The 104229-nt window shown below is 38.7% G+C and overlaps 1 protein-coding gene across 2 annotated transcripts; it reads right to left on the minus strand.

The window, feature by feature from the left end:
- Positions 1-372: 372 nt before the first annotated feature.
- PRMT3 (protein arginine methyltransferase 3) lies at positions 373-62864 on the minus strand. Of its 2 annotated transcripts, XM_074884830.1 has the most exons (17): positions 62791-62864; positions 62541-62670; positions 61729-61811; positions 60308-60357; positions 58891-58993; positions 57060-57213; positions 53664-53805; positions 50562-50627; positions 44415-44536; positions 39653-39752; positions 31175-31253; positions 25874-26061; positions 21872-21958; positions 11242-11292; positions 10954-11041; positions 936-1052; positions 373-562 (listed from the first exon to the last, which is right to left on the minus strand). In XM_074884830.1, exons 1-16 carry the CDS (start codon positions 62813-62815, stop codon positions 943-945), a joined length of 1578 nt encoding a protein of 525 aa, XP_074740931.1. In that variant the 5' UTR covers positions 62816-62864; the 3' UTR covers positions 373-562; positions 936-942. The 2 variants fall into 2 exon arrangements, with proteins under 2 accessions (XP_074740931.1, XP_074740930.1); XM_074884829.1 differs by having other exon boundaries at positions 373-1052.
- Between the last annotated feature and the right edge of the window lie 41365 nt (positions 62865-104229).

Genomic DNA, 104229 nt, shown 5'->3' on the forward strand with positions numbered 1-104229 from the left:
AATCTTTGCTTCTTGCAATGATTTTTGAAATTGCTTTTAACACAAATATACGTGTACAATACAAGCATGTAAACTGCATGGTGTTACACTCAGTTCCAACCCTACTGCAGTTTAAAGTGTTTAAACATCACGACACACAGGTCAATCCCTGATTTTTCAGTTTCTGTAAGCACCCGAATCAAATCCACCAATTCAGCAACTGCTGCTATTTGTTCACAGTATTTTTCCTAAAGCTGCTAAAATATACACTTCCATCCACCTACGCTCCAATAGGCTCGTACAGAAAAAACTGCAGCTACAAATAAATGAACCATTACTGGATAGATAGAAGAATTTCCAATTACATAGAAAACAGGGAAACTGGCAACCGCATTATATAACATACTCGGTTCATTTATTTAGATAAATGTAACTGAAAAGTTACAACTTTTTAATTCTAGAAGTGTAATAAAAATAAAGTCTTTGTTGCTGCAATCCTGCAGTCGGAATTCCAAACTTATTTCCACTGGGATTTTCCAGCTACTGTTGAGGTGCACTGGAACGTGATTTAGATGCTTCTTTCCTAAAAAAGAATTGTACAAGGATTTTTCCAGTTGGAAAATAAAACAATATTGAGAGATCATATTTACTGTTCCTCACAGCAAGACTTTAATCTGATTTTTCTCACCTAGTAGTCTCATGTAACCCAAAACCCATCTTTCTTGACTTCCCCACATCACGTGAAACACAGCAGGATCTAATTTTGTCATCAGTCTCCATATCCCAGTACAAAAGCATCCTAATAGTACCCTCTCAGTTCTAGGTAAACCTTTCATATTCTTGCGTGTGCATATACATACAAAAATCCAGGAGTTTACCATTTTTGGATATTTAGAAAGAGTTATCAACAGTTAAATCTAACATTTAAATAGAACATTTCTCAAAGTTATATGCACAGAATTTTCACTGAAGGCTGTAGGTCTGCTGCGCGTCCTTCACTGAAAGGGTTATAAAGAGGGACCGTGGATCCTTTCTGTTTTTGCGGACTGTTATCTTCCCTCTCAGGGCCTCTCCTGCAAAAGTAAGAAAGAAATTACTACGCTTACATTACTGAATCATGCACAGTAACAGCAAAGATGCATTACATACCCTTACATTGCATGAGAAGCTGTTCTCAGTCAGAATTCAACAACTCTACAAAGGTTTCCTTTATGTTCTCAAGGCTCTAAGCAATGGTCTTGACAACAAACCTAAGTCTAACTGCAGTTAAGCCTGGTGAGGTGCTGAGTTCTGTCTGATGCTTTATTTCTCAGATTATCCACCCAAAAAGCTGACAAGCCAATTTTACTTGTGGCTGTGGAAAAAACACTGTATTCCTTGGATACATTAACCTCTCTTTGTATCTGGTTGAGTTGGATCTGCACATCACTACCTAGTATTCCCAGGCCCACACAGGTCTCAGCTGGACAGGTACTAAGTGTCACTGTACTATGTGTAAGTGCCCCTACCCACCCCGAGCTTCAAATATCAACTTGTTTTTTCATGAAATGATATAAAACAACATCTTGAAATTCTTGACCATAGATTTCTGTCTATGAAGTAAGCAAATTATTAGCAGTAATAAAACAGTATAAAAAAGCAAAACTGCTAGTCCACAAAAATTAATATTCCATTATTCCTTTGCTGAGCTCCCTAATTTAAATGCATCACCACTATCAACTTTGAGTAAAACCAAGTAACCACAAAAACCTATTCCACTTCCTACTGCGTATGCCATGCGGTTTGGATTTGCACTGCATTTCATTTAAGCTCTAATTAGGTAACGTTTTTATATCAATTTATTTTCAGTCCTTAATAAGACCTGCAATTTAAGTTATAGCCGTAAATATTTAGGAAGTCCATTGCTAAGCCACTTCATACCATCATTTTAAAACCACATGAACTACATCTACGCAGATGATTCTACTAAACACATCATAGGAGGGTGTGATCTTGATCTACAGCACTACATTCTCTGCTACTCTTCCATTAGGCCTCCCTTGCCCCGTACATCCTCATCCCTCACACCAGACACATCTACTGTTACTACTTTTCTATTTCACTGGATTCAAAATATTTCCAAGCTGTTCAGTATTTACTGTGATTTAAAAAGTTATTGTTTATGTTCTGTTAAAAAGCTGAAGTTTTTAATATTCTTATTGCAAAAATGAAAACAAATAGTAATTTAGAAACTAAGCTGGTTTCAAATTCAGGAAGAATTTTAGAATTCTCCATTTAGCACAATTCTCAGTTACATCCACAAACAGTAAACTGGCACAAGATCCACATTATAAATCATAAATGCAGGACATTTTGTCAAAGGCTGAAGTATAAACATCAAAGAAAGAATGACTATGGTACCAATACTTGTATAAAGGATCAGAAAAATATACATTTTCTTTGGTAATTTTGTGTTCTCTGCATAATTTAACAGTTAGTTGGAGATTCCACTTCAGTTTCTGGGCAGCTTTATTATTAGGACACAAATGACTGACATAACACAAAGTGATTTGCAAAGAACTGAGAAAATGGTTTCACAGATTATTTAAACAGAGACAGATTTGCCAGGTAGAAGGACAGGGTAAAGAAAAAAGGGGATTATAGCTTCTCTTCAGCTAGGAAGTTTAACCTGGTTTGAACACACAGATTTTCAGAACTGCTGCAAAATGAATTATTTGATATATTTTAACATCCTAAAACAACAATTTTCAAAACATTAAGACTAAAGAGCCTCTGAGAACTAAAATTCCACAATTTAAATGAATCCATACTTCAACCTTACCACTTAAAACATTAATACAAAGCAATACAATAAATGAAGTTAAGAATCTAAATACAATTTCATAAATTATAGCTGACTTCCTAGAACAGAACCCTCAGATTCTGTTTGTAAAGGCAGTTAATAAAAACAAAGCATTCCATTTTTCTCAGCTATTTCTTATGCAGTAATCACATTAAATCTGCCTTTTTAAACAGTCTTTCTGAGGGCTGAAGCAAACAACAGCAGTGCAACCAAGTAACAGAAAGGCAGTTCTGAACAATTAATCAATGTCATGTAGATAGAAAATGACTGATGTTTTTTCACCATTCTGCTGTCCTGTGAGCTGCCTGGAGGAAGCTGTCTCTGGGACTCAGCTGCATCACCTTGCTCTTATCACGCTCAGCTGAATACAAGTAAACCACACAGTGCCACTGCAGTCTGATTAGGACAAAACTGAATTCATTAAACCCCTTCCTGCATTTTTATTATCCCTTGGGGAGCCCTGAAATTTGTCCCCAAAAATAAAAAAAAAAATAGAATTCAGCAGAAGTGCTGCACAAGCTTACTAGCAGGGGAAAAAAAATGCATCCCTAGATCCATACTGATAAACAATACACATCTGATTCCACACTCTACAGTACACCCTATACATGTGCTCTGAACATTCAAAACAGTTTATTTTAGTTCTGACTTTTACCATCAGTGAAACTGCAAGCAACTGCATCCTTCACTTGTGTAAGCCCTCAGAGTGTTTAGGCCCAACAAATCGTATTTTTTCAGCCTGTAACTTGATTCATCTAAAAGGACTTGACCAAGCCCAAAGATTCCATGCAGTCTCCTGCATATGTAACCATAACATCTACTTAAAAGCTCAAAATGATCCATGGCAATGAACTTGTAATGTGAAGACTACCCTGCCTTTCAATGCAACTTGGTGTCCCCTCCCCCTGTGATTATGCAAAAGATTGGAAGAGTTACTGAAGGTAGACAGCAATCACCACCTTCCAGGTTTCATTCTTTTCTTCCAGTGCAAGAGCTTTATGAAGCTAACAGTGAGACGAGTAACAACATGGTACTCAAAGCACTCCTTATTCTGCCCCACATTAAAATTTAAGAACCTTATGAAAGATCTCACTGGAATTGTTTCAAGGAATGCTGCTAGAAAACTGCAGTGGATTTGGACTAAAGACACTTTAACCACCGAACTGTTGGTGAGAAACATCTTTACAAAGTCCCTACACTGTAAGAACTACAAAGCTTCTAAGGGGCAGTCATACATGCCTTCACAGTTATACAACAGTAAGCTTTCCACTGCTCTTCACGATAAGGTTCTCCTCGTTTGAGGCTGACAATTTAAACATTATCTAGTTTAGACTAACTGGACCCACTATCTTAGGCAACACTGAGGTCTAGCACACAACTGAAGAAAAGCAAGTCTCAAGAGAGTTACTCTTTTGGCTAGAAAGTAGTTTTCATATACCATCTATCTTCTGAAAACAAACGAGAACTACAAAGATAAAATAAATTTGCAGTGGGACCAAGAGCATTTCCCTTAACCTCGATAACTTACCCTTAATCCTCCCATTCATCTCCCTAAACCACAGGCACCTGCAGCCAGCCATGCACAGACTGCCACCTTCCCATTTGTCCACTTCTCTTACTGAATCCCCACCCCAACGAGATCCAAAGAGCAGCTTCTGCACCGAGCAGTATCACTGATTCTTTTGGCATTATCCATCTGATCTGTGACACCCTTCCTCCATCAGCTGCCCACTTTTATAAACTAACCAGCTGTTCGCCAACTCCTTTCTGTTACATCACTGTTCCACCTCTTCCGAAACTGTGTTGAGGTTCTGTCTTTTCCTTTCATGCTCTAAGTATATTCTCCAAATATTTTTTTGTACCGAATTGGCATGTTTCAACTCCCTGAGACAAACTATGGACTAGACTGCTGCAAAGAAGTCTACCCAGCCAGTTGAGACAGGTGATACAGCCTTGTATGGCTGCCCAAGGGAACATGCACATACTGCAAGTGACTGAGATGCCCAAGATAGCTCCAGTACCAGGAACAGTAGCTACAGGGAACTGTGAATAGCTCAGGTACCAGAAATAGTAGCTACAGGGCACTGCAAAGGCCAGACACATGGTCCTCCAAAATGTATAGCTGCAGTGGCCAAACTCCTTCACCAAGAACTAGTCTTAATTCACTATATTTTGTAGTACAGATCCTAAACTGTATAGCCTTGTCCCAATCCTCCTTTCTCAGCAGGTGTGACAAAATTCTGAAAAAAGTAAATTGTTGTTGCTCTATGAGCCATATGCCCTTGCAGTCGCAGCACTTGCAAAGGGGGCACACAGAATAGCACAAGAATGCCATCCAAGTCTTCCTGTCTAGATACAGAACTTCTATTATCTTTCAATGAGATAAAACAGCCATGGGAAGAGATTCTCTCAATATAGTGCCTGAAATACACACTTAGAAACATTTCTGAAAAGTCAGCAGGATGATTTTAAACTGCAGATTTCAAAAGATACAGCATAAGACATGGAAGACTCAGTGTGACCTCAAAATTCAAGTTTTAACAGTTACTAGTTTTTAAAAGCAAGCATCGCATTTGGAGGTATCACTTGTAAGAAAACAAGTGACAGAATTCTATAGACACCATGTTGCAGCTGTAGACAGGCAAAACAGACACTAAAATCTCAATTAGGAACCAAATTATCCAACTGGGACGCACAATATTGAAGTATTTCAGTATAAGATCAAAACATTCAGACAGATTAATTGTGCCAGTGTTGTTTTCCTACTTTTAACAAAGCTCTCTAGGTAGACAAATTAACATTTTTCAGTTTGTACATTTACAAACAGCTATCCAATTATGGAGACTGGGGAGCTAAAGATAATCAAGGATTTTACAGGGGCTTAGTTATGTGAGTTCTACTTCAGTTTTGCTGTGCTAGCCCCTTATAGCACCATAGAAAAACAAATCAAGGTTTTATTTCCACTGCAAGGCAATATCAAGAACACAAGATGCTGACAATATGCTGTTTTATTGCTAATAGAATTTGCTTGCATACAGATCTGGGTTTTAACTTAATGCACTGTTACTGAAAAGATTCGGTGGGTCCTTTAAAATAATTTTTGTAAGCATTTTATTTATTTAGTAAATGCTTGAGACAACCAAATGAGAACCATATTCAGTGTATAATTTTTTGTTTATGAAACTTAGCAGGAATATTTCAACAAACAACAAAAGGAAGAGACTTATGGTTGGACCATTAATAAGAAAGAGATACTGCACTGGCATCTCAATTTCAATTTTCAAAATAAAGATATTTTCAAGCTATGAAACAGGCTACTAAAAGTGAAGTCTTGGACTCTGTAGGGAGTCTACAACACAGTACTCTTGTCCGAGAAAGCCCATTTTTTCTGGCAATAAAGTATCATCTCGCTTCTTTCTTCAGTTTCTTTCATTTTACTGCTTGCTAAGCAGTTAAAGCATATCCAACGCGCTGATGCTATTTTGCTTTACTTCATTGTACATCACCTTCAATCCTCTCGTCACAGTCTGTGAGGAGGAAAACTAGCTTTTCAGAATACATGAGTAGTAAGAGACTATCCCTCACTCACACACTATATCTAAACCAAATCAATAGAAATTATCCATTAAAACTATATACAAAGCTGGCTACCATAGTTAGATATCAAGCTGAAATTCAGTGGTAAATCAGAAGTATTAATTAGGTGTAACTTTTACGGCCTCACTCTCCAAATCTTTGGACCTAGATTAAACCTCTCCCATTTCACCCCACAGGCTGTGGCAGAAATGGCAAAGGAGGGAGGATTAGTTCTAAGCCCCATTCTTTGGCTTCTGATGGCTTGATTCTGTTATTGTTAGATTAGAGATCAAAACATTGTCTTTTTTATGGCTGAGAAAATAGATCTATTTTTACAACAAATAACCTGGCATCAAACAGCTGAGAAAATTAGCTAGTTCACACTGCAGAACAAAACAATTTTGCCACGGCATAAAAGAGCCTTTTTCTGTTAAATACCCAACAGGTTCAAGTATCTGTAAACTCAACCTCTTCTACAGAGCAAATCCAAATACAATCAAGTGCTTTATGACCACTTCAGGCATATCCCCAAAAGCCATAAAGCATCCAATAGAGATTTTAAGTTAGCCTTACTATTTCACTCAGGATTAGAAATCCAAGTGAACCATATTTCTTTACTGGGGAAAAAAACCCCACTGCCCTGTCCAAAAGATGCTTTCAAAAAATAAAACATTTTAAATGCATTTTATACCACCAAATTCTTCTTTCACAACCTATTAAAAAAACTAAAAGCAAATGCCACCATGAGCACAGTGGTCAGATCATTGCAAGACTCGAATAATATTAATTTCCTAGTAAATATTGGAAAATAAATAGAAAAGAACTTGTCCTGACTCAGTGTTGCAGATGACACCAAGTTGGATAGGAGTGTTGATCTGTGTGAGGGTAGGAAGGCTCTACAGAGAGATCTGGATCCATGGGCCCAGGCCAACTATACGAGGTTCAACAAGGCTCAGTGACATGTCTTGCACTTGGGTCACAACACCACCACACAACTCTACAGGCTTGAGGAAGAGTGGCTTGGAAGCTGCCCCAACAGAAGAGGACCTGGGGGTGCTCGTCAACAGCTGGCTGACTGTGAGCCAGCAGTGTGCCCAGGTGGCCAAGAAAGCCAATAGCATCCTGGATTGTATTGGAACTAGCGTGGCCAGCAGGACTAGGGAAGTGACTGTCCCTCTGTACTCAACACTGGTGTGTTCAATACTGTGTTCAGTTTTGGGCCCCTCACTACAAGGAAGACATTGAGGTGCTAGAGTCAGTCCAAAGAAGAGCAACAAAGCTGGTGAAGGGTCTAGAACACAAGTCTTATGAGGAGCGGCTGAGGGAACTGGGGTTGTTTAGCCTGGAGAAAAGGAGGCTCAGGGGAGACCTCATCGCCCTCTACAACTACCTGAAAGGAGGTTGTAGTGAGGTGGGTGTCGGTCTCTTCTCCCAGGTAAGAAGTGATAGGACAAGAGGAGACAGCTTCAAGTTGTGCCAGGGAAGGTTTAGACTGGATATTAGGAAAGATTTCTTCACCGAAAGGGTTATCAGGCATTGGAACAGGCTGCCCAGGGAAGTGGTTGGGTCACCATCCCTGGAGGTATTTCAAAGACATGTAGATGTGGCACTCAGGGATGTGGTTCAGTGGGCCCTGGCAGTGTTCAGTTATGGCTGGGCTCAATCTTAAAGGTCTTTTCCAACCTAAATGGTTCTGTGAACACATTTAGTCACAAGTGGGTCTTCTTTATCTTCCATTGCTATTTATTTCTTATTTTAAGAATTCATACAGAGGATTGATGAATATTGGTAAACACAGGGATAGATAAAAGGCTGAAGCCTTGAAATGATGCAAATGTATTGAATCTAATGGAGTCACTTTTTTCTTCAGTAAACTTGCATTGAGAAAAGTCCATTTGAAGACAAAAAGTTTCCCCAAAAGCAAAGTACACTTGCAGTGGAAGTCAGGTCAACATGTCAGGCACAAACAATGCATAGTAAACCGTTAATGAATTAGCACTGCTTCTTACCAAATGTCAGATGAGAAACAGCTGGAAGTGCAACTTTACATATACTGCAAAAGAAGTTTGAGCAGTTTGTTCAGCTGGTGAAATGGAAAATGAAAGACTGAAGAAATCAAAGAATATGGTTAACCACAAATTATCAAGATGAATTCCTAAGTCACTATTTTTACAAAGTAAAAAAATATGAAAAAAGGAAGATAGGGAAATCTGTACTTATAGTAACATGTGTTGAGGAAAAAGATTTTTGAAACAATGAAGGAGAAGGGTCAAAGTCAGAGCGAATGTTATTTTCAAAAACATCACCTAAATTAAGAAACTTTCCTATGTAAGTATCAGTAAACACCATCTGCCCTGTTGGGCTTATGTCATCCGTGAACAAATATCCCACAAAAAATAAACATAGGATTACAAAGGAAATGGAAATTACATCAAGAATATTTCTCAGAACCTTCTCTAACACTAGAAATAACTGGTAGAGAATCCTAGATTAAAGTGGTAAATTTATATAAGATACAGAAACAGAATGAGTAAAAGGATGGGAGAGGGAAACAATTAATTACAAAGAGAAGGAGACGGGTAAAAAGAAAAGAGAAACACAATTGTCACAAGATTTGGTATGGGAGTAATTTTAAGAAATATGAGCTAATACAGAGAAAGGAAGGAGTTATGGCAAAAGTGATCTTGAAGGTCGACTAGGTTGTGTTCACTGCTTCAAAGCACACTGTTTCTGCAGTTGTCTTCAGAAAGTCACCGCACCTAGCCTAGAATTCTAGAGCCAGGCACACCTCCTAGTCATTTCACACATTTGGTAAATGTCAAATGATCTATGTAATATTAAATAATGTGCATATTCTAACAAATGTCATTGCACTTAAAAAATTCCCTTCACACTCTATGACATTGAAATTTAATGAGTTGCTGCAAGGAGACCTTATCCAGCCTTGTCTAGAAAGAGAACCTGAACAGAACACAAGCCAAGTACAAATGCACCAGTGTGTATGTCAACCCCAAGAAGTGAAAGGACCTAAGAATATGCAAATAAAAATTGTTTAACAATATAAAGTCAAAAATGAAAGAGAGAAATGATTTGTCAGATAACATAGGCCACAGTGCCTTTAGGAAAGAAGCTCCTGGTAAAAAGTTGTCACGGCTGATAGCTGGAAGAGGCAACTGTAAAAGCAGTTTAATTGAGGTCAGATGCTACTTTCACAATTGTACATTCATAATTAGGTCTGTTAGAGACACAATATTCCACCCACATCAATACTTTTCTATAACAACTCTAAGCCTCTTGATCTCAGGTTTTTTTTCAGCATCCACATAAGTTTTTGTGTGCTTTCCCTCAATATGCCCAATCTATTTATAAACTGTTCAGGTTGGGGCCATGTACTACCATGAGTTTATTAACCAACCAGCAGAAATGAGCCCCATTCTGACGTTTTTCCCTTGGTCCCGCTAGGTCTGTAAAGAAAAATGGCCCTCAAAGATGACTAATTCACCACCGGGTAAGAGTTCAACAGTGGTGAGTAAATATCTAGTGGTTAAGTGGATGAAAATACAAGAGCATAAAAATTTCCGTTGATTATAAAAAGACTAGGAGCGTCTGAAAGAAAGTGCAGTTCTACAGGAATAAGAGGGCAAGACTTGTAATTCCTGACCTGTTGTGTGCCCATCCTCTTGCATGACTATCCTGTGACAGCCAATACACACATTTCTGTGTCTATAAAGCAAGGAATATTTGACTACTTGCACAGAAATATGTTTTCAAGACTTACCCAACTGAACTAATTAAAACCACTAACAAGCATCACTTCAGTCTTCAATATCTTACTTCATCAATCTATCACCTGAATTTGGGTTATCCCTGATAACAACAAAAACCTTTTTACTTGCATCAAATTCAAGGTCAAACATATTACAGTACTTATCCATTTTATAAAAATTTACAGTGTATCAAAGTAACATTTTCCATACTTCAATGGATCAAGTTCATGGCTGCAAATTATCTGAAACTGTTTTCAATTTACAGAGTAACCCCACAGTGCCAGGTACAACACACCCATGCATATATTCACAATTCATTTAACAAATACAGCATAGTTCAGGAGCACTATAAAAAATTCTATGCAATCACTTGACAAATATGATACTTAAGAACAATAGTAATCTTAAAATTAAGAGAAAGTTAATAGCAGTGTTCTGGTCTTACATTTTTCTGCCTCAGAAATGCTTTGATACAGTTTTCTCATTGTGAGGGACAAGAAGCGGGATGTGACACTCATCAAAATTACAGTATGGAGCTATGCAAGTCTAAGACAGACACTCACTTACAACATAGCTATGCAGACATTTATATGTATTTTTAACATGAATTTTGTCTAGACAGATACGTCCCAGTGCTTTGCTGAGACAAAAAAATTCTTTAACAGCAGCTGAAAGATTTATTTACTAGTTCTTTTAAACACATCTTTTTATAAGTATTTTAGATTTAAATTTCATGACAACTGCAGCGTAACACAATCAGTGCTGCACCACAACAGAATTTAAATATACCTGCTTCTACAGGAATTGGTTTCTCCAGGAGAAAAACTGTCTGTTTCCAGTGTGTTTTGGTACACTGGGGACCAGTTGAAAACAAGACCTGCAATGGAAGAGTTCAAGAGTTTGATTAAGAACAACATTTTTGATATCACACCACATCAATCAATTACTAAACACACATGCACATGAAGTGTTTGCTACAACAAAACGGACTGACTGCCAAACATCTTGAGGCAGAATAAAATACATAAACACCCTCATCTCTCAAAGACATTTTAAAAATGCATGTGAAATACTCACCTTGTTGTGACAGTTCTTCTCAAAAAATATATCAAAATAACCAGCAACTGCCTATTAAAAAAAGAGGAAAGTCTATCATTAGTTATATATAGACATTTATTGGGATTTCTACTCCTTTTGAAGCCTTTACTAAGAGGAACAAGCTTATATTTATGCTTTCAAGCATGCTAGAAATCCCAAGTCAAAAAATAAGCTGTCATCACACCTTTGTCCTACTTGAGAATATTCAGCCCACTGTAACTGCATTTTATTACATATCAAATTTTAATCTGAGTTTCCAAAATAACCCACACACCCTAACTACAACTAGAATTACATAGGAGAAAACAGTCTTTCAGATGTGCAAATCCACAAGCATAAAATTCAGTCCTTGTCTCCTCCCATGACTCTCACTAGATACACACACAGTACGAGGGGGGATCCTGAACGACGTGTTCACTCTTTGCATAGCTTAACACTATTTTCCACAAAAGCTCCTTGTGAACAGAGGTAGAGCATAACCAGGCAGGGAATATTTTTCTTCCTCTACTACACACACAGATAAGGAGAAAGATTCACAAATGCTTCATGCTGGCCTTTCCAGCAGTTAATAGTTTCTATTAACAACTCTCCATAGGATTCCTTGGAACCCTTCTCCTGTCCCTCCTGCCATCCCACTTCTAACTGCAAAAAAAGCCTCTTCAGTGCATAATTCATTAGTGAGACTTTTCTTGCAGCTTGAAAAGGAAAAGAAATACAAAAAGTCTGTGCGCAAAACAGTATACCGACACTATTAGTTACACAGTCCTTTAATACTGGCCTGCTTTTCTGACAAAAAAACCTTGTGAGAGTCCCAGAAATTCCAAGAATTCAGATGAAGAACTGGAAGATGCTAATAAAATGCCATCCACTCCACAGTTTCACCTCTGAAATCCTGTCCATGATCACCTTCATTTGCTTTCTGTCTCCTACAAAAAGGCTAAAGCAAATCGGAGTGTGGGCCCAAGGCAGTTATGCTTTTCTGTTACATGTCAGCCTGAAGAAATGACCCAGCACAGAGCTTTTGAGTAACTCCATCTACAACACCTGGGGACTCTCTATCCCTGTGACAGCAAGAAGGGATTCTCCCCATGTCAGCTATAGTACATTCAAGTAAGATATGTACCAATTCAATGATGGCAAGCCTACTAACATGAAAACTCACTACAAACAACTGATTATAACCTTCCTCTCACACCACCAGTGTTTTTCTCCTACTCTAAGTCTAGAAAACTGGTTGTTCTGAACAGATGCAAAGGACAAGTTCTGTAGCATTCCCTTCATATCGACTGAGATAGATTGCGAAGAAAAAAAAAGTCAAACATGCTTACAAAATTAAGGTAACGCACTGCATGGCACGAGGCTTTATTATTATGGAACATGTAATCTGAATGGTAGCTAAACCGTTCTGGTAATTTTCCTCTGTAGTCTAAATCCAGAACAGATCTCACCAACATGGTGGTGAACACAATGTCTTAAAGCAACTAAGTCTATGTTAATGCACCTCTATTAGCTTTTCAACCTAAGGTCACTCCAGATAAGCCTGGAAAGTTCCAAATTCCAATGTGGGCAAATATTCCTTAAAAAATGAACCAAGGAGACACTGAGGGACCTTTGTGACAAATGAGCACCAGATGTTGGAAACAGTTACTCTTCTATCCCTTAAGTGAAGTCCTATCACTCAATGCTGAGAATTTCATTCCCAGGTGAATTACAGCCTTCTCTCTAATATACGTTTTTTGAGTAAAGATTAAGAATGTTTTGACAAAGCTTTATTGACCCATCAGACTACTTTTATTGATGCACAATCTTTTCTGGACATTAATCAGAGATTTTCTAAGGCATAAAAATATTTTTCAATCATCAGGTTAATACTGGTGATATGCTTACAAATAAGACTTAGGATATGATTACTGGAGAAAGGAAAACAAGGTTGAGACAACAAAAATACATTAAGAATTAAGGGGCCCCTCACTACAAGGAAGACATTGAGGTGCTAGAGTCAGTCCAAAGAAGAGCAACAAAGCTGGTGAAGGGTCTAGAACACAAGTCTTATGAGGAGCGGCTGAGGGAACTGGGGTTGTTTAGCCTGGAGAAAAGGAGGCTCAGGGGAGACCTCATCGCCCTCTACAACTACCTGAAAGGAGGTTGTAGTGAGGTGGGTGTCGGTCTCTTCTCCCAGGTAAGAAGTGATAGGACAAGAGGAGACAGCTTCAAGTTGTGCCAGGGAAGGTTTAGACTGGATATTAGGAAAGATTTCTTCACCGAAAGGGTTATCAGGCATTGGAACAGGCTGCCCAGGGAAGTGGTTGGGTCACCATCCCTGGAGGTATTTCAAAGACATGTTGATGTAAGCACTTAGGGACGTGGTTTAGTGGTGGACTTGGCAGTGTTAGATTTACTGTTGGACTCAATGATCTTAAAGGTCTTTTCCCATCTAAATGATTCTATGTCACTGGCAAAGTATTGGAGGATTCAAAGCTGCTATACAGTTCTATTTATTTCTCCCCTCAATGTTTTCTGAGAAGTTTTACATAAAGCATTGGAATTTCTGCTTCTACATGAAGCAGTAGGAAGTCTTCCTTGAAAAAGTTACGAAAAACTAAAATCTCTGCATTACAGAAGCCTATTTCAATACTCCCAAATGCAAGTGCTAAAAAAGCCGTAAACCAAAACAACCCCCAGCCCCTTAAAATATGTTAGTTTAAGCCTTGCACCACTACAGAAATGATCTGGTACCCCACATTAATGCCTTTGGAAAAGAAAAAAAAAGTCAGAAGTACATGCAGATGATACTTTCTACAATTTTATCTGCAACCACTAGTCCTGTACGTTTAAAAATAATATCTCACAAATCTAAAAATCCACACAAATCAAAGTTGAAATACCAAATAATACAAAACTAGCTACAAAATTATGGTTTTGATTGTTATCTTTTTAGGAATTTATATCTTGCCTTACACCTTAAGATTTTTTTTCTATTCATTACTCGGTGGTGGTTTTATGCTGAAATGCACAATACGTATCTTTTATATATAAGTACATTTCAATGAAATAGTTCTGTAAACATGAAGTTCAAAACATTTTCTTTTCATTTCACTTTTGAACACTACCACAAATTGCAGTAGCAGTAACAGTCAATCAAACTTCTATTAAATACGCAGTGCTACAAAGAAAGATATTTCCAATGTTTACAGCTTGAAGGAAGATTAAGTCCTCCCCCTCCCTTCTTGTTGTAAAATTTAACACTTGCAGCTAAACAGCAAAATATAAGGGGGAAAAAACCAAACTCTTACAAGTGGCATACTAAAAGCAATCACAGACACAAGCATATTAAAACGGAATACAGGGCTGGCCCATTTTTATTAAAGGTGGCATTTTTACAAGAAGTCAAACTAAAGCAAAAAACCCCAAAGCAAATATTACCCCCATAAATTCTAGATGATGTTTTACAACTACTGCCTTGGTGGGTTTTTTTGGTTTTGTTTGGTGGGTTTTTTTGGGTTTTTTAAGCATAAGGGTAACAGTTATTTCTTCCATTGCAGTTTTCACAATCTTTTTGCCACCTTTGACAGCTCATTTACAACTTCACCAGCAACTGATCAGCAAGAGCTTAAGCCTCCTCTGGAAGAATCTTTCAAGTGCCAGTCTCTTGAGTAGCATGAAAGAGGAAAACAAAAATAATTACTTCTAAACTGGTAATAAATAACTGCAACTCTAGCCTGACACATGCTCTAGCCTCAAAGGATGTTACATATTAGGAAACACTGCAGAAATATTATTCTTCCTGTTCTCAAATAAAGTGCCAGGAGAAAAGCAGAGTTATGAGGACAAAAACTTCAACCCTAGAACAAAGTCTCCATGTTTACCAAGGGAACTAAGAAGGTTAAATAAAGAACTAAGAAAATATTCAGGAACAGATATACATTACTGAGACTGCAAAGCATCATCCTATAAAGTTCACTCAACTAAGAATAAAATATTCCTGAAATTACAATAGCAGCCACTAACTTCTACCTGATTGTCAAATCCATGTTTTGATGAAGAGTTCATGCAAAGTAGCTTAAGGTCTTCATCCATCACTGAGGATTTCTAAGATGTTCATGCAACCATATGAAAAAACTGTAAATGAAACACGTCCTCCCAGTAAGATATGCTTGTCTTCAGCATATTTTTCTTCCCTGCCAGATAAATCATTTTGAGCCTATTTTTCTCCCTTTTATTCATGTAACATGTACCAAATATATTAAGATCACAAAATGCTTCAACATACATAATAGATTAATATTAGTACATGTTATTTATACTCTTTCACTTTAGAGCCCTTAGCTGAAGTGGGAAGGGGAGTCCAAATTTTAATTCAAATACATATGAATACTAAGGCTTTTTTCTAAAGAAAATGGCTGGCTGTACATACAGCATTTTAACAGGGTAAAACAAATGAGACTGCTTGACTCCTTATGAGAACTCAAAGACAACCTTACCAATTCACTTAGGAACAAGGAAATTAAAAATTATCATCATCGCTATCACCTACAGTGAGTAATTTATCATTCTTGCTCTTCACTAGTATCATGTTCCAACAGTGAGTGGCTACAACAAATACAATTAGACAGCTGGCCACAGAAGTGGGAGATAATGTGCTTTTGATGGAGTTTATCCAAGCATGGAGATGGAATGTTTGTCATCCATGCAGCAGAGTTGCTGCGTTTTTATCACAGGGAAAAGAAATCCCTCGCTATTAAAACCCAACAATTTTGTGTTTTGAAAATACTAAGAACCTGGAGAACACCGTAGAGGAGGCTGCCAATAACTAAATAAGATCAGAAGAACAAATACCGCTTCGTAACGTAAGAGTAGTCTTTCCTTTAAACAGAAATCAGGCATTCAGGATGCGTTTGACTGTGGTACTCAAAGCCAGATTTCCAACTTCTAGCTTAAAAAATTTATTTTCTCAGCTAAGGTTGGAATTAAAGATTTATATGCCAATACTTACTGTGGGCTCCCAAGGGGAAGATTGGATGTTAAGAAATGAAGCTGTCTAGTATTTAAGGTTTTAACAAGCAAAGATTTTTCCTTAGTAAAAATAATTTTCTACAATCAACTCAACTTCCTTTTTCCTCCTAAAGGTTTTAATACATCAGTCACGTTGTCTGCTTCATTATCCTTCTTTCACCCCCCTTCTCCCTCCCACTTTTTATACACATCCTCTGCTTTTTGACAAGATCTCCTGGGAGCAATGAAGAGATACTGCCATTTTCCTCCCAGGGGATATTGTTATTCAGCTAGGAAAGATCAACCTTGATGGACTCACAGGGGAAAGGCTCGCAAACAAAAGAGAAAGTTTGTCAATTGATTTCTACACTGAGGGTAATCACCATTATATTTTATCTCAAAAGCTCACACAGTGATCAACTTAGAACACAATTAATGGAATATTTTCCTAGCAGCATCTACTAACTGATATTAGCCAGATGTCTTACTAAAATTGGCAATGACAAACCCTATCTCTTTACTAGGAAAATGCACTTTTGCAGCTAATTAAATTTATTTTTGGGCATTATCTTTGTAAGACTGAAATCAAGTCAACTTGCACTAAAAGTGCTTTGAAACAATTTCATATAATGATTCCATGCAACCGTTTCATGCTTTGAAAAATCTTCACTCTTTGAAAGCTACAGTAATGATATATAAATTTAATGCTAAAAGATACTACTTTGTGGTAAACCAGAGGACAAATAAAAGAAAAATCAACAGAAAGAATACGTGCTCTGAAAAAAGCCTTGACTTCCCCCCCAACTTCTGAAAGACTAAGCACCACATACAAGGTCACAGTTAAAATCTTTATTTTTGCTCAATATTTCCATATTTCTCAGGTTTATTAAGATTTTTTTTTTCTTCAAGACTTATTTAATTGCTTGAACACTTGGAAGAAAAACCTATTTAGAGCATTAAGCATTTTGTTAAGGATATGACTCAATAAATGCATTACAGGAGCATCTGCAATACACTTAGAATGCACCTACAGAGAGACATCAGGCTGACCTGTTATGAGCATGACTTAATACTCTGCTAGCATTCGGTTGCCTTTTTTTTTTCCATACAAAAGTATGAGAGTGATTTAAAATAATTTACAGGTGGAAGGACAGAGAAATCAGATATGTGGCAACTAATACTACGCTCTTAGGTTTTAGGAACTACACAGTTTTTCTATTTCATAGAAGCTCATCACTTCTAAGAACATTGTCCTTAGTCCATTTAGCTAAAAATAGAAAACAGTTAGCTTATTGCATACTGAATTGCATGGTTTTCAAACAACCTCTAGTACAATTAAGTGGCACTATCATACAATCAGATAATTAGCCAAGAGGTCAGCAGGAAGGCCCTCCAAGAGCAAGAACAGCAATAATATCTAGAAAGAAGAGAATTATCTATTTCAGCACTTGCATTTTCAGTTTTCAGGAAGTAAAAGGTTTGTACTAAAAAGTGACAAAGCAAAATGGAGGGGGGGAAAAAAAAAATCAAAGGATCAGAAAGAGGTGGGTGACAAATCCCAAAGGTTAGCATTATGCTTGAGAGGCTAATCTTCCTGTGCTCCCTCCAGTCAAAAACAGAAAGCAAGCTCCGTTCCTAACTCTCTCCTAGGTGAAGCTTCCCCACAGCCTTTATGAAATCCTCTCAAAAGCGTTTACCAAAACAATTTACAAGAATAAAAATAAAGTATGGGGAAATCAACAAGAGGTCAACTTCTCTCTGGAGTCTGAAAATAAACACAGGATTTCAAAGGCTGTCTACTGAAGTGGGGGGGGGGGGGGAAGCAACAGACTGAGGAAAAACTAAGGTCAGATTTTAGAGGTATTTGACATCTTGCCACAGAAATGAGAAGTACAGCCTCTCCTGCCTGAGGGGTCCTGGGGATGTTCCAAGTCCAATCAAAACAAATGTGGTAATGAGTTGCTAAAAAGACTGCATTATGGCTCTGATTCCTGACAGCATTTACAACTTTCTGTCCTGTTACCACAGGCATGTAGACAGGTTGATGGGAGGAAGCAACAGACCCCAACACCGCTAATGCCTCCAAAGTTGTCAGCTGAAAGTTTAGCTCTTCAACAATGAACATGGATGTTGGATACTCCAAGTCGAGGAGGCCACAACTCTTCTCCCTGTGTACTTACCTAAGTTACATGAGTGCTAACGTCTGCAAAAACAAGTTCAGCAACAGCAACCACACACTCCATGCTGCTGACCCATTTCCATGTAAGAATGTCTACCCTATGTACATTCCTCTGCACCCACACAGTGCCCTGGAAAGAAGCAGCATGGAAACCCACTCCCCACAACCTGATGGCACAGTGCAAACTAGTAGCCGATCTGCAATAGGATCCACAAAACCACTAACATAGCACCGTGCACCCAAGCTTTCCACTTGTTCAGTATTTGAAGACAGACCATTTAACAGAGGGAGTTCTAGTTCTGATGGTAACACTGGTCTGAAGTTCACTTTGCTGTTGATGGCAACACTAGGAATAAGACAACCAAATCTATCTTCACACTTCTATGGGACAGAAGGGGCTGGGAAAGAGCTGCTTTGAAATGAATTTTAGGTTGTGAGCTAAAAAAAGTGATATATGTATATATACAAGCATATAAGGATGGATTTCCAAATTGTTTAATTTTGTGATTTTTTTTTTTAAATAAAGCAAAACTATTTTAGAATGTTCATATTTAAAAAATGCAAAAATCAGAACAGACAAGTACAAAAAGCTAGAATTGTGTGAAATATAAGCAATATTTTGCGCAAAAAATGAAAAGCCAGTAGAACAACAAAGCATGGATGCAAACAAGAAAAACATCGAATGTTATTTTCGGAGGACAAATTGCAATCTTGAAGCATCTCCTCAAAAATTCTCAATATAAATAATGGACTTTTATTGTTCATTTACTGCAAGGTTAGGCAGCCTGATATGATGGATGAACTGTCAACCCCCAACTAAAATTCTACAATCCATCATAGAAATAGTGGAAATTTCACTCAAAGTGTCAATAAACCTAAATGATGAAGTGCAAAATACTTCACAGAGTTCTGATCATTTTTTAGAACCTGCATTCACTGCAAAATTTCAGAAGCACTGCTCCTCCCCCACTTCCCTCCCCTTCTCCCTGCAAGTCATAAAATGCAGGTGTACATCTTGATTTTTAAGTCAATGATACCACAGAATCATAGAACAGAAATCAAGTTTTTGTAAAGGTCTAGTGCTAAGGAAAATGATGTTTACAAAGGAAGTTATTTTACTCTACCCAAACATCAAAAAGATTGTCCAGATTTTATAAAGATTTCTATTTAACTAATCAGTTATTCAAAAGTGGCCACATAACAAAATTAACCCAGGGCTGCACTGGAGCTTGGTCTGAAATCAAAGCTGACCCCGCCCTGAGGCAACTAGAATTACTCTGTGATTCTATGACAATTAAAAACAGGAGGGTTTTTTTGTGAATGCACAATAAAAATATATAGATCTCCATTTCATGAAAAACAAGAGGTTACCGTGGCTTTACTTAATTTGGTGATAACTCAAAATACTTATGAAGTGTTTGTACACAGCTACTAAATCACACTAATAACAATGCTTTAAATTATATACACAGGAAAACTTAACTTTATAACTCCAACAAATTCTTATGCATCCTGTTACACAGCAGAAGTGGCAGCAAACACAGCAGCATGAACTAACACGCAGACCCATCCAAAACCAGGTATTACATTGCTTGACGTAGGTATCCAAGACTTGGTTATCAGCTCAAGCATCTACATTATACAGCAACATATTCTTTGTATCCATACTCGAGAAAGTCTGCATCTCCTCTTCATATACCCACACGAAAGCCAAATAAATTGTAGCAAACCTATCACAATATATTAAAAATTAACTACTAATTACCCCTTTGGACTTGACCCTGTGATGTGCTGTGACTTAAAGCTAAGCATGAAACTCCCAGCAGAAGTATCACAATACACTACTTCGTTTTTACTACAGATCTCAGAACCTAATACAAACTTTTCTCAAATCTGATGAGGATATTCTAATAAATTGTTAGAAAGCATTTATAATTCATGTTGGAATGTAAAAGCATATTGCTGCAATCATAAAATCTGTGAAAATTAGGTCATCCTGCCTTTGCTTATAATTTATTATTTAATAACTCAATGCATTACTTCAATCTAAGCCACCACCAGACTTTCTCATCTGTACCTCATCTTTATCCCAACTGCCCTGCCTAACAGTAACACTACAAAAATCCTTCTATGTAATTATTTTCTTCCCTATCCCAACAAAGAAAGCAAGCTGTGCAACCTAAGGAAGTCAAATCAAAAAGGCATCCTCACATAGGTAGCAATCTAAACACTTAGGAATATTGATGTTGGAATACCTAATTTGTTTTAGCTTTAAACACATCCATAAAATGTTTATTTCAGAAGTCACTCACACCCTTACATGAAGTATGTTAAATAAAAATATTTATGGATCTTCCTTGACTTACACTTGAAAAACGCAATACAAAACACATGACATAAATTGTATGGGCCCTTGGCAGAAAAAAATAGGGGACTTTTTTCATTAATCCAAAAATCTGTGTCTCTGTTTTCTCATAACTACCACATACTGAATGATCAAGAAAAAAAGCTGCAAAATGAATGTGTATTTACGTAAATTCATACTGAACAATGCAGGCACAATGTCAAATAAGTGTTTGAAAGATGCTCTAGTACTGAGTCTTCATTTAATTCCAAAGCTCACACTGAAAACTTATTTTTTCTTTTCTTTATTTTCATATTGACTAGTGTTTAATAGACAAATAATACTCAGCTGAGAACACAACCTCAAGATTTGCTGGAGATTCTTTACTCAACTTAATGCAGCAGTCCGAGATGAATAAGCTTGGGTTTGTTGTAATTGGCACCCTCCTCCAATCCAATTCCACAGCCTTTCTAGAATTAGTGGTCTTTAGAATACGTCATATTAACTTACATAAAGTAAAAATACTAACTTGAGTACAATAAATAAAAAAGGTGCAGTAAAAACCCTGGCTAACAGACTGAGATTCTAATGCTGTATTTGTTCCCCTCTCAGTCTTCAGATGTAAAGTTCATGAACTTCCCTGTTTGAGAAACTGTTTGCCATATGAGCTGCTATATGTTTATTACATGAGCTATAGTCTACCTTTCCTTTATCTATTTTGCTTTTCACTCTTTTTACTAAAAAGCTCAGAAGAGCTCTTCTGAGACTAGTGACTGCATCATTCTTGAGCACAGTGGTAACAGCGTGTCTGAACAGTAAACTATTATTTCAGGAACCAGACTAGAGAACAAAACAGAACAACCCCAGTGCTAAGGCTCCTTATTTTCCCCTTTCCTCATCTACCTGTATTATACTGTAAGACTATTACTGGAGTTTTACATCCATCTCTTTACAAAAAGGGCTCGTTTGACATCTCTGTACTGCAGAAATGAGTGTTTCAAGGCAAGGACAAATGGTAATGAACCTTAATTAACGCACTATCTATTAGACTAATGTGATACTGACCATATATGAAGAAACTAAAATTGTCTTACCGTACACTTTGTGCTTGTTGTAATGGTCAGGGTGAAATCTGAAGAGAATTCTAAGTCTGAAGTGGATGCAGTATTACAGTTGATATGCTGTCAAAAGGAATAATACAAATCTGTCAGTAACAGTGCTGAATTTAATTTAAGATCTTCCTTTGGATGAAGGTTGTTCAGTTGCTCCCATAAGACAACTTCTCTAGGGCAATTCTAATTCAGCACTTCAAAAATGGGAAGAGACTTAAAAACCACCTAGTCCTATCTGCACACTGACAGAACACCTAAAACCCCTCTTCCCCAAATGCCAAAATAAACAGATACCCTGACTAGTAGCAGTACAGAAGTAGATATAGTAGCTCACAAGTTACTCTATGAGAGCTCCCCATTGTTGAGATTAAGCAGCATTCACAGGCACCTTCACCCTACTCCTTGTTCATGAAGCCACACAGTAAACTACAGTATGAAACTGATACGGGTTAAAATTGGGCTTTTTTATTTGCCAGGTTAGTTTTGTATTAATCATAGAATAATTGAGATTGAAAGGGACCTCTAGAAATCACTTAGACCAACCCCCTGCTCAAAGCAGGGTCAACTAGAGCAGGTTGCTCAGCACCATGTCCAAACCGCTTTTGAGTATCTCCAAGGATAGACTCTACCACCTCCCTTGACCACCCCTGCCACTGTGCAATTGCCCTCACAGTAAAATTGTGTTTCCTTGGCTTCAAAGGCAACTGCCTGGAGCTCAACCTGTGCCCGTCGCTTCCCGGCCTGTCCCTGAGCTTCACTGAAAAAGAGTCTGGCCCCACCTCCTTTACTCCCACCACCACCAGGCATTTATACACACCAATAAGAATCTCCCCTGAGCCTTCTCTTCTCCAGATAACACAACCCCAGCTCTTTCAGCCTCTCCCTGCATCACAAATGCTCCAGTCCCTTCATCAGCTTTGTGGCCTTTCACTGGTCCATGACATCCATCTCACTCTTGCACTGGGGAACCCAGGACCGGGCACAGCGCTCCAGAAGTCATCTCCCTGGGGCACGGCTGTCTGCCTGGGGCTGAGCGCAAGACAAAGTTCACTTCTCTTGACCTGCTGGTGACAGTCACCTTCCTAATGCAGCCCAGGAGGCTGGTCGGCTGCCTTTGCCCCAAGGGTGCGTGTTGTTGGCTCACGGTCACCTTGGTGTTGACCAGGACCCCCAAATTCTTCTCTGCAAAGCTGCTTCCCAGCCAGCAGGCCCCCGCCTCTGCTGATGCCTGGGGCTATTCCTCCATCCCCAGCTGCAGGACTCTGCATTGCCCTTTGATTGTCCCGAGCCCTTTGCCCAGGACCACCGCTGGCCCATTTCTCCAGCCTATGGAGGCCCTTCTGAACAGCAGCACAACCATGTGCTGTATCAGTATGCGAAATATCAGTGACACAACAGAAGAAAAAGAGCACACGAGGCAAAGAACTGCTTCGCTATTTTAAAAGTAACAGAAAACAACAGCATCCAGGATAACCACAGTGTCAAACCAAACTGCAACCCGCATTTCAATATTCTATTTGTAATATATATATAAAAAAAACCCAGAGTTTATAAAGAGCACTAAACTTCAGGCTTTAGTTCTTCACAAAAATTCCACCACATTTTTTTTTTTTCACTGTATGAAGTTCTTCAGTTTACATACTCAGTTAAAATGCTTTATCCAAGAACATCATATACTGCTAAAGTTAAAAGTCATACACGTTATTAATCAGTATTTCTTGATGCTGCCCTGTCTTTCTTCAGGGACTGTTTTGTCTCCTGAAAAGTTACATTATAAACTATACAAAAGAAGCAGCAGATAATCTGGGCAAACACACTAAAATATCTTCTGTAGTAATAATATGATAAATTGGAACATTTTTAAACTTTCCCTCAGAAATATATTCCATTTGTTCTGTGGAATGCCTATCGATTAAAACAATTTACCTATAATGCCACTGTTGCTCAACTCATTAATTTTACTACTTTGTACTGTAACCCCAGCAAACGAGCTCATGCACTGACTTAGGTTATTTTAAATATGACGATTGCTACTGATAAATGCATATAAAACCATTAAGTATAACAATTATGCAAAATGCTGCACAACAACAAAATGTGCTAAGCACATACACCGGTGCTGGACAGTGACTGCTCATGGCAGTACATATTAGAAAGGGATAGGTACTATTATCAGGAAAGCATCTTGCTTCTAAAATGACAGCAGCTTATAGACTGCATTGGACACATTTAACTACAGTTATTGTAACTTTCCAGGTTAAGATGTGTTTTAATTTATTTGTTTGCCTAACAAACTGACAAAGTTCAACTTACCCACACAGCTGTTAATTTAGAGCATGTTATATGTTATTTTCTGTATATCAAACTTGACCTATTTGTAAGAAGTATTCAACTACACTTTCACTTGAATCAGAACATGCAAAATGTTATTAAAAAGTGGCAGGCGGGAAAAGTGCCCATGCCTCACTCATTGCACAATCAAACCTGTCAGAGCACTAACAATTACTGACTCAGATTCTTGATCTCGGTAACTCTGTTTTGTGTGCATTCGTTCACTAAGGGTGGAATTTATCTTCCCCACAATGACAGGTCAACAACGGAGTTGATGACTCTAGCCCCTCCTTACACTCAAGGAAAACAGACACTTGTAAGCCTCAAGTCACACAACTTATTATAGGTGTCCTTAGGAATGTTATTTCCCTGACTCTAGAGGGAGTCTAGTCAACAAGCTCAGAGAATAAAATGCAAGACATCTGTAATGACTTCATCATCTACGAATAAAGAATGCTGAAGAAAATAAAGAAAGCAGAGAGGCACAAGTCATCCAAATTAGTTATTTTAATAAATATCAGTCTCAGCACTTCTTACATTTGAATACCCGATTTAAAAAACTTAATACTTTTAAATCTTCTCTGTAATAAAATTATAGGCAAGAAAAGCTTAAACAATAACTTGCATCAGGACACACAAACCATACTTCAGATGTTACTGCTTTTGTGGGCAGGATGACAACTGAACACAGCAAGTATGAACAAGCAACTATGCTGGAAGAGACTAGAACTACCCTCAGTAATGGTGTCAAGTTCAGTGATGAATTATGTAAACCCATTTTCTTCTAAATAAAAATAGGATAGGAATGCATTTAAATAGAAATTACCTCTACTTAACAGGCAATTCCCACTGATGAGCAGTAATATTACTGCCTTAAGTATTTTACAATAGAAAAGTAACTATATGAACAATAATTAGAATACCATTGTAACAAAAAAAATCTTCGTTTATAATAGTCTTCTCAACTTGAACTGTTCAAATTATTACTAATCACAAAGTTCATCAGAATTTCAAACTAGTCAGTGTTCTGGAGTTATATCTCATCATGTAGGTGTTGTCTCATAGGAATCACTACCTATGGTGTAGCAGCAAGGAATCGCCACTATTCCCCATCACAAAGCTGCCATAAAAAAAGACAACACAGAAAAGCAAGCATAAAATTCAACAAATACTGCCGAAACTACCATTGCCTTTTCAGACATGGCCATCCTGTCAGATGAAGGTGATAGTCAGTGATCCTCCAACGAAATAAAGCCAGAAATAGGTATGAAGCTCCCCTGCAACTCCATACACTGACTGAGGTGAACAGGGAAGCAAAGTAGAAGATAACTCTATATTCCAGGGTTTTTTGGTATAGTGGTATAGTTTAAATTTCAGTTATGCAACTCATAACTTACTAAAATGCAAGTAAATTTGGGTTTGGATAGACAAAAATGTAGACAAGAACAATCTAAATATGGGAAAATTACTTTATTAGGAGCACAAACTTGGTAAAGCAATTAATACACGTCTCAGTCTTAACACCAAGAACCTTACAGCATTTGCATCATTCTGAAGATACTAAAGTTTGTGTGTGTGTATTTTTTTCCATCCCTCCTTCATAAAAAAAGAAAACTTCTAATCTCACTACTAAGAATTTAAGAAGTATGGTACCTTAATGACAGTGGCTGTAGATATCAGTGTGTTTGGATCCAGCACCTCCACAACAGCTTCTGGAATTACAGCCTTCTTCATGCAAGACATGTCAAAGCCATATACATCTTCCCAGAAAAGCAGCTTGTCAGCATGTTTATTCATATCCCCAACAGCTACTAGACTAATGGTGCAAATGTCAGGATAAACTGTAACAACAGAAACAGATTAATTTTTATTTTTGACATGCATAAAGAGGACTTTTTTTTTTTTTTTTTTTTTTTTTTTTTTTTACACTTTCTCTGTGATTAATGTCTTAAAAGAACAAATAGAACTTTTTTCAGCTCTTGGACAAGACACTTTTTCTGCTACTTTATTTTCTGGAGTCCCATTTGTCCACAGAAAAAAACTAGACATTAGAACTTAATTTTCCCACACTACTCTGGTAACAGTATTTCCTGTTCGTGACAAAATATCTTTGTAGTTGAATCCCACTGCCATGAAATGACTGGAAACTTGGTATCTGAGGAAAATCATTTGAAACATCCTATTCTGGCTTCTATAAAGAGACTGAGCTAAAATGTATTTTAAAATGTATTTAATAACTGTTGACAGGCACCCAAAGGAAGATTCAAGTGAGGGCTTTGCAATAACAAGAACCCCCTGTGAAACGACCGGATTTCCAGAAAAGAGCAAATATTCTTAACTCTGGAGTTTTATTCCTGTTTCTTATCAGGTCTGGCTGATACTTGCCTTACAACCTAAAAAACTATTTCTGGGTACTGGAAAAGAATAACCACTCCTCTATCTGCACCTGAAGAGTATGGAAGTGACCCAACAGACAGAAGAGAACTTCCTCATTCATTCCCCCAGGTTTTAGGATGACCAGCTATCATGCTTACACTATCCTCCCATCCGTGCTTTCCCTTCTCCCAGGAATATCTTCAGAACAAGTACCTATTTACAGCTTTTCCAAACAGTAGTGGAAGACTGACATTTGCCTTTTTAACAGCTGCTACAGCAAAGCCAGTCAATCTCTTGGCAATCTCTATCCACTACTGATTTTAGCACAGAGAACAGCTGCTATGAACATGGCTGACTATCAAAGAGTAAGAGAAGCTCAGTTTATATTTATTTAGCTAGGTTCCTTTCCACAAAGAAATTCCCATGTTTTGTTTTTAGGAGTTTTAAAGCTTTTAAAGCCGCATGCATTGAATTCTTGATCTGGCGTCAGAGCAAGATCCTACTAATAAACACCTAATTTTATTTTTTATTGATACATGAATGTGGCAGCGTTAATAAAACTGAAGCTAAGTTTCTCTTTTCCTCCCCAAAATCTAGTGAACTGTAAAATTAATTTTGTCTTCAGCTCTGACTGAAATTGTTAGCTTATCAAAATGAGTATGGAGAAATCATTGGTATAGCATGATAAGTCAGAAAAGCAGTATTTTTTGCCTTGTAAAATACTGAAGATAGAAACAGCAAATTGAAATTAGACCTTCTATATAGTGACAGTAGATTATATAATAAAGGAAATAAGCTTATACATATTAATGATAAAGAAGAGCCTTCTCTAAAGAAGCTTTTTCTTTTTTTCATATGATGACATTAAAGTAAGCAACCACCTCTACATTTCGAATGACTAGTTCATACAAAATATGAACACGGTGTCATTTTTCTCACTTTCTGTTTAAAACAGAATAAGTAAATAAATATCAGTAAGCTTAAATGGCAATCCCATTGGTAAGCTACCATCATTCCTGATTTGTAGATGAGGAACTCAAAGCAGAAGGTTTCTCCAGCAACACCCTACAATTAACCCAGCAGTAACAAGGCAGTTTGATGAAAATCGTAACAGGAAGGCTGTCTTGTCTGCAACAAATCCTTTGGTTCCAAGCACACCTGACAGCTGTCACACATGCACAAAAGAAAAAAAAGAAATCAACATCTGGTGATAGGAATACTTGCAAGTAGTTTCTGGAGCCATAGATTTCCATTTCTCCAAGCTTTCATATTGCTGTTTACTAGTGTGACAACTGCATTACATCCAGCTTTACCTCCCAGCATTTAAAACCTCTAGAGCCACCACTGATGCTCCAAAAATTAAGACAGTATGAAATAGACAACATGACTACCGCCTTTGAGGGAATATTTTTCAGGGGAATGCTCTTCATAGGACGCAAGGGGTATGGTGAAAACAGGGATGAAAAGAGACTGAAAGTACCTAGTTACAGAATGCACTTACAGCAGCGTGCTAGAGACACTGCAAACAAAAATGAAAACCACAGCAGGAAGTGATCAACTACTTTATAACCTTCCTTCCTCAGACTAGCCCATATTTCTGGGACATTCTGTTAACAGGAAAAAGTTTACCACGTCTATCAAGTGTGAAGTATTTGAGTGGGACCATAATCAGTTTTTATTAAATCTCTTTGTCCACACAGCAAATCCTTAAATCAGCAGTGGAACTCATGATCGATTTATACAAAGTGCTTAAGTAAAAATGTAAACACTAATGCTCTAATCTAATCAGCATTTTTAGTTTAGCTTGACAATAGCAACAAAAAAAAGAATGCCTGTTCAGACTTCACAAAAGGAATTCCGTGTTCCAGTAACAGGGCACAGATAAACATCAACTTCCAAGTTTACAAACCCACCCATGTCCAGAAGCATATACTATACTGAAGTTGGACTGGAAATATAAGCATGTTATCTAAATATCAGCCTCAATCATATAAATGCCGGAGACTTTGGTAAATGTTTAAAAGCAACTGCTGATTGTTGCATTTGTCATTTCAGCCATTATCCTGGATCCCCCTGGAAAGCCTCTGTTCTTTCTGCAATCCTGTAACACTTTCCTGTGCAATCCTGACAGACTTGCAATTTTTTTCTGATTAAGCCTATAATTTAATAATTATTCCTTCTCACAGGTGAAATGAACAAAATTCTGATTGGACAAAAGCATATAATCCTCAGTGCTCTCACAGATTCATCGTTTTGACCATCTGTGTCCTTCTCGACTCAGTGCCCAGAAGTCATCTGTCAGTAGTAACAGCTCACGTGGTGAACAGAATACGATGGGAAATCCTTTATCCCTTGGCAATGCCTCACAAACTTCAGGACACTGAAGGGTAAGGCAGCAATCCTCCAGATATACAGAAATAATTCCAAGTGAATACCATCATCATTTTGACGTGAACAAGCAAACCATATTACGTTTTGAACAATGCCATCCTTACCTGTGTCACCCCCACCAACGTGCACTGCACTTAAGTGTGTGCAAAAACCTATACTCCAGCAAGTAACAGCTTTAAAGAACAAACAGATGGGTCCTGTGCAGCAAGAATTTTATGTTCCCAAATAAAGCTATTATATACTGTACACATCACCCTAGACAGTTTGGCATAACCCACTTCAGCATGCCAGTAGGCTGAATTGAAGTAACGACGATATGACTGACTGAACACAAATCTAGAAATTTGGATTCTATTCCCAGCTCAATCACCAAAAGATCGGGCCAAATTGCAGCTGTTTCCATTGCTTTTTTCAGCTTTCAAACAGTCCCTGTAATAATGGTCTTGGGCTCAATAGTGCAAAGTGGCTTGAGACAAAATTAAGCTTTACGGCAGATTCAGGAGTTTCTCTGTTAAGACTTCACCTCAGAACGCGCTCTTCGTTTTGGCTCATCTGAATTTGGACGTGCCCACAGTTCTGCTGCTATTCATCTACACTGCAGAAGTGTCTGTCTTGCTAAGCTGTTCGCTGAGCAACTTCTCACACATCTCAGGCACAGCCATTTACCTGCTATACAAGCTAGCAGAAGAGCAGTAATTGTCAGCATCCTAAAGAAACAGCATCCCATTTAAAATCTGGCCACACCAATTGGCAACTGTACAATACCGTATGCTTTGTGAAGAGTCAAATAAGGGCCCAAGACCATTCTCAGACCACAAAGGATGTGTACTGCAGAACCTGCACACCCTATCTCTCAAAGGAAACTTTGGGAGGCACAAGCCACTAGCAAACTTACCAACAATACAACTAAAGAACAAAATATTGCAGTTTCCATAGAGGTCAAAAATTTCTGGCCCTTTTCAGAAGGCTTTAGAAGTAGTAGCTAAACATAAAACCATTTCTTACAATTTTAAGGGATGTCCCCAGATTTAATTATATTGCAATGTAAATCTATCAGCATATATTGATACAGAGCACACTGCAACCGTGTTCTGGACCTGGCTGGACTATTATACATTACTGAAAACAAAACAGCTCTTCTCTGTTACGTAGGTCAAGTGGCTTCTAAATATTTTAAAACACGTGAACAGTAATCTCTTGCTTGTATCTTCTGCTTTGTGACCAAATGTTGAACAATTGCACAAAACCCCTTTTTTCTGCTGCACTCTGTAGCATACAAAAGCTCACTGCAATCAAAGGGAAGCACTGCAGTGAGTACTGTTACACAGTCATTAATCCAATCATTAAGTCAGTGTAGTGAAACTAACTATGTGCATGGTTAGCACAAAAGGGGAAAAAAAACCCAGACTGATGACTACGATTGAAAAGGTCAATATGAAATACAACACTGACAAAGGAATTAAGTGCAGGGCATAAACCATATGCAGAACTTGTGCAGAAAACTGCATCACATGAGGAATAAATATTTACAGGCATTTAAACACTGCTTAAGACGACACCATCTAAGCTACTTAAAAGGATAAAAGAACTCTACTTCAAAATAAAACCTTTTTGTTCTATCACTTCCCTACCCTCAAACCATGAAGAAAATGGGTATATTCCCACCAGGACAGAATAAATCTGCTGAACTGAAACAATGTAATTCCACTACTTATTTCATGCCACTTCTTGTGTTTGAAACTATGACCTCCCCACACAGCTTCCCTCCTCCAGGAAAACATCATATCCACTTTTCCTTTAATTCATAGTAGCTCACTCAAACAGTATCACATCTTACAGAATACAAATTTCTAGCCTCTGTTAGTAGTTATGCAGAAACTGGGATTTTTAAAGGGGAAAACAAACATCCACACAGGTGGGAAGAAGTAGGGAGGAAAAATTTAGACTGTACTTAAGAATAAATAACCCCTCTATTCTTAAAAACACCATTAATTTGAGACCTTGATACTCCATCTAATGTTCTTCTATTACCCATACAGTAAATTAATGCCTTGAAGCTCATACTAATGGAAACATTTTTCATTTAGACTGGCAACTTTCTCATTCATGCATAGCTTATTCTAAGTCTCTGAGTTAATTTAGTTTCCCCCCAGAGCTAAATTTATTAAAAGAATTATGCGCACCAACCTGAGCCTCCCTCTGCCAGGTACTTGTCCTTTGCATAGATGACAGAATCCAGCATTGACTCAAAGAGAAGGAAATAACCCTGTTAATAGAAATGGGAAGAACTTAGAAATCATTATGCTTCTTACGTAGCCTATTTAATCAATCTACAGATAGACTTTATCAACACAGTTTAAGAACTTTATGTGCCCATACACCTCAATAAAAGCCAGCATGTAGTGAATTTATCAACAGCGCTGTCAGCTCAAAACTTTAGTTACATAAACTATCATCTTTAATTTCCCAAACTGCAACTATTTAGCACCTACTAAATTAATAAACTGTAGGCAATAAATATCCAATCTACAACCACAATTACCTGGTAGAGTCCTACAACATCAAAAGAAATCAAATTCAACTCAAACCAAGTGAGAAGTTGTATATATTGATAATAACTCTGAGGCACCATACAAAAAAACCCAACAAAAACCACCCAAGAAAATCCCTTCCCACTTAGAACTGCAAATAACATTAAAATTATTGCTAGAGAAACACCAAATGGAATGCATCTTTGCTACTTCGCATCTGCAACCTCGTGGTGCCCTGTACCAGCTTGGGCAATGCTCACTATGACAGCTGGAAATAAATCATATACCAGAGGCATGGGTTCTCTGGATGTTCTACATCATTTAGCAGGACTTGAACTTAAAAAATTCTCAGTATAAAAGAAGGTTAGAACTGGATTTGCATAGGTTTTTTTGTGTTTGGGTTAATTTTATAGCTGGTTAATCATACTACTATAGATGTTTAGAATAACTTAAGCAAGTCAGCTGTTTTCTGAAACAGAAAAAAATTTTCCTTATACATTTCTGAGATATAAAAAACAATATAGCAATATTACATAAAATTAGCATTTTATCTAAAACATCCGGTTTCTCAACTATTTTTAAGTAAACTGCAGATTTAAGAGATATATAGCCCTTAGTTTTCCAATTGATTTACTGATTTCACACCCTTCCTATCTTCCAAGTTAGAATACAATCCTTGTTCTTACTGAATACTGTAACACATTTAATCTACATATATATTCTTACAACATCAAATCAGTTAAGACAAATCATACTGGCATACATTTTGGATTTTCACTTAGCGTCCCAATTCTCATTTCTCTTAAAAACACAGCTTAGCTACATGGCTTGATTTATACAGTGCTTGCCAGTAAGAAAGAACAAAAAAAGACAACTGCAAGTCCCGACTTTGGACCTACAGTCCTACAAGCCCAGTCAGCAGAAACCAAACAAAGCAAAGCTAAGATTTTTTTCCTTCCTCTTTAGTACTCTTCCATAGTTGTACAATTATAGGGATTTTTTCTTTTCTTTTTTTAGTTTTGAAGTCATCATGCCACAGTACTGAAGATAGACAGCACTGCATGGGAACTGCACTGCCAAGACCACCAAGTTTACTTCAAGTACTTTCCTCTTTAGTACTCTTCCATAGTTGTACAATTATAGGGATTTTTTCTTTTCTTTTTTTAGTTTTGAAGTCATCATGCCACAGTACTGAAGATAGACAGCACTGCATGGGAACTGCACTGCTAAGACCACCAAGTTTACTTCAAGTTTATGTCATCTTGGATGTTTATTTTGACCAAGGCTCTTAGAACAAAAAATGCTGCAAGTTCAGAATTGCTTATAAACATCACCATCCACACTGCAGCCTTCACAAATAAAAACAGAACTAGGAAACCAGAAACCTGAAGCATGATGTATTTGTGTTCAACAACAACATAGTTTGAAAATAATGGAAACACCCTTTTCTCAACCTGTTTCTTCTGGTAACAGGACAGTGCTCTACTGTACACTTTTCTTCCAAATGTTCCCTGTTCTTCCTCTTTACTGCCTTTTATCATATCCTTAGAATAAGCCCCAGAATGAAGACTACTGCTTTGTGAGCAATATCATTTTTAGTAAGCTTTGCAAAATGGTTGAAAAGGCCAGGAGCTCCAATGGCATCAGACAGAGATAATTTTATGCCTACAGCAAGCCAAAAGCACAGAGTAGAGCCAGTTTTCTTTTTTATTGTTATTCTTTCAGTTTAAAAAAAGAATGTTTTGTTCATAAAAATTCCTTTCAGATACTTTTAACTGAAAATGAGTTGTTTTCACAGTATGTTAAATGCGACCTCTAGGACATATCTGAAGTCTAGTTACCAGCAAGAGTCAGGAAATTACAAAGTGGTACTTTTACTGATCACCACTTACTTCTTCCTGCCTAAAATGCCCATCACCTACAATGTCTGCCAAGCAAGTTCAAGAGGTACAGCTGGAATACGCACCTTCTCATGAAAAAAACAGGGAAATTCTCACCGTCCTTTCCCCAGCCTTTCCACTATGGCACTGCTGGTTCTCCCCCCATCCCAGTTCTACCTTCCCCCCCCATTCATTATAGCATTCCTGTAAGTTACATAAACCGTCAATGGTACTGAATCAAGTCATTTATTACTTTTACCAAAGCGTTTTGCTCAGTGTGCTGTGCTCATCTGTAGTGTAATTTAGAATGTAATTTCACAGGCTGCTGCCTCACCTGTAGGGATGCCATCTGGAAAGAGAATTATACCTGACGTTTTTCCCCGCGATGCTGTGGGGCACTTTTGCTTCCACCCCAAGAATGTTCAGGGGTTTGTTTTTTCTTAAGAGTGTATTAGCATCCTCAGAATTAATTACTGCAAAGAGATCTCCAGGATACAAATCTGTGAGTCGCATATTAATAACTCAATCTTGCTAGCGGCTAAACTAAGACACATAAAAAGTGACACGTTCTCTGTTAAAGATAAACAATACAAGGCACATCTTAAATGTTATGCTGTCATATTATGTGTTTTCTGCTAAAAAGCTTTCGCAAAATGAAGTTCTTTATTTTAATATTTTCAAAGCTGGAATGAAATGGTTGATCTCCAGCTAACAACAAAACCACATATAAACAGATTTGGACAGGAACAGAAATGCACAGCACTATGGAGTTACTCCACTCAAGCATATGTCTGTCCTACACCATGTCCCTCCAACAAGTCAGCTATCAAAAATGCACGAGCATACTGACAAATCTGAATCCAGAGGAATGTGATACACATTTCTTATATATCCTTTGTATCTGTATTTTGCGTTTGTAACAGAATTATAAAAGGCTCACAAAACTTTGATGGCTTAATATCCTCCATTATTAAATTTTCCTCTATTACTCAAATACACTACAGCACTCATTTTAATTCAAAGCTACATAAAAATATTTTATCAATCAATCAAAATGTAAGTATAGGAAGTTCTTTTAACATTAGTGCTTCTGTATTCATCACGATATTCTTCATGGAGAGAAAGCCAAAGCTCTTTAAAAGCATCATGCCACAAGAACAACACAGAATTCTAAAGTATACCTCTATGGAGAATACTACCGAAAAACGCTTTGTTTAAAACACAAATTACTTCAGACTAAAAATGCCTCTTCATGTACATCTCCCTTGTCCATTCCTATCAAATACCTTAGTGAAACTTGGTTTTCCTTCATTTATTTTCTACTTATTGGTGAAAGCCATATATATTTCAAGAAGTGGTATTAGCAGCTTTACAACAGCAGGAATTAGCAGAAGTTTTAGTACAGCAGAAAAAACACATAAGGATAGAATTGAGAAGAAATATCTAACTACTCGAATAAGCATTGTGTTCCTCTCCCTGCCTTCTATCAAAGATCCATTTTATTATTCTCTGTAACATATATTAACCTGGTCTGGTACTCCAGATTCAGTAAGGCCCAAAACTGAATATTTAATGAGTTGTAAGGCAGCTATCAAATAACTGGCCCAGAGAGTGGACTTCTTTCTTAAATCCCTCTCAGTATAAAAAAATATTATATTTTCTTAAACTGAAGTTTCTAACTACAAGGTTTCCACTGGACTAGAGAGTAAAACAAGTTACATGGGGTATGCAAAACAGACTGGACAACGGGTTCTGATTTAAAACAAGAAATGCAATCTTGCATTAACAGAAGACAGAAGTGACACAGCCCACTCAATTTTGTGAAAAATTACTTTTTACTTGACAAAGTCCCCCCAAAACCTGTGGTTCATTTAAATGAGAAGCAGCAGCTACATGTAAACTCATCTGCATGCCTTGCTGCAGCACCATTTCCCTCACGCTAAGTTAGCCTTCACGCTGATCTCTTATGTTCCTTAAAAAAGAAAATAATTCAATACTGACAGAGCAAGTCTACACGTCAAAACCACAGCTTGACTTTGAAATTGTTCACACCCTGTTGTGTCCTTAAATAGGAGTGAGAACACCAAATGGGAAGATGTGAAGAGCAGAAGACGGATACCCATTATTGGTGCTGGCAAAAAAAATTATTTTTTCATGCAAGGAAATAAATTCCTTTATAAAAATCATTTTGCAGTAAAGAAATTAAAGCATTCGGCTACTTAGTATGCTCTTTACACAGCATTATTAAAAACACAAAAAAGAGAAGCTCAATTCTTACATAAAGTTATAAATTATTACCGTTATAGAAATAGAACACTTGTATTAATGCACCTCCAAATACTAATAGAAACAATAAAGAATATTAAGACTACAGAAGAACTAGTAACTGTTAAAAAGTGCCATCACTGCATATCCATCATAGAAAGGGGAAAGAAGGAAGGAGAGAAAAGATGGTTTCCAGTGTTTCAGACATGCTCACTTCCTAAACCTTTTCCCTAGACGCTGAATACCTCCCATCCACAGCTCAACTTGATAGCACCTCAGAATTATCTAACACACACACAAAAAAAGACATTAGCTCCTCAAGCAATGATACAATTAAGGGACAAGAGTACTGGATTCTATCCTTGGTTTATTTTAAGAGTCCATCTCTTTCCCAGTTTTACCTTGTGTAAAACTCTATTACATATTCAGTATCATAAAGCACTGCATAAACCAGCAATTTATGAGAACGCACTGTACTCTAACACCGTATTTGAGACAACCATCTCAGACAATTGTCTCTCACAGTAAAACCCCTTATGAACAAGAACTGCACACATTTTTCAAATGAATAAAACTCTCAACCTCTAGCTTTATAGTCTTAGCTAGAGAAAGGAAGTAAAAGCATACCAAGAGAAAAACATCTACACACAGATGCAGCTGGGTAAGAACATTCCAGAAAAATATTATGTACATTTTGTTTCTTTCTGCTCCCATCCTCTCAGTAAGCAGCCTATGAAGTTTACAATTACACCACCCAAATCCATGTGTGCAATGACACAGTCACCTTTGGATGCTGATAGCAGATTTTTTTCTGCCAAGCATTCAATTTAACCAAAAGCTAGCTCCAGTACTTTGCATAGGAGCTCTCATTTCAAACTTATATACTGTGTGAAAAATTACTCTAATTACAGTAAAATACCATTGTTTCTTAAAATGCAGTATCTCTGGGGAGAATACATAAATGTGATCTTGACTGAGAGCAAGCCTACAGTGTATACAACTGCTAAGTACTTTCCCAGCACTCCTCAGTACACCTGCTCTCCCTTGCCCTCCTGGTTCACAGCACACAAGAAGTCCTTGTGTCAGGCTGCATACTTCACCCATGTTTTCCGAAAAGGAATGCATAGCTGTCTTCACCATGAAAAAGTCTAAACAGATAGCTTCATTTGGCTCTTCAGCAGTTGAAGAGGCCCACAATCTTCAGCAATCTGCCTTCTGGACACCAACAGAACAGCTCACAGCTCATCGCAGCTTCCACTCTCCCTCTCAATGGTTTATGTACTGGTTTCAGTGAAACACAGTCACACAGATGCCCTGCTTATGGTCTGATTTTAACAAACACACATACATCAGAGGTCACAAACGATGCAGTTAGTCTTTACGTAAAAAGCAAGATCCCTGCTAATTTCTTTCATAGGCTTAAATAAAGTCACTGAAAAGACAGTTGCTCATCATTCAACCTAGAACATAACAAAAACATATCCAGTTGAATTTAAATCTGAAAAGTATTATTTTGGAAGACGGCAAAATACACATTTGAAATATAATCTGGCTCTCTCTCTACAGAAATGTACACACACATATCCTTACCCACTGTGCAATATTTAAGATGCTTCTCCCATTTTTGCATATTTTAAGGCAACAAATTTAAAAATGAAAGAGAAGTAGAAATAGCAAGCAGTTTGTGGTAGTTATAGGTCACTTACACAATTAAGACAATGATCATCAGAAACCATTACGTTGGAGATGCTCATAACGCAATATTGCACCTTTTACAATACGCTGTTCTGGATACCACCTTTCTGAGAAAGCCTGTTCTAGAACTATTCCTGGGGGATGCAGTATTTTTCCTCTTTTGCCTCCATTCTGTCACTTCACACTTATTTTACTTTTCTGATGCTCCAGACAGTTCTAAAAAAGCTTACAGTGTACTGGTCTTAAGCACTGTTCCGTACCAAGCAAAACAAAGCTATGGCTCCACAAGAGGGGTTGGTGTTTACTAGTCTAAAAGCAGTTTGTTTTCTAAAGAGAACATCAACTTTTTATATTTTTGTTACAAAGAAAACACACTGTTCCCATTGGAATTCTCCTGCTAGTCCACAGAGATTCTCTAAAGAGCTGAAAACTGACATACTGAATTCCTTTTTGCTCTCACACTTCTCATTTCCAACGTTTTCAAGCACTACATTTACTTATTAACAGAAGATTTCACAGTGGTCAGTATCATATAAGGAAGGAAAACAAAAAGCAAATTCACACAAGGAAGCCAGACAAAGAGGAATCTTCATTTGCATCTAGGCAACATAATGTTCCTTTCTGGACAGTGCATACACTGGGCAGCTATCAATCTTATTTTCACGGCATTGTCCTCTTTATCTCTGTATTGCAGCAACCTATAAAAATGCTAACATTGCTAAATATTTAGAATACCTAATTAAGGGAAATGCACATGACTTTGTAATTATGACATTAAAAGGTAAATTAGCACACAAATGGGAAACATGGAACTTTCAATACTTCATTTCTTACAAGAGCTGCTTTTTGAAATCCTTTACTTCACCTTAGAGGCAGTGATTTACAACAAGACTTCAGCTCTTAAATGCCCAAGTTGCTTTTAAAACCAAATCTTGGGCTCCAGAATGAGAAATGTGATTTTGGGAACATTATTCTTGGTGCACACATTAGGCAACTGATCAGAAGTTTCCCTGAAAGAACTATAATTACATTTCTAGTGAAGTCACTATACTGTCAGAAATCGCCAACCGTAACACATTATTTTTAAACCCTCAGTTTAAGCCAATGGCTTAAACCTTCCTTGAAACTAGTGACCTCAACACTAAATTAAGCTCATGCTTCAAATAATGTTCATTATAGCAGTGGAGGAAAAACTTTTGCAGATTTCCAGCTCACTGAAATACGTACTACCAAAAAAACCCTCAGAAAAGCAAACCAAAAAATATATTTCCACCTTTACCTGGACACTAGTTAGATACATATGAATCAATACTGAACATGTGACCTCTCTCCTGAAGGCCCTTCCATACAGTACAACAGCCACAGTTTGAAAACAAAACACCAAAACAAGTAACTTATATTCAAAGTTTTCATTATTGATCTTAAGTCTGAAGGGCAAGAGAATTTTTCTTTAACCCAAACTGTGGGAACTAGCATGAAGAAAACCTGTGTTTTCAAGTGCTTTCTGAAGGTCTGCAATATGAGGAGACTGAAGAGTGGAAGTTCACAAAAAGTCACAAGGGCTGCTTCCTACCACATTGGTAAGGAACAGACTTATGCAGTCCCTATGAAGTTCAGCCTGGGACTGGGTCTTGTCACACAGATTTCTTTATTAGGATCAATGGCAGGTAGCAAGCACAACTGTGTAAGTCATCAGCCAGCAGGTGAAAGAAAGGTAACAGGCCAACGGGTGAAATCCAGTGGATTGCAGCAAATGGCTCATTTACACACGGTATACTGCATCTCCTGTTGTCCATCATCTTTAATGTAAGAATAAAATAACTGATTTTAAAAGTACATAATAAATAAGTGCCATGAATAGTAAAGCGGTTTTTAAGCTCTACATATATTTGCAGATTTCCCACTGCGTATTTTACACATCAGAATCATCTAGCTGAATAACCAATACAATATTTCTTCATTACTTTCACATGAAAAGAGGTACCCTATTGAGGAATAGAGTACTTATCTAGATTTGCACACTAACTACGTAACAGAAACTTACTGCTGTACCCAAAACAGCTCAGCTGCACTCAGAGAACCTTGACTTGAAAGAGCATGAACAAGAGGGATCAGGAACTGCATCTGAGTACCATCATCCCCTCTCTGACACCGTCAAAGACACTGTTGCAAGCATGATGGATCTTTGGTTAAAAAATAGCATTGCTTAGAAAATAATTTTTCAAGTTAAATAAGACAACAGATTTTTTTTTCCTGAAAATAACTGTCTTGAAAAGAATATTCATGCACCTTACCATCCATTCAGATATAATTACATCCACTTTTTCCAAAGGCAGATCAACTTCTTCGATTCTTCCTTTGACCAATGTAACGATATTTTCAAGTTTGTTTAATCTGCAAGTCACAACATGAATTATATTTCCAATTTATACTGTCAAGAGAGATATACTGATGTCTATATTTTGCATTTCTCCCTCCCCCCGCTAATTTTTTTTTAAACTCATCAAGAAAGCACTAAAATGTAATATTCCTCTTCTTGGTTACATTTCAGAGGGAATGCTTCTGAGTAACCAAAAATTGCAGCAGATAGAAGTGCCAGGCAAAGATAGCAGACAGTAGATCTGTATACCTCCCATGTGCTGTGCATGCAAATGTGTAAGCTTTCAGAAACCAGGAAAATAGAGAAGACAACAATTTAAAATGACACTCCTTTTTACTCAGAGTTGCTTGTTCCCTGTTCTCCTTCTCTGACCCCTGTAGCATAAGTCTATAGTGATTAGAGCCTCCTCATCACACCAGGATAGCAATGGAAATTAACTTCCTTACAAAGCTGTTTTGCACGACTTGGTTTTTTTATTTAACAAAACTAGCTGCAAAGTCACTGAGAACAAACATTCCCTCTAGATCAGTATTATAGTTATTCCACACTAAAGGCATCCTCCCCACTGTGATTTCTAGATCAGTATTACAGTTATTCCACAGTAAAGGCATCCTCCCCACTGTGATTTTGGCCAAATCATCTGCAATGTTTAGTAACTGCAGTAATCAGGTATTACCTCATAGGCAAGTAAGGGTACAACCATCCTGTGTAAGGAGGAAGGTACTGTGACGTGACTACCATTTTTGAAACAAAAACTGCACAACAGTGGAATTACTAAATACCTAAGTGCTTGAAATTTAGCATTTTTCTTCTTGGCAAAGCATATTAGTCTTTCTTGCACATACCATTATTACAATAGCTGTTCTTATAGAGGGCGGAAAAGTATTCCCACCACAGAAATTTATCTTTCCACTGCAGTTCGTATCTCTGCACCTTCCCTCCCTATCCTGATATCTTACTCTTACATTCTGTCTGGCTTTCAGTGCAGACCAGTAATCACATTAAAAATTCAATCTAAAAGACAATGGGAGAATCATCAGAATGAAGGGAGGGAAAGGAAGGGGTCAAAGGGCTACTTGAACATGTGGGCTGTTGCGAAGATCAATTAAACACTCTACACATGACAGTCTTCTGTTAGAAGAGTAGCAGTTCATCACTAGTATCATATTTAATGCTGTAAACAGAAGTAAAAGCAGAAGTTCAAAGTGACAAAATGCTAAACAGCTATCACCACAACAATATTTTAAGAAGGACAAGAAGAGATCTAAGGATCCTAAATGACCACATACAAGGACTTGATTTAAAAGAGAGGAAAAAAGACTAATTCATTAGATACTTGTTTGCAATTGTAAGGTATAGAAAACCCAAACAAAACAATGTAGTTTACACATCGTTCCTACAAAAAGGCTGAGATGCTATTTAGGAAGTATACTTCAACTTTCTATTCCAGCATAACCGTGATGAATGACAAAAATCAAGTCATTCACTGCACTAGAAATTTTATGGGCAGCTATTTTGAGTAAGAAAAAGAGAAGGCAAGCATTTAATTAAAAATAACTTTACTATGTAACCCTACGAATGAATCATGCTACTTATTCAAGTTTGTGGCCACTTATTCCAGTTTACTTACACACATGGGTTGCACTGTTTCTAGTACTTAGCATGCTAGGAACGAACCTCAATTTTGGGAGGGACTAAAGCTTGAACCTTTTATAGCAGAAGGTATCTATAAACGTGTAGCCTTACTGATGGTTCACTGTGTACTTCAGGTGGCAATTCTTCACTCTTAAAGAGTTTAAGTTTTGATTTGTTGCTTTTCTTAAAGGACTGCCCTTCTCCTCACAAAGGTAATACGTGTTGGCTGATACTTCTATCCTCCTCTAAGTATAAATAACACATAAAGTTATTTTTTTGTTATTTTGTGCAGTTGTTGAAAGATATGAACAATCCTAAGTTTGTCATCTAGTACATTGGAAAATAACACACTGGAAACAAAACACTATTTCACATTGTAACCATCCCGAAGATATCAAGGACTCCTGAGAAAAGTTCTCTTTAGAGAACCACTTCTTGTGCCATAAAAACATTTTAGTCAAAGTTGCACCTAATGCTTGGTACTTCCTTAAATAGGCATTTATTTAATAGAATAATTTTACAGCATCCAAGAGTGTAATGTTGCATCTCCAATGTGTGAAGCGCTATCTAACCTAAAAATTCTGTCTAGGCAACCTCATTTCTGTATGACTTAAGCTCATGTAAAAACTGTCACTCACAAATTCCTCAGTATCTACCTGGACTTTCTCTTCCACAGTTGCTCTTACAAAAACAATCAAAATGAAAAAAAAACTATACACCTCAGCTATCAAGAGTACACGTTTACAGCTAGGTTTCTCGTACCTCATGTTAGGAAATCCTTTTTATGTCTTCAGATACCATTGCTTTATTTTTACATATACTCATACTCCCTTAATATCCTCTATAAGTAAATTAGTGAAATGTGGAGTGGATAAATGAACCAGCTTTCCACCCATCTGATATCTAGACCATGAGGCTCAAGAGCTGAGAGAAGGAGTATGAAGTCTAACTGACAAACAGTTACCAGAGGTGTCCTTCAGGGTTCAATGATAGTTCTGATACTAATTAACACCTTTATTAGTGACCTAATGGGACAGAATGCACCCTCAACAAGTCAGTGGATAATGCTGAATTAGGGGGGCACAGTTGATATGCTAGAGGGCAAGGCTGCTATTTCAAGGGACCTCAGACTGTAGATACGGGCTGATGGGAACATCGGAGGTCCAGCAAAGGCAAGGTGAAGACCTTCACCTTGGCTGGAATAACCCTATGAAACCGTAAGGATTGGTTCCTGCTAGTCAGAAATAAGCTCTGCTTGCTGTTCCCCACCCTGCCCCGACAGGGGCCTGGTGAACAAGCTGAGCATACGTCAGCAGTGTGCCCTTGTAGCAAAAGTAGCCGACTGTCTACTGTGTCATAGAGGCAAGAGGGTAGCAGCAGGTCAAGAAAGCGATCTTTCCCCTCAATATGATGCTTGCAAAACTGATCTGGTGTACCGTGTCCAGTTGTGGGCTCCCCAGTACTAGACAGATGCTGACATACCAGAGTGAGTCCAGTGAAGGGGCCACCATGATGATGGGGGGCTAGAGCACATGACATACAGGGAGAAGCTGAGAAATGGGTTTGTTCAGCCTTAGAAGGGATGGTTAGGGCATGGGTTTCTGATGTCTGCCTCTGTCTAGCAGAGGGGTGAAGAGAAGACAGAGCCAAGCTCTTCTCTTGTATCACAGGGACTGGATGACAGGCAACAGACACAAACTGAAACAATGGAAGTTACAATTTGGTATTTCAAAACTAAGAGCGAAGCTAGTCAGACAAGACACATTTTCCAGAGAAGTTCAGACAGAAGTGGCAATGTTCAGAACTTGACTAGCCGAGGCCTGAGCCACCTGTCAGTGGTAAGCCTGCTCTGACAGAGGAGGACTGGACCAGACATACTTCCCCACACTGCCCCGGGGTTCCTTCCACCCTGTACTATTCTATGACATCTTTGTAGTTCTCCCAGAGACAACTTTTCTCAGCAACTCTGTAGACTATGCGCATGTGTCTGTGTGCATGCTCTCAAAATGAGTTTAGTTTTGAATTTTTCTTTTGCTTGGTTGGTTTGCCTTCCCCCCACCAAACTACAGAAAATATTACAGTGCAGTGGTAATCACTTTCCAACTAGCATGAAAACCAGAGGTCAGCAGGTTTTCTAAAGGAACAAAACACAGAGTAATAGACATTTGTTATTCTCACAGAGAGTCCCTTAAATACACCAATGCACAGGGAACCTTACTAGAGAAAGGTTTTCCACAAGTTAGAACTAAAATATCATATAATTATAAAACGTATTTGTCAAAGCAAGCCACATTAAATGTCTCCTTTTTATGTGCTACAATTGTTAAAATTAACTAATGCTTGACAAGCTTTTATTTAAAAACATCACAATTCCAATCTAAAACATATATATACATTTAGATGAATTGTTTAATTTCCAACACAAAAAAAGTCTATATTTCTATAGTTCTAATTTTTATACTTCTATAACATACTTTCTATAATTATTTTTCTGTAATATAGAAAATTATAGAAATTGTATCATTATTTAAAATTCCTATATAGAAACAGAAAATGAAACAACTATATACACACATACACTCTTAAACAACTTTTACTGGGTTTATCTAAATCAGAACTGTTTCTTTAACTCAAAGTAGGGCAGCCAGGAAAAGTTTCTCACATCCTCTTGGAACATGTCTCAACTCTTGTGTTTGCTGTCTAAAAATTTACAATTTTATCAGTAGCAACATTTAAAGCTTAAGAATGCAAATGAACTGGGAGCAGTCAGTCGGAACCTCTGCAGCAAAGCAGCACTAGCCCTGTGCTGACATTACAAGGAAGGTCTGGGAAACATCCTGCCTTACCTACAGCCCTGTTTCAAATACCCCTACTGGAACAGGAAACAGCTTTACTGCACATCAAAACCCGCGTTAATTCTTAGGACAAAGAAGGACTTCAATAAAACACGTACTGAGTGACGGGTGATCATTAACTAGTACCAGCGTTTTAGTAACCTTTTACCACAATATTTGCCATACTTCCCTTAGAACTTTTCCTACCTAATGATGTCCATGGCCTGATAGACTATTTCCGATTGGTCAACTCCGATCACTTTCTTCGCGCCTGCTTTGGCAGCAAACATGGAGAGTATTCCAGTTCCACAGCCAACATCCAAAACCACCTGAAATGAATAAATGGAGGTAAAAATAGACATCTTCCCTTGCTATGATTTTTCCACACGTCTTTCTAGCTCATCAGTGAGATACCATATTCTAACAGAAGGAACAAATGGCAGCATCAAGTTTTACTATTGCATGCAGAGATATCCATGTCAAATTGCAGTTCCACACCCTCTACTACCTGCTACCGATAGACAATCAAGCAGACTAGGTCCAGCTGCAGATTAACTCAGTCACATGGGAAACAATCACAAGCAACTAAATAGTTACATGAACAGGAGAAACAGGAAATTATAGTCTGAGCAATTTTAATCAGTGAATCACTAACAAATTAATTCAGCACTGGCACTGAAAAAACATATTCTAAGTACAGTTTCTCATTAAGAGTCTATTCAGAAACTTTATTTAGGAATCCTGTGGTAGAAATGGCCACAGTGCCTCACAACATCTATGTCTCAAGATGACTAAATTTCAAAATGTTAACTGGCACAGCTTTAACACCTGGAAATATTTTCTAACACTATTTATAATCAAAATAGGACCAAAAAAATCCAGGAAGATCGCATGCCCAAGTTTTCATGAAAGAAGAATGAACTTCATCACTACACTTGAAAAAAGTATACTCAACATAGCAACAAGACTCATGCAAATGTTTGGTTTTGACATCTCACATCTTAGCTACTGTAGGAAGATTGAAAAGTTTAAAAACGTGAAGCATCTGAGAAAACAGTATCAAATACATTAATAAGTAGAGTTGAGCTGCCACCAGTGTTGAACTTCATAAAGCAGAGATTTTACCAAGTAGCCTTGTTCAGGCCTCAATATCATAGTAGTGTTTCTTCTAACTGCTGGAAAATTGTCAACAGCTTAAAAACTAACGCTTTTAATCTTGGATGTGTTACAGTAGGTTTTTAAGCTGTGTTTCACATTAGATGTTTCACAGAAACATAGAATTGTTGAGATTTAAAGGGACTTCTGGAGATCACTTAGACCAACCCCCTGCTCAAAGCAGGGTCAACTAGAGCAGGTTGCTCAGCACCATGTCCAAACTGCTTTTGAGTATCTCCAAGGATAGACTCTACCACCTCCCTTGACCACCCCTGCCACTGTGCAATTGCCCTCACAGTAAAATTGTGTTTCCTTGGCTTCAAAGGCAACTGCCTGGTGTTCAACCTGTGCCCGTCGCTTCCCGGCCTGTCCCTGAGCTCCACTGAAAAAGCCTCTAGCCCCACCTCCTTTACTCCCACCACCACCAGGCATTTATACACACCAATAAGAATCTCCCCTGAGCCTTCTCTTCTCCAGATAACACAACCCCAGCTCTTTCAGCCTCTCCCTGCATCACAGATGTTCCTGTTCCTTCCTCAGCTTTGTGGCCTTTCACTGGTCCATGACATCCATCTCACTCTTGCACTGGGGAACCCAGGACCGGGCACAGCGCTCCAGAAGTCATCTCCCTGGGGCACGGCTGTCTGCCTGGGGCTGAGCGCAAGACAAAGTTCACTTCTCTTGACCTGCTGGTGACAGTCACCTTCCTAATGCAGCCCAGGAGGCTGGTCGGCTGCCTTTGCCCCAAGGGTGCGTGTTGTTGGCTCACGGTCAACTTGGTGTTGACCAGGACCCCCAAATTCTTCTCTGCAAAGCTGCTTCCCAGCCAGCAGGCCCCCGCCTCTGCTGATGCCTGGGGCTATTCCTCCATCCCCAGCTGCAGGACTCTGCATTGCCCTTTGATTGTCCCGAGCCCTTTGCCCAGGACCACCGCTGGCCCATTTCTCCAGCCTACGGAGGCCCTTCTGAACAGCAGCACAACCATGTGCTGTATCAAATTCTGCTCCCAGTTTTGCATCATCTGCAAATTTGCCAAGGGTGCATTCTGTTGCATTGCCCAGAGTATCAGTTGTCTTTACTGTTAGACTTCTACTTAATACAATCAAGCTTTACTAGTAGTGTTAAAAAATTCTAAGCACTAAACTCAAGAACGTTCTGAAATCTGAAAATCAAAAAAAGTTTCCTAAACACTACACTAGGTAGTCACTTGTACCATGCATAGCACTTAGGCCTTACCAGAATCAGAAACTCTAAAGAGAGACTTCCTTTCCCATACAAGAGACCTAAACAAGAGAGTAAGCACAACTTAAACACTTCTAAGATAACAAGAACATTGAGTCAGAATTACTAGTCATAAAAATAATGTATTAGAAGAGAAAATTAACTTATTTCACTGTCTCTCCTTAGCACAGCATCCAGTGTTGTAAAAGCTATTCTCACAGCTTTCATGACATTAAATCTTTTTCCAGAGAAGACATCAAATCACTCAGTAGTCAATCCCACACTAGAGAATTATAATCCCATTTAGAAAATATTTCAAGCCAATAATGCACCCTACTGACAAACTTTCTGGCTTATGAGCTATTGAGCATTCTTGCGTTGGCACAACAAAAACTTTTAAATTTCACCCGACAAATAGCTTCAAAGTAAACACCTGAATGCTCTGCACATTAGGTCTGCTCGCCTTCCCTTGCATACAGTTCTACATGTTCTGATGGTGGATACAAAATAATGATTCTGAAGCCAGCATGAATAAAAATAGCCATTTATCCTCAGCAGCACAGTGTAACTGAGCGCCTGCTGTGGTGTACTGGGAAGCAATGACTGAAGAGTTGACTGCCACCTGTCTTGCTAGAGCAACTTACAATCTGTAATCAGACTAAAAAACATTAGCACAATGAATTTTTTTACAGCATCTTGTGTAGAGGCTGGCCACGGAAGTTGCGGACAGTTACTTGTTCCACTTACAACTCTTTGCAGCTATGTTCCAATAGGAGTCAATTCCCTAACTCATTCACAAGCTACATGAGTATGTAATGGCTACAGAAATCCTTAGGCTGAAGTCTTCTGGAGCCAAGAATACAAAGTTAAAATCAATGGTCTTGCAGCTGCTGAAATCTCACGCCCCCTAACATCACCTATTCTAACACTTAACCCAGGGTAGTTAACAAAATTGCTGAGCCATGAAAGCTGGAAGTCAGAGCCAAAAATAAACCTCAGTGAAAGAACGATCTTAATGTACAGTTCCATGAAAGAGAGCAATCACCACAAACTGGGAAAAAATCAAAACAGACACCACTTTGGACAGCTGCCCTGGTCACTTAAAAACGCAGATGGAACTCATCTAGCCTTAGGCAGGGGATGGGGGTGGAGAAAAAGGAACTGAGAGAAAATATACAAGCTGGAACACATCTGAGGAATGGAAAGACAAGCAGAATGATCACCAATTAGCCTAAGGACAAGGGTCTACAGCTAACGCATTCTTGCGGTGATCACATATGGCCTCTCACCAGAGATCTGGAGCAGCTGGACCGGCGATCTGACTATACCATAATATACTGCAGCATCACATCCTTCTCTGTAGCCTAATCAAAACTGATATTCTACTTTCAGTAACAGGAAGAAAAACCTTCAAATTCAGAAAAACCGGAGGTCAGGTAATCTGGCCAATTAACTTAATGCCATCATTGAACTTTCAGTAGGAATGATGTTTAAAACCTCATTTTTTTCCCTCCATATGGCATTGATGCCTGCCTCAGACTTCTATTCTACAACAAAAACTAAGCATGGCAGTAGTGCTTTTCTAACCAATTATTTTTCCACCGAAAAATACTCTCACTGTAAAATGGATCACATTTCCTTTTACTGAGTAAGGCCACCTTAACTAGCCCTGTGAGGTAATCTAAGTGGTCCTATTCTCATCTCAAGTACATCTGACAGGCTGAAAATAAAGGCAGCAAGCAGGACTCATTCAAGTTTCAGTAATTTCTCTTAAAAGCTGAGAAAGAACACACAAATTGACAGGTTCTGAATAAAGTATGTTGAGTCAAGTATGCATAATAAACCTAGATATTCTGTTATCATCTGTTACTGTGCAACCACACCTCTTTGGGATACTGCAGATTTGCATCAAAAGCTAGTACAACCAATTAAGCTCCTTGAACAAGCTTCTCCCAACCCACCTTACAGGTGTCCTTTCAGAAGCAACAAAAAGCATCACTGTATTTTCTAGGGAGGAATACCATACAGGAGCTCTAGGAAATAACAGTATCAGACTTTTACTCACTTTATTTAAAAATTGTAATTAAACTTTAAGATAAAATAGCCTATTTCCCCAAGTTGGAGTTTTCACTCATGATTCTGAGAGCATCATACAATACATAAATTAAGCAAGATATCTTAACAGTTCCTTCAGCAGAAGTCTATACCAGATGTTACCTCAAAGCTAGATCTCTGAAAAGAATCCCACAGATTCTCCGTAACTGTACCAGTGTACATCAACATTTAGCCAGACATAGAAGTTAAGTGGGGCACTGTTACCTGGATGGACACTGTTGGGAACGCAAAGCAATTGAGAATCTTTCTTTCCATTCAACCGCTACATGATATGACAAGTTTGGATACACTATGAAGTTGGCGTAATCTTGATCAAAAAAATGCTGTAAAAACAGCAAGTTCAGAAACCAGTTTGTAGATGTTGCAATAGTAGACAAGCTTTTCTTTAGAACTTGAATGCTTTCATGTGAAGTAAAAACAGAGTAAGCACACATGTTTTGTAGCTGTTTCCTGAGCAAGTGCATCTACAGCTGGGGCTGAAACAACGTCATCTGTAACAGTTCATCTGTGTTTTGTTTCACATGTTGCCAATATGTCCATACAGCAGGAGAAATGCAACCAGTTCTGAAAAATTACTGTTCCACTAGGACACTCAATCCAGGTAATTTAAGGTCAGTCTTATCCTGTGAAAACCTGCAGTTATCAATGTTAGAGGCACCTGCGAAACTAAATTTCTCCCATGAAAGTTTTCTGTCCTTAATTGATTTTTCTGCTTTGTTGGATGAGCCGCCCAGCTACGCAGTCACCCACATCTTTTAAGTGGCTGGCAGCATGTTGCTTCTACACTTTTGCTTGTTTTCTCATTATAATTAAAGAGCTTAAAAAGGTTTAGTAGAAACAGGCTTGTGATATGGATTGAAGCAAAAAAAAGGAAGAAAATTTTGTTCCTCATTTTTCTGCTGTAGTTGCTAAAAGAAAACTGAGCTAAGACATACAAAGAGTATGCATCATCTACCTTGAAACACCTCACGCCTAGGACAAAACCATATCGAGCACAGTTTTCAACCGAGGAATTATCAGATTGGTGCACTTTTATTACTTCCACAACTATTCTGAAGCTTTGTATTATCACTTATTATCAAGGCCTTAATCAAAACCAAAATAAAAATCAACAGTGATTGCCCTCCATAAACCTAGACATCCTGGTTTCACATTAAGAAATATCCATACACATAGCTCAAGAACAGTAAGCACTAAACAGAGGAAAGATAATCCAGAACAGAAGGCTGCACAGCATCACTCAGAACACAACAAACTCAGAAATTGCCAATGGAAACAGAGAAGACAAGAAGGGGATTGTAAATTGGGCAGGGGTCATAACCACAGTAAGATTATAAACAAATGCCAGCACAATCTCTCCTCACTGCAAGTGAAATTCTAGTTCCTGGTTCTTAGACCCTTAAAAATAACCTAGTGTAGAGACTAAACAACACTAATTCAATAAATCAGTTGCACCTGAGTTCTTCCCCAGTTCTAATTCCACAGTGCTTCTAGGATGTGTTTACTATCAAGCACAAACTGAAATTCACTTAATTCTGTTCAAGAGGCCCTCTAAGATAGATTCCACTTTATATACTGGACAAGAAAGGCTCAACTTAACCCCACCAACATAATTAATGAACATCCCGACACGGCACACAGAACAGTGACAATAGCTATCAGCACTTCTGTTATCAGCACTTTGCACCCTCCAGCAGTTGAATAGCACTCTACCACCTAATAAAGCCAAAGTACATTAAATCAAATCTTGTCAGTGCAATATTCCATTCCCAAAGCTACAAAGTAGTCAACCTGAAGGATTTCTACCACTTGAGAAAAAATAAAGCACAAAAATTATTGTATTTTCTGAGCTGTTTTACCTACCTTGTCCTTGAAGATATGTGGGTTTTGATAGATGAAGTCACGATAGCCTTCCGTACGCACTTTATCCTATGATTCAAAGGATAAAGAAGCATTCACTTTTTCTACTTAGGTACATCGTATTGTTCAAAAACGTTGAAAAACTTGCTCTTTAACTTTGCCTAACGATGTTATGTGGCTACTGTACTTATAAGGGCTTTGGAATCACGACACTTCCCACACAATATCCTTTCAGAATTTATTGTCTTTGCAGATTAAGCCAGTTGAGCCTCTGGAGGACAAATAAGAAATTAGCTTACAGTTTTCTGACCTGCTGCATTTGATTTTGGATGTTTCAAAGTTCTTAGTATCTCTTCATCACTTTCCAGGAACACCAGTAATAAGAGTGGCAATACTGCACCAACTTTACATAACAACTTCCTGTACAACGGCAAAAATTTGAGCCACAAGCTCATAAAACATTTTGTATCATTTTATTCTGACGCTCCTGTGACGCACAGATTTCTTTAAAAAAAAAAGGTAGATCAGATCAACCCTCTATTACAGAACAAGTTGGAAATTTGCAAACCTGACAAGCTAGTAATTTAAGGTGTACAGCCCATTCTATAAAAGCCCAATGTAATAAACAAACTTAATTGTAATACGACATGACCTAAGAAGCTGGAACATTTTCAAGCATATAACTAAACATTTATAGTATCTTAGTATACGAAAGTAAACAGTATAGCTCAATCTACCAGCAAGATAATCTACTAAAATATTGATTCTCTTAATATGCATCAGCAGGTACACAAATTGACAGCCAAGTATAGGTTTTGGAACTGCTGATGCAGTTCAAGTATCAGAGCAAAGTAAAAGAAAAATTGTAAGCATTTTTTGTCTAGGAAAGACCAGTCTATAAATAATACTGAAGTATAAAATCCAACTGCTAATTTTTAAGTTAACATTTTTCTACTATGGAAGGTAACAGTTTTTAGAAACAATACAGAAACTAAAGAAATTTTCCCTAATGAGAAAGAACAAAATCTATTTTATTAGAAAACAAGATCAAAACCAGAGACTGAGAACAAAGGATATGTTCATAAAAATTCTGGAGACAAAATAAATTTTTTTGAGGCTTGAAAATCCTAAAACCCAGTTTTAAGTTCAGGAGGATTATTACATACACACAGAGCTCAAACAGTTAGGGATGATTTTAGAAAATTGTACATAATTAACATGAATAAAAGAAATTTTGATCCTTTAAAAGCATATTGGTTCACTATGATGTTGTATTCAGAGCAACTATTTTTAATACTTTACCTCTATTGCAGTATATAATAGGATTTGCTAAAATGACCAAAAAAGTTTAAAAAAAAAAAAAATCAGACTCCAGCATCAATCGAGAAAGCAGTCAGCTGGAAAGCTTTCAGCCTTACATCCTGCCCAGTCCCTTTGCCTCAGCACTGCCCCAACTTAATCAATATAATTCTAGCTGCTGTCTCTACTATATGCACTGCTGCTTGAGTGAGCCATGGTCATTCACTTCAGGTCTCTCTATTCATCAATTCCATTCTCTCACTTGCTCTTTCAGTGCAATGCTTTTTTTGTTTTTAAATAAAATGGCAAAGACATTTATTAAGATGATAGTCAAGAAATTATTGAGGAAAAAATAAAGGGAAACACTAGCCATTTGGTAAAGTCACAATACTCTTCCCCCATCTCTGAAGTATCTGCAGCAAAAAAACCCAAACTGAAACTTCATCCTACCACTACCAGGTGTAAGAAAAAAAAAAGGTTTCAAAACTGAACAGTGTCAGAAAAAGACTTAAAATTCAGACAGCAAGGCTCCTTTCTTAAAAATTTCCATGTAGCAAGTCACTATATTTATATAAGGTAGACATAAAAAATAAAAATCAAAGTGAATACCTAGCACCTAGGAAAAAATTCAATGCGCACATGATAAAAAGCAACTGGTTTCCTATATTTAGGAAAGTCTTCTTAAAAGTATTCTGACAAACATTCCCTGAAACCAATAAAATACCAATCTCCTTGTGCAGAGATGCCTAATTATTATAAACTTTATTAGCAAAGAGAAAGGATTCCTCATCCTATAGCCTCTGTCATCTCAAACGACACCTTTATACAACTGGAAAACCTAACTTCTTGCATTTTTATTTATCTTCAAGACTTACAGTTTCTCTAGACTATACATTCTGGAAAACATTCTTCTACTTCTGCAGACATCTCTGTGCTTCTGTAAAATCCAGCCCCCCCTTACAATTAACCTCATGCTTATACTATTCGTAACACAGATTCATGTGTATTTCTACATGGGGGCCGCTAAATGATTTACAAAGCAGAAAACTTTATAAGCTACCTGTATGGACAAAGTCACTTCACAACTCTGTATTCTATCTCCACATTAGGCAGGAATTGTATTTACTCTGCCTTAAAATGATAGAAGTGTTTGTAACTTTCAGAACTACGACACTTTCTCTGAAAGGAAGGATTAGGAGATTTTGATTTACCTGTCATTATAAGTTGTTTGGGGTTTTTTTGAAGTTAAAAGGAAATACACAAGTTTACCTTTGAAGAGTTTTAAGCATTCATTTTTTCATCATTATCATATAAAAGGAGCATATAGTTTTTCCAGCTGTCCAATGTCATGTTATCAATACACTGAACTGTGCCCAAATACCAACAATTTCTGTTTACCAAATGCAACAGGAAACCACAATATTTGAGACATGGTTTGGCCTAACAAATATCAATTGTTAGGAAAATATTCACTGTGTGTACCATGGTTTATCCTTTATCTTTTAAGCACCCAGGAAAAAGCTGCTTTTGGCAAGGTAAGGTTGTGGTACAGATATTGTTGTATATCTTCAAGCATATCTGTAGAGTAAATGATTTTATGTTCCCAGTGCTTCCCAAAAACAGAATTTATACAAAGGAAATAAAACTGAAAAAAGATGTCTCGAGCCAACTCCTAGGAAAAAACTGTCATGTATAGAAAGGGTTAAAAATGCAGCTGCTCTGCAGTATATTTATGGGCACACAGCCCACTTCATTCCATCTCGCCTGTTTAGTCTTACTAAGATGCAGGTGAGATGACTTTCTAACCTTTAGCATCTCTTCGTGTATTCCATAATGCCCATAGGAGCTGAAGTAAACACCATCCTCATCCTCGTGAAGGTCTGCGATGGCACTGGATGACGAGCTGCTCCCGACATCTGCGTTCATCATAAAATCCTGTGCAAATTGTCTGTAATCAATTTGAAATACACCCTTGAGACATGTTTATGGGACCATGAAAAGAAGGCAGGGGTGAGGAGGGAGAGGGGCTGAGAAGAGATAAGGACTCCAGACTGCACAGGGGCTTTGACAACAATGGGACCAGCTTTCAGCGTGCACAACCTTCCCTCTGCCGGCTCCGCCACGCTGCTGCACCGCCAGCCTCCCTCCATCACCCTCCTGCAGTGGCTACTCTCTGCCTTCCACCAGCAAAGATCAGCAGTGAAACATTCACACTTCATTTCTATTTTTAGGGAGGAATTCTCTATTTTGTGCTCACTAGTACAAAAGCTAGTACCACAGCGGTCAAAACAACGTGTTTTTTAGGTTGACACAGACTCATTACCACGAACAGCACAAGAACTACAAACCATACACCACTGCAGGACTAGTGGAAGGTAGAAGGAAGTACTTTAAAACTGAAGCATTTGGGTGGAAACAAACCAGAGCTTAAAATTCAATTTATTACTTTCATTTCATGCTGCTTATTTTTCCTCCTCCACGGCCTTGCATTCCTAGTTCACACGTTCTCATTTCTCAAAGCAGTTTTGATGTCAAGATACACAAATCAGGGGTTTTACATGAAAACACAATTAAAAGTTGACAAGCAAACAGCTTGTACTATACCCACAATGAAGTGAAAAAGCAAACATGCTTCAGCCAGACAATATTTCTCCAAGGTCTACAGACCAACATCAACAAAGCTTGAATCCTAGACCACTGCAAATCAGCCAAAGCTCACCTTTAACACTGCTCATACTTTCATAAATAGGAACTTTTTACAGAAATACAGAAGCTGTAGGTAACATCTCATTACCAATTACCATCCTTATAGAACAAAAAAAATACTATTTCAGGCTTAACGTTTCAAATATTTCTCTACTTAACTAGTTTGGATGGAGAAGAGAAAGAAATTTGTATTGAAAGTTTGTCAATACCAAAAAATTCCTATGACATATAGGTAAGGTTTGGATCTTACTTTTAATATTGTTCTTCATCACAGCATTTTACATGTTTCTTACTTTTAGATAAATATCAAAATGATAAAAATTGAAACTTAAAAATTCTATGACATACAATTAAGTATCATTAACATTTTGTAAGATATAAACCCAATTTAAAATTTAAAATTATTTAAAATGGATTCAGCCAATAGTTCCTCCAGCCTATGCATGCAACACAAGTACCCAACAAACACTAGAGACAGAGCTGCCCTCCTGCATTTTTAATCAAGAAGATAAGTAAAAACAAAAGCATCACCTCTAAACAGGGGACAGATTAAAAAAATTCAGTATATACAAGCCATGCTCTTAAATCTTGTATCAAATGCTAGAGGTGACCTGATTAATAGAACCATTACCATTTGTGGGGAGAAACAAGGCCTAGGCCTCCAAGCTACCTGTCTTTGTACCTCTTTCAAGTCTCATAATTCTACAAGTCTATATTCAGCCTAGCAAACCTGGAAAAACATTTCTGCAGAAATCATTTCATACTCAACTAGTGAGTTTTCTCATACTGTTATTCCCAGGCTCAGAATGCAACAACCTCTAGGGAGCTGCACGACTGATTCTGAACAGGCAGTCACTAAAACACCTAAAACATTTTTTCCACGTTAGAGAGCAAGACCTGCATAATGCAGCCATGTTGCAACTAAAAGAAGTTACGGTTATTAGTCTCCCAAGAAGTCTAGGTAGGTAGGTAGAGCACGAGACCTCTCCTGTATCTAGATTTTTTACTCCAGAAGTTGAAGTCAGACAACCAGCCTGCTAAATGTTGGTATATATCTACTTCCATGACAGAAAACAAAAGAAAAACAGGTTACCGTAGACTGATGTAGAGTAAGAAGAGTGTAGAGGACCTTAAACTTCTAAGCTATCTTTATTTCACAAAGGTTTACCTGAAAGGAAACATCTGTAGATAGTCTCTTTCAGAGTAACCTCCAGCATGAATCAGTATCACTATGAATTACAGCACGTGTACTACTACAGTGCAACTGGTTCATCTGTCTGTAATTTAAAACTATGCTATTTTTGCTGCCAGCTGATCCCTGCTGAATTGAAGAGCCTAAATTGAAGAAAAATTAACGTCTCCCTTTTACAACAGCAGATCATTTGATATACTAACCTCAGAAAGAAATCTACATAAGCCTGATTGAAGTTTAGAGAGCTGAAAAGAAATTGCAACTGATGACCTGAAAATGTTTTTCTTTCTTTAAATGAAAAACACGGGAACAAGACAAGACACACAGGAAAAAAAATCCAAGTTTTCGAAGTACAATGCCAAAGTTCTTTCATTCTCATTGTTTATGATGAATTAATGCATAATGTACACAGAGATATCAGAATTGCTGTATGCTATGAAGTATGATTTGCAGAAGTTAAACCCAGCTGAAGACAAAAGTGTTCATTTTTTCACAGCTGACTGGATTTGAATACATGAATTTATTCTGGTATACTTAGTTACTAATAACATGAAACGTGCACTCTCAAAACATAAAATGAATCCCCAAACATATTCTACAAAACAAGGCTTTTTTCTGCTTTTCCACAAAAGAACGTGAATTATTTTTCCAAGTCTCTTAAACACAATTTCAGTTCTTCAGTGCCCAATCAGCATGGTCATGACATGACATGGTTGTACAGGATTCAACCCTATGTGACCCAAAAAGAAGTTTACATTCCCATTTTATCCATGAGCATCATCAATCCATATTTTGAAGACCTCAAGATTTAGAAGCAGCATGTACAGCTATGGGGATGTCCTGATTCCTGATTGTGATGCTCTGAATATTCTTACTAACAGAACCCACACCTGAGACTGAAATTAAAAGTAGCTAAGTTGGTTTATTAATTTCTCTCAACTGTAACTGGATTCTATTACTAACAGTAACTGGAGCCATCTCTGAAAATGTTTAGAGTCCCATATTTAATTTATCAATACCTCCCTCTTCTCCATTGTGTACATCTTCAATGTTTAAATTCATATCTGGAGTACCAACAGAAAAGCATCTAAAAAACAGAGTTGTCTGAAGCAAAATACATGTTTCCGGGCCATGTGCTTATTTAGCTTTCCTAAATATACTTTGCTGTTTCAAACGTCATGAGTTCTATTCCATAGTTACATTCTACCACTTCTTTGAATTTCTTAGTCTTTAAACACAAACATCTGGTCTCACCTGAAACACATCAAATAAAAAAAGCCCAAAACTTCAGTTCAAGCACTTACTTCATTTTCTGAAGATCATCTTGTGCTCTAGCCAAGGCTGCTTCTGCAAGTCTTGCTCTGTGTTCTGCATGTTTTAATTGTTCAAGGAGTACCATGGTATCATTTAAACCATTAGAAGGCAAAACATTTGCAGATTCACAAAGATCTTCTATATCTGATAAACAGGGAGAAAAAACAACACCTAGCAGTCACATGGTGCTTCACAGCAGCTTATGAACATGATGTTTTCAGTGTTGCTGTTTCTGTCTTTGGATGATTTGTACAAGCAGCCTGTTTTACAAGAAGCACCACTGAATTTGATAGGACTAACTGCAGAACACAATATTGCTCAGTAAAAGCAAGTATGCTAGAAGCAAGCTCTATGTTAACAAAGGAAATAAATCCAGAATTGAGGCTTCTTTAAACACCAGTGTTTGCTTATTGATAAAACAGACATTACGTTTAGACTGTAACTAAGTTAATTACAGTCCTATGCTCTATTTTTCCAGTTATATTATTCTGAGGCTATAAGGGATGCTAATGGTAACGGTAAAAGGTAAGAAGGTATATAAATGCAAAATTTCTTAATAATTATAAACTAACTCGCAATTTTCAAACCAGTTCCTTGGGCTTTTATAAAGCTTATGAGCACCCAAAACTCAAAACAACATGTACAGAAAGAACCTACATGAACCACTACTTTTTAACTACCAAACCTCAGACTCAGCACTAGGTCCCATTCACCTCTTGCTAAATTCAGCTGCTGATTTCAGCAGATGTTACTGGATAAAAAAATAGTGCTACTGTGTTTTTGGATATAGGAAGAAGTTACTGCCAGCTTATCGGGCAAAAGACTTCATTAGAAAACACGTATCTATTCCTTTTAATCATAGAAGACTATTTGGCCCATGGGACTGAAACAGAGCACAGATACTTAAAGTAAGATTTCAGAGGTTGAGATTACCCCATAATCCTTCAGCAACTGCAATGGCTCCTCAACACATCTCAAAAGTCTACAGCTTGGGCAAAAAGCACACACATTAAGCAGGAGCTGATACAGTGAAATGTAAAATCCCTGAAGCAATGAATCAATGTTCTCTAACACACATTATTACTTAGAAAAGGGCCAAACTGCATTCCAGACTGTATGGACAAGAAAAAATCCACAAGCCCTAACTACCTTATCGTTTAGTGAAAGAAAGATGTACAATCAAGTGCAGATTAGGAAGAGAGCGGGAGGATCATGGGCAGCAAAACCAAGTTCAAAAGTCAAACTGAATTCTTTCAAGACCATCTGATGAACTGTCATGAGAGAGAAACTAAGGCTGCTTGTACTGGTCCCTAGAATCACTAAAGTGGCAGAACTCTTCTATGCCACTGTAGCATCTTACACTGGGTTGGTCCAAAATAGAACCTGTATAAAAGATGAAGATATTTTCAACAACACAAATTACTTGCTCCTTGTTTAGAGCATACATATTTGAATGAATGCATCTGATTTGAAATACCTACACTCAGAAGCTTTAAAAGCTTCATAAACCTTCCAATGAAGCTTGGGTGAAGTATCTCTTTGACCTGCTTAATTACTACATACAGCATCTCTGCTATGAACGTCATTATCTATGATAAGCGAATGCGGATAATAAAACAGGGCTATGGAAATTTCAGTCATTAAAAAACAACATATAATCTGTGGTAAAAATTTCAGCGCCCAGCTTCAGCTAGTATGTGGACTATCTCATGTACATAACTCAACTGAGTAATGGTGATGATACTTCGTATGACATGAAGTCTGTCAAGACCACATTTACCCTACAACGCAGTACAGTCATACTGAAATGTATTTATTTACCAAACTGAAGGAGGAGATCATCTTCTAGCTCTGGTTTCAAATATTCCTCTCCTTCCCAAGGCAGTGGGCTGCTGAGCGAACTCAAACATGCTGCTGTTGGTTTCTAGACAGAAGAGCACGTAAGCTAAGTTTCTTTGAAAACACCAGCCCTTCAATCTCATTCAAGAAAATAAGGCAAAGATCTGTTCTTCCACCCATTAAAATAAATAGGGTGTTATTAAAGTAGCGTTGTAGCAAAGGCTGAGAAAGATACTACTTTAAAGCATGACTAGTGAGAACAGTGAAGAAATGAACTTCTGGCTTCCATCCCGGCTCTGACAACTAGTACTCACCTTAGCAAACGGACACAACCACGGTGACCAGGGAATAGCATCAAACTGCACCTGTGAGCTACTCTGGGTCCCAAAACCCAGGAAGCTATGGGATCAAGGAATCCAGCACAAGCAGTAAAGCACAGCAGATTGATAAGACAATGAAGGACACTCGTAGGATTACACTGTTAGCAAGAACCAAGTCTACTCAGTGTTTGGCCGAGTCAGACCCACAGCTTACAACGGGGCTAATCAATAAAGCCAAGATACTAATCATGCCAAGTGTTTTTACACCAACAGTGCTGTAGGGACAAACGTCAGAAACGCTTTGTTCTCTCCTGTTTGCATCCGGCCAGTTAATGCTTTGTCAGGAAAGGAGAGGTCAGATTCTGGACTTCAGATTTTTCATTTCTGTGTTTACTCTCCATAGCTAGTTATGCCTTAAGTAACTATTTGCGAATTTAAGGTTTCAAGACTCAAGTAAAAAATGCTTAGTTACAGAAGACAGTATTAAGTCTAAACCTAAACTTTTAGGTAACAACAGAAGAACGTACTTCCAAGTCACAGAACAGACAAAAGATACCCAGGCCTAACTTAAAACTGTAGGTTCTCATCAGCTTTCCTGATTCTGGTATCATTTTAGCAGAGATGAATTTTAGGTTCTGTAACCTAAGGTTGTTGTCTTTACTAATGCTGCAGTAAGGGTCTGGCCAGCTCACATCCCCAGGAAAGACTCTTTTATGCCAAGACACATGCAAGGTCTGAGAAACTTCAGTTATCAAGAAATGATTCCATTACTGGAGAGAGACAGCAAGTCAAAGGCCGAGATGAATTAAGAAGACACGATACTACATAGTGCAGGCTTTTTGCAAGTCCGAACATCCTCTTCTGGAAACAACAAAACTCACGTTAATTAACTGTATTTAAACTGAAAACAATTTCATATCTAAATAAACCCATCAACAGCTATTTTAATTCCCATGATTTCTTATTTCTAGAAATATAAAATTCCATACAGTTATTAAAAAAGGGCAAATTGAAAGCACAGCATCTTGATTTCCCATTCTCCAGACATCAATTACAGAAGTAATACGTGGCACACCTACCTTTAATCTAACAAAGTTTATTAGTTTAATGTATCCATAAAAATCAAGTCCTGAAAAGGAAAAAAAAAAAAAAGAGAGCTTACATTATGGAAAGCCACATACATTTTACAATTATATAAACACTAATTACTTGTTCAATTGGCCAGCTTCCCCTGGGGTGTGCATCATTATCTAGCGCAGCCTTCCTATCTTATGTTTGCCATCTACATTTTTCTTCTCTTTAGGACTAAACCAGGAAATTCTCACCCTCAGAACAAATGCATTCGCCACAAATTAAGAATGAAACACATGCAAATGTGGATTATGAGCAGGGATTTCATTCATTTAGCAAGCAACTGCATCAGGACAGGCACATTTATGTCCTACTGGCTACCTTGCTAATATTTTAGGCTGTTGTGTTTCTTTGTTCTTATTTTTAGGTTTCTTAACAAAATATAAACTGATCCTATTCATCAAGAATACACACCAATATTGATTTAAAACTGACACCTTACTCAGAAATAAGTTGTTTAAATGTGATTATGTACTCTCCTCAAGACTAGTGAGGACACTGCATAAACTCAAAATACTTCCCATTAGATTTTAGACAAAAAACAGACCAGATCTTACTACTTCACCTGCAGATTTCTAAATGCTTCACATAGTTCCCATCATTTTATCTCTCACTCCTTTTTAGTGCATGCTCTTAAAACACCATTTCTCCAACACCGTTCTCCTTCTCTGTTTTCAAATTTTCCTCTATATGCAGCAAGACATGGATGTCAGAATCAGTAGTTCAGCACTTACCTAAATCTTTCAAAGCCCCCCTCCCTTCACATACATCCTCCTCTATCCTCCTTCAGTCACCACCTTGGCCTAAACACACAAATGCTTCAAGTGAAAGCCAACCTCAAACTTCACTCAGAAAGAGTGAAGCAGACACTGGAGGGTACATCCTCCTGTGCTCACCTGAGGCAACACAGACCAAGACCACAAACAGCCGCTTCAGAGACACCAGGAGTACAGCTCAGTTACTTGACCTCTAGGTGGATACATCCACCTTGGTCTCTGCTGAGCTCCTGAGCCCAACTACAGTGTCACTAGTCGGGCAAGGGATCCCAACAGATCAGGGCAATAGCTCTTACTCCAGCATGCAGTGGGCTGGCTCAGGTCCATCAAGTAGGCAGTGGGGACTCAGCACAAGCCAGCAGAGATCAGTCTTACTTCTGCTACTAGTCAAGAGCTTTACCAGTAGATAAAGCATACGGGAAACAGCCAGCATAAAGATAACATATAAGCATTCTACAAACGCCTATCTTGTTCAGTCTTGGAATCTTCAGCTACAACCAGGAAATCCACTAGAAACAAGCTAATCTTCACAATTTATTTTAAATGAGATGCTGATACACAGAAGGAAGTGACAAGTCGTGAAAAAAACTTACCATGTTTCTTGATCACATCAGACACATCAAACTGATGCTCTGTTTTGCAGTGGGAGAACACGTCTTCAGCAGAACTAAACAACCTGTAAATAACAAATTATTAAATATACAGTATTAGCATGTTTAGAAGTTGTAACACTCACAAGAGTTTTATCTGTTCTGACCTACTAGGCAATGTGTTCAGAACATCATTTTTTGCCTTTGAGAAAAAATGAACAGGCACCACGTACCTGCATACCTCAAGAAGAAGCTTTTACCTTGTTTGCAAAACGTTTTACAGCAAAAAGTAATAAATGCTAAAGTTCTGACAAAACCACAAACCCTATTAACCCTCAAAACCCCCTTGAGAGAAAAGGCAGCATTAAAGCTGAAATCTATGAGCCACATATATAAGAGACGAGTTGACAGGTTAGATCTGCTACTTCAAAACAAAAATTCTCATCTATTTACCGACGATGGGAAAAGATGACAGAATTCACGAGAGCAGCTTCCATACTGCTTCTGGGCCAGGAGAGAGGAATTACCTGCCTTCCACATTACTCCCTCCTTTAGCCTGGATTTAACATACCTTTAGCTCTAGAAAGGCCGTATGTAAGACCAATAAGCTATACAGCACAGTCACAAACCACGTACTACCGATGTTTCTGAGGTGGCTGCTCCCCGCAGGCTGAGTTTGGGCACTCGCCCCCCCGCCCCACCCCCCGGGGCCCCGCGGCTACAACTGCGCCTCAGGCTGTCCCTCGGCCGGGCAGGGGGAGCGCGGGGACAGCGAGAGCGGGCCGCGGCCCTCGGGGCTCCCCACACCGCCCCACCTGTCGCAGAAGAGGCAGCGGGTCCGCAGGCCCTCGGCGGCGCCTTCCTCCTCCTCCTCCTCCTCCTCCCAGGCCTCCTCACCGTCGGACAGCTCGGGCATCTCCTCCTCGGCGGGCAGCCCGCCGGCGCCTGTGGAGCCCACAGCAAGGCACCGTTATTGACCGGCGGGGCGGGGGGAGAGAGGGGAAAGAAGAAAAAGAAGAGAAGGAGGAAGAGGAGGAAGGGGGGGCGGAGGGCGCGGGTACCCACCTGCGAAAGCCGAGCGCGAGCCCATAGCCGCGCCGCCGCCCCACGTGCGCCGCTTCCGGGCGGCCGCCCCGCCCCTCCCTCTACGTCACGCGGAGGGGCGGGCCCAAGGGGGTCAGCGCGCCCCCTGGCGGGGCCCTCCGGCCACGGAGCGGTGCCGCCCACCGCTCGTTTCCACCCGGCCGGAGGCGGTGGCAGCGCTACCGGCCGCCAAGGGGCGGGGGGCGGCGCCATCTTGTGGGGGCCGGGCCGCAGGGAAGGGCGAGGCCACGGCCCCCCCGCTCCGCTTCCACCTGAAGCGTCCTCACGGCGGCAACCTCCGCTGGGGGTCTGGGAGCCTCGTGGGAGGGAGCAGCAGGCGGACGGGTCGCGGGTCGTCCCCGCAGCCGGCCCGCACTAGAGGCGGTGATTGCTGCTTGGGGGAGCAGCCGTGCTCTGGGCGCTTGGCAGCGGGCTGGTAGCCGGCGTCCTGCTCCTCACAAACACCGTGACTGCAATGGGAGAGGGAAAGGAAATAACAAGTGTACCTGCTTTTAAACAGAGGTTAGCAACAGATTTCTGTAACCGAGGGCCTTGTTCAAATGCAGAGATTAAGAAGTGATTTAAAAAAAATTACATACCGAGCTTGAGGGTCATCATCTGTAGAAGACAGTGCTTGACATTCAGTAACCTACCTAGAATCCCCTTCGTTTTCTCTCTTCATTTTGCACCCGACAAACACACATCCCTTCAGAACCAAACTACCTTCTAACTGGTTTCCATGGTGCTCCTAAGTAGGACACAGTGGAGGAAATGCAAAAGCTAGAATTTTTCCAATTTGTACCATCCAAGTGTATAAATTTGCATCTGTGCTACTACAAATAATTCAAAAAATAATGAAATTACTGTTTCACCTTGAACCTGACCACCTTATATAACTGCAAGAACAGAGATGTGCTGTGCATCCTGTTAGCAGTGGTCTGAAGCAGGTGGCTAAATACTGCAGTTGTGCTGTGTCTCGTAACCAAACAAGGATACTTCTGAAATCTCCCCTATCTCCTAACAACTGTTAGACAACTGCACCTCCTTAGGTATCACGTATGTCACATTTTTTTGTTGATTTATGTATGTCAAATTAATGAAACAGATGATCCAGACTTGCAAAGAGTTATAGTCATTTTAAAATAGCATCTTGTGCTTTTTGATCAAATCAGATATCTGTGAGTAGGTTGAAAATAATTCTTCTTTATCCATTCAGTTAGCAAAGTTATGGTGCCTGTGCTTTGGCACTTCAGCAGATCCAATACGACCTTTAAAAGCTGATTTGCCAAACTCCCCCTCTTCCCATGCTTTGGTCCATCACAGCATGGTCTCACAAAACATCGAATGGGTTCTTTTTTCAAAAGAAACTACCAGACTGCCCCAGAACTGCAGGCCACAAGGACAAAATTGCAGCTGCTAGCCCAAAGTTGAAATCTTGAAGCATCCAGGTACAGGATTTCCAACATCAAATGTTTTGCTACTCTTGCTGTACCATGCTACTTGCCAGGGCAGACATGGCAATAGTCTCCTCCCTTTTCATCTCCAATCTTGTTTTTCATAAGAAGCTCTTCTACATTATATTTATTTTACAAAGGCTTAAGCTCCAACAGCACCCAGTCTTGACATGTAGCATAAATGGAGGTACCAAGTGCTGGTTAGTGCATGATAGTTAATTGTTGCTCAACGGAGGGACTACCATCATCATCTTCATCACTGCAGTTTTTGGTCATTTCTAGAGGGGTGGAACCAAGGGTCAGATTCTAGTCTCATTTTTAGAGTGCAAATCGTGTCGTCTTTGCTGAATATAGATATATAGAGATTTGAATAGATCGGTAGGGAAAAAAAAAAAAAAGAGAGGTATGCAGAATTCAAGAAGGAAACCTGAAAGTCTGAATTTACTTGTCTGGATTGCAATCTCTGATTTCTAATCTGTACTTCTAAATCTGTCCCATGCAGTTTAATTTTCCCTTTTGCTTACCCTCCTATCTCTCAAAGCTAAAAAAGGAGGCTTTTAAGTATGGTACTAATTAAACAGATTAGGCTTGCCTAGTTATAGGCAAATCCAAAGGGACTTGAAAAATATAAATACAGAAATTGGTTTTAGATAAGACCAGAATGACAGGTTTGAGAAATGATCTAAGAGCTACTAAATCAGACTTCTTCACAAATTCTGTTTTGTTTTGTTTTTAAATTCCATATCCTTCAGAATTACTTCTATAGGTATGACAAGATAACACCAATTCTGCAAATGCTACTTAGTGGTGTAAAACAATGCTTCTCATGGAATTTTTTTTCCTTCCATAGTGACTCAGTACCACTGATTGAATTAGAATTAGTGCAAAATGCTGGCAAAATGCTGCATACCCTTAGTGTACAGAAGAATTCTAGGCATGTCGGATGCTTCTACCTTATTCTCCCAAAGTAGGGTCTGATCCCGTGAAAGAAACAAGAGTGACGCAGAATGACACTTTTCCTCTGTTCTTGCTCAAGCAGCTAATCGCAGAAATAGATTTGAAACAGCCACTGCTCTGTCGGTAGTGCCCAGGCTGATAGCAGCAAAAGCAGAAACAGCAGCTTCTTTGTGTTTTACTGAAATTCTCCCCCACCAAAGGGGCAAGGGGTCACTGATTGCATAGTCTTTGCTCCATTGCACACCCTCAGCTATTGTTGAGTCCACTCAGAGAGCAGCAGACTGGATGTGCTGCACAGCCTTGTAACCGAATCTTCTTTTTTATTATTGTGTGAATTAAGATTCTCAATACATGTAAAGCACCTGTTCATTTGGGTCAGTGTATATAACACGTTGGGTGAAGACTGTATGAAATCCTTTCAGCAGAAGCGTATAACTTACACTGGTACCTCTTGAAATATGATCATCTTTGTTACAATCTCCTAATCCTTGTAAAGGGATTTGCATGGTACAGGAAGATTTACAATGTAATGGATTACTATTTCATAATCCGGGCCAGGGGGAAGAAACTTCAAATATTTACAATTTTTTTACTGCATTTCAAACTTTTTTCCAGATCTGGAAACACAAGACTGGGGAGGCTGTTAGAGAGTGTTCGCACACAAAATATGTTATCAACGCAACGCTTGTGGGCTTTGCTTCATCTGAATTTCCAAGCATGTGTAACTTTATTCTCTACCTTCATCCCTCTTTTGTGACCACAGTGCTTGCTATTATTCAGAAGAAAAGAAAGTACGTTAACACAAATTGTGTAGGAAACAAATGAAACATTTTTGAGCAAACTATTATTAAATGGCTATGACGTTACCCTGTGTAAGATATATTAGAAAAAAGAGAGAGAAAATGTTTAAAAATTAATATTAAGAAACCAAATTACTTTTTAGTCAGTCATGTCATCAGAGTTATATATTTTTTCAATTTTAACTGTTCAGCATTGCCAACAGAACAGACAACTGCACAGAACCATGAAACTCAAGACTGAAGATGATTTTTCAAAAGCATTTTCCATCTAGAAAGTCCAAACCATCTGAAATTTTACACTGCACTCCTTGGATACTAAACCCAGCCTGCTCCATGTAAGTGCCAAGAATGACACTCCCAAAAGCAGAGTATGATCACAAATACTCTCTCACACTCAGTCTTCCCATCCCAGTTTGTTGCATTTTTTTGTTAAATTAATGATGCAAACTCTTTGTAGCAAGCAGCCTAAAAGCAGATTGTGGCTTTTTCATTAAGTCTTTAAGATGTGTGGTGATGAGGAGGTTCTCACAAAGCTGTCACTTTGCAACATCGCACAGCAATGAGAAGTGTAGCTGCAGCAGTGATAGGTCCAACAGAAAGGGGTACAGAAACCTCACATTTTGCAGAAGGGCATCACTGCAAGTAAAACATCATTAATGCTAGTGATCTTCCTTACACCTTTACTACCCTCTCAAAGGGTGAATTTAGACTCAATAAAGACCTTGGAAAGATTTAAATGAAACATAAATGAGAAAATTTGAGTGTCAGTTAGTATACAGAGGGAAGAAGCTCTAGTCAAAAAATACTTTTTATTCCTATCATCAGGAAAAATGAGTGATACTGAAAGCAGAATTGCTAATATGAATTTACATGCTCAGTCAGTTTAAAAGTTTTATAAAATTATGGCCTTATTCCCCTTAATATAATACTGAAGTAAGATATCTGACTGCGATATTTTTCATCTGGGCAAAGCCTAGGGGACCCTGTGTAGAGCTTGCCCTGAAGGTAGGGTTAGGTTTAAGCTTGAGAGAGAAAGCAAGCCTAGGTCTGCAGCTGAAGTGGAGCTGGAAGGGGCTGCCAAGGGAAAATGTGGGCTGCAAAACAGATTTTTTTCATCTGGGCAGGGGCAGATTTTGGTTTGTCGCGATTTTTTTGTTTGGGGGTTTTTGTTTTGTCTGATTTGGGGTTTTTTTGTCTTGTTTTTAACAAAAGCTCACCCTGGAACTAGGGTTAGTGTTACATTACGAAGTATGGGACTCAGTACATTACACAGTTAGTTTTTAGTCCCCTCCATTCTTTCTCTATTTTCTCTGCTTTAACATTAAAGCAGCATTTCTCAACCTGTCAGAAAAGCAAAGGAAATACAAATATCACCTTCTTCCCCACTTTCTTGCATCAGATCAGCAAACTGATTAGATGAGCTGTTTTCTTTCCTCTGATGTTTAGGCCCCATCAGACATGCTGGTTAGGCCAGTGCACTTCAGCACTTCTCAGTTAGCAGCTTTGAGGAACGACAAATAGCAGGAATGCACAGCCAGAAATGTAGCACTGTTGGTACAAATACTGCAAGTGACCCTTTTCAGTAAAGGATTAAGCAAAACCAGTCTCTGCAATTAGGGCAAATCTACAATGTAGAAAAAGGAGTGATAATACCTTGAGATAAAATACATTTGTGCACCTACAGAAGTGCCTCCATAAAACGTGCGTTGTGCAGCAGCTTGAGGAACACAGGATAATTTCAGGTGCTACAGACCACTGGGATCAAACTGAGATAATTCCCACCAGATAATGTTAAAAAAAAAAAAATACTCAGAGGCTTAGACAATCAGTGATCTTGAGAGTTACTTTCACTGTTGATGTACAAAAGGTAAATGCAGATAGAAGTACTTGTAAGCATCTTACGGGTAAACCAGTGTTCACAGAGAAAGCATTTGTAAGTAATGCAGACTTTTCTATCTGTTAATATCTGTGTTTCTACAGGGAAAAAATATCCAGACTTAAGAGTAAAAGATTGTAAACTACAAAAGAAATCCTATCCCCATTTGAAGTATAATGTTTACCTTGGACCACATCTTGCCATGAAAATATATGATCTCTATTCAGTCACAGTGAAAAAAAAAGTGAAAACAGGCATCATTCAGATCACTAACAGGTCAAACTAGTGGAACTATGAGGGCTGTACTTTAAAAACAAACCCTCAAAATCAGCTGTTTGGCACATAATTTTTTTATTTAATGTGGACAAGATACTTAGTGTCACAACAGTGGTTGTTAAGCATTTAGCAAACTTTGGATGTAAATACCTAGATGAGTTACTTTGAAACAAAAGCCGTTCTTGTGAGGGGCTGAGCATCTGAGAAGGCTAAGCTCACCAGAACTAACTAGCTCTGGTCTGTGTTCATGAGGAGCAACAGACCGAAGACAGTGAAAACTTGAAGGGTGCCATAAAAATAAAGGATCAAATTGTTTGAGCTTGAAATAACAATATCATAGCTGCAGAAAAATTTAGAAATCCTAAACGAAGAGTGTTAGTAGATGTTTTCATAGCTACATAAGGAATCTTAGGGCTTAGTGCCCAGATTTCCAAGGACTTGATAAGAATATCTTTAAGAGCAGAACTGAAATGCAAGTAGAGGAAGAGTGTGAAATTCTGTAGATTAAAGGATAATAGGGACCAACAAAAAACAGTCATACTTCTCATGTCTATCACATATGCAGTGTAAATGATTTACCTTAGTGACCATTAGATCACAGCCCAGCCCAGTCTCTCCATTTCAATGGATGTAACAAAAATACAAGTATTTCTTTGTTCAGCTCCACTTTCCCTCAGTTGTGACTGCCCCAGCAGAATGAGGAGCAATATTGATGATGATGATCAGATAAAAACAAGTTAGAAGTCAGAGAAAGATACAAATCAGAAAGTAGAATCAGGCATAGGACCACAGCCATTGACACTGCCTTTCTTGCAAAGTCATGTTTACTTTTCCAGCAAAGATGGGAGTATCCATCACGTTGCATTTTCCAAAAATAAATTTCATAGTTAACGGGGATGAATTCAGTTAGTTCCTTGCAGCACAGGATGTACTATTTTACTTTCATTTCTATAACTAGAAAACTGGAGAGATTTATACAATGATTTTGACAACACACAGATTGGGAATATTTCAGGAGTTTAAAGTTTTGAAAGATTTATTGCAACAGTTCAGTTAAATCTATGTAGAGTATCTATAAACACAGGATTTCATGTTACTAGTATTGAAAAGATAGTTACTATCCCTTGCTATGTTTCTAGTGAAAACACTTTGCAGGGGAAGATACCGGACAGCTTGGGAAAATTATTTTCTCAGAGACGATCTAGCTACCTCTAAGACTTCTCTCAGAGGTCTAAAGAATGTAGGAAGGAGGAAAAAGAATGACTAACCCTGCACAAGTAATGTAAGCAAACAACAGCAAAATGTAAATGTGCAATCAAATGATTTTTAAAGCAGGTAAATGAAACTATCTATTGTGAATCAAACAAGAAGTCACAAAGTAGCATGAGGCTAGTGTTTCCATTTTTGTGCCAGCTTGTTACAAATTCTCTGGGTTTAGCTTTTTGTTGACAGATTTTTGCCTCATTTTCGGTTCATTTCACTGAATAAGACTAAAGATAAAAATGGAAATATCCTTCAGTAAAACTGCAAATTCTCCTGATAAATATTAATTCCCGCTTCTTTAAAAGGTGCTTGTTTGAGGTATTATGAGTAGTAGCTATGTGTGTTAAATCTCCCATTCTTTGTACCAGCTTCTTTAAAAAAAAAATAAATAAATCAGCCAATGAAAAGTGCCTAGACCGACGCTGTCTCCCTCAGTTAATCCAAGGCCAGTAGAGGGATAATTTGATTAAACTGAGACCCTAATTTATTTAGCTTTAGTTCTGGATCAACCTCTTCTTAATAGAGTGCTGTCGTCTCCAATTGTTTGATGAAAATTAAAGTGACATAAATACCATGGGACTTTTTCAATCTGATTAGTCAGCTAACTTGCATCAATACTACCCCAGCCATCAGGCGCTGGCGTCCTTCCTTTCACCAGCCTTACTAACAACTGACAAGTTCTCCTTGAAGACCAGGCACCCACGCTGCCACTCAGACCCCCACACTTAACCCATCATCCGTCCTCAATGGGTCTTGTTTGACAAGGTGCCCACACCTTTTTCCATTGCTGTTCATCAGACAAAGCTAAATATTGTTTTATTAGCAATCAATAGCCTGTTAATCCCAAACGATTTCACAAATCCACTGAGCTCTCAAGCTGATTATAAACGTTTGGGTTTTTTTTTTTTTTAAGCTGCTAAATTTCAGATGCATTTTCCCCTCTCCTCCCAACCCTCCTGCTCTGATATGGGACATTGTAGCTGGTAAGCAAAGCCACAAAAGCAAAAGAGCTCTGTTGTCTTTAAAGTTGCCTTTAACTGGACATTTACAAATGTCAAAGTTTTGCAGTTTAAACATGGTTAAACCTATGCCACCCAACCTTCAGCAGATTTACTAGCTCTTCCACTTTCAATCCATCAGTTTGAAACTTAAGAGAGCTTCTGAGCCTTCCCTTTTCTTTTTACAGCTACATTGTAAATTCTTGCTTAGTCTGTGGGCTGGGGGACTAAGGAGTGAGAGAAAGAGAGAAGTAGGCTTCTTTGATTTACAATATATAAAATGCTAACAAAGTTAGCAGTTGCCCTATTGAATAACGTACCATTCATGTTCAAGTCACAGACACAGGCTTGGGCACGCCTGGTAGACTCTGATGATCCCTTTGTTTGTGTGTTGGGTCATGGATGTATCTTCCGTGAGGCACAAGGAGAACAGCATCACAAACACTGTTCCTCTTGGATTTACCCATCCTTGCTTCAGCCTACTGTCTGCCTGCCTTTGCCCTGGAGACATTGATGATGGTAGCTGATAATATAATGACAGTTCACTTACATGAGATAGTATAAATCACCAGGTCAAGGCAGACAGGCAGGACCGGTAGGCACATGCTGAGTGTATGAAGCTCCCAGAAACAAGATGCTGACTTTCAAGGCCTGGTGAGCTGGCTTTGTAGGTCTGGGTTATTCTCTGAATGTCTCTGCTGAGTTGTTGTTCCTATAGAACATAGTCCCTCTGCAACAACAGGGAAGGAAGGGTTGTTGGTAACCTGATGCTTCAACAACGTTGCACATACCCTGCCTCACACAAATCTTGGAGTGGGTTGCCTTGACTCTTTAGTGCAACACAGCTAACGCTAGTAGAAGTTCTTTTTGACACTGAAGGAATTAACTAAAACCCAAAATGGACTAAACACACATTTTATACTTTCTGTATGGGGGCTTAACATACCCAGATTGTGTGTGAAGTAGAAAGGGAAAAGTTACTTCAACTGATACAATCCTCTGGGATGTCTCTTGAAAGAAAACATGGATTTACTAAGTCAGCCTTGACAATAGAGTACCCGCTCTGAAACAGACTGTAAATGTAAAGTTTCAGAGGCAACATTTCAAGTCAGTAACTGTCAAAAGTTGGTACAAGTACTGTGAACATATCTGCTTGGAGTGTAATGTTAAAATAGCTCCAAATTTGACTTTTCAGTATCTGTTTCAAATAGTTCTTTCATATAAGCTAAGGTCTTTTATAGGCTTATATCAAACTCTTCTTTCAATACATTTTTCTGTTAGGAGAAATATCTATCCTATCAAAAATATTCATCAAAACAGTGGACAAAAAATACACCTCATAATTTTCAAAGGAAGTTGGCATTTTAAATCTCAGACATTTTAAATGGAACATGAAAGTTTCTGCCAAGCCAAATAAAGCATCAACTTTTTGTTACGCTTTCTTCGGCTACTGTGCATGACCCTGTTGCATTTACCAGTGGTAAAAATGGGCCTAAAATGTTGAAGAATGTTTTTCAGTTTTGTATGCTTAATAAGAATTAACAAGAAACAACATTAAAATTAATATCACTCGCTACAGTAAGCACTTACTATAGTTTAGAATTCCTTTCCAAAACCTATATTTCTAAGGCCAATGATTGTAACTTTAGAAAGTGATTGCTGATTCAAGATTTGAACAAGCAATATGTATTTTGTGTCAAACCTTTTACAAGGTTTCAGTATATTCTCAAGCTGGCTATTCTGCACAGCAACAATCTGCAGATGTTGTATCGTGCAACAGCACACACTGTTTGCAGCAAAAGAAGAGTTTGTTGTTTTTTCATAAAATTATTTTTGTGTAATAATGTGGAAAAGATTAATATCTTAATCTTAACCTAGTCATTCTGTAAGGAGTACTTGAACCTGAAAGATTTTCTTTGACAGCACAGTACAAAACGCACCACCATCGTATAGAGGTGCTAAAGACTGACAATCAGGAAGAGTTCTTGCTGCACTGTGAGGTCTGGGTATATCTGCAGCAGTGTCTACAAGCCAACTCAGATATTGAGAGGAGTCTATGCAGAGCAGCACAAAACTCTACACTCTTTAATTTACCCTAATACACCGTGGATAGAAAGCTTTTTAGTTCTTGTCTATCCTAACTTAATGCTGGGTTACAGACTCAACTGCATGTCAAGACTGCAGTGGCTGCATCTACCAAAGCATTTTGTTTTGTGTTGGAGCAGCAATATGGTGGTGAAGTGATTCCCATTTCTGATTTGTCATTTGGATGTGCAGACCGCTTTTGGTGAATGCACACCAAAGTCTTTTCAGAGGACGCTAAACCAGAGTCTCCACTCCAGGTGCACACCAAACACGCTCCCCAGCAGAACTCAGGGTCTGAACCAATAACCACTTGTTCAGACAGCTCCAAGCCACAAGTGTGGTGCAGATAGTGAATCTAGGGAACCAGACTAAATCTGATCTGATGTATAAGCCTCTTGAACTCAGAATCATAGTATGGTTTGGATGGGAAGGGACCTCCAAAGTTCATCTAGTCTGACCCCCCTGCAATGAGCAGGGACATCTTCACCTAGATCAGGTTGCTCAGAGCCCCGTCCAACCTGACCTTGAACGTTTCCAGGGATGGGGCATCTACCACCTCTCTGAGCAACCTGCTCCAGTGATTCACCACCTTCATTGTAAAAAATTTCTTCCTTATATCTAGTCTGAATCTACCCTCTTCTACTTTAAAACCATTACCCCTTGTGCTATCACTACAGGCCCTATTAATAAGTCTGTCCCCACCTTTCTTATATGCCCCCTTTAAGTACTGAAAGGCTGAACTTAATGTCGTGTAGATGTAAGAGCTTCTGCATCTCTTGCTTCTGTTTATTGATCTGCTCCTAAGAAACCACTGACTAATGTAAATATAAGATTTTTTGCTGTCAGGCTGAGTGTGCTATTTTTTCAGAGTTCTTCCCCAGAGAAATCATTACAAATTGTCACAATTTAGAGCAATTCCTCCAACGTTTCACTTGGTGCTAGGGGTCACCTGCCTCTGCAAACTGACCATTAGTGTTCATTGATGCTTGTGCACTGGTACAAAATTTAGGTAACCCAACTTGTTTAGTGGACCTCTTTGACTGGTAGCCAAATCATACAGCTGGCAGCCCAGGCAGACGCTCAGCAGCTGTTGTCCAAGTTACATGAGCAGGAAGGAGATTTACTGCTTTGCTCAAGTTCTCCAAACCACTGGTTCATTTCTTTGGCAACATTCAGAGCACACTGGAGACAGCAGTTATGCAGTTTTTGCTATTAACTGATCAGGCATTTTTGTTTCTTAACCATTGGTTTGGGTAGATATGACTTGGTTTCTTTAATGGCCATATGATTTGTATGACCAAGTTTTGTCTTCTGAACTTTAAAATCCCAGAACTGAATAATATGACCATCAGAGAAGGTCAAGAACAAATCTAGACCCAGATCCAGAGTAGAATTTAAACAGGGAATGTAATTCCCAAACATATTCCTCTGGATATACAGTAATTCATTAAAATTGAGTCTCAGTGGCTTTAAAGACAGTGGCTTATTTTGACTTTCAGCTTCCATACTTAGAAATATTTGACAATAAATAATTCTTCTATTAATATTATTTTCACTTTTGTCCCCTAGAAGAAATCTGTGATTGCAAAAAAATGAATGATTCCGTCTTCAAAAAAACTTCAAAAAATGAGAATCAGCACTTTTATGTTACCATTACAGTAAACCTGGTACAACCCTATTGAACTAATATTTTGCTATTTTATCCCAAATCTGGCCTCCCCAGCAGCTGTCCTGCTTATCCCTTTTCAGTAATACTGGACAAAGTTTGGTGTTTGGTGTCCTGTTTCCTGCTTTCATTGCCTGCATGCATTATTTCTGTTCTGTTAGGCACAGGTCTCTGCGCTTGCCTTCTAGGAACTAACTCATTTTGAAGAGACGTTACCAAATTATTACTGCCATAACACAGGGAGGAAAGCTCCACTCAATATGTGGCTTGAACTACTTAAACGAGAAAGCGCGTGACCCTCCAGTGAACCCCAGATCTGTAGACAGCACCAGAGGGCACTCCATAACAAGCAACAACTTTCGGTAGATTTTCCCATACTACCTACTTATTCTTGCAGGCCACTGTTTCCTTTTAAGTGCACTAACTCTCATTTTAAAATGAGTTGCTCTTCTTATTCGTAGCCTTTCATGGAAAGATTGTTCTAGACCTCGTTTTTCTAATGCTCAGGGACTATTTTATTTCTGAACTAGCAGATGGATGGAGCTGCGGTGCAGGTGCAGAGGCAGGGGGCAGGACAGTCCACAGCTCTTGCTGCTCCAGGAGCCTGCGAGCCCACTCTGCTATGAGCAGGACCAGGAGAAGGGGTTGCTGGCACATCACCAGCCGTCCAGCCCACCCAGCTGTGACCTGGGGACACACTCTGCCACCCAGCATTTCACATCCCTGGCCAGCTCTGCCAAGCCCTTCAAATTAACCTCCAGGCTGTTTAATGTAGCTGTACCTGACACAGCCAAGGCCACTGGAGTGTGTTGGCTAAAGCCAGCAGGCTCTTGTTGCCAGCTCTGGCAGTGATCATATGAAGGCTGCATGGACACCTTTGTGTTCTACATCCTGGTTTTCAGAGGTTTCAGCTTGAGCCCTTCCTTTCTGCTTTCCAGAAATTTCTGAATTTGCTGAACCCAGTATTTGGGGCGGTGAGAAGAAATAACTGGGCAACCTCACATCTGCATTAGGAGCTTTCTACCATGGGATGTACTGTCAGTGATGGCTTTGGAATCCAAAACAGCTATAAAACGCTCAGGTTCCCTAAAGCCTTTGCACAAGGCTTCACTGGAGCCTGAACTGGCTGCCTGTACAAGCAGAGCATCCTGCAAAACTTCCAGATGTTTAGGCGATGAATGCATAGTTGGAGAAAACACTGCAAACAGTTTGGACTATCCACTTTTTCTGTATGTTTTGGATGAAACTGAGAGCAGCACCTGCCCTGAGCAGGCAAAATTAATTTGCCTATATGCACTTCTAAGTAGCCGGGCACAGGAAATATTTTGGGTTTTTTATTTAAGTCCTCGTACAAAACTAGACGCTTCCTCTGTACCAGTGATTCTTCCCGAAACATTTTCCTTTTCACACGCGATTTTTCTGCTGTGGACGCAGGAGGGCAGTGCAGTTCTAGTTTGGATTCAAACATCTATGAAGCAGATGGTATTCGACATAAAGTTCAGCCCAAATCTAAGCAAAGCCTCTGTTCCAGTTAGTTTCTACTCTTTCCTTCATTATTACACTTGACAGCCCACCTGTAGTCACACTTTTTAAAATAAATATATCTTCCTCAACCTCTGCACGTGCAACAAGTAACTATACTGCCAAAGGAAAAAAAAAAATCAAAAAGGGGGAAAAAAAAGAAAAAAAGACAAAAAAGACAATAAAAAGAAAATGAAAAAAAGGAAAAGGCGTGGGGAAAGAGGGAGGGAAGGAGGGGGGGAGAAAGGGGGGAAGAGGGGGAAAAGGGGGGGAAAGGGGGGGGGGGAAAAGAAGGGAAAGGTGGCAAATGTTCCCTAAGTGTAAGAAAGTGGATCTGTCAGTGCCACTGGGGACCCAATCCTGGAAGGTGCTGGTCACCCATAATCCCTCTGGAGTAATTTGTAAGTGCTCAGGCCGCCCTAGGCCGAACTCGGCAGCAGACCAAGTGTGTCTGAAATGGATCTCTCCAAAGGCACTGAGTAACAGCTCTGTAAGATAAAGCTCTTCAAACTTCTTCCAAACTGCAGTTGGTATTAACGTGTAACAAATATGCTGAATACCAATTTCAGCAAGGCAGGGGTTAGTGCAGTAGCCTCTCACCTGTAGTCAAGGGACCCCATCCTGGGTCTGAGATTAAAATAAAATAAATCAAGTTGCTTTCTCACATGTGTCTCGGTCTTTTTCAACATCGTAAGAACGACTGTATAACACAGGACAGGCAGAGCCTATGGAGAGACTTTAAGTCTGTAATAAAAGGGTAGTGCTAGAAGATGCCCCAGAATTTTGCGGGGAGCAAAACCTCATTGCTAATGGAATGAATTGTTTACTGGAAATGAAGACTAAAAGTTCTGCCCACAATTTAATGCAATCTTCAACAGGGAATTAAAAAATCCTGGTATTGATCGAAAAGGCAAAACTGCAACATAGAAACTAAACTGAAAAAGAGGGCAAATTTCCACAGGTAGGCTCTGGTTTCACAGATTTTGTTTCTCCCACCAGTGAAGGCTTCTGGTTTCTCCCTGTAATGCTCTCCTCAAGCTTGGTCGATCTAGTTCACTCTGGAAGTGCTAATGTTTGGTGTATTGGACTTATCTGTACTGCACCTAAACGAACAGCTGGGCTCAAAGGCATCAAAAAAAGTCAGTCAGGATGCCAACTCATGTACACCTCTAAATACATCTTAGAAATCTTACTTGAGGTAGACACTGTAGCTGCATGGTTTTAAAATGTGTGAAATAGGTAAAGGAAATAACCACTTTAAAAAAAAAAACCAAAAAACCACAAACTTTAGCAATTATTTTTTTCCTGGTAAACCCTTTTGGCAGATTTGTTCTGATCCCTTCTGATAGGTCAGCCTCCTTGTTCAAATTTCCTCTGTAAAATGTATTTCCACTGTCACATTCTGTTTATTTTAGTGTATTCATTTCACAGTATGTCTTCCAAGCAGATACCCCACTGAAAAGGCATTTTGCAAAGTAAATGACTAATACCACACAAACAGAATAGTCACTGAAGTAAATGAGTAATTTGGGACAGTAAAGATTATCCTGTTTGGTCCAATAATTGGGATTTTTTTAAGCACATCTCTTATTTCCCCCAGCACACTGAGGCGAAGTCAACTATTTAGTGTGAACAGTCTGTTGTTATCAGGATATTGACTTTAACCAGGCTCTTACCTTCTGCAGAACCCGAGGAATGGGGTGTTTCTGAAACCTCCGCAGCACTGCTCAAGGTCTGGATCCCATCGCGTAGCACAGTGCTGAGAAACTTTTAGAGCACATGGCTACATGACATGGGAGATATTTTACCACATAGCATGCATAACATGCAGGGGCATTACACAAGATCTCACAGAATCTGTTGTAGCCACATCAGCAGATAAATTTTTGTGCTGAAATACTTCTTAATCAGGAATATGTTTTCATTAAATTCTGTAGGTCATCCATTTGTGGCACTTAGTTGTTTCTGTTTGAGCCTTTTCATGGATGGTTTTATGCCTTGGAATATATATACTCAATAGTGGAATATGTATATTCATAGAGAGATATACAGAAATTTTAGAAATCATTGATGATATCTGTGGCCGTTATTTTATACTGTTATTTTATGAGCATTTCTAGCTAATGTTTTAGTGAGCTGCATTATATCTTAATATATATTTTCTGTATTTACTTTTTCTGTATTTCAAATTACAGCTTACTAAGCATTAAGACTGAAGTGTTGTCAAGAAATCACACAGTCATGTAGTTAGTACATATCATTTTGGCTCCTTGGTTCATCTCCAGCATGAAGCAACATTATTATTCCCTCTGCCTTTCCTTCTGTAACAGGTTTGTCATTTGCAAAGCTAACAAAATAATCAAAGCAGTCACTGGAAAATTATAAACAAATTTTAAAAAGGAAGGACCTACAGAATATTAATCATTTGAAAGACTGACATTCTTCAGGGGGATGCTAGAATTTTTTTATCTGCATTCCTAACAATATACATGTTACCACTGCAATATATGCTGTTAATTAACGTAATAATGTAGCTACTTGCATAGCCAATACCATTGCAATTAATAAATGCTAACCTATAAAATCTATAATTCCTTTTGAATTTTGACTAAAACCATCTTGTCAAAGAGAGAAACAGTACAAGAATTTATACATAGCAAAAAGCATCCAGCAAAACATTTGTGGTTTGGTTACCTCAGTGTTGTATTTTTTCAACAAATTAAGTTTTTATATTTCCTCAGAGAGAAAAACAATGATGCCTCCAAGCTTTTATTTTTTCCCCCACAGATAACAAACATAAAAGTAAAGGAAATTTGATCAAGTTCACACAGAATCTTCATTAACATTGGTTTCAGCTGCAACAATCTACCAAAGGATTTTCTTTTCTTCCATACTAATGCAACTGACTGAAAAAATAATGTTTTCACTGTTATTGGATTGGTTCTGGAAAACTTTAAATAAGGCAGGGTGGCAGGACTAGATTTTGAGCTAGATTATTCTTAAGAAGTATCTACTTTCATTGTGACTATTTTTGTTTATAGAAAAGCCCACTTATTCATGGAATTAAACAGCAGAAATCTTCATGGGGATGCAATGAACCACCAGTTATTGCAAATAATTGTCCCCAAGAGGGTTCCTGAACTGTATAAAACATTTAAAAAATAAAGTAATACTAAACTACATAAAATTTTCTGAACTTTTATGGAGACTACATTAATTCATACTTTTTTTTTTTGTCATTCTATTACAATAATCATAATAACATTTATTAATTGTTAATCAAATTTGAAGAGGGGGGTGGGGGGGTTGTAAAAAGAAATGTGAAAATTAATCTTTCACTCCTTCCCTATTTCACTAGTCTAAATCTTCTTTCATTTGCCATCACTGTGAAACCTCTCCTGTCAGAAAAAGCCAAACTCATCGGGCCTTTTTTTAAAAGCACTTCTCTAATAGATAATTCAAAATGACAGGATTGTATTTTTCTGTTGGTATTTCAGGCAGAACATTCCCAAAACATCCATGCCCTCCCACCATCTTCAGGAAGCTGGCTGGACAACTGTGAAGGGTAACAAATAATAAATGTCAAGAATATTAGAGTAATGAGATCATTGCCTGGCAGACAAACTGTTTTGAAAACTAAGATCCAAGATACATCTCCTGCACAGCCAGAGGATGTGACTGAGATAAAGGGATGACCATACAGAAATATATCCCAAAATCCTATAATCCATTTCTCCATAACTATTTCCAGCCACCGGAATCAAGAACAAACAAACAAAGCAATCTGACCTCAGTAGAAAAGATAAAGTGAACTGCAAACAAATCTCAAATTCCATCTCCCTCATCAACATGCTTGAAATGCCCTCTGCAGCCCACGCCGCCGGAGAGGAGCGGGAGAGCCCAGCCAGCATGCTAGTGCTGCAAAAACACCCTTGGGATCAAAAAAAAACCCAACTCCCAACGGCGGGATGAAAGAAAGTGCCATATCAATTTCATTTCCATTCGTCATTGTTAAGCTTCAAGTTTAAGAAAGTTTCATTGCCCATAAATACTCAGATCATAAGCAGCTGCACATGATATCATTTAGACCCCAGTTGCATAACACGTATTTCCCCCGAGCTTTGTCCCTAAGCTGCAGCCTGACAGGCATCAGCGAGATCCAGCTTGCTTTTTTAAAAAAGCCTGCACAGCGTTTTTACATTTAGCAGCTGAACCAAACTTCACAAAAGCAGCCAAAAAGAATTGGTAAAAGGTTAGGATAGATTGACTGTTTCTAAATTGGAATACTAATGATGATCTTTAATGAACCCTGACAGTACAATCTGTTTCTTATTGTTCCCTAAGTGCTGGCTACTGATCATATTCACTGGCTTTAGGTGACGGGGACAGACAGGGACAAATGGGCCCCACTGGTGAGCAGGACTGTGCACAGCTGATCTTTCAACAAGGATTAAATTAATTAAAACGATTCTCCCATCAGAAGAACCAATCTTTTGATTTGTTATCATCATAGTGGTTATTAATTTTGAATGATGTCTAATTGGTGCCACTGCTGCTTGGGTCAGCTGGCTTAGTAATCTTCTTAGAAAGCAGTAAAGAATATATAATTTTAGGAGCTCTGTCAGGGAGCAGGGGAGTTGAAGGATGAAAAAAACCCCAACTTGATTCAATACCTCTCATAATGTGGAAGAACAATGGAGAAAGTAGGCAAAATACATCCAACCAGTGAAAACTGACTGCATTATTCATTTCACTGCTTTTAATATGAAACGAAGGCACTTTCTCATAAGGATAGCCTTAAAAAAAATGTTTTATTATAGTGTTGATAATAAGCACAGTTGAAAATACTTCATTTTCTGGGAAAAGATCATATGCTCAGGGTTGGGCAGGACTCAGGGGGAAGCCCAGGTTGATCAAGGAGGTCACCACTAGACTTCAGAGACAGAACTTGCACAGGTTGCAAGGTGTCTGGCCCAACCATTTCAGGATATGGCCCTAGCTCCACAGACAGTGTCTCCCATTTCTTCACACAACCAGTCTTTGAAACTGATATCAATGACCGCAAGATTAGGACCAGGAGAATATGGTCTCCTACTCGAATTTTAACACTTTAAAACATCAATGGGAGTTTAGAAGAAATCACAGAAGCACCTGCATGTCGAGCAAGGTTGCCCATCTCCCTGGTGTTGAAGTTTGGGCTGGATGTGTTATCTCTATAGCTATATGCTCCAATAATGTCTGAATCATCCCTGCAAGTGGGTGTGGGGCTTCTTGTCTGTTGTGTAGACTGAAGCGACAACGTAAGAGAAAGGCCGCATTCTGTGCCTTTTAACGACAGACACCTTAATGAGCTGAGGACACAACTGCTCCTGACAGAGCTGGTATACTACAGAATTTTTCCTCGTGTTCACTTTTTAAAGATAAATGCCATGGATGATCTGAAGGAGAGCTAAATCCTGAATCTTGGATGATATTCACACAAATTAAAGCCTCAGAGATTTCTGTTGAAGCAAGTGATATCTGAATCTCACTCAGATGAGAAGAGGGGCATAATTCTTACCTTTTGTTAGTTTGTCTTCTACACATAGGAAATTGTTTCTATCTTACCTGTCTATGATCATAACTATACAACGGCAACAGCATTACTCTATGAAAGCAGCAGCTCATCTGGGAAGGCATCCATTTCATCAGTGGAATAGATGTTTGGATGATACATAACCATATAATCTAACACATTTGGGGGCTGAATGTGTTGCCTCCCTCTTGTGACCTGCAGCTGGCAACAGGAGGCATTGCTCTCTCTACAAATCCACTGTTTCACTCTACCTTTCTCCAGCCACGCTCTCCAGCTCCACAACTAGCTGTCTCGTAGGGAAAGGAAATACATTGCAAGACAAATAAGAGTGGTGCAGTCCCAATTTCTCTTAGAGTGATCTCTTATCTAGGAGGATGGCACATTTGTTGTAATTCACGTGTTTTATCTAAAACCTCAGTTAGGCCGGAATAATAACACTTGAGTAAAAATTATTTCAGGCACATTAGCTCTTTAAAGTTAACATCAACCCAGGAGCACCCATCCAACTACATTAGATGAAAACCAGACCTTTTACAATCTTAGCTGCATTCTGTAAGAAATTCTGTTTGACCTGATCTTGTCAGGATTTACTATAGGCCACTATTCCCACAGAACCATCTTCATAACTCAGGTAGTAAAAAGAGATTAAAACCCCTGTTTCTAACTCTTCATCCTCCAGATGGTCATTCTTCAACTATAAGCAAGCAAGATAAACCTCAGCAAAATTACAGGTCATTATAACAGAATAAATAAAAACCTTTTATATGACAGACCCCAAACCTTCATCCAAGCTTGGGGAGGCTGGAATATCCAGACCTGGGTCCTATTTCATAGGTTAAAAGCATATACTTTTTAGATGAAGTTTTTTGTCTTTTCTCCACACACATTCCCCCTACTTGTTCTGCTGCATTCGGTTAGACTGAGCACACTGATCTTATTCAACGCTGCTAATAACTGTTTAGACAAGGAGTAAGTTACAGATCGTAAAATCCAACTACTGTTCCTAGCCCCAGCACTGATTTCACACATATATGACTTTGGGTAAATTACATCCCTACCATTTCCTTTGTTTCTTTGTTTGAATGTCCTGTTCTGCAAAATATTTTTAAGCAAATGAAGCTAAATATCATTACTAGCGCTCCCACAAATACATTTTTTTAAACAATCACTCTAGCTTTTTTTGTATTATTCTTTAAAAAATGGATAGCATGCATTTCAAAACTGGTCAGAACCAAAGGCTACTGATTCATGTCCAGTGGGACAATACCAGCTCCTAAATGTCATATCTAAGACTGGCATTCTATCAGTTTTTTCACATCTGTAGTCAAAAGAGATAAGCAGGTTAAAAGAGTCTCATTGAAATGCGTATTGAGAATTTTATTTCCACAATGAGAAGAGTCTGAGACAAAACAAAGATTAAAATAATTTGAAAGCTACACAAGGCTATCATTGTTTAGTTAGTCTTTGAATCATGCTTGAGCTCAAATCTTCTTCTTATATTGTGTTTAGAGACACAGCTGTTTTGATTGGGATTTGAAAATTCCTCAAAGTACAAAAGTATACGTTAAAGGAAGCACATTAAAGAATCTACTTAATTCTAAATTCAGTTCTCCAAAATGTATGTGTTGCATTGCTATCTTGTATTGCTTTCTGTCCAAATATATCTAAATATAATGCTTCCTATTCCTCCTTATAAATACAATGCCTTTCATTTAAGCCTCGTGATTGCTTTGTAGCTAAAAGCTATTTTACATGCCGGGAGGCTATGGCATAGATCTGTCACAGAAAAGCCAAAATGCAACCAGTAGGACACCAGCTTTTTATTTCCCTGAATCAAACGAGTGATTTAGAGAAGGTGGAATGAACATCTTCCCCCCCATGACAGCAGTGGAATCCAATATTTATATTTTTGTAAACATATTACTAGAATCCAATATGTTCACCTTTACATACACACAAGTTCTGAGAACGGTATTAGTCCTTTATGGATGTTTAAGTGCCTCTCTTGGCTTCTCTACATCCCGCTCAAAACCACTGTGGACATTTTCGTACCCAATGAAGAAGATAGCCGTGTTGTCCATAACAACCAACTGCTCCAAAACACAGAAGATCCAGGAACAGAAAAGAAAATTAGAAAAGAAACCCTGCAACCCAGGTCAGAAAGAAGATCCAACAACTGTACTCACTGCCTAAACAATATGAATATTTCTGGCCACCTACACTATAAACTCTTCTTCAAAAGAGGACAATACAACCTTGACAGTTTTTTATATTTCAGGTTTCCCCCAAGTAAACTCCAATCCCTGATGAGATACTGCTTCGAACAGTGCAAGGTCAGAAACCTCCAACAGCTTTTTCCTTTGATTCAGATCTGACTGTAAAATTACCACTTACTTTACAATCTCTGAAAAACAAGTCAGATCTTGAGGTGGATAACTACATCAAAGGAAAGCAACATGGGAAGAAAAACTCATGTGTACATTGAAAATAGAGCTTAAATAGAACCAGGCTAAAGTATTTGCAGAGAATGCTCTCATCTCTTTCTAGCGACCATGGTTTCCACACAACCTATTTGGATACTGTCAGATTTTTGTAAAGAAAACTCAGCTTCTAATGGTGGTTTTTAGTTTATATGGCGACAGGCTTTCTGGAATTCCCCATCTCCACACTCTTTTTGTTCCCCTAAATACTTTCCCTGCTGGAAAATGCACTGATTCCAAACAGCTATAATGGCTAAGTCCTCTAGCAAATGTCTTAAGTACCTGATTTTGAATAACACCTTGTCCAAGGAATTGGTCAGTTGTTAACCTTTAACCCTATGTACTGCCATGCAGGAGGAATCCGCTTAAAATTCTCATTGTAAAGATACACAAGGAGTAGCATTAAGGCTATTTGACCTCAGGATTTTCTGAAGGTAACTTTTGGATGTAATTTTCTCACATCTTTTTGCATTTGCAAATAACTCCTTAAACAACAATCCAAACAAACTTACTTTTCATGGTGCACTTTTTCCATTTTGTGATCCCATTTAGCAGCGAGGGAACTGAGAATTCATTCCAGAAAAAGTTGCAAACAATTTAGGATTCAGAAGTGCCTAAGAAAGAAGGCGTATTTACTTTCCCTGGGACAGGGGACATAAGCTGTCTTTGACAACTGATCCTTCTGATAATGGAGTTATCCCAAGGGACTAGAAATCGTTCACTGGGAAAGGTGGAGCGCTAGGTGTAGACCTGCCTTATGCCTGTAACTAAAAAGAAACCCATGTAATGCAGAGAGATGCCATAACATTTTTATGTAATAGAAAATGACCATCTAGAACATACAGAATATAACTGTTGCAGTCAGATAAAGAAATTTGCTTGAAAAAGAAGCAATTATAATTCTACCACACCACAGGAGGTTCTCTTTGAATAAGAAAAGCCAGGCTTAGCATTTAGCTTTCACCTAGGCTGCAAGAGTGAAGGTGCTGAAAGGAGCTGTGAAACATATATAAATTAAGTTACAACTTCCCTCTGGTGGTACTTACTAGAAAATACTATCAACACTAAAATATATTTTGGTCTCACCTTCTCATTAACTGTATTTTGAACCACTCTGTTGAAACCACAGCATGGAATGAGGCCAAAGCTCAGGGTGGCAGCTGGAAGTGCAGAAGATCCCAGAGCAGGTAAGCTGCTCCACAGACGCTCCTCTACCACCTGCGTACAGGCCATGTCATGAGACACTGTTCAGGATGAAACTCAGTTGGCTCAGGCTAGATTCATGGTCTGAATCTGCAATGTTATCTCAACCCCATCTCTCAAGTAGGCATCTTCTCTTGTCGGAAGTATTTTACTGTGTTAGTGAGCTGAACATAGGATTTCTTTAAACAACGTACAATTGCTTGATGATGGTCCTACAAAGTAGGATCTCTTAAAGATATTCTGGTAGCCTGGAATAATATCTTGTCTTTAGCATGGTGGAGGACTATTGTCGAAGTTAAGGAGGGCAAAAAATGGATTCTTTTTTCTATGAATATGTCTGTTTCCATGAAGCAATTTTAAAATTACTCACAGTAAAGCCAGCAGCTGTAGATAGACAGATCCCAGCATCTGACACTCAAACTGAAATTCTCAGGGAGTCTGATTCGTAAAAACTACACATTCTGTTTATAAGGGTGGGTTGTGTTTTCTTTTTTATTATTATCTACTCTGCACATGTGGGAAATAAATGTTTTACAGTGAGTTCCTGAATATAGCTGCATGATTCATCTAACCCCAACTTCTGCTGGCAAAAAATATTACTTCAAGGGCAACCAAGGAAAGACCTATTATCTAAAGCATAAGTAAAACAGCAGGCCAAAATCTAGAAGAGGATGTTGCTTAAACTCAAACTGCTATGAACCCTGACAATATCATTGTGCCGTTTCCATTTTAGAGCCAAAGAAGTGGATTGCGAAAAACATTGCAATAGAGCAGGATAAAATGGAATTCTTGCAGTATTAGTGGTCCTTTGAATACCATGTATGTGGAAGTCAAGGATGCTTAGTATTTGAAGGGTTCATTTCCAAAAGACAAATGAATATTATCTGGCAAATTAAACTGCTGCTAGACTGATGAGAGTCCCTGGACAGAAGCTGAGGCATATACTCCTTTCTTCCAACCTCTCAGACTAGCTCTTCTGGTCTGCAAGACTGGCAGCTGCCTAAGATCCCAGTACCAGTACTGGGTTTGTTTGTAAAGTATGATTGCTAATTTATTTACTGCAAGTGATTGCTATGTGTTGAATTATGAAGACGATCTGAGGGGTCCAGTTGTGGGGAAAGCCTGAAGGGCTAATTCACAGTGGAAAACAGACCCTGCAGAGCAACACATACAGCAGCAAGCTGGAGTTCAGTCATATCTTGTATAACAAAATGTCTCAGTCTCCCTTTTGAATAGACCTATACATATTCAGTAAACAAGAAACACTGCATAGCATAATTATTTTACCCTTTAATGACTTTGAGTGAAATTCTGATCCCAGCAAAGTCAAAGGGATCTTTTTCCAAAAGATTTCCACAGAGGACAGCTTTCATCTTTCATGCTTGTTGGTCCTTTTGCTTGTACCAGCCTCAGAACCTCACAAACTCAGATAATCTGTCTTTGCCAGCCGTGCACCACTGACAGCACATCACCTGGCAGCTGGTTTTGTCATCCAGACAAATCAGCATGGGTTGGTTCTTAACTTAATTTAATTTTAATTTAATGTTTACTGCCACTGTTTCATCCCTCAACATGTATACATTCTTATAGCCCATATGTTTCTTTTTACTTGGACCATAGACACTTTTTCACACACACATCCATTTTTGAACACTATATTGGCATACTTTCTTGACCAAATCAAGGGGTAACCTTTTTCTTGGATGCCGTATGAACTCTCCTCAAAGTGCCAGAAATAATTATTCTTGTGTTAAAAAAAAGAAGAAAAACTAAATAAATAAAGAAAAAAGAAACACACAGAAAAATTATTGTGTAACTGCACTCTTAGAAACAATTATTTTGCTCCCACTTGTGGCAACTATTACCAATGCTGTTATCAAATCAGAGAGTTTTCTTTAGTGTGACCAATATTTCTGATCTGGTCTGTCCAAGTACAAGTAGGCTTTTTTTCTGCCATGTTTTTGCATTCACTTAAGTTCATTGCATTTCATCATTTCAATATCCTTCACCTTCTCAGCTCTCAAGTAAAACAGAGTCCTCAGCAAACGGAGATGCTGCTGCTTCACTAAATATCCATTAAAATATTTTTTCCTTGTTCTAAAGAGTTCCTTAATCTTTTGGAGGATTTATGTTCTTTGTGAATATTCAGGGATTCTGGCTCCTGAGATTTTGAACAGGTCCAAACTCAGTAAGCTTTCCTCACCTTCTCACTATTTGAAGTAACAGCATGCAGCTATAAAGCATAAGGATATATACACAGTGGTCCCTTTGTTATCTACAAGTAGCACAACAACATTCTGCCATCAGGACTCCACTGGATTGTAATAAATGTGATTCAAATTCTCCTTATAATTTCCTCCATGTTGTTTTAGAGGTGAACAAAGAGCAGCATGGCAGAATGATAAAGAAGCCAAAAATACATGCTCTATTTAAACCATTCCACTATGTCTGGCTTTTACCTTTCCATTAGTCAGTGGTTTTTAGCTCATACAAGATCCAGTGGATCATTTGCAAATTCATTACACATATGGGCAGGTTATCCCAAGCACAGCTTGAACAAGACAGTGTCCACAGGCCACCTCAGGTTCCAGTTTACAGACCAGGAGAGCAAGGCAACCTTACTGCAAGTGCCATATAAGCAGGTGAGCCAGCCTCATTTATCCAGAACCCTTAGGGTTCAAGAAATTGATCACTGATCTGAAATGAAAATTTTGGACCTGCGTTTGATTTTCAAACGCCTTAAAGTGAAAAGGCACAAGAAAAGTTCAGATGCAGAACCTTCCTCTAAAGATACACATTTAGTTAGGGTCAGTCAGAGCAAACAGATGAACAATAGATATGTGTGCATTAAATCTAAGAGGCTTTGTGTATTTACATTTGTGGACCCACTTTCAAACACTTTGCCCTTTAAATCTTTGTCTCAATCTCCCCACATATAATGATGACAATTCCAACTCAGTTGTTTTGAAGATGAAATCAAAGCTTTGAACTCAAAGGCTACCTGGGCCCCTGAATTTCTGGCTTCTCCTAGGACAGCTCAACTCTCTGGTGAGGTCCTTGAATTTTAAGTAATATTTAAATGAAGGAGAGTAATTGAAGGTATTACTGTTGTCATAAAAACAAAACCCCACATCCCATCTTTTTTGGCAAAATCGTCAAATGGGCCTTAAAATAAGATTTACTTTAAAATACCTCCTTTCCTCTGCTGGCTGGAGAATATAAAAGCTATCATTCATTGGACATCTTCTATTTAATTTTGACACTTATCAGATGATGTATTTGTAGATTTCTACTATAGTCTAGGTCCGTCATACATAGAAACGGCTATACTTCCATATCTTTAAAATGATTTGCTAATCCTATCTTAATTTCTACAGTAGGGTTGTATGAGCTGGCACCAAAGTCCTTCAGGGAAATATTGAAAATTGCTCTAGACTTGGCATCATATATCTACATGTAGGGAACATTTGCTGTTTATGAAACGAGTATACTTAAGGAAATTTTAGACAACCATATAGCAGGGGTATCAGCTAACAAATTGCTCACATCACATGCTCTGGTCTGTGAATACCTTACTGATGTCACTCCGCTTTTCTCCACTGACACGGTGAGTAAATTCACTGCAATGTAGAATTGCTTGCTCGGTGAAGGAACTTTTTAAAGAAGTATCACCAAATAAGAAAAATTATAAAGCAGAAAGTTGTACTGAACCACTGAAACAACCAAAGCCCCAGAGACATCACTCATCACCAGAAGCGGTGTATTTTGTGCTCACTGTATACTTTTAGGTTGCATGTTCTCTCATGGAAGAGAGAGTTGGCTGCTAGTTGTGACTGAAAAAATATAGGTTAATCATACTGCTATGCTTTACATTTTATTCAAAACTATGTGAACAGTTCATATAAATGTTAAGTAACTGTTAATTAAACTCCCCCTTTGCCCTCCTGTGGCAATTTCCCAGGCAGCTGGGGTGGAAGGGGAAATCCCCATTTCAGTCATGGGTTGTTGTGTATGGCTAAAGACCAAACCAACCAGATTTATTAACTTCATATCTAGCGGTGAGGAGTTTGTGTCAGACCCACCACAGCCCTAATAGATCTCCTACTGGGCTACAAACACCAGTACAAATGGCAGGGCTGCCAGCACAATCCCAGCATGAATGGGCCTAAATTAGCCAGCGCCTAATAACCAGTTTACTAACACCTGTATTAGTACTGTATCACTGTGAGGAGGACTGCTGTTAGACAAGGCATAATCCCATAATCTTGTCATTTGCATATCCCTCATTAGCTGATTAAAACCTGAAGGAGGCAGGTTTTTGCAGCCGGTGGGTCCATTCCGACGCTCCGGCTGCCTGGGTGGCTCGATAATGAAGTAACGGTGGTGAATGTGAGGTTTATATGTATGGAAGGGATTAAGAGTATTAGAGTTTGTGTGAACCGATGTTGCCATATTCTCTCTACTGGATCACAGTAATTGGATGGGAGGAGCAAGAGTGGATCCATTAGTTTTGTCTGTTTGCCCAGGAGCTGGGTGCTAGAGATTCAATTTTGCTTCCTTTTGCTCCTTTGCTTTTGTGAAGCATGGCTGCTTTGTCTAGGCGAGCCCTTAGCACCTCTGTACACTACCCACGCTAAGGCGATTCAGCCACAAAGAAGAAACCTCGGAGACAGCCAGCATAAAATGCAGCCTAGACTCAAGTACTACTTGAGGGCAGCACAATCCTGCCTAGCCCAATCCTGGGAGAGAAAGCAAGAGATAATTGAAATCTATAAACACCTCTGGAGCCTTTTTATTATTTTATTAGTTCTCCACATTTGGGCTTAACAAACCTCATCATCAAAGAAGCCGTGAGCTCCTTACAAGAAAACTGAATGGCTTGAAATTTCACTGACTTAAGGAGCAATTGTTGAGAGTATTTGCTGGGCTTGCATAATTCTAATGCAAAAAAAATCCATTTCCTACATTATTTGTACAGCTGGAGTAATCACTCCGTGTGACCGTTGATGTAGAAAAAAAAATTTGCAAGACTGTCTCTTCCATAGTGCCAACAATGCACCTTCAGCAACCGCAAGAAGAAAACACACTAAACAGTTCAGGAAAGCCCGACGCCAAAGACAGCCTTGGCAGGATGTGAAGGCACAAGTTACGCACAATAGACATTAATTAGAGACACATTTTTTGAGGGGAATATTTTAGACATTCCAACACGGCCACATTGTTTCAGCAACAATTTGGAGAATGCTTTCTGCTGTTCAGGATAGCTTAACATTTGAAAAGTAACTACAAAAATGAAGCTGTGGGGTACAGAGAAGATGGGACTATTCAAATGTAATAATAACAATAGGAACAACACCCATAGGCAGAATATTATTTATGATTTTTTAAAATATTTTTTGTCCCCAAAGCTTAACACCATCATTCTGACTACACTTGCCTGAATTTTGGTAGTAAAATCTCAATTTTCTTTATATAGCCTTTTTATTTGTGTTTTTATCCTAAACAATGACCATTGTTTGTGAAATAAGAGAAACTAAAGTTTAGTTAGAGATGTGAAAAAACTGAAAAAATTCTGGTCTTTATGACTAACTATATTTTAGAACAACCAAATGCACAGTAGCCATGCAACATTAAGGAAAAACATGTGATTTGTCCTTGTGTTATTCCAGGATTTCCTCGCTGGAACAGTTTGATCAGTATGAAACTATAATGACACACACCCCATTTATTAAGCAGTGACTGAATCTGTATTACTGACTCCATGTACGGTCAATATAGTTACATGCATTTTAATGATCATTTACTGCCTTTCACCTGAATATTACAAAGCAAGAAAACTCTACTGTGTTTCTAATTGGATGCAAAGGGAATATTTAAATTAGAGACAGCCCAACTTTTACTCCTTAATTCCATGCCTGAATTATATATGCTTGGTTAATGCCTGCAGCAGGCTGTGAGCTGACCTGATGAGGCAGCTCAAGGGCGTTAGAAGATATACATCAAAAGTAGCTTTGCATCTTCTTTCTCTAGGGCCGTTGGAAGGTAAGGACAGGCACAACCAACCTGCCTGGCTGCTGAAGCCTCTGAAATCCAGACAGGAACTGCAGCTCTCCAGTGACAGCTTTTGTCTCCGGGAACACAGCCAGCCCTAAACTCTGGAAGGCGACAAACTGGGGGCACATTGGCTCTGTCACCTTTGGGTGACAACATAACACAAAGACCATGGAGCCTCATACTCCTACAGCTGAGTCGAATCCTTGGATTCAAACACTCTTAAACTGGATGGTGTGAGATACAGTGCCGACACTTGAAGATTCCCAGAGTCCAAGGAGTTGCGTTTCTGCACTCACTGACCTCTGCTGCCTCCAGTGGGTGACAACCACATCATGTACAATATTCCTTCTCTATATGTGCTCTGGGCATAAACGAGGACTCCTGCTCTGCCCATTTCTCATTTAAAACAGCACTGATAGCAGCCAAGAGACCAAATAAAAATCTACATCCGAATTATTTTCTTATTTTTCTTATTTAATTTTGGAATTACACTATTTAAGAAGTGTCTGCACTAGGTATCTCTAAAAGATACCACAGTAGTGCCCTGTCTACTCCCTGTTTTAAGTAAACCCTATCTGCCATTAGAAACAAGCAATTCCCCATGTCTTTACCCACTTTCTCATTTATGGTAGCTACACATCCCTGCCAAGACCAGAGAATTCAGGCAGACTACATTTGACCTTGTGGGAATTTCAGGAAGCTACTCAAGGCACTGCCAGCTTGTGCAAGCAACCACTTTCCTCTCTTGATGACAAAGCCCTTCCTTTCCTTTCTTCCTTCTCTCCTTCTTATAGGAGCTGAGTCCTCTGCAGCAGCTCTGACAATGCCAGTTTTGTCTGCCCTCAGGCCCCTCTATGGCTGCGCCTTTCCAGAAAATAACAACTGAAATCCAGAATGCACACTTCATGGAGTTCGGGAAAACAAACTATTTAAATAATGAAACTAACTTTGGGGAAAACAAGGTGTTCTTTGTGTCCCAAAATGAAGGAAGTTCAGCTGCGCTTCAACGTTTTTTGTTAAGAATTCACAATGACTTTGGAGTAGCTTATTGTTACTACTGAGGATCACACACTTTATTCATGTAACACATCTTACTATCAACCTGATTTTCTGTGGAAAAAGACCCGTGGTCTTCTAAAATGACTGCGGTAAGCTGTAGGAGGAGGCTGCCAAATGAATCATGCTGTGGCTGCACTATGGTAAATTCCAGAGCATGCAATCATGCTCCCAGTTGTTTGTTTGAATCATCTTATGATGCTGCACGCACATTTAGCTGATGTACCAACACTAATGTACCGTGCCGTTCTTGCATTTGGAATTATAAAATATCTCATAAAAATAAACAGCTTTATTGCCAGGCTCATGAATGATAATCCCACAGACGCAAATCATTAATCACAGAATGTATCAAGGTAATTACCAAACCAGGGATCTGTTTTATGGAGTTTGTGGGTATGTGGTTAGATTATGTTCCCTTTGCACAAAGCAGACAGCAGTTGCCTGCTGCTGAAATCCCTCTGTACCCACAAGGATCAGGTCGTAATAACAGTGTTCAGCCAACTCATGTCCATTACAGCACTGTCAATGTACCTCCTGCACAGAAAATTTTCCTATTGCTTTTATGTAGCATGCATGCAGACATCTCAACATTGCTGCTGATTTGAAAAAGAACCAAGAAAATCCTCATCATATGCTTATATACTTCACAAGGCCCACTTCTGAAATCAGAAGATCCTGTCTCACGCAGAGCTGTCATCTATTTGTCCATTTTGAACAATCACAGAATACAGGATGAAGGCAGTGGTTTGTATTTCTCCTCACTTAAAACCTTTGTTTATGAGGACTGAAACCACTTTTAAAGGTGGAAACATTTTGCCTTAAGTTATTTACCAATATTTTTAATTTCTGCAGGCTTTGATAATTTATTTTATTTCTAGTCAGCATCACCATCCCATTTTCAAGCACTGTTGTGACATGGCACTGCAAGAAGCCCTTCATATCCCTCAGTTCCACTCTTTTTCATACCTTCTTCTCCCTTTACCACCACCCAAAATAAACCCCATTAAAATTACAAAAGGGGAAATACTGTTATGAAGTCCAACCTAGGCAGGTCTCCAAAGCACAGCTGAGCCCTGGGATTCCAGGCAGCCAAGAAACACACATTGAAGGAGGAAAGAAAAAAGTTTAGCTGCGTAAGAATAAAGAATTAACATCAAGGACATTAGTCCAGAACCATTAATTCCTACAGTTGTTGGAGTAATTCCAAGCATTTATCTGACTTTGCATCACTATTGCATATAACTATGTATCACTACAGCGGCCTGTGGCTCACATCTAAAAAGGGCAGAAAGCTCATTCTCCAGGTTACCCTCATTTTCCATCCTCATCCTGGAATTCTCATGATCAATAAAACCAGCATACAGTGAAAATAAAGGAATCCTGCACCATGCAGGGCCTTTAAACAGCAAGCTCTCATTGGAGCCTATACCACCCGAGGTGGCCATCAGAGAAAGGCTGTGATAGCTCTGCCTGAAGCATTGGAAACTTCCCGGTCTGAGCTGGCCAGTATTGCCACACAATTATGGGGTTTTTTTCATGAATGGTTTGCTGTGGAACAGGCAGGATGGCTGAAAGCATATATTGCAACCTGAAATGCTGGGACTGTTTGTGGAGGGCACCTCCACCTTCACAGTGATGAGAACCGCCCGACCCTCGCAGCTGTCTCCATGCAGCTGTGCTGGCCCCTCTGCCCTCAGGAAACAGGTTCCCACTGCCCAAGGCCACACAGCTGCACAGGATCAGCTGTGGAGGACACTCAGTGAAAATCGTTTCAGGTCTAAAAGGAAAATCAAAGTGTGTGTTCAGGATGACACCAGAAAGAACAGCTGAGGCTCAGCTGCACTTCAAGCCATCACCAATTCTTCTTCTTGAGTCAACTGTTTCTCCGTGTTCCTTTAGTCTACTTATCAGTGACTTCTAGGGGTCTGCATTTTCTTTTGCCTAGTGAGAAGGAATAGACTTTTATATACCTTTATAACACGGAAATAGATTTATCCCCCATTGCACCACTAAAATTCAGTTTTCACATCCTGGGACATTTTGGCGAATGACACCTTAAAACCTTACAGCACTTTACTATATATTGTACAGCATCATTGTTTCAGCATTACACAAGTACACAAATAAAATAAAGGATGGGAGCTGAGACCATGGGACCTGTATGATCTGCTAGATGAAGTGCAATCAGAGCCTATTTAATGTGGTCTGGCAATTATCCATTCAAACAGAATCACAATGTCTTTAATCATATTGGGACAACAACAAGCAGAAAAGAAGGTTAATCAACATAATGGACCCAGTACAAACAGGTAAGTCACTTGATTCTTTGGTTTTTGAACCATAATGTGAGAGCTGAGAGTGCCACAAGGTTCTGGTCCACTGAACGTGCTTTGCTTGCTGACACTTAGGCAGTTGGACTACACGATTCTTGTCGGTTCCTTCCAACTGAGCTGTTCTATTCTAAGATTAGTAGTACTTAAAGTGCAATTTCCCAAATGAGTGGATGATACTGGTGGCCTAAACACAAGAACAAGGTGCCTTGTCAAAGTTATAAACTTAGAATGCATCATACCACCTTCCTCTGTGCCTACACTTACTCCAGGATTCCCCTTGCTAAACACCAAGTGGCTTCTCCCTTGTATGCTGCTACCACAGTGTAGTAGAGGCACAATAAGACACACCATCACTTATACCACAGTAATTGGTTTAATTGACTCAACCCTGAATCTTCCAGAGAGAAAAGCACCTCCTTTTTTGGGCATTAGAGGAGAGCGAGAGCCAGTCATGTTAAAAAACAACTCTCATTTGGTCTGGGCATGATAATTTACATCAGTAGCTTCTTTTGTAACCATCAACAGGTGGAAGAATCTTCTTCACGGTGCAGAGTACTGATACGTAAAACTATAGTTTTTCTGCAGCTACTCTACTGCAATCTTTTTATGCTGAATGTGAAGCAAGACCGTAGGTTGATTTTTATATCTTCCTATTAAACTACAGTAGGGTTGGCAGTCTAAGCCTGAAGTCAAGACCTTTGCTGTGCTAGGCAGAAAGACAGAACAGGAGGAGTGTCCTTGAGATGAAGAGTGTGATAGCCAGTTAAAATAAGCCCATGGTTTTGGATCACTTAACGGTCAATCAGCTGTCAATGCACCATTACTTATTTTCTATCAGAACTTCGTTGCTCCTTAATATTCTTTCCCTTGTATCACAAAGGTGGGAGGTGCAAATAGGTCACTGACTCAAGCCCAGACACAGACACCTTTCTCTTCCCCTTCCTCACACTCCAGCCAAGCACCAAAGAGTGCAGCTGACTCTGAAGAGACTTATACTGGGGAGCCCGTATGTGCCTACAGACACTCTACATCTACCTAAAAGACAATTAACCAAGGCTGGGGGAAAAAGGCTTTTTGGGGAACAATACATGGATTTGAAAAGTTTGAGTTTAGCTGAACACACACTTGCATTATTTAACACACATTCACCCCTTGTTCTGTCTGCTCTGTCCCCACCATTTACTGCTAAACAGGTCCCTTATCTTTATTGATCACTTAATTTATCTTTTCTTAACTCCCCTTGCTCCGTCTGGTGCTGTGTGTCCAAGGTATTGAGGCTAAACATCCGTCTGTTCATACTGTCATGACTGGTTTGCCTTTGAAAGAATAGGGGGAGCAGGTGGTGTGACTAAGTAGACCCTCGACAGAATAGGGGCACCATTGCTGTGTCCTGTCCCAACCTGCCAGCGATTCCCCACCCTCCCAACTGTTCCACATTAAAGCAGTCAACTGTGGCTTTACAGTCCAAGTTTTACACAACTGTTTTACAAACCAGGAAGAATTTCTTTTGTTGAAAATCTTTTGTTAGGCAGCGCAGAACGGGGGGGGGGGGGGGGGGCGCAGCGTAGAGGGAGTGGAGAAAGCCGGTTCTGAGAGCGAGTGCATTTTAATGTGTATGTAGATATACACTACACGATGTGCCAAGCCACTGAGCTCGCTCACTCTGTATTTCTGTGCTGCTTTTAAGGTCTCTTTGAAAGCAGTTGCACAACCTTTCACATATATCCATCTTTTTCATTTTCTTGGGGTCTTCTAGTCATTGTGCTTTAGCACTGTTTATGCTCCAATTTTGATATATTAGAGCAAGTAGGACTGAAAACAACCAAATAAAATCAACTCTGATACATTTTTTCTCAATAAGAATAGAATATCCATTTTTCAGTGTTGCAAAATTATTATAATTCCATCTAACTGGATAGACATCCCCAAAAAAAAGTCCAGATGATGTTTCAACCACATTCCCCTTTCTGAGCAATCCTACTACAGGCACCATGTTGTTTCTGATCTCATACACCATATTTCCTCACAGGATTCAGTGGTGTGCATTTCAGCCCAGATGTAGGAAAGCACTTCTACACGTGGGCTATCTCTGAGATGTCATACCCTGAAACGGTCTGCTCCATAAGAGGTAGAACATTCAGGAACTCACAAAACTGAACGCAGAAAGAGCAAACATTTGTTACAGCTGTGAAACTACTCCGATATCACCACCAGAGTGCTACAAATAGTCACACACAAAAACTGAACCTGCTAAATTCTCCTCATTTACTTTTTTTCCTCCTCCCTGTGAGAATTCACAAACTACAACATTCACAATTTTTTCAAAGCCAAACACAAGATATGGGCATTTTCTACATTTTGAAAGGAAAACGATAAGTTTATGCATATTCATTTTGCACCATAAGCTTTTTTCCACAGGCAAATATGTGTTGAAAGTTATATTTCAGGCAAAATTGAAAACCGAGAGACAGAGATCATGTCCTTTTTTTAAAGATATGGCAGTCAATCACTCAAATCTTATAACTGTACAGGAAAAAAAAAATATATATAAAATTGGCATCTCTTTCCGTTCCTTTAGAGACTTGCCTGTCTTCCTACTCTCCCCCTCCCCATCAGACTGCAGTGGAAAGACAAAAGCTGAGACCCTGGTCCTATAGTAGTCAATGGCAAAAATTCTACGAGGCCTGAATTTCACCCAAACTCTTGAGCCCTACAGCAACCACAGAAATCAGTGACTGTTGCCTAAAGAAGGAAGGATCTTGCCTAAAGAAGGAAGGATCTGCATTTAGTAGAAGATCATTGGTAAAGTATTGAAAATTAATCCAACTAAAACCACTGTTTTCTGTTAGGAGCCTGGTCCTCTCAAATATGCAAGTAAAGAACTTCTCAGTCCAAATGATACAAAGAGTATAATTCAGAATCATGGGGTTTTTTAGCTTCCTGGTCAAAAACAAAGCAGATATCAAAAAACATTCAGAGCTAGAATTAAATGTTTTGGAATGAAGCATATGTTAAAAGAAAAAAAAAAAAAAAAGGAAGAAAAACAGGAAAGAGAAAGTGTGTGTTCAGAGAAATCCTGACTGACATACATCCACAGCCCCTTGAGGACCCTAGTAGTCAGGTCACTCACTCAGAAGACTTGGTTTCAATCCTTCCCTTTCCTAAAAGGGCCTGAAGAGCTTCTACAGAAAGCACTAAAACCACCAGGATACATGATGACGTGGATGCTATACAATTACCCGTCACTCATCTTACTGCAATTCCATTGTGCATAGAGTCAATGATCTTTGAAACCAGCATCAGAAGTATCTCTTCTCCAAGACCAGTGTCCTAATCATGAAATACTTCAAGTCTTATCATGTATTTCTTACCTCACTGAATATTTAATACATAGTGAAGCACACCTACAAGAAACAAAGGAAGCTCACCTCACCCTCTGCATTGTTTCATGCCATGGTGGTTAGGGCAGTCACTCTGCAGTAATGGAAGACTTGATTTTTCCCAGATTGAGGAGAATACCAAAACTAGCACTCCAGAAATATAAACAAGTATGATATAACTACAATACTGGGTAAAAAGAGATCACTATGACTTATTTTCAGTCCAAACTTTTTCTCAAATGCAGCAAGACTTTTAAATATTTTCTTGACAATGAAGACTATTTTACAGCCAAACTGGTAGATAGTAATACATCCCCAAATGTTTATCCAGACCTAGAAGTGATCACCAAGGAGGTGAAGATCAGCATCACCAAGAATGAAATATTCTCAGTATTTTCCCCAAAAATTTATATAATAATCTCACAGCAGAAAACAGAGATCAGTATATTAGAATTGGAGGTAAGTAGAGAAAGAGAATATCTGTAAATATCTATACAGGGGATATCTACAGAGATCTATATATCTAGAGTCTCTGTAATTTAAAAAGTGTACCTAGCCATTCTCTCAATCATAAATTATGTGTTAATAAAGCTTGAGGGAAAGAAAATGTCTTACATTTCTGTTCATTTCAAAGGTATTACAATTATATACCTACTTAAGAAAAACTGTCACAAATGCTGCATTACCTGTAAATTACCAAGCTGCCTTCCAACTTAACATCACAAAATCTACTCATAGATTAGAAAATACTTCCAGATTGTTCATTTTGAATATTGTATATGATCTCTCTACTGCCATGTTTAACAATATTAGTTTGTTCCTATTAACTTCTTAAATACTAACTTTTCTCAAATTTGTATATGAAATGTCGATACATTTGAATGTATGATATTCAAAAAGTAGGTGTAAAAAACAAGTGTGAAGTCCACAATCCTTCTACTTTATCTGCTTGTACAAGTTAGTCTAGAATCTCTTTTTCTACAGAAATATTTGAAGAATTATGGAATCAGTTATAAATTTAGCATTATAATGTACTAAGGATAGACAGAGAACCAAATAGATGGATAGAAATAATGTGAAACTAGACAGGAGATGACATGGTGCTCCCAGTGACCTGCAATGCAAATCTGAATTGGATCATAAATGATCGAATTAGATCTGAAACGAGTCTCGTGGTCTTTCCGATCCTCAATGGATGTTTGTCTACATCACAAAAGCCACCATATGGTTTGGCACAATTTGACAGTGCTGACATTTTCGGAGAGGCTTATTGCTGGCAAGGCACAGATACTGTAGGTCAGAAAAAGTTGCGTGGGCTCATCTGCTGTAGACAAAGTTATATGGCAACTGTCAAAAGCTGTCTAGGATCAACAGTGCTTCCTTTCCAGGAAAAAATGAATTAAATTACTGAAATATCCCAGCATATGGATAAAAGAAACAGTTTTACAGGACAGTCAGCTGCATGCACCTGTTTATTCAGAGGCAAGGAACAAGCTTTCTGCACTGGTATATACAACTCCCAAAATATTTTATGTGGATTTTGCTGCTTCTGTGAAACAACGTTGTCACTTGCTGCACGCATCAAACTCAATTTAGCTTGCTTAAAAGTCACATACTAGTACCCTTAATATATATAATGCCTTCATTTTACCTTCCAAAAGGACGAACAAAATTAAAAGGGGGTGTGGGGGGAGTCATATTAGCTTCAACTTATCCCATTGCAAAAGCAATATTTGTGTAATTGTGTATAATCGTTTAAAGTATAATTTAATACATCCCTTTAACAACCCACAAATTATCTCTTGACAACTAGAAATAATAGGTCTCTTTGTTAAAAACAGAAAGCATGTGAAGACTAAAGGTTAAACAGGTCTTTTCATCATGATAAATCACTGGTTAATGAGCCTGGTATTGTTGGGTATTATACTTGCTCACTTTAATGCCATTACCTTCTGGTTGTAAAGCTGACACTACTAATGATCTTCATTCTTTGAACTTTTCCACAATATTGACTGGTTGCATAGAGCAGATGTTACTTGGATTTGACTGCAAAAGTGGCAATTCTTCTAAGACTTGAGCAGCCCTGAACAGAATGATACTGAACACAATGCATTTTGATATTTCTAAGTCAAAAAAGATTCTTCTCTAAGTGTCAACTACTGCTCTTGCAATTTCTCGGCATCACACAAAAATCAACCACAGATGAGAGAAATATTTTTCATCTATTTTCTGCAGTAGCTTTTTTTTTTTTAAAAAAAAATTGTAATAACATTTAAAGCAACAAAAGAAAGTTCATATCTTTTCTCTGTTGTTGCATCCGTAACTTCGCCTGCCTTACAGCATGCGCAGGTTAAAAAAAACATTCAGTTCTGCATTTCACAGCTTTCCTCGGTCTTGACTGAAGGATGCTGAGGTCACCAGGAGCTGTATTAGAGAGCCAAGTGCTGACAAAGCAGGATGCGGCAGGCCTGCACGCATATGTTTGTGTAGCCACATCCATCACTTTTTATTCCAGAGGGAAGGAGGCCCGGTGGACCTTCGCTAGTAGGCAGTTCAGAGAAGCGAGTAGTTACTTGAAACCTCTTTAACGTATGAGGTCTGTCTTTACTTGTGTGAGGGACTATGTTCAAATGAACTCACAGGGCCTTGGGAGTGAGACGGAGGACTTAAGGGTAAGAAAGCAGGGATCTCTGCATTTAATTTAAAACTGAAGCAATGTGGAAGCTTTGTGTTCATCCCCATTCCTTTCTCTTCCTGACCTTGCCCTCTCCTTGCTCTGTTCCTGTCGCTACTGGATTCTAGAAAATGTGGACCGCAGGGCAAAATTCAAACCTTAGGAAGACAGAGGTAGTTTTATCTCAGCTTATATCAAGTTCTGGGCCAGAAAGATTTTGCTGCATCATAGAACAGAAATGGGGACACCTGAACTCACCATCCCCAAAGTCAAACGTCAGACCGTTACACCCTTCATGCACACATTCTTTGTATACTTCTGGGCAGCAGCAAGCACAAAAGCTGCATAGTATGGCTTTTATAAAGGCCATATTCTGCCCTCTTTGCAACACTGTGTTATGCCTCATGTACTTCAAGGACTTCTAAATTCTTTTCTACTTTTGCTTAAGTAAGGGGTTGGTTTTCTTCTCTTTCAGTGAGTTTGGCGAGAATGGAGAATAAGGATGTGATTGATCTTATAAATACCATTCTGCTTATGGTGTTAAGTGTTATGTGAGGTGAATGAAAAAAATGAGAAATTTCTCTAAAAAAAGAAAATAAATACTAAAATGTCCATGGTTTGCATGTACTACTAACAACTCACTGGTATACAAAAAATTATTAATTTTTTTTCTAAGTGATTCATGAAAGTTGAATCCTGAAGGTTTAATCCTTATCCTGCATGGGAAGCTTAAGAAACTTTTCAATAATTCTAATGTCACAATATAAAAATATAAGCATTAACATATTTCCTGCCTGTCACCTCTGACCCTACTAAACTCAGCTGAATTGAGATAAACACTTTTCATATATAAACAACCAGTACCTGAGGCTGAGCTGCTCTTACACTATAGAGATAAAAATCCTTTCCTACTCAGAGTTTATCAAACACATAGAACAAGAATTTTCATTTAAAGAATATTCGCTTGTTAGTGCAGTCAATTTCTATTTTAGTGTCTACAAAATGTGTTTTTTGTCATGCAGAAATTAGTCAAAAGTACTTTGTAAGACATGTTTTTGATAAAATGGCCTTTTAAAAAATCATTCTTACTGTGGGCAGAATCAATATCTTCTTTTCCTTTTGCTTATCAATTTAAGCGTTTCCCATTTTATTAATAAAGCAATAAAAAGAATAGTGACTACTGCCACAAAAAAAGCACTTTGATTCTTGTGGACCACACACATTTAAATGCTCCATGTATTTTAAGATTCTTTTTCAACCTATTCCATTCATATTCTTTGATGCCAGTATTGCAAACTACACTCACCCTGTGTTGTGTTCTCGGACAGCCTCTATTTTTGTCAGAAAAAGTTTTCATTTTTAAGAGTTATTTCTAAATTTTTTTTCTTGGATGAAATAACTAGTGGCTGAACATCTGCATTCATTTGGATGTTCAGATATAGTTTATCAAGGTGTAGTCCAAGCACTTCTACAGTATTTGGGCCACTAAAAATCACTACTGCTAAACACTTCAGCACAAGCTAATGCAAATTACCCAAGAAAGGCTTTGTTAGACAAACCATATTTACCAGAGACAGACCCATTAGGAGCATCTGTCTCACAGAAGGTGGGTAACTTCTTTGATCAATGATACTAGCTCCTTCCATATTTCTGCCTCTACATCCTAAGTAACTCCATGGTTCAATTTACATGTCTTGATATTGAAAAGCAGAACTGTGCATCAGGTGATTTCCCTGAGGCTGTCTATCTTGGCTTCAGGGTCTGCTCTCTCTTGACAAAGACGCTATTTCACAGAATCCTCGTTCTCTACCAGCAGATTTGTGATTTAAACAGCAGTATCTGACTTTGTTCATACTTCCATTCCAATGCATCGAGCCCATGATTCCTGCTTACCTTTCCTCCCAAAATCATAAATCCCAATTAGTATGCTTATAAAAACTGTAACAAATAATACGTTATTTATTTCACAATTTCTTTAAGCAGAAGTTTCAGTGAAAGTAAAAAAGTCTATATAACTTGTGTGTGTGTCTCTACAATGTTCAACAAACAACGTGGCATGACAGCGTCTAATATTCATTTAACACACTTTCACATGTGTTACCCAGGGGTTATCTATAAAAGTCCAGAAAAAGCTCTGATCCAGCAGCAGAACTGGCTGAAAAGACTTACAGGCAATCCAACAGAAAGTTTTCCCCTCACATGCATTCATGCAGCCTCCTCCGCCTATCACCCCCTATTACTTGATCACATTCACCCCCACTGGCCCTTTGCCTTTGACCTCTCTCTGCCACTGCCTCTGATTTTGTATTTGTTTTCTGAGGACCTATTATCAATCACTTTTAAGTACCCTTAAGCAGGACGTTTAAACTAGGCATGTGAAAATAGTAGATCCTTCCATCCAAAGAAGAAACAAATTATTGTAAACAAGACATAATTTGTATCCCTTAAGATAGTAAAGCCAAAAAGAAAAAAATAAATAGGGAAGATATAGAAATTACACATGTTGTAGTTGCCAAAAAAAAAAAATAATAGGGAAAATAAAGAAGATGTACATGTTTCAGTTGCCAGAACTTGCATTAGGTTTGAAGTGCCTCACAGCGTTATCCACTTTGATAACCTACAAACCAAGACTTCTGCTTAGAAAAGTTCAAGTGCTGGTGTCAGCTAATTTCTCTTGTACCAAAATGTTGCATTTTATTTCCACTGATTAGCATAAAATTGTTCCCATTGTCTCAGCCACAGAGGCACACAATGGTGCCAAAGATCCCTGCAGTGGGGAGTTTCTGCGTATTTCCAGCTTCTGGCTTTGCTTTAGAATTCATTAACCACAAGAACACCACATGCTCTGTGCTGGATTTCCATACATACATCGAGAAAAACACTATTTTTCACAGCAGCTTCCTGAAAATTTTAATTATCTTCTATCAGCCACCAAAGGAATTATTTTTCATCATTGAATGATGTGCCTGAAGCCACAATATGCTTGTGTAACAGACTTTTTTCCTGTTTATCCTTTTTTCTGCCAATATCTACTTTTTACTGCCAATATATTGTATACGCATGACTTGCTGTAAAGTTGCTATCACTGAATTCTTTCAGTCATAAGAAAACTGCACATATGTGCAAGAAGCCAAAAAAGAGGCCAAATTTCCCCCCAAAATTGCTGTGAAGTATTCAAAAGGATTTTAAAAAATGACTGCCAATAGCTATTATTTCACTTCCCTTCCTTTTCTTTCTTCTCTTCCATTTTTCTCCTACTACATTTCCATCTACCTACTTGGAATTATTCTTGCTTTCATTATTATGGAAAAGCTATTGTAAAAAAAAAAAAATTAAGAGGGGTTTTCACTTCTGGCTGGGCGTGATGAGCTCTGCAGCCAGTCCCCTGTCCCCCGAGGGAGATCGGGGGGGAAGGAGGAGCTCCTTGCATGGGATTAGCAACTGAGAAGCCCCGTTTTTCTGCCCTAACAAATCTTGTTCTTGGCTCCGTTCAATCCCGCTGGCTGCAGCTGTCCTGGCAGGTCATCCTCCCAGAGACCTTCGTACAGCCAGAGGAGACAGGGGAAATGAGCAGGGAAAAAAAATCTCCTCCATAAGTAACTGTAGAGGACTAAGTAGCGCAACGAAAGAAACACTCCAGCCAAACTCCTTGTGTTTTATGGCGCTCTTCGTTACTTGGTACTAGGCTTTTTGATACTGTTCCTGGTGCATTAACAAGCAAACATTCATTACAGAAGTTTTACAGATTCCACAACTCCACCCACAAA

The sequence above is a fragment of the Strix uralensis genome, chromosome 15 (assembly GCF_047716275.1).
Source record: "Strix uralensis isolate ZFMK-TIS-50842 chromosome 15, bStrUra1, whole genome shotgun sequence".
Classification (NCBI taxonomy): domain Eukaryota; kingdom Metazoa; phylum Chordata; class Aves; order Strigiformes; family Strigidae; genus Strix; species Strix uralensis.

Excerpts from the sequence above, each read along its gene's own strand:
- PRMT3 (XM_074884830.1), bottom strand. The coding sequence starts at position 62,815 with ATGGGCTCGCGCTCGGCTTTCGCAG. Across the intron at positions 50,628-53,663 it reads TACACGAAGAGATGCTAAAG|GATAAAGTGCGTACGGAAGG; the intron begins GTTAGAAAGTCA and ends TTTGAATCATAG. Across the intron at positions 39,753-44,414 it reads CAGGCCATGGACATCATTAG|ATTAAACAAACTTGAAAATA; the intron begins GTAGGAAAAGTT and ends TGTGACTTGCAG.